The sequence below is a fragment of the Glandiceps talaboti genome, chromosome 1 (assembly GCF_964340395.1).
Source record: "Glandiceps talaboti chromosome 1, keGlaTala1.1, whole genome shotgun sequence".
In the NCBI taxonomy this organism is placed as follows: Eukaryota; Metazoa; Hemichordata; class Enteropneusta; family Spengelidae; genus Glandiceps; species Glandiceps talaboti.
Genome location: NC_135549.1, coordinates 23,015,624 through 23,159,802, shown reverse-complemented (window position 1 = coordinate 23,159,802; position 144,179 = coordinate 23,015,624). Strand labels below are relative to the sequence as shown.

The following is a 144,179-nucleotide window of genomic DNA, read 5'->3' as shown; positions in this document are numbered from 1 at the left end:
GGAATCGAGGGGGTCACTCAAAAAAATGTTAAGCAAGAAGGATGGGGGGGGGGGGATACTCAAAAACTGGGGAGTGAAAGGGGGGTGCATATTGCATATACATAGCCCCTATGAAAATGCATACACATTCGACATATACATGTAGTTTTTGAAGCCAGTACAGTGGAACATAAACCGATACTAGTACATTGAATTCTGTTACATAAAACCTCTTTTTAGTGGTCTGAGATGAAATAAATCATTAATTGATAAAGTAGTAAGGAATAACCTGGTTAAAGAAATAAACAGCCGAAGCTACACAGGAGGGCAAAGTCTGACCAAATAGGTTCAACTCATCTAGAATATCACAGACCGGTGTAGATTATATGTTAGTCAGCGAAAGTATACCAGATACTGGGATGCTATGCGGGTGACGTAGTAAGCTGAAAATCTCTGACAGGTTTCATTGCACACATGTTTATGACTGGTAAATACTGATTATAAATATTAAATACATGTTGAAAACAACGAAAATGGTAATATATAGCTAACTTTTCATTGCACAGATACTAATACATGGCGTTCTGTTAAATGAAATGAATATATAAGTATTCTGTAATTGTTCATAAATGATAAAATAATTTTAAATGGTATGGCATGCAACTATACTTTGAGAATTGTTCTCAATGTTAGTATTATGAATTAGAATTGCAATTGTTATCATGAGAGGGTATTGTTATCACCTTGACATGTTAAAATAATACCTGATAACACTCTTTTAGTTTTAGTCCTTGAATTTCACAAATCTCCAGGGACGGGAGGGGGAACCCCTCCCATACCCACCCCCACTTCTGCATTCATTGTTACGTCCTCTCCTTTTGAAATATGCTACATCCATCATGTGATGAGGAAATTCAATTTCAAAATAAAAAGTTGGGTTTAGTTTGTGTGTGTGTGTGTGTGTGTGTGTGTGTGTGTGTGTGTGTGTGTGTGTCTCAATGAAACACTCAACTTCAGTTTGTATGTTTGTAGAACGCCATACAATTAACAATTATGACAGTAAATTGGTGAGGGTTACTCAAAAAAAATGTGTCAAGGAGGGGCGGGCGGTTACTCAAAAATATCAAGCCAGGCAGCGGGGGGGGGGGGGGTTTCCTCAAATTTTCTGGATTTTCAAAACAATTCCTCTGACACCCCAGGTCGTAAATAATGACGGCTCCCTTATCATAATATCAATTACAGCCGCACCTCAAAATATATCCCTTATTCCGATTCCCACTCACCCCATCACACAAACACACACACACACACACACACACACACACACACACACACACACACACACACACACACACACACATTTACATTCACACAGAACACAGAATCGATAAAAAATGTCTAATTAACAAGCTTGACTCGGACGTGAGAAAATTTGATAAAATAAAGACATCATATGAGACTCAGTGTAGAATTCAATGATTAAACAAAATGTGTTTTGTATACTCACGAAAAATAAAACTCTGCGTGAAAACACGGTGATACAAATGACTCTTCTGAAGGAACAGCGAGAAAAAGAATGCACAACAAATCAGTTTAATCAAATTCATCTGTATTTTATATTAAGTACTTATTATGGCCTAAGTACATATGACAGACATTCGTCATTTTCACCGTACAACAGCTGGTTCAGGGGGGGGGGGGGTAGGAGAGAGACGGCAGTCAAATATGGAAACAATTACTGTAACATCAATCATCTCCTAAAAAAACAAGTTGGTTTTCTCTGATTCACCATGTGACTTGTGGGGTTTTAGGGGATAACTCCCGGTCTTCATGGTCTTAGTATCTGATTTACATTGTAATTGTTTCAAAATTTGACTCCCGTCTCCATCCCACCTCTGCGGTTAAATTCATATTCAGCTGATTAGTCGCAGTAGAGTGTGATTGCATAAAATTTAATGTAAAAATTACGAGTGTATGTATAATCACTCTCTCCTGCTGTGGAAGTATTCTGCTAACAGCTGTTGGGGGTGTGGCTAACTGCATCGATTTGCAAACCGTAAGTACTAGTACCAACTTGGTACGGAAGGAGGGGTTTAGGATTTCGCAAACCCTATACAGCGAAGTTTTGAGATTGGATGTATTGGTTACTAGTTCATTTTCGTATATAAGGTGACCCCCCCCCCCCCCATATTATTCACTTTGTCAAAATGATGCCCCCTTCTTTCCGTCCCAAATTGAGTTGACCCCCGCCCCCGAGTAAAAACTGATCGTCCCCTAACTTCAACATACTCCATAATAACAAACGGGTCACCATAGTGACGCAAATTGATGAAAACGGCAGTTGTGTCTTTATAATATGGACTCTAATGTTTTGCCTTGGTATATTGGCGAAACTCGGAATACTTGCAACTATCGATCAGCTACAGTAAAATATCATAGTCAACAGACTGTATGGCTGCTTCGTCAACGCCAAACGTTGCATTTCTACGGTTAATGCCGTATTTTACTTGAAACTGTGTCATGTTGATACAGGTGACATGCATTGTATCTCCAACGTGCACTAAAAAGGAATGAGCAAAACTTTACGACCTGGGGAAGGGCCGTTAAGGGGCTGAGCAGTCATTGGGCCATCAAAATTCTGACAGTCTTGAAATGTTTTGCTCTGTATTCGTGATTTTTTGGAACTTCAGAAGAAGTCATTTACTAAGTGCACATCACCAAATATCTTTCAGCTTTGGCACAACAAAATACTATGTACTGCATAGTATAATTGTCTCTCAATTCTGATATTTTAATACCATATTCAAGCATTGTAAGACTTTAAATTATGTCTATGTTTGATATTTTATGCCTCTAAATTGCCTCCTACGTTGTCTTATTTTCAACAAAGGTTTTTATCTTTGGGGTGTCTCCTCCCGACGGTCAGTAGCAATCATGGTGATTATTGTCTTTCTCCCAAAACAAGATGAAGGGTGGCCGGCTAAGCACCCCTCTGTATTTATTTGCGTTACCTTGTTTTTGTTGTATTGTATACATTTACTTTAGGGCCCCTGGGAAGATTAGGCTGGCCCTAACAGGGTCACCCTTTTCTTATGAAATAAAAGTCTCATTTTATTATTATTATATATTATAGGTTTGAGCTCATTATGAGACATCTCCTTATGCATGTCAAATCCACATCCTTGTAAAGTAATCTCGTTTGGAGTGTTATTGTAGTTGGTTGTCACTGTTATTTTAATGCAACATTGTACCATGGAATTTAATATCTCCACTATAGTGTAGGTATCAGAAGGAGTGGCTAATAAAATAATTCTCGAGTTTCATTTGGTGGATCTTAACATTCTTTTGGCAGGAGAGGATGAGAGGAGCTACAAAATTTGCTAAACGGTAAATTGTGTACATACAATTGTACAACTGATGGAAATTGATTGCCATACAGACAAATTAATTGCAAAAGCAAAATTGCTGAATAAGTACTATATAAACTCAATTTGAAATGTTTTGCTATTCATTATACATGGCTTTTTACATCCTTGTCCATCATTGAAAAAAGAATTCGACCTACCTACCCAATGTGATGGACTAGGTTGCCCGTTGAACATCTTTCTTTTTTTTCTAGCCTAACTTTAAGTTTGCCTAAAGTCTACTTCTGATGGCATCTTTACCCATTTTGTTGAAATATTTGGACATTTGGAGGGCCATGTTTTAGGGGGGGGGGGAAGAAATTAAAGGAGGGCAATTTTTTTAGAGAAAAAAATAAATCGGAGATGGTCACATTTTAAACTCCCTCCCCATAGCTATTAAAAGTTCCTCACTTGGGGATTTGAAAACTTTAAGTGTACTGCCCTGACGACTTTGTGTGGCAATCGATGGCATGGATTTGGCTGCCATAATGGTTGCAGACGACATCGATCTACTAACAAATACCCATTCTCGCAAAGCAGAGCTGTTATTTCTTCTGCGACACTGCGAAATAACACCTCTTGGCGGTGCGTTTGGACGGTGTCGTAAAAGAGGCACTGGTTTACGACGATGCAAATACCTGACTGATCAGTATACTATTCCTATTCAGGGCCACTTCGATACGCAATGAGCATGGCGTTTATCATATGTCTTCTTGACCAATCAGATCTTTGCATCTGTAGCACTGATGTGTTGATTGTTTATTTACAGTACAAATGATGCTGGCTTGGTGTTTAAACTCATATGACATAACATATGTTAAACTTACTCAGACAACTGAAATAGTAAAAGAAACAATTGTATAGGTGCCGCGTACGTACAGTGGGGATGTAGAACTTGAAGTTGTCAAGTTAACCGTGTTGATTATCAGTTGAGAAGTAAGCGATAGAAGTTAATAAAATCATCAAGTCCGTGTTATGTTTTCGGTTGAAGCCTCTTTCCACTGTGCTGTGAAAGAATAGCAATGCTTACCACTTGTTAATGTGATTGGGCTCATGTTCCTGATGTGTGTGTGATGTCGCCGTTATTGTTAGTCTGCAGTTGAAATATGTCTATCTTTTTGTCATAAAACATTACGTCCCATGAGTGAAACACCAAGCCAACATCATTTCTACTGTAATGGGGCCATTGGTTGGATGGATAGCTGTTATTTGCTTTGAGTATGTAAATTCTGTGTGCGGTAGCTTCTCTCTGTGCAACGTCTGTTGTGGTGGTGTAAGGTAACAAAACAGACATGCTTATCCACAACAATCCTTTCATACATTCTAACAAGAACGTACAGTTACACCAGAGGTGTATTAAAGTGAACGAAGATATAATTATTTCTCTCAAAATACGACCGTGGAAACCGAGTGTTCAACTAAGACAGAAACAAAAACTACTGTAAAAATTAATGTGATATAAGCTTATAAATGGACATGTTAATATAAGCTTATTACATGTTGACATAAGCTTATTACATGTTGATATAAGCTTATTACATGTTGATATAAGCTTATTACATGTTGACATAAGCTTATTACATGTTGGTATAAGCTTATTACATGTTGATATAAGCTTATAAATGGACGTTGGTTTAATTGTATTCACAGTAGGGTGACATGTCTGATAATTTCCATGACCTTGCAGTGTACAATTTTTTTTGGCGACTTCCAGTTTTCACGCTATCTTGATTAAAGGGTGATTATATCTGCATAATTGAGACAACTTGTGTAATCTACCACATCAAACAACAATAGTTTTAGTTTGTTTCTATCTTAGTAAACCGAAAGCTCGATTTCAGAAGTACACAGCATGTGTAAACTCATTGAGGACATTATTCAAGAGTTATGTCTGGCAAATTTGTTGATATCTTGGTGCCCGGAACCTTGTTTTAAATTCAATAATAAAAATCTAAAGCAATTATTCATTGTCATTTTCAAGACTGTTGACCTTCCACTGTGTACCAAAAAAGCACATTCAATGTACTTAGACCTTCCGACTCTTGACTGTAGTCCGGCTGTTAAAAGTTTGACATATGTAATCATGCATGTCATATCGAACGACAGAGGGTGACGAAACAGTGTACAACCATTTTCCGCCATGCCTGCTGATTTTAATTGTTACAGTAATGTCACACACCAAAAGTGTATTCTGCTAATAGGCGTGAGTAGGTAATTATTTCAAACCGATTTCTCGTAATGTTTAACATGTAAACTTGTGGTCAACATATGACATGACAAGGTCTGCTGAAGATGGCCGAAAACTGTCACTGTGATTTTTATGTCGATGTATGTGGAAAATGTAAGAAGCCATAAAGATTTGTTACACTCAGAAGCATACTGATATTATGGAAAGTAGAACAGTTACGAACACGTAATATGATAACAGCACAGCAGACGAATCGTCTTTCACAGTGACTGTGTCAACCCCATCAGTCGAATCCTCTCCGACCAAGTCTTCCCCACCAGTCAAATCATCTTCGACCAAGTCTTCCCGACCAGTCAAATCATCTTAGACCAAGTCTTCCCGACCAGTCAAATCGTTCTCAGCGTTTTCGTCTCCACCGATCCCCACACAGTAGAAATTCATCTTTCTTTGTCTGTTTATGTTGTTGTCCAAAACTTGTTCATTTAAAGTACTACAGAGCGACCTTGCCCTCTCAGCCTGGCAGTCGATTACATCTTTGAATGTTCTGTGAAGTATACAGTAACAGAGAATCATACATTACAGTCGATTATTGAAGTTAAATTCACGAACGAAAGCGTTTACACAGACGTTGATTGATCACTGGTATTGGTTGGCAAGTTTGTCTACACAAACATTATTACACTGAAACTAAGAAAAAATATCAGCAATAAACACCAAGGTGCACGCACTTAGAAGCTACATTGTTTGTATATATATATATATATATATATATATATATATATATATATATATATATATATATATATATATATATATATATATGAAACATTGAATTATATGGCTGCCATACCGTACTGAGTAAAATTTACTTTGAACATGAGAGAAAGAGGGGGGTACCTACTCGCATAGTTCTTCATCGAAGGGATCTGATTTGAACATTTTCACGAAGTCGACTGCACACTCCCGATTTTGTGTCTCAAGTTCATCACTACATCCATTTCTTTCATCTACTTCCATTTGAAGTGACGGGGTTATATCAGGCCAATCTGTCACCTCGCCACCACAAAATATAGGCACGTACTTTGGGACCTCAGAAGCGATACCACCTACTGTGTGTTGTACCATCACAGCAAAGTTTGGGTCCGTGATATTGGCAGTACATTTGGCAGCTTCGTCCGTCATGCAAGTTCCGGCAATGGCAACTTTGTTACTGAATGAGAGGATGGGAAAGACAGACATACAAATGATGGTTATTGCCGGTCTATTGCCGGTCCCAGACTCTACAGAGAGGATCTGGTTGTCATATATGACCATATCTGAATACATGTAGTTGATACTTATAGGTGCAGATGCATGGTAACTAAATGTACCCCCCTCCCCGCCATCAGAAGTTCCAAACTTACAAGCTTCATAGGACATATGTGCTCTGGTTATGTGTACCAAATTATGAAATTTGTAGCTTGTATTTTTTAAGATCGTACCTGGTTTTCAAAAACCACTTATTACAAATAAAAGGACCATCAACATAGTTTACAGACTACACCCGTGCTTGCACACATCATGCACCAAATTCCCTGAAATTTGAAGTGTATTAAGATAGAATAGTGGGTCTAATATATGATAAGTAATCACGGAAAATCTGTTTTATGTAAGTTGCTGATTAATATGTATGGTTGTTATAACCACAAGGACGGACGGACACACGGACAGACATCGCCATTTTATTACCTCCCGTAAGGGTACGGAAGGTATTAAAAGGGGGATGTCTGTCTGTTGTATGTGTCTGTCTATCTGTCCATCTGTGTGTGTTTGTGTCTGTCTGTCTGTCTGTCTGTCTGTCTGTGTCATCATTTTCTTTAAAAGGGCTAGCTCAATTATACTGAAATTTGGCACATATAATGTTTGGGGTAATGGCTAGACCTGATTAGTTTTTGAGCTAGATCTGTTAATGTTAATTAGGGAAATTTGCAAATCAATGAAATCAACTAATTACGCAATATCTTAAGACTACATTCTTCAATTTCAATATCATTTAGTACATACGTTAACCATTAGAAAACACATTCATTCTATAAAGTTTGTTGATGTACCTTACAGTGTTCATGAATAATTAGGCTATATCTTAAGACTGCATACTTTTCGGTTTAAATCTGGTTACCTTATTACCCCTTACGGGAGGTAAAAATCAACATACTAGAACGACACTCATCGTAATAAAAGTTTTACAAGATAACCGTGTCCTGGCAGACACTATTGTATCGTTCATTCATTTGAGTTGTGGCACTTTATCAGCGGTAAAATTGAATGTGTACAATGTACCTGCAGTCATCTCTGCTTTTACGGAGTTCACCCATCATTGTTGCAAAGCAGTCACCAATTGTATCTGACACCCATCGGTTCAGTTTATCCGTTTCGAACATAGTCCGTGGACACCCCTGGCCACAACAGATACCAAACAGCAACGCTGAAAAAGAATGAATGAATGAATGAATGAATTATTCAAACATTTCGTCTAGAAAGATTTATATGAAGAGGATGATGGGAACATTTTATATTACAGACATTCGGTGGGTGTGGAGTAATGTTTCCATAGCAACGACACTCTATTGGTCCATTTGTGTGATAGTATACTAAACACAGGCCAAGTGAATGAGTTGGAATAAGAAATAAGGGAATTACACCCTGATCGTTCAACGTCACAACTCATTGGTTCCTTGGTACTCCAATGTAGTGAGTCAAATCTATCCAAATCGGCATTATGTCTCACAATTTTACATAAATTATGTTTTGGGAGGTATAATTATTCTCTAAACAATTTCTTCAATCAGCGGAAAAATATTCATGATGTATTTAGATTTTCGTTATTACTCGTTTAGTATCGACTCATAGTGACAAGGTACCTTAGCTTACCCATATTTTCCTCGACTGAACGAAGAAGAATATCGAGGAATTAATATCTAATTATACATACCTGCCAAACATATGTTGATAAGCAGGACTTTGGTTACCATGGTTAATTATCCCTCTATCAACGAAGGTATCAAGAATAGACGATGTCGGGATGTAAATATTGGACGTTCTACTTAATCTATAAAGAAATATTACACAGTACACTATTTAACTTATGTATTCAGTAAGTGTAAAGTGTTGTAATATAAAGATAAAGACATGATAAATCGTATCAAAATTCACAATTGCCACCATGCGTCATTGCATGTTGTTGTTGTTGTTGTTGTTTTTGTTGTTGTTGTTGTTGTTGTTGTTGTTGTTTGCATTTTACAAAAAAGGTAATGTCTATATTATCAAATTTGCAATGAAAATACTGTCTAGTGCATTTTAACACCTCCAATGTAAAAAATGTAAATGTACTTCTGTTTTTTGAAAACATTCAACTACCAAGTGGTCCTAATGACTTAAACATCCACATACCACCTCCTCATCACAGTGTAACTGATCCTTATATCCATCTGTACATATGTGTATAAAGTATTCATACCGTAGTAAGCATTCAAATAGCAAACACTGTCTACTGTGTCTATCTGTATCAACCCACTCACACAAATAAATTTCACATCCATCTAAAAGACATTACAACATCTGGAGTGATTGACTCTATCAAAATGTAGTGCAGTAAACACAAGCACCTTTGATACTATATATGGCACAACTCCGCAGGTAACTGAACAGATGCCTTTAATTAAACCTTCTCTTAAAGCTTTGCCGTTATCCATAATCAATAATACAAGTGTACTGAAGGCAGAAATGAATCTGACTGGACTTTCTCTTTAGGTAAGACATGCCAAGTGGTGACTAAGGAATGAAAATGTTGAAGTATTCTAAACACATATAATCATGGAAGAGGTTTTATACACCTTCATAAATTTGCTCAGTTGAGTTGGTTGGTTGGTTGGTTGGTTGGTTGGTTGGTTGGTTGGTTGGTTGGAAAATAAATGAATAGAATCAAAAGTCCCAAAGACCTGACAATGAATTCATATTCAAAATTTAAAACGCGCTAGCGTATGCATAATTTTAGTAGATTATTGATTTGATTAAAGCTACTGGGCAACTTATATATGACATTGATGTGATGAAGACATTGCTGAAAAATGTACTGTCAATATACGAACGTCATAGTTGTATTTGTAATATGAATCATTGACCCGTTTTTCAATTTAATCTTATCAAACCAAAACCCATAAAAGAATCGTTCTGCATGAATGTGTCAAGAAAAATTCTCTACATCAATTCGTTTCGTCGGTGATTAAAATACCTTCCGGGATTAGAGTGATCCATTGAGAGGTAAATGTAGATCGATATATGCAAATACAGCAAATTTAGAACAGCGACAGTACGGTTGACATAAATGGACCGTGATCGTGACGGCAAGGTGTGTCCTGTAAACTGAATGATCGATTTTTAGACAGTATGATGCTGTCCCTTCTGAACATTTTGATTACTGGTTGGGCCAAGTCGTTTAAGTCAACATTTTCAAAGAAGAACACGATCACATAGAATACCCTATGTTAACTAAATCCCTTCCATGAGATTATCGTTGTCTATGTAGTACTTTAGCGGTTACATTTTATGTATTTTATGAATGCCCTACATAGTTAAAATAGCGCACGTATTTTGTACTAGGACCCTCAACAGATTGACGGGTGGATGACAAGCAGAGAAGAATCCGTCTTACTACATTGCTCATAGTTCCAATGAACGTAAGTTTAATACATTGCGTGGTGTATTTTGTTGCCTTCATCATTACGGTCCTGAGTGATTGAACTCTTTGACATTGGCCTTGAACGTTGCACAAGGATATCATCATGATGAACAGCAGATGGCAGGTAGTTTCCTTCTTGAATAATATAACACATTCAAAATATTTTACAACAGACAACTGAACTGAAAAGTTTTAGATTGTTGCAATATTGGCTCTCTGTATCTTTCACGTCTGTACATTTTCAATAAATATTGAAGCAATTGAAAACAGAAAAGATTTTGTTAAAACTAATATAGAATAGTTTAGCCATTAGATTTTCTGACAACTAACATTTGAAGCATACATTTTTTTTCGTTTTAATATCCTTACCTCACTTTGGTTTATTTTGTTGTTTGTTCCTGTATATGTTTTTTTTACTCGTCTTTTTAGTAGTGTATGTATTTTAATTTTTTCTTAGTGCTGCTCCTAACATTCTTAGTGAGCCCCTGATATAAAAGGGATGCAATAAATAAATAAATAAATAAATAAATAAATAAATAAATAAATAAATAAATAAATAAATAAAATAAATAAATAGAGATGATTTGATGATAAAGCCATAAATACGTCCTGGATTATTACTGAAACTTCAAATTGGTCGATACTAGATAAATAACGCCATTGTTGCAAATGTATCACATTGTTACATTAGGTAATCAGAATTAGAAGAGGTTATTTTATATATGTTTTAATCCAAAGTAAATAATAATACTTTCTCACTTTCATTTTTGTAAAATCATATAATCGAATTTTTTATTTCGTTTTTTGTTTTTGTCAGTCTATGGTATCTTAAATATTTGTGTTAATTAAAGTTGATTAAAGCCACGCTAACTTAACCGAAGTATTATTTTTTTGATCAGACAACCAACAATCTATTCACTGAAAATTGTTAAGATACCAATAATTAGACATTGTACATGTTAATTAGTTATCAATAACTAGCACAGTAACAGGTGATCACGTTGGAGGCGCTGATTTTAGAGTGCGGACCTAAAAACGGATTTGGTCGAATTTATTGTACCATATCATGTTTACAGCTACACAAATACGCCACAAGTGATTCAATACTTTGCAGGGTAACTAAATTCATGCCATGAATCAAAGTTGAATTAGGACAAATTTAAGAATAAAATGGTGTGTTTCCGATAATCTGACCGACCCTGGTTTAAGTCTCCGACACTAAACAGTTTTTAAACAGTTTTTAAAATACAAAAATTTCTTTGTGTTCTTGACCTCCATGTACATCTTTTTTTCTTTCCCCAGCTATGTCTGTACATATTTCATCAACCTATCACAGAAGAGGTATTCTGACCAATTCAACACTTCGTTTGGTTTTGAGTCGAAGCAATATTTTTCAAAAACAAAAACAAAAAGTTGAAATAAAATAAAATAAAACCCCGATCTACCTACACTATTTTCTGATGCCAAGTTATCGGAAACATACAATTATTTTTTTTTCGCCCTTAGGAGAATGTTTGGATGGGATGTTTCATAAATCCATGTTTAGTCACGGTACGTATAAAATTGTAACTTCACAATTGCTGACGGGCATAAACATTTCACTATACATGCTGATGACTTTAATGTCAATTTCTAAATGACCCAGCACCAGATTCCTTTGCATAACCTCTGCAGAAACTGGCCTTCGTGCTTTATTGACCCTGGGCTGTCACAACATTTCAACTGGTGCATAAACAACTCACTCTGGTATGCTCACGCTTTTTAACGCAACTGCACAGCAGAAGAAACCAATAAATGTCGGTATTGGCTTGCTTTCAAGTTTCGTGACTACTACGCTTGTAAAAAAAAGCCATCATTGCTGTTATTGTTGTTCACAAAATTGAAAACGTCTTATTCTTTTTCCTCTTAGTGTAAGTCAGATATTTGGCGTTTGTGCCAAATCTTCTCTCCGTAGTTTTACAGCATAACAGCGTGTACCCATATCTTGTCATCAAACCAGACATTCGGCGATCTTTTAATATTCGAAGATCTCTAGTCGTCACGTTTTAATAAACTATGTGAACAGCTTACATTCGTGTCATTCACCGTAACTTCGTATTCTCGATACATGATGTGTTTGTATATTCTACACACGTGATGTATATATATTACCTCGTAAAAGTTTTCTTGAATTTATCAAACCGTTTTGTTTTACCCTAAGGATGAGATACGCACTTTGTTTTGTCGTTAACCTCTCCACGGTTGTGTTTCAGTGAAATAGCCGTCTGTGTAAATATACTGAGAGAAAAATCCTGTAAACGGCTCATACGCATGTCATCACCACTTTACATACTCTGTGCATGATATTCTAATATGTAGTATGCTGTTAAAATAAGTAAAATATTCTTGAATTTATCAAACCGTTCTTTTACAGAAAGGACAAGACGTGTAATTGCCCTTTCCGTTAATAACCTTCTATCGTCTTTGAATGAATCAGAAGCGAAAGAAGCGTACGTACCTTCTCCTTTCAAGATGCAGTGAGTGGACGACCCTGGCTGATTCTGCGCTGATACGGCAGTGACGAACTTTCTGTTTCTAGATCATACATCTGATTGACATTGACTTCGTGACCTCTACATCACGATGATGATTCATGGCAGACATTACAGCGAGAGGGGCAGTGTGCTGACATGACTACATATATCATCTCACTGTGGTGCTGTGACCATTGATGTCGACTTCTCCATTCATTATGCAATTTAACTTTTCTCGTAAATTCATCACTTTGAATCATAAAAACAGTTATCACATTGACGTGTACACTTATTGCAGTACTGTCATTCGTTGAAGCCTATAAAAAACGAGTAAAGATCAGTAAATTTTGAACAAGGAGGCAGCGGTAGGTTTAAGCTAAATGAAATGAAGACGTAACCCTGAAGGAAAGGTAATAATAGTCATTCATTCATTCATTCATTCATTCATTCATAAATTTATCAATGTTTATTCGTGTTACATATTCGTTTATTTGAATATTTATTTATCCAAACATCGAAATCTACCTTCACCCATTTATTGACATGTGGCAACCCATAGCCAACAATTAATTCATTCGCACATTCACCGAATTACAGATTTGCTGAATGTCATTGATTGATTGATTGATTGATTGATTGATTGATTGATTGATTGATTGATTGATTGATTGATTGATTGATTGATTCATCTATTCATTCATTCATTCATTCATTGTTTCATTTGTCCATTCATTCATTCGCTCATTAGGCCTATCAGTTAAAATCACGAAAAAATTTGACACACTTCCTTCAAGTTAAAATCGGACATCAGTTCATTTTCAGACCACCAATCTTCATCTCAATGTACAGTCATATATAGTTCATACATATCATAGTGTCGGTACATGTTCCATTCATGTTAGCCGGTGGTTTCCAACTTGTCCATAATAAAACTTGCATGAAGCCGAAATAATATTTTTTTACATGTGTTGGTAATTTGTCGCCGTTGCCTGCCTCTCGTAAAGAATTATGACAAAGTTTGATATTAGAAACAGATGCGTAGAGATGTGTGAATACATACCACGGCATCAATTTTAGCAAAAGACCTGAAGCGATACAAAAATCCCTGGTTAAAAATGATGCTCCGAAAAAGTTGGAACCCTTCTCAATACTTGTTAATAAAAACATACGACTGTGTGATTTTAGGAAAGTACGTGTAAAATTTTTCTCTTTTTGCATATTGCAGTCATTCGGGAGCTGTAATGTAGACTACACTGCGAGCTTTTGAGTGTCCACGAAATATTCATTACCGCGTCATACTCATGTTTTAAAGGTTTATAGCGGGCTGCCCAAAGAAAAGGACAGTTTTCGACAACGATGCTGTGTCTTTTTAAGAATCACATACCGAAGCTTCATATTAAATCCCAATATTTTTCTATAAAAGTGTAAAAAAATCTCAGAAATTATTTATATTTAGTCAAGTGAATCAAGTTTCTGAGTCTCATCTGAAACCTGATGTCATCTCTGTACCATGGCCAGCCCAAGTAAATAAGTGAAATTTGATATTACATACAACAGTAGCAATATAGCTTCTTATATTAGTCAGAGACGGTGAGACGATTGACATTGGAATTGTCTTGAACGTCAAGGTCAAATCTGATCCGGTCGTAAGAAGTATGTGTCCTACTTAATAAGAAAGATACGTTTGATCAGAAATAAATTTGTTAATTCAAGTTAGGCCTAATAAAAAAATAGTGTGGTTCCGATTACGCTCAATTTTAGAATAGGTGTGATAGGTAGATTTAAAAAAAAATTATTATATATTTTTTTTCATGTGTGAGTGTCTAGTTCAGGTTTCCCATTGCTTTCCAAATGGTCTCTGTGATATTTATTTCTTCCTATCAGATGTACAACCATTACAGATTGGAAGAACAGTTTTATTTTTTTTTTTAAATTGATGTCAGTTTCCACATCCACTATTTCTATGAGACCTCAGAATTTTTGCAATGTTATTATTTTCTTTTCGAATACGTAAAAAAGTTTAGGGTCGGCAGTGAAAAACTAGGTGGGGTCGGGTAACCGGAACCAAACAATTATTTTTTAGACCTTATTACTGTGTGTGTGGTAATATGCCCAGTTAATTTGCATACTTTCTTTGTATATTTTTTACTGTATGTGGTAATATGCCCAGTTAATCTGCATACTTTCTTTGTATATTTTTTACTGTATGTGGTAATATGCCAAGTTAATTTGCATACTTTCTTTGTATATTTTTTACTAATCTATTTTTCGTGTATTGTTCCTTTTTTTAGATATTGAAACAAAAAGTGTTCCCTCTTACGACAATAATGGTCGCCTTTAGGCCAAATTTGCTCAAGCTTTGGGGGGGGGGGGGAACCGTGTCTATGTTCACAACAGCATCTAATCTTTGTACCAAGTTTGGGGAAAAAATCGGCCGGTAATTAGCTTACATGGCTCGGAAATTAGTACGGCCAGAAAAGATATAAGGATTAACAAACGGTCGGAACGAGCCCATTTAACTGGATTACAAGCGTGAAATGTCGTAAAGGAAAGATTGCTGGTCACATCAGGGATAATAAAACACCGTCTGAGAATTCAAATTGTTGTCCTGAAATGGCGATGAAATGCTATCCTTCTATTACAGAGGTACATAAACATACTGTGCCGTACTTACAAGGCTGTTAACTTTTATAACCCTACTGTTTGACTACTGTCTGATGTCTGCAGATCATAACGTTGCCCTAAAATGTCTCAAAGTATTCGGCATTGTACAATTTGAAATCCTGGGTAATCGAAAGTTTAGTTACAAGTGTGGTATTTCAAAGCGTCTCATAACATGTATTAAATATCATGTAACTGTTACAGTTTATGAAATGACCAATGATTCCTGATTCAGAATATCGAATTTTAAACTATACAGTACTGAGCAGTTTCTACTCTAGCACAACACAAGGGAAAGAAAATAATTAATAAGCAATCATCACTACACGGACTGTGCGTTTCATAGTTGTTGAATCGATCTCCTGAAACGAGGTGTGATTATATCTAAGTAAGTACTACTATCGAACTATGTGAAAATGGGGGTAATATGCTTACAATAAGCACTTCATACAGCAGACTTCCTACTACAAAAATATCCTTTGTTGATCTGCTAAGTTAAGTGAGTAAGTGAGTGAGTGAGTGAGTGAGTGAGTGAGTGAGTGTGAGTGAGTGTGTGTGTGTGTGTGTGTATGTATGTATGTATGTATGTATGTATGTATGTATGCCTCGTATTGCACACAAAATGTAAGTACTGAAATTTGGCCGGGGGATTATTTGTGTCTATATGCATACACAAATGTACTAGTGAATCAAGTCGATGTCCCTTCCTCACGTTTTTCCTCTTTAGTGTTGGCATTGACTCCAAAAGAAATTGATTTCATACATCAGCTGAGAAGGTGACTAGACCACTAGTTGTTTTAGCTAACATAGAAGGTGTCTCACTAGATCAAGATTTAAACCACCACCTTTTCTATAGTTACAGTATGTGTTAAGTAGTTATAGTAGAATATAAATTGATACTTGACTCTATCGTATATAGTAGTAGTAGTAGTAGTAGTATAGTAGTAGTAGTAGTAGTAGTAGTAGTAGTAGTAGTAGTACATGTAGTAGTAGTAGTAGTAGTAGTAGTAGTAGTAGTAGTAGTAGTAGTAGTCGTAGTAGTAGTAGTAGTAAAAGTAATTGGAATCTAGTTTTCGAAGCGACTACTGTGACCAAATGGCATAATATCATTACACTAATGACGTCTGAATGATTCTGACGAAAGTTACGTAGTCGCTTCAAAAAGTACATTCCAATAAGGGAACTCTACTACTCCTTCTCTCGCATAGTTCAGATTTCATGAAATCTAGATATGGGATGCTGTTTTACATGTATGTGTGCTACTACATGGTATGTGTAGATATAAAAAATACCAATGTAAAATAAATACTAGTACTGGTATCAACAAACCAAAGTGATCAATCGAATGTAACATTAGAAGGTTTGCTCAGTACAAGTGTTGTGGGAATAAACAACAAAGAGATACAGATGAGCAGGGATGCATATATAGGGACCACAGGGGCACATGTTATTGCTTAGATTGCCATTATCTTAAGAAAAATATACGAATTCCGGTGCTACAAATGTATCAATCTATTACTAGTAGATGTAACATATTTCCTCACAGGTAGGAAATTATAGTCAAAACGTCGTTACCTTTATAGCCTGTAGACAAGGAAAACAGCAATCTAAGAAATACTACACATCCCTATGATAGGGACATGGAGACAGGTGGAATTTATGGTCACCTCTCTGGACAGTGCTGACTATGAAGCAAAGAAAGCTAAAAGTGTCCAAGAAAAAAATCACACAGTACACAAGTCCTCCCTTCACATTTTTTATTTTCAGCATTTCCAGAAGGTTCAAATAATAATGAAAAAACATTTCATTATGAATCGACAATATCATATTATCATCTATGAAGACAAAGTTTACAACGGCATAAGACAGACAAAAAGAAATTTTTTGACTTGTATACATTCCCAATCACAACAAATTGTGGTTTATGTCTATTTACAGCAATGTCCTTTAACAAAATGAAGACTGTAAGTCTTCCTGTCCACTACGATGTACTAAAAATCATTCCTCTATTTATTGTCAAAACTACATTTCAACTGGAATTCTGTACCAACAAAAAAATTGAACAACTTTAAAAACAATATGTACACAATGGAGGGTATTTGCATCAGTTTATTTTTTTTTTGATAATATTTAAAGGGTACTTCACTGTCTTTTTTAGCTGGAGCACCATTTTTTTAGTATCTAATCTATTGGTTACACCATGCATGAGGCACAGAGTTGCTTTTGATGCACACAATTTAATGACCAATCACTACACAGGGATTATCTCACATGACTTCTTTAACAGCCAATCATTTCTTGGGCTGTATGTCACATGACTGTAAATGTCAACAAATTACCATATCAATCACTAATTCCATATTTGGTCATTGCTGCCTGCTAGTGAAAATATCTATTTACGGTTCAAGAAAGGAGACACAAGACACCGCCATCACTTTCAGCTGAAAAAAAATTTCTTAATGAATTTTGCACAACATTTAAAGTTTTGAAATACAATGATTGTAAAGAAATCTACAGTTGTATTTCATTGTCTTTTCTACAGAATTTGAAATTATTTAAAACACATGATTACTGACTAGGATGCCTGAAATGTTGGACCACTTTGGTTTTCAACAGAAAATGCCACAACTCAACTAGGAAATTAAAATGTTATGGATTGCTTTCCTGAAACTCTTTCCGCGTGATGGAATACCAATGCAAATGAACCATGTACAAAATAAAACTTGCTTAAAATATTTTCTGATTCTCTTTTTTAAAAACTAAACTTAAAACTAAATGCTGTATAGACTGATTGTTCCATCATTTGGTATTGGCACTTTGAACTAAATTCTTAGAAATTAGAAATTAGGGATAACTTTCTGAATTGAGCCTTCTCTCCAATTTAAATTTAAGAATGTGCAACACCAGTGTACCTTCACTTTGCAGCAGACGGTAATATCACCAGTGTCTTAATTTCAACATGCAATTGTGACTGGATGAAAAAAAAAAAAGAACGCAAAAATAATATCAAAGATAACTTAACAAATTCCTTTTAAAGTTAAACTTGATGAATACCAAGTTCATTTGCTTTATGTGCCTTGATCAGTCATTGGTTGTGAATTTCTGACTGCATAATGGGCGACTACATGTGAATAACTAAAATGTGTACAAACTCAAGACTGCATTCAAACGTACAGTAAAGATACAAAGTGGAGATTAAACCTTCAACCGCCCTAGTACACCAAGTATAATTCTCAGGTGGCATGCAGGATATTAGTTTCTTCGTCGTCACACTGAAGTACAAGGAGTGCAGCCACATGAGGAAAGGAGATTCCATATAATATTAAACTATGGCCCCCAGCTGGATAGACCACAGCAAATTATGTACTAACACATGCAATGCAAGCCGAAATGTACATGATGAATATCACATTTTCACAGCTGTACAAGTGGCCTGGTTCTTTCATGACTCATTACAACATGAGTGAAATCAATCTAACATTAATCTGCTGGCAATGTGGCAGCTCTTTCTCATCTAAGCCATCAAATGGAGCTCATTACACTAAACACAGTACAGGAAATCGCTTGGGTAGAATAGTTTTTATGCACTTGTTGTGAGTTGGCTCCATGCAGAGTAACAGTTGTTCCCCATATTAAATATGTAATGAGTCTGTTTGACACCAAAGTTTGACAAGACAGACCTAAACCACGACTTTAGTTAAATTAAAGTTTTTCAATTACTAAGTCAAGTATAATGTTTACAGGCCAAGGTCTACATCCTTCTATTCATTACACTTCAATGATTTTTTAAGATTTTTATTTTAATACTTTGTGTTTGTGATAACAAAGCAATGTATAGTGGAGTTATAGTTTCTTTATACTTAGTCTAGTTACTAAACATGCATCTGTTTTCCTTTTCTATGATCTTGCGCTCTCTCTCTCTCTCTCTCTCCACATATATAGCTAAATGGACGCGTTCTACCAAACATCTAGCTCGATCTCCTGCTGCGGAAAAAATGGACAGCGCAGGTCAGTAGTAATCCATCACACACTGATGGGCAGTGGTAATTGGTTACTTTGTTCAGGTTACTACAAACTCAACCTCAAGTTTTGAAAGTAAATCATGTGAGCATGTGATAACACCATCACGTTTATATCAATGCTCCAAATGTATAAAAGTAACACTATTGGTGGCAAGAACAGAATGTTGTACTATAGAAAGCCATTTGACTATACGGTGGAGATGATCATAGCAAGTATAGGAACTAGACTACTATATACTGGGTTAAAACTTAAATACATATAATGGTTCAAGTGATACAGCCTGTTACTGAGATCCCATACTTAACTAAAATCAGTATACAACATGCAAATACACAATAATTGCATTTACTAACCTTGATGTCAATCTGAGATGACACACAAGTTCTAAAGGTGCACTAGATGATTAATATGCAGAAAGAGCTTAGTGAACCTAAAGTTTGGTATTTTTCAAATTTATTGGTAACCTAAAAAATTACGCCATAATGTCACTATATGAGATATAAATATCTGGAGAGAAGTACCAGTTACTAGATAAGATTCAACATATGCTAGCTGTAGGGATAACATACACATTGTTCAACATGAAACAAAAGAAAACCTCAAAGACAACAAAGTTACAGTCTGTGCCCCTTTAAGGACACATTTTGATCATAAAGTCTGAACAAGTTTAAATATGTACTGGGTGAAAAGTGAGTTGTATGTATGTCACAGACCTAGTGCAAACTGAATACAAGCCATATATATATATTATACATAAAGCAATAACTTATGCTGAGTACCAATCAAAGTATTGTATGCCATTCTGTTCATACATCACAAAATAACTGCACTGTCCACTTTAAGTGGAGTATATTTTTTACTGAAAGTACTTAACAATGCAAGCTGGGTATGAATTGACGATTAGATACGGTGACAGCGGTTGTTGAGATGAAATCAATTCAGCTTTATTGGCACTCAGTGTCAGGATGGACACTTACATGCAATATGAAAGCATTATGGCAAACACGGATTTTTTTTTTGTGTGTGTGTGTGTGATCAAAAAAACACCAGTATGACTGTTTTTTTTTATCTCAAACTACAGGAGATTTCATCTTAGCTTGCAAATGCCATTAATCATTGTATCAAGACTGATCACAAGGTTTCATGTTGAGATAGACACAACAAATATATAAAAAACATCACTTAGACCATGTCTGCTCTATTTTGTTACATTTGTTTTTGTTATTGTGAACAAAAATACAGAGCAGACATTTTGTAAGGGATGTCTGTATATTATCTTTGATGCATCTACAGAGCAGACACTGTGTAAGGGATGTTTGTGTGTTATCTTTATTGTGTCTACAGAGCAGACACTGTGTAAGGGATGTTTGTGTGTTATCTTTATTGTGTCTACAGAGCAGACACTGTGTAAGGGATGTTTGTGTGTTATCTTTGTTGTGTCTACAGAGCAGACACTGTGTAAGGGATGCTTGTGTGTTATCAGTATTGTGTCTACAGAGCAGACACTGTGTAAGGGATGTTTGTTTGTTATCTTTGATGTGTCTACAGAGCAGACACTGTGTAAGGGATATTTGTTTGTTATCTTTGATGTGTCTACAGAGCAGACACTGTAAGGGATGTTTGTTTGTTATCTTTGATGTGTCTATCTCAACATGAAACCTTGTGATCAGTCTTACTGACCTTCATACATGTTTTAATATAGCATTGACAGGCTAAGATGAAATCTGCCAGTTGCAGTACTTGGTCATTATTGCCTGCAAATCATGGGGAAGGAAAGAGCTTGAACATATACATTCTTTGTGCAACTGAGTGAGCTGGTTACAGGAGAGTAACACTCATATTGACAGTATCAAAATTATTGGAGTCTGTACTAAGCCTGTTTAGGCCAAGGTTTGCTAAAGTCCAAAGGTACTTCTACAAATATGACAAGTTCTAGGGAACCACGACACAAAGAAGATACTCAACAAAACATTGTACCATTTTTACTGTGAACCTGTCTGGTGGGGAGGGGTGTGTGTGTGTGTGTGGGGGGGGGGAGGGGGAGGGGGGTGTGTTGTTCCAAAACGTAGTTACTTTAAAACCTCTTAGTTATGATAGATCTAGAATATCATGTATGCTATTAGGACCAAGTCATCATACTTCCACTAATTCCATTGACATTTTAAAACAAATTGTGTATTTTCGTAACAATGAAATTCCTGATAACAAGACCAATGTTTTTAAATATACTGGGTGATAACTAAATTTATATTATATAGCATGACCACAACTCAATCTAACAACATAGATTTATTGAATGACAATAAACACAAGAGGGGTGTCGTAATAATTTAATCTACACCAACAGCTGTTATAGCCCAAACGGGAACAAACTATCCGTTAAAAATACCGCCAATGGCGTTGTAGCACAACTGTAAAGTTTTTTAAAACGTTTATCCATATGCTAGTCCATGCTAACAATAGGTGTTCATTTGCTGAATAACTATCCAGTTGCCTATCCAACCATGTTGCTATCTTTACGATAAATGCTATCATTTGGCTGTTGCTATGGGCGTGGTCATGTTGTTAGATATATTTGCATACATTTATATATGTTTTTGTTCACTTGTGTATGAATTCCTGATATTGTCTTTGCAATACACGTGATCATGTGGCTGTTGCTATGGGCGTGGACTTGTTGCTTGGCAAATTTACATACATTTTTTGAATGTTTATTCAATTGTCTATTAAACCCCATTGTTATCTTTGTGAAATACACCACCGTTTGGCTGTTGCTATGGGCATGGTCATGGTTACTAGGGTATTTGCATACATTTTTTGAATGTTTATTCATTTGTCTTTCTATTCCTGTTGTTATCTTTGCAATATACGTGATTATTTGGCTGTTGCCATGGGCGTGGTCTTGTTGCTATGCAAATTTACATACAATTTTTGAATGTTTATTCAATTGTCTATTAAACCCTGTTGCTATCTTTGTGAAATATACCACCGGTTGGCTGTTGCTATGGGCGTGGTCATGGTTGCTAGGGTATTTGCATACATTTTTTGAATGTTTACTCACTTGCCTACCAGATGATGTTGTTATTTGACCAAAATATACTGCCATTTGGTTGTTGCTAAAGGGCGTGGTCATGGTCGCTAGGGCCAATTTTGTCAAAATATTTTGAAGAAAATTTGCAGAATAACAGTTTCAGAAACATCTCGCCAAGTTTCAGACTCATTGACCAAGTACTTTTTTGAGATATAAGTTTTTGACCAAAAATGAACATTCTTACACCTAATTTGCATATCACTCATGGAATCATTGTATGCTTAATATATCTTCGTCCATACATCCCTAGATGCATCCCCATTAAATTTCAGCCCAATCTGCTCAATAGTTTTGGAATTATAGATTTTCAACCAAAAAGACACATTTTTAGCCCTAATTTGCATATCACTGACGGAATCATCATGTCATGAACAAATCTTACTTTACACCCCCTTAAGAATGTTCCCACCAAATTTCGCACCAATCTGCCCAGTAGTTTCTGAGTTTAAGTTTTTTGACCAAAAATCACATTTTTTGACCCAAATCACACACCTGTGATGCTATCATTTTGATTTGAACAATTTCCCAACTAGACACCCAAGGTAATGGACCCATCAAATATCATGGCAATTGGTTCAGCGGTTTTTGACTTTAAGTTGTTTACACACACACACACACACACACAGACAGACAGACAGACGCCGGGCGATCCCTATAGCACTACTGAACAAGTTCAGTTGTGCTAAAAATGGTATGGAAGTCTGGAAATGGATCAGACAAATAGCTGCATAGAATATCATTTTTCTGTCACTTTTAAATAAATATGACATGCCTAATTTGCCAAATTAAATAAATAGAGTAATAATTCTCGTATAGCTACACAGGGCAATACAAACATGTCACATACTTTACATCAATTGTTTGGGGTACTAATATCAGCACGTGATCCAGTATACCTCAGGGCATGGTACTTTAATAGGTGGATTTGGAATCAATACCTTTCATTACGTAGGCATTAAATGTGTTTGGATGGATATTTATGACATAAGCCTCATAATAATACACTTTGCGGGGGGATCGTTGTCTATATTCAAAGTAATTCACACAACTACTAGACTACTAATCACCTTCATTTCCATGACAACACATGGAGGACATCAAACCAGAATCACGCCATCATTTTCTCTGTTTAAATTAAAGTACGTTTATCCACAATAATTGAAACTCTTAAAAGCTCAATATAAATGATATTTTTTGTAAAACATTTCATCACACATCACAAATCATGTTACTTTGATCAAATATAGGGTGCTGTATTGTAGCAGTGGTTTATGACAAACTTTATCTGGACTTGAAACTACCTGGTGAGTTTTTGTGAAATCACTGTCACGTTATTTAGCAGATAAGGAAATTAAACAAAGATGTACCACATATATATCTATACTGTTCTTAAATACCTGCATTTTAATGTATGAAGTATATTTACTTCAAGTTTCAGGGTGTGTCAAATTATAAATTGAGTCTCACTTAAGTTGGCAAGGAAAACTGTAAAATGCCAGGCTAGCAGTCACATGTTTATGCATACTATAATGAGACGTACTATGGCACTCAAAAGCACAAGAGAATGAACCAAAGTGATATCAACCAGCTAAACAGAGAATCAAATTTATCTGGTGAACCAATAACCAGAGTATATACACACACACACACACAATAGTATAGGTCTTAGCTTGTACAACAGTCTAAGGGTTGTCATTCTGTGACATTACCAATAATAGTGAAAAAGTACATGCTGAAATTCAGGTTACAGTTTTTTATTATATTAATTGTACTTCGTTTAAATTCCACTCTACCAGGAAACAATGTTACAGAGAGCACATATAGGGCTGACTACTACAGATATTGCTTTTATGAATTCTGGAGCACACAAAATTTGTGTATACTGATTATGCTAGCACCATGAATGATTTAGTTATGAAGTTCAGTACCTGACTATAAAAACTACCCTTATTAAAACATCTCAGCAGTGCACACTATTAACTAGTTTACTGTGTACTTAGAAGTTTGAGGCATAGCTTGTTACCCTTTACCAAGAATCATATCTCTGAAAATTTACATAACTCAACTGTACATCATATATTACTATACTACTTCAGTATTCAAACGTCCATATCTGCACATTGAGGTTCAAACATCAGAGCGCCCTCAATAAGCTTGCAAAGAGAGGTGACCTTTAACCCCCCCCCCCCCATTTATCAATAACTAGTCAATTCATGTATTTTGTGACTAAATATCGACCAGACTGTTTAATAACTATAATGAAATTTTTTTTAAAAATGATAATTTTTCTTTCAAATATGTGAATTCTAATGAAAAACATTTGCAAATGAAAATAAGTGAGAAATCAACTACACTGTGCAAAGTATAAATAACACTACAATATCGTCAATATCCTATAATCTTGAAATGAGGTCCAGCTCATTCATTTTTTTTTCTTTTAACATACTTTACACAGATTTTCACTTACTTTAATAGCAACATATATCTCATTTTAAAACCTGACTGTAACCATAAATAACTCAAGTCAGCTAAAGGGAGAAGTTATTTTTTGAAATTTCTGGCTAAGCTATATTCTGAAGTATTCATGTAAAAACAAGTAACTATAACGGCACTTGATTATAGAGAGGCTGCCTTCATTGAAATGGACTTCAAAGAAGGTTTGCTATCAAGTCAAATATAAAGAAGTATTGGTTAAAAACATAAGCCATGTATAGGCCAGACACCTGAGGCACACCCAGTTAGCTTAAAAAAAAATACCCACTTTTGCTTACTTTTGGCTTTTCCAGGTTGCCATGAATACACTGTTCCATGAAATTAGCACACTAGCAATAGTACTAGGTCAGCAAACATGACCTTTGACCCACTTTCAGATTTTTTTGATTTGGGGTTTTACACTATTTGTTTTTGCTGGGGCTACTTGTATGAAGTGTAGACACACGTACCGGTAAGCAGTGGAATACTTGATATAAATCATTATATACAAGAAGCTATTGGTTTGAATCAGTCAAAGACATAAAAAAAAACTAACTATATACATGAAAATATCACTTGTCTGGACCAGTTATGTCAAAGCAGTCATTTGTTTCTTACAACTCATGTCCAATATCTACTTGAACCTAAGCAAAACAGAAACTGCTGTGAAGTCTGATGTCAAAGGTCACAAAATAGAAACCACTGTGGAATTTGATGTCAAAGGTCACAAAATAGAAACCGCTGTGGAATTTAATGTCAAAGGTCACAAAACAGAAACTGCTGTGGAATTTGATGCCAAAGGTCACAAACAGAAACTGGTGTAAATTTGACGTCAAAGGTCACAAACAAACTTGTGAAATTTGATGTCAAAGGTCACAAAACAGCAACTGTTGTGAAATTTGATGTCAATGGTCACAAAACAACAACTGTTGTGAAATTTGATGTCAAAAAGTCACAAAACAGAAATGTGAAATTTGATGTCAGAGGTCACAAACAGAAATCATTTGTAAAGGTTGAGGGCAAAGATTAAAGACACTTGTTTTGACTGTGGGACGTGCCCTTGGTAGTGGCAGTGTATGCACCTATTTCAATGTACTAAGCAAACAAAAACACCTGTATACATTGGAGAGCTACAAGCGTACATTCTTCTGGGGTCTTCAAAGTTCACACGTACACGTCTTGTTCAGCTGTATGTAGGTACACAAGCAGGATTGGCCCGGCAATTGATGTCATTTTTCAATGCAGTGAGGCAGTTGATATATTAGAGATGTTTGTGCTGCTTTTTGTGGTCTTCCTCTTGTTACCAAAGAAAGCTGTCAGTGCTGATCGTTTTCTGCTGGGTATAGAATCATGGATACTCATTGGCTGTAATGGAGAAACAAACAGGAGTTTAAGTGAGCGCTAATATGGTAATTTAGTGTCACAGATTTGACTGTCTATGTCATGAAATCTACTTTTGTCTTGACGCCAAGGACAAAGAGAGACGGTAGGAGAAATGAAGGAAAGGGGGTCATAAAGATTGTTGTAGTCCTCTGATTTAGGTCAAAGCCAATCAGCACTTCCATCCAAAAACACAGACTCAAAAATTTGTGGTCTCTTGAACGTTGAGAATCTTGCTAAACCAGGTTTGTAATTTTGTCTTTCAATAGACTTGCCATTATTCCTATCTGGTCTTATTTCTAAAGGCAAGGAAAGCACCATACTGGTTGGTACTCCAGTGGGAGAATGGAAAAGGTTGGATGTAGGAAATGGTTTCTATTTGATTACTTTACACAGCAATGGAGTGAAGTCCATCTTAGAAGTACTTCTTTAGTCAAAAATTGCAGTCTAAATTAAGTATGGCTTTTACTGTTATCAAGATTTGTCTACACAGAAAACAAAACACAAAACGTAAATCAACGGTCCATAAAAAATTGCACCTGACAAAAAACAAAACGAAACAAAATAGATTGAACGAAATTTATCAACAGTTCAAAATACAGACATCACAGAGGAGGATAAAGGAGGGGGTTATCAGGAGACCTGGGGGAGGGCTAATCCACTGGAATAGTTGCAACATTGGGAAATTAGTACACTTCCAAAAAGACATCATTTGCATGGAAGAACTGGACATCATTGAGATAAACTTTATAAGATGCTGAGATCATAGTTTTTGAGATGAAATAATGAAAAGTCAAATATACAGTTTTCAATCTGAAGGGTTTATTTTGACATCTGTAATCCATCAGTCTATATATAATACATGTACTATAGTAAGTGTACTAGTATATGCTTTGACTGCATTGCCTTACATTTCTATATATCAATCTCCAGTTCATGTTCAATTTTCTTCACTTTTTTTTATAAATTCAGAGAGAGAAAGAGAGAGAGAGAGAGAGAGAGAGAGAGAGAGAGAGAGAGAGAGAGAGAGAGAGAGAACCAAAAAATAACAGCAAAACAGCATTTTTGTGTTCATTTTTCTCCCACTTGTAAAATTATAACAATGCTTCGATAAGAAGGATGGAAATAAATATTTTTGTGACCAGTAATTTGATAAATTTATGGTATAAAGAGAGATAGTACTGTTGGGGTAGGATGGCTGGGACAAGAGAGGGAAAGAGATGACTGCCAAAACTGGGGAGAGAACAAAGGCTGCCAAAACTGGGGAAGAAGAGATGGCTGCTAGAAGTGGGTAGGGAGAGATGGCTGCCAAAAATTGAGTACGTGAAGATGGCTGCCAGGACTGGGGAGGGAGGGAGTGAGGGAATGAGAGAGAGAAAGAGATGGCTGCTGTAACTGGGCAGGAGAGAATGTTGGCTGCTGGAACTAGGGAGGGGGGAGAGAGAGAGAGAGATGAGTCAAGAGGCTTAGAAAGGTAGAATACAGAGATCACTAACCATTCCACTGTCCAAAGAACCTGCACTGTCACGCCGATCTTTCTTGCCTAGAATAATAGACAAGCAATGGTGCTGTAAGCATTTTGCATTTCTCAGTTATTTACTGCCATGAGTTAGTAGAGGGTTAGTATAAAACATTGTCATTCAGACACACATATATAAACATTGTATAAACTCACATTAAAAAAAATCATTTCTTACTATTTGTTTACTTATGAATAAAAGAATAAATAAACACATAAATAAATAAATAAATAAATAATTTAATTAATCAATCATTCAATAATCACACGATTGGTGTATTAGTTCTCTAGTTTTAATAATCAATTTTAGTTCTTATATTTATATCTATCATTTTATGATTAAAATTAAATTACAACAACATCTACAAGTTATATTATATTTCTCAGACTTATTAGTACACTATCATTATACTATATTTAAAATAACTCAGATGATATTATCAATAGTTAGGTTACTCATTTCACTGTCAATATTTACCCTTGGTTTGTGTTGTTTTGTTGTGTATAATAAACATGATGTACAGTTTTGAAGTACATGTACATACAAACTGTAGAACAGACTGTGAAATGTATAGTGTGTAGAAAGTAGTCTGTTAAGGTATGCCAACACAGGGCGCCCTCACACATCGGTTTTTACCCGAGGAGAGAGGAGACCGACGAGAGCGGAATAGTACAACATATCTTACAGTCGAAGCCTTCAGTAGCTAGAACTGGAATAATTTCTCACAATTTGTATTTTTATTTTCATTTAATTTAATTCAATTTAATTTACTTGTTGAAGTATATATATGATTGTTAAATACTCTCCCCAACCAATATACAAATGTATGTACAATTTGTTGACCAACAATAAAATGGTCTGGTTTGTTTATTTGTACTGTTTACATATGGACATCAAGTCAACAACGACGAGAATGGGGTCATTCAGCTAATTTCCGGTCAGGTTTTGTGTACTTTTCAAACTAAACTCAATGTTAACAAAATGGTGAAAATGAAGTGTGAGAGGAATATAAAATCAACACTATGTGATACTTCCACACTTTATCGTTGCCATTTTGAGTAATAATGATGTTGTAACCATGGCAATGCAATTAGTTAAAACATTCATCATTTTATCGTCTTGTCTGAGTGTGTGAGGTAGAATATTGACAGTGAAAGGGGTAATGACATTTTTTTGATTGTTTCAATGTCTCATAACAATTCTATTCCTATGTTCAGTCCAACTTTTATCATACTCAGCAAGCTAAAAGCTGTGATATGAACAGGATTTTAAAACACTATACTTTTCTATAATTTTGTTATCCTCTAATTTTATCAATTATTTGTTATATTCCATAAAACATACACATTACATTTTATTTGTGTTATCATCTTCACTTTCTGGGATTTCATTTGTCATCCGAATACGACTACACTTTATTTTGTCATTTTCTAATGGCAATTACTCTAGTATAGCCCAGATATTTGGCTGTCTGGTTTGAAAATGTCATATCTATACTGTTGAGTCAGTACGACAAGTCAGATAGTCAAAGCTCTAGGCTATCAAAAATAGTGCAGGTCACAAATCACATGATTTTGTGTGAAGAAGATTGCCTGTTGTTGACTGAACCAGTGTCAATGCTATACAGTGCATTTGTTTTCTAAGATTTGGAACCCTTGCTATGAGAGGGAGTAATTTGGTAAAACTTAGACAGATTGCTATCCCTTACACCGCAATGTTTTTTGGGAAACCCTAGAGAATCTAGCAACATGGATGGGTTATACCTACTTACTGCCTATAAAAGAACAAATATATGAAAATTCTGAAGAGTGAAATCCCAGAAATTGAAGATGATGAATGGATCTTTCAGTTAGAATAATTTTAGTACCGTATATATATGTTTTAACAATTTATATTGTATTGTGAACAGTATTTGTGTGAGTGAGTGAGTGAGTGAGTGAACAGGATATAATGTATAATTAGATACATCACAACATGCAGAATGAACACAGCACAGCATGTGGGCAAAACAGCACAGTGTAATGAAAATAGAACAAAACAACTCAATGTAATGAAAACGATAGCGAAACGGCCGATTGAAACAAAAAGAAAGTAAAAATGGCAAAATGTAATGAAAATACAGCAAAATGGCAGTGTGTAACGAAAAGACAGCGAAACAGCTAAATGTGACAAACTGGCAGCATGCAAATGAGGCATTCAAATACGCCGCAGTGCACGGGACAAGATAGCGGTGCAAAGTGAGAGAACTCACCACGAGGCCTACGTGAATAAACAGATAACCAATTTGGTGATGTAACTGTGAGTGATGTAGATTCTGTTTCTAAAGATGAAGATGATGGGCCACTGTGAGGAAGAGTACTGGTTTTTGTTTCAACTGTGTTGTAACCATAGCAGCCAAACATAAAGTGTCAAAAAAGTACGACAGTTTATAGAAAAGAAACGACAGTAGCAGAAACAGTTACGAAAAAATATGTTACATCACTAAACTATACACCAAAAGATACAGTAAGATACAGATGACAATTGTACAGGTCAAGTGAATGACTTCAGTTGACAGATTAGAAGAATTTGACATAGCCACAGAAATGACAAGACACTCAGTGACTGGTAACCAACTGGTAACCAACAGTTTCATAACACCCCCTACAACACAGTTTCATGACACTCCCTGCCCCATCTCTAAACTTGATATTTAGCAGTTACTTTTTTGTACCCCTTACTATATAGTGAATAGGAAATGGCATGACACACACACACACACACACACATGTACACACACGCGCGCGCGCACACACACACACACACATGCGCGCACGCACGCACGCACACACACACACGCACACGCACACACACACACACACACACACACACACAGATCACATGTAGCTGATAGGGAAATATTAGAATAACTGGTCAAAGGGAATGTCCATATGAAGACTATGGGGATCAAAGAAGAAGATACGAGATTCCTTGGAAGAAGACATTAAGATAATAGAATACAAATTAATATGTTGAAATGGAAAATGGAGATTTCTGAATTAATGTAATCATGAGTGTGTGCATGGTGGGGGGGATATCGAGATGACTAACATTATAAGGCCTAAATTGTGTGGTTCCAATTACGCTCAGTTTTAGAATAGGTAGGGTAGGTAGATTTTTTATTTTATTATATTTATTTTTCATGTGTGAGTGTCTAGTTCAGGTTTTCCATTGTTTTCCATATGTTTTTTGTGTTATTTATTTCTTCCTATCAGATGTACAGCCATTACAGATTGGAAGAACACTTTTATATTGTCTTTTGAAGTTGATGTCAGTTTCCACATCCACTATTTCTCCTGAAACTTCACAATTTTTGCGATTTTATATTTTTTTCCCCGACTACGTAAAAAAAAAAAGTTTAGGGTCAGCAGTGAAAAACTAGGTGGGGTCAGGTAACCGGAACCAAACAATTATTTTTTTTGGGGCCTAATGAGGATGATAATGCTAATGTAATAATGTTGGAGACACCTGGGTATTATAAACATAATGTAACGTTATAGAACATGGATGAATGCAGTGACAAAGTTGGTGACATCTCGGTGATATAGTGTAATGAATATGATAATGTAATAATGCTGGTGACATCCATGTGATATAATGTAACGTTACAGAATATGACTGCAATAATGTAATAATGTTGGTCATAGGTGACAACCAGGTGAAATAACATAATGATTGCAATAATGTAATAATGTTGGTGACAACCAGGTGAAATAACATAATGACTGCAATAATGTAACAATGTTGGTGATAACCAGGTGAAATAACAAAATGACTGCAATAATGTAATAATGTTGGTGACAACCAGGTGAAATAACATAATGACTGCAATAATGTAATAATGTAGGTGACATTGAAACGATAGATATATACTGTTGTTCTCTAGTATGACCAAATAATGTAATAATGTTGGTGACAACCAGGTGATAAAACATAATGACTGCAATAATGTAATAATGCGGTCGACATTGAAATGATAGACATATAGTGTTGTTCTCTAGTATGACCAAATAATGTAACTTTATGATGTTGATGAAAATGACATAAAATCTAAAACATGATATCGTGAAAAGTTGCTGTCATCATTAGTAAAATAAACATTTTTGGGGGATAAACCTGACATGAGGTGTCCATGTGGATTTGTAAATAAAGCACAGATGTGTTGATGACCTAGCTGAAGAAAATAGCACTATACGGAAACACATGAAAACTGAAAACCCCAATAGCTGTAACATTTCACTAGTTTTTATATAGTTTTCATAATAAACCAAATCTTGAACGCGAACAGTTCAGTTCTAATAGTTGAAACCTTTGTCTAGTCAAGTAAAGGAATATTTTGTCTACTCCTTGGCTAGATAATAATAATACTTTAATTGACATCATCTCATTAATGTATAAACAGTTACTAATAAATGGTATATCAACTGTTTGTTAAGGTAGAATACGTCTTGAGAGACAAATTTTACTGAAATCAAAGTTCTTAAACTCTGTCAAAATTTTGCTATTTTTGATAAAATTTCGACTATTTCAAAATTTGTCCAGTGATGGATAATTATTTTTTTTCTTGATTATAACTAAGATTGGGTTGGACTTTTCTTGAACAAAGTAGTAATGTTTAAAAACAGTTTATTTTTGAAGCACATTTCGCGTTAACAAATTGCAAATTTGTGAGATGCTGGTAGGATTTTAGACGTAGGTGATCATAATATGCTTTTATAGTAAGTACAACAACATAAACAAATCAAACATAAGAACATAAATCCTGAAAAACCATAGTTACTAATAGTTTTTGTTACAGCTACTGGGTTTCTATGAATACTATTACAGAGTTTCAGTAGTGCGATTGTGCTCAGCTGTGGAAAAAAAGACTTATCGGTTATTGTCACTTATGGGTAAAGCAGTGTATTCTTCTTAATATTCAAAACCATTTACAATGGAGTTATCACAAAATTCATGTGCTATCCGAAATGGAGGATAAATCCATTCCTACTCATTTCCGCCAACCTTCTTAGCTACCTAGTACTTCAAAATATTTATATCTAATACTGTCCTACACTATGGCAAATACAATTCTTAACAATAGTCAGAATTCAGACTATCAAAATGAAGTTATTTGGCAAGAATTTCAGGAGTGTCTTTCTATCCATTGTCATAAATGAGTTCACTTCTTATAAACTATGGAAATTTTCAAAACTTAAAAAAACCCTGATAATTTCATTTGACATATTGCATAAAATATATTCTTCAAAGACTTTCATGGGATGGCTTGAAATCTTAAAACTTGTGACAACTTTGTGTGTATGAACTCTAATAATCTAAAGTAATTTGGTGTTTTCAAAATAAAACTACTTCCTGAAGTGAACTTCTTAAAATTGTAATTTTCGTTTGACTTGAAAATTAATTTTAACTAAATGAACCCTGGGTAAAATCCATTTTTTTTTGGTACCAATATTGAAACTAAATTTGCTGAAATAGACGTCTCCTTCAATTTCAAAATAGTAGAATTGTAAGTGACATTTTTTCCAGCATTGAAAGATGGAGTAAGTGAGACAAGGATAGTTTGATGGTTTTTCTTACCTCCAGTTTCTTTGAGATCCATGAGTGAGTTTGACAGTGCTGATCTCTTGAGTGAATTGTCTTTACCCGATACCGTCAGTGAATCCATACTGTCTCTCAAATCGCCATTAGCAATACCTTCCACATCTAAACCAACACCTGAGTCTGTAGCACTGGCCATCGATCTCTTCAACGTTAGAGTTTGTTTTTGGAGTTCAGCTGAAATGGAGCACAGACAAGGTAAACCTTTTTATCTAGGAGTCACGCTACTTTTAATAGAAGGTACAATTTTTTTACAAAATGTCAGAATCCGGAGCCTTGCAGAGTGTGTGTGTGTGTAAGCCAAGACCTACAATGAAATAGACCCCTACTATTAACAATAGAAAGGGAAAAGCAACGTTATCATAATTTATATCATGCAAGTTGTCAAATTATTTCTTGTAGAACTATTTTTTACAGACAGCACATTCAAAGCTGTAGAACTTTTCATATTTTATTTTTAATTTTTAGAGCACATTCCAAGTTGTTTATCACAGACTAACATGCAGGATTTCAGACTTGACAGAAACCTAGGAGAAGTGTTTGAAGACAACTGCAGACCACACTTCTTAGTAAAGTAACGGTTACCAACTAAACTCGTACAATATCTTAAACCCCAATGTTTGAATCCCATGGTCGTAGAATTGTACTTATCAGTGGAACCATAAGGTAAAGTCTTTGTACTGGACTAACTTTTTTCTATAGCTTCTACCAGGAACCTCTTTTTCACACTCATTTTAATCCCAAACTGACACTAAGTGCTAAAGACCCATGTTTCAATCCCAAGTTCTCACATCACTATTATCTTTTCATTACAGCCAGACAGATTTGATGGATCACTCTTTTGTTCTGGGCCAATATATTCTACAGTTCAACCAGATAATTTTTGCACCCAAATTTTGATCCTAATCTGACATGAGCTTTTTAAACTTAAATTCAGATGAGCCCATAAAATACTGGACTATTTGACAATATAATCTTGACTTGACAAATGCTTCAAAACATATTTAAAATCAGATAAAGATACTAGTTGACATCAGATAGGTTGAAGAGCTGAAACTTTTTTTGTTCTTTTTTATAAGATTCCTAACCCAAACAATAATCACATAAAAGATGGAACTTTCGTTTATAACAACAATTGATATTTGACAGAAAATACTCATCAGGCTGGTAAATTACTGGAAAGTTACAACACACAAATGGTGTAAATCAGTAGAACAGTCTGACACTTTACACCCATCTGTCCTGGTTTAAGATCAGTTATGGAAGAATGCTAATCAGAGACTGATTTGTGTACAAACTTCGCCATATGACACCGTGTTTCTGTTCCTTTTGAAATTACAGAAATTTGGTTGTTCACCACCTTCATAACATTTGCTCACAATCAGCTAAACAAGTGAACAGTCATGATGCTCATCTATCAAGAGACCATAAGATACAGCATGTAATTTAACCCCTCACCGACCTGCTCTGTGAAAGGGGTTGACCGATGTGCAAGGGCGCCCTCATCGGGGCATACCTTAGAAATTATTATCTATCAACTATGACAGTTGAAAAGCTCAGCAGTATATTACTAAGTTTCAAGCTGCTTGTGTGTAATTGCGGAATTGCTGAATTACATATTTGTGTATACATTCCTTACAACAGTATTTATACAATGTAGAAAACAACAAGACAGGCACACTGTTGCTTGGTGACCATATGTTTACAGCAGTAGTTGTCTGGTTTAAATTTTAAGTGCATGTAAGCCAATCAACGAAAAAAATCCATAACAGAACAAAAGGTTCACATTATATACACACACACTTTTACAGTGAGCAATTTGGTTATTGTTCATTACGTACACAATTTGTATATCTTTGGAAGTCACATTTTTGTGATCTGCAGTACTAGGTTTAGGTTATATACACATACAGAAGAACACAATGAATTTTAATAGGGGAGTTAGAAGTACACCAATGAACACCAGCTATTACACCGGAATCCCACTTATCACTTAGTTATATCAGAGAATTGTGAATTTGTCTATTAGATTTAGGAAAAGGAATGACCTGTCACCACAAAAATACACATCATAATTTCTGTATCTCAGCAAGATTCATGAAGCGAGTGAGTAGGTTTGTTAATTCAGACTGATGTCTAGTTGCTCTCCCACAATGCAACATGCCACAGGTGTTGACATCCAACATGGTTGCATTAAGTGTTGCATTGTGGGAAAGCAGTAACACGTTAGGAATGGGGAATTCCAACGAGTGTTGTCAGGAACTGAAATTTCAAAACAATTCCATCATAGTCCACATGTAACAAACTTTCAAGACAAGATAAAATTTTGATTTGAGAATTTAGCAGTGTGAATGCGTTGTCCATGGTCAACTGGTCTCACTGATACATAAATCAAATAATCAAAATACAGTAGCTACTGCCACCTTGATAAGCTATGATATACACAACACGTCAGATCGTCATGGGCATGGTAGAGCACCACCAATGGCTGTCATTCAATCTGATCAAAGTGATGATGTATGGATTCATGATATGGTTTAATTCATGAAGTCTAAATCACACTACACAGACATGTATTCTGAGGTATGTGAGCACAGAAATTATAATATGTATTTGATTTGTGTGTCGTGAATAGTGGTGTTATTTGTCTAGGTTGCCTACCTTTGCCCTACAGTTTATAATACACTGTAAGTTTCCTCTGGGACGGCTATATGTAAATGTGTAAGTCTATTATTGCACAGAAAGGTTCTACTTCAACAAACACATGTGGCAGTAGTATTATCAGAAACATAGACAACGTTTTAATGCTACAAGTCACACTTTGTATTAATTTCATTAACATTTACAATGTGCCTTACAACCTTGATAGTACAGTGTGTTAGTTTTGGAGAGTTAAAAGTCCCCCAAGGGTAATATTGCTAGCAAGTTATACAAGCAAGAAGTTATAGACACACACACAGACAGATCCCAGCTACCAGCACTGCATACCCAAGTCTAGTCAACTTTTAGTGAATTTGGTTTTATAAACGAAACTTTTTTTTTAAAAGACTGCAGGCACAGAGAATAGCATCTTCATTTCACGCAAAGACTAGAAAATGAACACAGAAATGTACAAAATGATGGTGTGAGAGATAGAGGAGAGAGAGAGCAGACTTGTGAAAGGTGTACATCTGTGTATTTTTTTTGTGTGTGTGAGAGAGAGGTACACCACATGCTAGGCAAAGTGTATGTGTGTGTGTTAGCAGAGTGCTGATGCAAAAGTGAGGCTGTGACGTATGGTGTTGCCGCCATCAAGGTGACCTGCCGGAAAGAAAAATGAAAAGTATAATATGATAACATTAGTAGAAACTATATGATATGGGTGATGAACAACAATATGGTATAGCACAGCACAGCACAGCACAGCACAGCACAGCAAAGCACAGCAGACACTCAGTACAGTTCAGCACAGCACAGCACAGGACAGCACAGCAGAGCAAAGTACACTGCAGTACAGCAAAACACATAAGGACATAACATAACAATAACAGCATAACAACAGCATAACATAACATAACATAGCAAAGCACATTAGAGTCAGCACAGCACAGCACAGCACAGCACAGTACAACAGAACATGCAAGGTAAATCAAGACACAACAAAGAACACCACAGAACAGAACAACATCCAATAATGCCCTAAATTTCACGACGACCAGAGATATAAAAATTTTGTAAAATTTAAATGCAGTGGCCAAAACATACTTATCTGTCACAAATTATGATTAAACAAACTTGCTGGTAAAGTTATATTTGAAATAAATTCTTTATGACAAGATGGAAGGACAAAATAATTTGCAAATAAACTTTGATCCATTAAATATAGTTTCATTTCTTGCTTAGTAACAGAAAAGCCCCATTTGTCCTCAGTTTATGACACGCCCCTAGTGATGCATACATCCAAAACATTGCATCCCCAGTGTCAAATATTATGTCAAATATGCACAAATAACGCACTAGCATGACCTCTGTAACCAGATGTTTTTACATAACAGTAGTTTAGCAAACAATACAGGAAATCCTGCTCACAAGTAACATGCCATGACAACCACCCATGATTCTCTGTTCCTTATCATACATAAGGAACAAAACATACAGTGTGAAATGTAAAGCATGCAGAGTGGCGGAATGCTAGACATACAAAATGCTGACTTCATCTAAAACCTTAAAAACCATGATGTGCACATAACAAGACAGTCTTTGATTTGTAAATTGTAATGACATGACATTATGATGGATGGTAGGCAAACGTAACATCAAAGTCTGATAATCTATCTCGTAAAACCCTTCACTATTTGCAATCAATTGTATCAATTATCAAATACAATAAAGTGACACAGACTATAGCCAAGTCTCCATTTTGACTGTTAAAGTCATTGTACAAAATACAATGACACAATCCACACTTCAACTTATCCAGAAAGCCAATCTGAGTTGGCAGTGTCATATATATGTATATATATCATTACTTTCATCATTCCTAACTAAACACAACTATAATGTCACATTTGATAAGACTTTCTTTTTTTGAAAAAAAAAAGATTTACAACACTTTGAAAGCAAATCTAAGATACCAAATGTACAAGGAAACCTGTCATAAGTTGGTAATAACGAATATGCTATCTATCTAGTTCAACTTGTTTACAAGGAAATGTTATGGTAAGTTAGTGCACCCTCTATCAATCACACCATGAGAGGACTTGTGGTGGCGCTGTCACTATCACTACGGTAATCATACAAAATTCAAAGAAGCTCTCACAAACAATGACTATTTTCACCACATCAATAATAAATGACACATGTATGCAACAATTGAGATTTCAATTTCAGGTTTAATTTATGGTTGGAAATTAATTTTTTCACCATCCCTTCTCTCAATCACAAGGTTTAACAAACAAACAAACAAAACAAACAAACAAACAAACAAAGTTAGTTATAGTTACCTCCCAGAACAAATAATATGTGTGTGTATGTGTGTATGGTACATGCGAGTGTGTGTGTATGTATGTGCATGCATAGATTCTTACCTCCTATTCTGATGTCTTCCATTTCATTGACTTCCATAATTGATTCTCTTAAATCATCAACAAAGCGATTTCTATCTTCCTGACTTTGAGCTGTAAATGTTATTAGAATTTTGTTGTCTACGACTGTGGTCAGTCTGACACCATACTGGTAGTCTGAAACAGATATTACAACAATTATTGTGTTACCATCACATATCATCAAGATTAGTATTAAATAGTACGCTCTACTTGGCAGTAGCATATGATAAATGCACCATTTCTAAACACATACATACATACATACATACATACATACATACATACATACATACATACATACATACATACATACACACACACACACACACACACACACACACACACACACACACACACACACATACATACATACATACATACGTAAGTATGTACATACATACATTACATATACACGCACGCACGCACGCATGCACATTACACACACTTGGAGGGGACAAGATGTATGCACACACAATACACAATCGGAAACAAACCGACAATGAGGAACAAAACCAGCATAGTATAGAGAACAAGCCAGCAACTCTACCAACTAAGAAGTTAAGTATTGACAGATAATGTAAACCTGGCAATTTTCACTAAAGACTTATGTTCGCTTATTCGCTAGAAAACAAAAAGCATAAAAATATGTAGTTACTAAAATGCCTTCTTGTACATGAACACAATGTACTAATACTAGTCTGGTAAATAGTCAAACTTGGTCTTTGGGAACTTGCTGAAGACTATAAAATTGCAAAAATATCTAGGTTTACAGTAATATCAGCATTCTACTTACATGGTGTCTCAAATAGTAGTACTGTCATACCATGTAGAGGGAAAGACTTCTTGTAATTGTATGTGATTGATGTTTTCCGCCTGGTCAAAATCTTAGTCACCTACAAAGATAATACAAAATACTGATATTTATCAACTCGTTTCAACACAGTTTAATCATGCATTGTTTAACTTTTTTCTACATAAAACTACAAAAGACGAAACTCGACAAATACCACAGACATACATTATCTAGAGATGGTCATATATTCAGCAACCACTACCAGAATATGCAAAATAGACTCAAAATTTCATAGCGTAAGTTTGTATGGTTTACTAAAACCACACCAATTGAAATCTTAATACCCAATACAGAACACAGCGTGAACAGGTTTCACCAGTATTACAATATCAATACTGTGTCACCAGAGGGCGCTGTTTGCAAATCTGAGCAGCTTGCCAACCATGAGGCATGTGATTCAAGTAACATAGACTGCATATTTGTTACTTGTTCACATGATGATAATGGATTATATAAAACTTACCACCATCATATCATTAAATAGGAAGACTTCTCTTTGGTGAAGTTTCTCTTTCTTTGTTGGGTCATGAACTTCAAACAGTCTCACATAACAAACTAGTCTCCGGTGAGATTCTGTTAAAATCTGAAACAACAAAATTATACCTTCACATTACTAAACATTTTTCAGAGAGGGGTTATTCTGAATCAAAATGGGTCACCTTCTGTTTCATGAATTAATAATTTGCCAAGAAAGTTGCTATTAGAAATTGTCCACACTGTTCAATACCAACTTGGTTTCAGGTACACGTTTTTTCATGTTTTCCCCATATCTAATCTGTACCTCTATCTTTTTAAAGCAAATAGATTCCTTTATTTCACCCGACATTTCATCACTACTCGAACACATAATCTAGAAATTACATGAAATGAAACAAATCTAACAACGTTACGTATACTTACTGGTTTATGTCCTACAATACTTTGGTCAAGTTTCCGGACCTGCGTAACGTGATCAACACCAGGTTGAAATTCACACTTTTTAATTCTTTCATAGATTCCAGCTAAGAAGTCTCTGTCGACGTCCTCATTATTATCAATGCCTAAACAAAAACAAAACAACAAAACATTTTGTAAAATTTATATCTGTGGTAACATATTGGATAGTCTGTAAGGTTCGCCATGACACATGGCTAATTAATCTTCTATTAGTACGGCCGTGTTTGACTAAATCATGTGGAGACGCGATAACGTCATCATGTTTATATCAATGCTCCAATACCATTAAACTATCGTTGTCAGGGGTAAAATTGGCATGTTGTGCTAAAGTAACCCATTTGACTATGCTGTGGAGATAATCATAGTGATCATAATGCAAATACGAAACTAGACTAGTGAGAATTAATCCTGTTTTTATAGTAAATACAGTATTATACCACATATGGAACAAAAATATCACAGAAAGCTAGTATATGTCCCACTTGGACTTGACCTACCTCTGAGGTTTTTCACAAAATCTTCTAATTTCATCTTCCTCTCTGCTTTGACATTAGGGTTGTGTTGGTCAGTGTTCAACATAATGATAGCAAAGGCCAGGATGAAAACAGTGTCAGGGTTCTTAAACCTATTGACCACTTTAGGATTGCACATACAGTAACGCTGGGCAAATGCCTACAGATAATAAAATAAAATAGAAAATATATTAACAGAAACATCACATTGTGCAGTTGGAAATTCTTGCATTAATTTTCAATGTGTTCAATTGGAAAAAAAAGCTTTTTTTATAGATAACTTCTGCATTTGCATTTTACATTACTACAAGAAAAAGCCAGGCCACTCAAGACTTGGGAAGGTCAAGGCAGTTTTACATCTTGTGTAAAAGCAGTAGAACACCTAGTCTACTGCATAATGAGAAACCTATAGTGATCTCTTGAATATATTATATGTAAAAAACACAACATCTGATAAAGGTACTTGCTGATCAAGTAAACATACTACAATTACGCTTGTAAAGTGTACACAAACCTATATGCAAGAATAAATGTTCATGCATGGACTCTGGGTTCATAGTTACATATAAAAAATTCTACTCAAAGAAATCCATATTTTCTCTATGGTAGCACTCCCCAGTACATCAATTATACCACCCTCATTATAAACAGGGTATATACAACACTAACACATCTGCCGGTACTTATCAATTTAGCTCAAATACCATTATAAAATTTCGTTATCACTACCAAGTTGAAACTACTTAAAAAACATTGGCAGCAGCCACCTCATATTCCTGATCTAGTTATCAATTAATATGCTATGCCAGTGTTCTCCACAGAGACCGTCGTCACAGATATGCACTTAAATTTCACAGAAATTAATTAACCTCATATAACAAGTTCAAATACATTCATGTAAATTAGGTAGTGTCCTTGGAATCATTTCTAGTGAATATTATTCAGGTGAAAATATGATATCTGTGAATTGCTGTATGAGTGATACCTCATATATAGTTCATAGTTGATAACCATCAAAGATAACTTGTTATGACACTGTCACCTTCTATTTTCCCCAGTTGAACAATCTGTTTGTCATATCTACACTGTTATAATTTGTGCATTCAATGTATCACTACATCTCAGTGAAATGTACGTCACACAGTCTATTTTCAGAATAGATTAGTAAACTGTGCTGTGTACTTAATATAGTTTGTCTAATAAATTCTGATGATCAGTACTGTTCTCCAATAGTTGATTTTGACATTACAATTTGTTCTGTGTTGGGTAAAGGTTGTGTACCCCTTCAACTCAAGTTGTTATGTTGTAGGGTTCCGTCAGACCTGGATATGAATGCAACATCACAGAGTGGTTTGTTTCACACTATGTACAAACTTTATAGTAATTATTATGGGATATTCAATGGAATGGTTGCTATGGTGATGGGGCCCCAATAACAGAAGGGGGGAAATCAAGTAAAATCTACTCAGTTTTCCATACCATATATGACAGTGTTTTTGTTAAAGGTGGTAAGCAGGTATAATCTACCTGTGTTCCCCTGTCATTTTACCATGGTTCCCCACCCAAATTATGGTACACTGTATTGGAAACTATGCCAGTTGTACCATATATTCACCCTCTCTGTTAGCGGGGTTCCCCAACCTTTGGAAAACCACAATCATGTGTGTACCATAAGTCTGATAGGGAACCCAATAAAACAACAGGAAAACTTGAGTAGATGCTACACACCTACTTACCACACTTATCTCGTGAAAACACTGGTTAGGAACCCTAGTAGTAAAAAAAGACAGGGGAACTCATGTACATTTTACCTACTTGTCGTCATTTAATTACCTAGCCCAAACAGTGTCAAACTAAATTAGCTCTCATCTCCTTACCTCCATTAGTCTTTCAATCTTCTGTGCTTCTCCTGGCATCCTGTAGTAAGTTTGGAATCTCCTCAGAGCATCATCTAGAGTCATACCAGTCAGGTCTATATCATCTACAAAGTATCTGTAATATATCACAGTGTATATGTATGAGGACTATGGCTATATGTTACATTCAGTATCTCTAACATCACAGTGTATATGTATGAGGACTATGGCTATATGTTACATTCAGTATCTCTAACATCACAGTGTATATGTATGAGGACTATGGCTAAATGTTACATTCAGTATCTCTAACATCACAGTGTATATGTATGAGGACTATGGCTATATGTTACATTCAGTATCTCTAACATCACAGTGTATATGTATGAGGACTCTGGCTAAATGTTACATTCAGTATCTCTAACATCACAGTGTATATGTATGAGGACTATGGCTATATGTTACATTCAGTATCTCTAATATCACAGTGTATATGTATGAGGACTCTGGAAACAATGGTAGGATAACACGTATATACATCAAGGCATGTAATGAAAGGCCTACGAACACTGGCAATGAATATAAAAGACATTATGTGGACTTACTCAAGTACTTCCATGTTGAATCTGTTCTGTAAATTACCTAGGTATTCACCAATCATTTGTTTACTAACTCCCTTTGCAGATAGAAGGAACTTGGCCACTGACTTGGATGAATAATCCAGGAATTTATTTTCAACTAGGAGTTTAAGACCTTTGTCTGGTTTTCTGCAATATAACAAGAATTATAGTATTAATAGTGTGCAATGGTCCACTCTGCTCTGCCTCAACAATGGAGGGCATAATTTCCTGGCAAGGTCTATTCACTTGTCTTTTCATCCATTTACATCACTGTTCTGCTCCACCATTAGAGGGCATCATTTACTGAAAAGGTCTACTGACTTGTCTTTTTATCCCTTTACATCATTGCTCTACCTGACCACTAGAGGGCAGGGCTCGAAATTCGCGGTAGTCCCGCGTCCACAGACTACCAATGTTTGTCTCTGGGCTACCAAATTATGTGAGTGGTAGCCCAATTGGGCTACTAAGTTTTGAATGAAACTGTGACACCCTGACTCCGACACCTTCCCGGGCCGGGGGCCTCTGAGGTCGCAGTCCTGTGGGCCGTGTTCTCGCCAAAATTAGCGTCAAAATCAGTGCGTCTATTCCAAATTTGCATCCACACTACATGTATATCAAATGTACACGAAATACATGTACACTGTACACGTCATTCTTCCATTCATCGTATACACAGGTTGTACTTCCAAAATGTCACAACAAAACATTTATATGCAACAATATTCTGTATAGCGATTTAATGTTATCTTTCTGTACTTTCAATTTCCCATGGTAATCACTCTCTGGAAATCTGATCTCCGGCCCGGGCTCTTTCGGTTCTTCTCGGAGTCGGAGTACAGTACACTCTCGGTACAGCACTGCTGCAGTAACTAAATTCCATAACATTAATGACAGCTTTAACTTTCAACTTAACAGAGACACAGTTGTAATGGTGTTTGATAAAATTCTATGCTGATGAGAACTGTTAACTTGGTATACACCTACAGATTCGTTTATTCTTGAACGATGCCTAAAACATTCCATGTGTAAACCACGCTCACGCAACCCCTGAGAGCATGCAGTGGTGAATGGTAATTTCACGTAATGCATTCGATCTAGTAGTAGTAGCAAAGCTCAAAAGAAAGTTGAAGTTTTAGTGAGAATGAAATGGTGACATAATGATTTGAATTTATCTGAGTGAAGTTTTCAGCATGGACCCTCTGCTGATGTGGTCTTAGGCTCTGTTTGATTATCTCTTCGCCCATGAATGGAAGGGGCTTTGCCGTAATGGCCGTCATGTATTAATACAAATCCTGTCTAACCCGTCTGTTAATAAGTTACCAATCACGTGGATAGATAATGATAACAGCACATAGTTTCTAAACTACCCAAGACGTAGTCTCCACATCAGGAAATGGCCACGGGGCTTATGAAACTGTTTATACGTTTTCCATACGTTGAATCATATTCAAATTTTACAGGTCTAACTGCACCAAGAGATTTAGATAACAGTTACAAGTACAAACTGCGACAATTATGTTTTCTCTCCATTGCAATAATAACCGTACGTTGTTTGCTAATAATACGGCAACTCTTTATGACACGTCCCCAGAGACACATACACGTACATGCAAAAAATTGCGTCCCCAATGTCAAATATGGCGTGAAATACACACAAATAACGTGTTACTGTTAAGGTGACCTCTCAAGTTATTCAATCAATCATCGAATTCAATACATCATATAGTTACATATATACACAAACACCATTAATTTAGGAATGTATGCATATGGGCTACCAATCACTGCTCTCTGGCTACCAAATTTAAATGATGGTAGCCCACCTGGGCTACCAAGAAAAAAAACGAATTTCGAGCCCTGGAGGGCATAGTTCACTGGAAAGGTTTATTCACCTTTTTGTTATCCATCTAAATCATTGCTCTACCTCACCACAAGAGGGCATAATTTACTGGAAAGGTATACTATACTGACTTGTATGTTTTTATAACACTATTTTATTTCATCACTAGAAAATTCTCCTCACCACCTACAAGATATTGCATGGACTTTCACCTTCCTACCTATCAGACATTATCTGTCAGAAACCTAATGTCTGCACACTTCGGTCGTCGGAAAAATGCCTATTACTGGAACCCAAGTACAGACTTGCATCATTTGGGGGTCGAGCTTTCTCATGTGCTGCACCACGTCTTTGGAACAAATTACAACTGGAGCTTCGACAGACACCCACAGTCAATGCCTTCAGGAAACATCTCAAAACACACTTGTTTGCAAAAGTGTTCGATAACTAACTGTAAAGCGCCACTGAACTCTACTTCGTATTGGATATTGGCGCTCTATAAATGTATTGATTGATTGATTGATTGGAGATTTACTAAGTTCTACTGGCCATCTTGGGAAAATTGAACACAGCTGGATGCATGCTGGGAAAATTGCACAAATTAAGGGCATGGAAACCTAGAGCTACTAAAATTGTAGAACTCTTTGCGTGAATTATAAATAGCACAACTTCACTTCAAAATTGTCATTTCTATCATGGATGACGATTTTTCGATCCCTATTTGAAAGCTCCCTGGGGGTACAAAGTGTTAAAAGCATTAAAAAATGCCCATCTAGTTACTGATGACTGCACTGAGTAAACCAATAAATGCATGAATATTGATTTGATATTAAAAATCTGACATCGACCTTTGACCTCCAGGATTGACTAAGTTGTTTCCAGGAAATTAATATTGACAACTGACTTTACATATTGAACATGAAACACTGACAACTTCTACATTTGGCTCACGCATTTATGGATAATTCATACAAAGTCTTAATCATTTATTGCAAGCTAAAAAAGAATGAAATTTTTTCCATCACATTCAGCAATGCCATTCAGTAATTTTTGTCATTTGGTAACATTTTAATAATTTTCTACACAAAATCTTACTTTTCTTTTTAAAACTGTTCATTTTTTTTTAAAATTATAGGCTAGACATGTTCAGCAGTATCTCAACTCCAAAATAATTCGTAAATTTGCCTCCTCCCCCCCCCCCCAATTAAAAAAATTTTTTTTGTGTAATTTACAAATTTTCTATGCCAATTAATTATCCCCTGTATGTGTCAATTTCATTTTTGTCCATAAATGTAACCATGGGAACTTGTAGGTGTATATATATGTGTGACCTAATTACATTGAAATAGCTACAATACTAGGGAAACAGTTCCCATGAGTATTAAAAGATAACCGTAATTAGGATGACACTATCAGACTATAAAGAAGGCAAATCTCATTACTAAAGTTGGTTGAATTAGAACAAGACTCCATAAATGGACTTGTACATGTAAGTCTCTTTATCACACAAGGGTTTTAAAAATAGTTCAGCTTCACTGATTAAACAATAAAATAAAAATAGTAGACACTGCAGTTCAACTAAACTGTGACATGACCTCTCTAACCAGGAAATAGTGTCAGTGTGGTTGACTTCACCAAAACTATATCATTTTAATCTGTATGACTTAAGAATAGTAGATGGGGCCCCCATCATGATCTCTTGCTGTCTGCTGTGTGCAAAATTTGGAATCTTTCATGAATCACAATACATGTATATAGAGCATACCACACACTGACTCATTACACTATATACATGTGTGTATCATAGTTACTTCTAGTCTAGAAACTATACGTGTGGTCTATTCTATGATATCTCTCGCTTTCCATTGTAGAGTCAAATGACTTTCTTTTAGCACGACATTTCACTGACAGCGGTGATTCAATGTTATTTGGAGCATTGATATACATTTATACATTTTTAAAATGTGATGACGTAATCACATTCTAATCTGGCTTCAAACTCTACGACTGGAGGTTGAGTTTGTAGTAAACTGAACAAAATAACCACTTACAACTGCCTGTCAGTATATGATGAATTACTACTGATAATGACATGCAGTGTTCACCCTTTCCCCAGCAGGAGATTTAGCTAGATTTTTGGTAGAATTTGTCTTTTTTGACTATACCGTGGAGAGCAAGAGATCATAGATGAGCCTAGTTCTACACTAAGTTCCTCCATAACAATTAACAATAGACTTATACAACAAATATGGCCATGGCATCATTCAATCAAAAGTGATATGCGCAACAAAATAATTCATGTGAGTCTCTCTTTACTACCTAGGGAATGATTTAAATGAAATAACCTTCACTTCAAATACCATAATTTGCAAAAAAATGGCTTTATTTTGACCTTCAAGGTCAAACATACTGATAACAATCTTTTAGTGAATATGTCCCTTATTGTACATAAATGTCTGTTTCATCATTATTCAGAGACTATAATTTGCCATTAAGGTTTCCTTTTGACATTTGACCTTAAACTTTGAAGGTCAAGGTCAAATGTAATGATATCCATCTTTTAGCGAAAATATGAATATGTCCCTTATTCCATGTCTGTTTCGCCATCATTCAGAGACCATAATTTTGCAAATAAGGTTTCACTTTGACATTTGACCTTAATCTTTGAAGGTCAAGGTCAAATGTACTGAAATGCATTTTTAAGTTTCTTCTGAGTATAATGTTGATTGTAAAAGGCAATACATCACATATAATCATCAAATATTCAACCAGTACACAAATTTGCTACATGATGTACTGTGTTATGTATACTATGGCAATTATCTAGCAATTTGCTGTAATAAAATTATAATGGCACATTAAACAGTAAAAGCAACACAGCCATCAATTTTAACAACCTATTTGTCACATGCTATTTGAATAGTGACATGCATACTGGATGACATATGCCACATGATCATCACAACTTCATGGTGACTACATGTATTTGTAGCCTAGAATCCATATAGTTCTTAGCAGGCAGGATGGATGGCCAACCTGGCAAGCATTATCTCCAAACAGCCTGCAAATGCTGTCTTGTTGTACAGTTTAGTACATGTATGACTACATTGTATTTGTAGCCTCAAATCCATACTGTCCTGTTTAACATGGCTATCATAGCCTGGAATCCATACTATCCTGTTATCCAGTATTTCATGGTTATTTGTAGCCTGGAATCCATACTGTCCTGTTGTACAGTATTTCATGGCTATTTATAGCCTGGAATCCATACTGTCCTGTTAATGTTGTACAGTATGTCAGTATAGCATGGCTATTTGTAGCCTGGAATCCATACTGTCCTGTTCTACAGTATTTCATGGCTATTTATATTCTGGAATCCATGCTGTCCTGTTGTACAGTATAACATGGCTATTTGTAGCCTGGAATCCATACTGTCCTGTTGTACAGTATAGCATGGCTATTTGTAGCCTGGAATCCATACTGTCCTGTTCTACAGTATAGCATGGCTATTTGTAGCCTGGAATCCATACTGTCCTGTTGTACAGTATAGCATGGCTATTTGTAGCCTGGAATCCATACTGTCCTGTTGTACAGTATAGCATGGCTATTTGTAGCCTGGAATCCATACTGTCCTGTTGTACAGTATAGCATGGCTATTTGTAGCCTGGAATCCATACTGTCCTGTTCTACAGTATAGCATGGCTATTTGTAGCCTGGAATCCATACTGTCCTGTTCTACAGTATTGGACTGCTTGAACTCCAGGTTACATTTTACATTTATATGCCAAATTTGCAATCAAAGAATAAAACATTACTTACTTGTTAAATAAGTTTAATCCTATTCTATACTTTCGTTTCCGTTCATCAGTCAATGGTGCCATGTTTAGATTACTGACTGATGGTGCCGGCGATTCTTTTTTACCATGCACAGCTTCCACTTCGCTAGCGCTGATGTTTTCGACGATGCTATCGTTACTTCCCTGGAAACTATCACTGGTTACATTCATAGAAATGCAGCTGCCATCTGTACTAAGACTTTCACAACTCTCATATTTGTCCAAGTCTACAGATTTGACGATTCCATTGGCGACTTTAGGTCTGTCGCCACTGCTGCCGCCACTACTAGAGCTAAAGTCACTGCGTGTGCTCACTGTTGTGCTGGTGCTACTGATACTGCATATACTACTCCTATTGCTAGCTGAACCACTACTATCCCCCATGCTTGTAGAGACAGACGTATTAATGGTTGTTGTTGGGGCACTGGTTGTCATAGCAACCACACTGTCAAGCATTTTACGTCTCCACACTGGCGAGCCAACCGGTTCGTGCGATCCCAGCACTCGAACTACAGCTTTCTGTGGTTTCATAAATTCCTCGTGATCTCGGCTTTTCCTTTGTTGTTCAATTTTCCTCAGCATGGCATCTGACTCTCTGCCAGGTACTGAACCGGTGCTAGTCCTTGGATCAGACTTTTTGTTGCTTTCGTTGTCAAGAATGCTTTTTGTCCCGCCGTCAGGCGTAGCAACTATGACAGCGGGTACTTGGCTACCTGCTGTGCTATGCATTTCACGCTTACTTTCATTCAAATTGTCATCTTTCCTGAGAGTACCCTTATCACCGGCAGCCATGTCTCCATCTTCTGGCACAGCTACCTCCGTCCTTTTCTCACCTGCCTCATCCTTTAAATGAACTGTTACAACAACAGTCGATCCTCTTTTCTCATCTAAACTTTCATTACTTCCCATGATGTTATCATTCTTGTCTGCAGCCTGTTCACCTATTCCTATTTCATCTCTTGCTGCTTTTGTTTCCATAGCAACTGTTTCCATCGGATTACCTTCCTCCTTTTGGTATGTCACTTGCATAGCGTCCTGGGTAGTAGATTCGATGGGGTTTACTCCAGGTTCTTCACCTTTGACCTGTATAGGGTGTTCCGGAGTGCTGGGTAAAGACTTTGCTAATTTAGTTCCAGAAGCTGCCGTTTCATCTCCTTCTATACTGCTGTCACTAGCAGTTGTAGGAGAAGCAACAGGCTGGGCTTCCTGTGAATGTTCAGTTAAGTCAACGTGACAGACAATGTCAGACTTCACAGATTCTGCCAGTTGGTTTATATGCCGGGCTACGAATGCAGCCTCACCTATATCAATAGATTGATTACCAGGGTCATCGTTACTTTCTCCAGGTTCAAAATCCAATGTAACCACACATTTACTAAACATCTTTTCCCATTCCGGCCTAGATTTCATGCTTGTGAATCTCCTACTTATGCGATTCTCAGACTTGGCGTTTCGGATCTTTTCAAAGTTCTTTGTCATTGAATATTGGCGAAACGCTTCTTGTATAATGCCAGCAGCACGCCGTGATTTCTCTCTGCCGCCATATTTCCTTTCTAGCATTTCCACTTGCTTATTTTGCAGATCTGACGACAACTCGTAAGCATTTGTGTGAGCTCGCGATCTTTTAATAAGAACATCATCTTCTCGTCTTTGTTTGATAGACTTTTCTCGTTTCAGAGAACGTACACGTTTCACTTCAACTGCAGTCGGCGTACTGGGATACTTCTCCGAATTCGCTCTTACAGGTGTGGCGGGTTCACTACTTGCATGTAAAGGGTTGATTGGTATCTCCGGAATCTTCTCACTGCAAAGTACAAGAAAAGAAAAAGAAGGTCATTAGAACCGAATCACATACACAATCATTAATAACCATCATACGAGTGATGTTAGTTTTTATATACCATTTCCCACACTGTGCTAAAAGTACTTTACAATTATTACCTCTGGCATAGACTTCCAGAGACACAACACTCCTAAATCTTCCTAAATTTAGTCAGTGGAGAGTACACTATCCATTGCAGTATCTGTAAGCACATATAAATCATTCACGTTGCAACCTCTATCCTACCCAGTCCCCAATTATACAGCTGGTTTGACTGGCACACAAGCATGGTTCAGATCTTACCCATGAACTTTAGCAATTCAGAAACAAATGGCAGTGGTGATGCTCAAACCTACTACTTGCAGACTAACAGCTAGCCCTACCACTCTAACCATTTGACCATTATGACTCTACCCCAGAGAGGTCAATAACCCACAGAGCACTGATAATACTTTACAACACTATGGTGATGAATCACAGGAAAATGAAAGTAACACTTGACAAAAGCCTGGAACCCTATGTACTGTAATCACAGGAAACATCATTTCATTCCTACATCTAAAACTAAACAACATCGATTCCTAGAAAAAACTTTAAAGTGATCCATGATTTAAAGAGGCATGTTTAGAAGAAAGGGAGATAATAGTCTCAGACATGTCCATCAAATAGGTATTTAGATCTACAAGGCAAGTATTTATCACACCTAAAAATAACCACAGTCTGATTATAGTACTGGCTTATAAATGGAGCCATAAGGATTAGAATGGGACAATTTTTTGGCTCAGAACAAACTTATTTATAGCTCTGCGAGACAATGTTTTTCACACCAAACTTTCCATCCTCATCCAACACTGCACTTTTCTATAAAAGTAAAAGCTACACACACCGTCTCTCTACTGAATGATCACGGCAATACCATTCTTGCAAGCCAGAGTTATTATTTCTTTGAAATAAAAGTACGGACCGGCTCGTTAAGAACGGTACTGTAAAATGGTCGTGGTTTGCAACAATGGGCAATAGATTATTTTGATCGAGCTGAACCTTTTAAATAGTCTTTCTTAAATTATTAACACATTGCCTTTGTAAAAAAAAATGTATAAAGACAACATGATGCCAGTCACAACAACAACATGGTGCCAGTTATAAATAAATATTGAACTGGTTGATCTACATGATTCAGACATACATCTCAACAGATTCTTCATCACTTCACAACAAGTTTATAAGACTGAAATGTTATCATATAGAGATCACATAGATATGAATCATCTCAATCATTTCAAGGATACATAGCAATCTGGTATGATCATTAATTTATATCTTACTTAATACTGAAACAAACAAGATGTCACTTTCATATTTCAAATTCAACAAACTATCAAATAGATTTTCTGTATTGGGGTGAATGTTGTACGTATGTTATTAAATATTACTAATATGGAAAGCACGCAATCAAAGACAACGCAGGTATGTCTTTTATCTCATTCTCAGTCTAATTTCATCGTCAAACTTTTTAAGCACTAACTTACTATATTCATATTATTACATATGTACCAGGGATGACTTGCGCCGATGTGTGCGCATACTAGTGGTATTTGCACTGCAGCGCAATGCTCAAAACATTATTGCATATCTGCAGGCAAATGATATGCAAATGAGGACCCGATCATCCATTGTAGACAACAGCATGTGATCTCATAGTGTAATCTTTACGGAAATTTGTTGTTTTGGATAATAATAACCCTATCCTGCGTAAGTTCAAGTATGGGTACTCAGGAGTATTTGTACTCGTGCTTGCAGTATTTCCTGCTGCACTTTCACGAGCGTACTGCCACATTGAACACTGTAACTCGTGCAAATACCCCGAAAGCGCCACACTTGCATTTGCGCGTCATGGGGTTCTGGCTTATTACTATTACATACATCTCAGCATACTGTGAACATATGGTATATTATTTGCTAATTACATATTGTAACATTTATCATAACTAATAATAGAGAATACTACCAGCTGTAATTCACATTGCAGTTGCAGAACGGGTGAAAAACAAAACACAAAGAAATATTACATCAAACTACAACCTTTAGAGGAAACACCTGTATGACATAAAATGTAACAGCTATTACTGTATTCAAATGATTCTCTACCAGTAAATTGCTTTCAATAATTCTCATGGCCAAATTTCCTGTGTGAGGGATAAAAATACACCTGAGTGTAATCCAACATGCGCAGCTGTATTTTTCCAGGCATACACTAGTAGACTACTAAATGATGGTGAAATCATAGTATGGTCAACTCTTGGTACAAGTGTGTCTAATGGAATACATGTACATCTAAAATGCATCTGAATACTATGGGGGAGCTGTACATGTAAAAACTAAAATATACTTGGCCAGCATGAAAACTAACGATAAATAACTTACAAAATGAAATCCAGCCATCATGTATACTTACACATGAGATTTGATATTTTAGCCAGCCTTTACGTATAATATACAAATAAATGTGATGTTTTGTCTTGATAAACGTTTAACTTTCCTAGACATGTACATGTACAGTATGCTAATCGCTACAGAGTTTCATCATGATAATCAATTCACCTTTCCTACCTGTGTTTTGTCAATATTAAGCTAACTTCATCATACGACCTGCTACAAAACAACCAGTGTTTTCCTCACTATAAACATTTGAATGAAAACTGACAGGTCTGCTTCAAGGATAGACACTAGTACACAAAGTGGTCTAAATTACAATACAATGGGAATTGAGCAATGAATGCTTATTACCTTGGACAGACTGAATATAAAAGGACTTCTCAGTCACGACATCATTCAATAAATTTACCACTTCATGGATGAATATAAAAACCAGACAGGTATAAACACTAGCTTTTAACAGCAAGAAATCCACACTGTCCTGTTCTACTGCAATGTATACTTCAGGAAATTACTTAACCCAATAGACTTAATCAAGACAAAACCTTCCAACAAATTAACAACGCTATGCCATATTACAAGTAAATGAATACCTACGCATACATATTGCACAGAATCAGTCCCTTCGGCTTCAACCTTCTCATTTCCGATATACTAAATAACTACATCTACTGGGAACCATGGATAAGAATTGATCAGGAAGTATGTACTTACCATGCTATATACTATGTTATCACTTACAATGTAACACTTGGTTCTAAATATTGCACAACTTCAAAAAAAAAGGACAAGAAAATAATCTTGACGACCATGAATAGTTACATCCTTTGCTTCGTCACTCTGGACTCAAAATGTGATGACATTATCCCACAAATTCAGAAAATACAAAAGAGTAACTAGACAATCGAAAGCAATTACCGGCAGATCTGTAAGGGATATGATGCCACATATCAATATGGATGACGTGTGTACTTTAGTAGTACACACAATCCCTATATGCCACTGTATTGATAGTCAATCTAGTCTTATACATGTAATACCTTTACAATGACACCATACTAATTTTGACTGCTGTCTGATGTTTATTAATATCAGCAAATAGAAAGTGCTGGCTGTCAAGGCGTTTGGTAATCATAACCCAATTCACTGTGACCTTTACAATGTACGCAATAGAAGTTTTATAGAGCTGAACGTATGAATGTACAAATGAAATATAGTCACTATAGTATATCAGTAATGTGTGAAGGTTAGCTAGCTGATCTATTCATATCAAATCATTTGACATATTCAATCACTGACATGATGGCTCTTTACAAAGTGACATTTAAAACATTGTGTAATTTCCATAGCAGATGTTTTACGCTGTATGTATTTTTATCCTGAATCTTAATTCATCTTCCTATGTTTTAATTAGATGGGATCATTTGTTTGTTGTGGACTAATGTTTTCTATAGCTCCATTTTTCATACAGATTTTAATTGTAATCCCAAGTAGGCCTTTAGTAGTTTTGGGTATTAAAAGAAGGGGAGAAGAGAGGAGAATAGTGACTATTACTTTTGCATGAATGTACAATTTAGTATAACACAGACTAAATATAATTATGTGTCTTCAATATCTATTCATTCCTTCACCTGAAAGACATTTCACAGGATTATAACTGTCAGTCACTATATTCCACATGTTTTGGCTGTTTTAATGAATATGCCCCCCCCCCCTCCTCCTCATATCCCAACATTCTTATACACCCTCCTCATCCTATCCTACATGTGCACATACCATAGTTATGCCCAGACAAATTAAAATGTGCACTGAGTTTATACGAACATAACTTTTAAGTGGTTTGCTGAATATATTAAATTAAAGGAAACATGATATGGTACAATTCAACCAGTAGAACTGATACAGAGATTGCTATTAAAAATCAATTGAGATGTTCTGAATTGTTTTCATCTCCCCTTCTAGTTCATCTCCCCTTCTATTTAAGAAATGAGGATAGCTAGTGGCAATTTAGGCCATGCCGGGTATATAACATCATTACAGCATCTGAATTGAGCATATTTACCTAAGGGCCAAATTACAATGACTTTAGACTCTTATTTCACCCTCACCACATATCTAACCTTTCACCTAATCATCTTGGAATCCATCAGGAATGGCTATTTTGTCTACAACACTGAAGGCTATGTTTTGCTGACATTTTCAACGACCACACAATCACTCTACCCGAGTCTCCTCAGTTCAAGATTTGTCTTGTAATCCTATCTTTAATCCAAACTACAGTAACTGCCAATCAAATTCAATACTCATTTACCAAGATGAAATGGTTTACTTACCACCTCAAGCAGTTAGCAGAGTTCAACACGAAAATTTAGGAATTTTTAACCCTAGTAGTTGTTCTGATGCCTATCTAGATTCTGTCCACATCACCATTTATACATCACTGTTTGCAGAAATTTACACTGGGCAAAATATAGTCTACACATCACCAAACCCACACACAACCAGGTGATCTTTAAACCCAAACATTAAGAGCTGACCTGAACCCCAACATTGGAACTGACAGGATGACCTCTGTACCCAAACACTAGAGTTGACAGAATGACCTCTGAACCCAAACACTAGAGTTGACAGAATGACCTCTGAACCCAAACACTAGAGTTGACAGAATGACCTCTGAACCCAAACACTAGAGTTGACAGAATGACCTCTGAACCCAAACACTGGAGTTGACAGAATGACCTCTGAACCCAAACACTGGAGTTGACAGAATGACCTCTGAACCCAAACACTACAGTTGACATAATAATCTCTGAACCCAAACACTAGAGTTGACAGAATGACCACTGATGACCGCTACACCATTAAACTAGTTCTAGCAGGCTGACACAAAGAATACTATGACCTAACGTGATAAGCTTTAATCTCACAAAATGACAAAATATTGTATTTATCACGAAACAGACATATTCCTTTGTGACTACGCTAATGTTCACGTACCATCTGTTCAAGACTGGTACAATGTGAGTATTTTTTAATGGATTCTACCTAGTCTTTATACTGCCTTTATTCAACACAGGAGATTACACAGTTCCTAAGAGATCTCCTAAAATTGTATAATCAAATAGTAAAATATTGCATCAAGTAATCACCAGCACGATGAATGGAGTACGCCAGGGTTTTCAGAGTGTCTCTATGTTTCCACAGGGAACTAACTATATATTCAATTTTCAAAGTAAACAATATGATTGAAATAGCCATCATATTATGACAGTTTCTATCATTCTACGAGTATCTTTTGAAAAAAAAAGCAAAAAAAAGAGCACATTTTAAGCAATCTGATGATATATTTTATCTTTAGAATATTTTATCAATTCTTGACAATTTATATTAATTAAAAACATGATAATAAGACTTGGATTTTTTAAAGCACAACAGGCATCCAATTCAAATACATAGTTATGCCTTGAGGTCCCATTGCTATGGAAACCTAGCCAGTAACTACATGAAGGGATACCAAAACAAAACTTTGTTTCAGAGGAAAAATTTACAAATTATGAAAAAATATGCTTTCTTGCAAGTCACATCAAATTTTGGTAAGCCACAAGAAAGTGCAGTCTATCAGTGGCATGTCAGATTGGCTTAGATGGTTTACAAAGTGAAGTGACCAACACCTAGATCGATTTTGTCAATCCATACTTCCATGGGCGATCACACTGAACAGTCAGTTTGTGTTCATATTCTGAGTTGCTAACCAATGGACTACAGTTACAGAGTGGCCTAGTTTCTATACGACGTGTTACGATTACTACGATCATCTCCACTCACGTATAGTGAAAGTCGTTATTCTAGCCCAAAAATCTGTGCTACCCCCAACTGCGTTCATGTAAACATGATGATCATGTTATCGTGTCCCCACGTGATTTAGTTTCAGACTGGAGAGGCGGAGTTCGCTGGTAATGAGCAATTGTCTAAAAGGAACTACCTAATTGCAACTGCCTGTTAATTTGTGATGGATTACTACTGACATGCATCATCTACCCCCTTCACCCAGCGGTGGTAGCACAGATTTCTGTGCTAGAATAACGACTTTCCCTATTCGTGAGTGGAAATGATCACAGCAATCGTAACACATCATATAGGAACTAGACTAGTTACATTTAGAAAACCACTAAAACATTAATTCAGATCTTCCCTCCACTTGAAAGCAATTTGTGAAAGATTGGACATTACTTGAAGGCAGACAGAGACACCATACATACTGAAAACTTGTACATAATCAGTTACTACACAATGAAAGCAACACAAAGCTACCCCCTGTACAACATGTAGTTGGCTTAAACACATCCTGTTGATGTGACCAACTGAAAAGCACAGAGCCATATAGTATTTCTGTATACAACTAATACAGGGTACACTTTACTGGGTTTAATTAACCCCTGAGTTTACAAGTAGTGTACTAAAGACTAAAGTCTCTCTTTATCATTTGCCTGACAATGTTTTCACTAAAGTTTGGGAACCCTTGTAACAGAGTTCTATTAAGGGAAGGAAATTAGGTGAAAGGTGCCTCGATTTTCACATTTGGTGAGGTATTCAGAAGTACAGACAGAGACAGAGACAGAGACAAAGACAGAGACAGACAGACAGACAGACAGACAGACAGACAGACAGACAGACAGACAGACAGCAACTCTGAATATTAAATGTCCATTCAAGTAAATAAATTATGTATATTTTTATATCAGTCTGACACACTTCTTCCAAGGAACTACAAACATCTCCTCAGAGGAATCAAGGATATGACAATTTGTCATTCTGACCATTCTAGTACATGTATACACATGGCAGGAAAGTTGGATGACTACATCAATATATAGATATACACACAAACAGAAGGCAACCAATATTATATGAAGTTATGAACACATACATATTTGTCTGTACAGAGAATATACTGTATAACACATGGCTACATGTATACTGTATGTTGTGGACAGCTGTGCCACTAATGATATAACATGAAAATACTAACTAAAGGTACATATGTATGTGTACATCAATGCAGCCAGGAGGCAACTAAACACAGTCATACAGTAGTATACATACATACATACATACATGCATACATACATACATACATACATACATACATACATACATACATACATACATACATACATACATACATACATACACATGCACACATACATACATACGTACGTACGTACGTATGTACGTACGTACGTACGTACGTACGTACATACATACATACATACATACATACATACATACATACATACATACATACATACATACACATGCACACACACGCACACATACATGAATATCATATTTAACTAGACTATATAACAACAAACACCTAGTTTCATACCTCACAAATAAGAATAATGGAAATGCCAATACTGACCATATTAAGGTACATACAAGTACATAAGATTGCCGACTAGGTGCCTCCATGGTCACATCACACATGTGTTACACTGTCACTGACAATCTACTGTGTGTATACAATCAGTCAAATCACATGACTTGGGTTGGGAGTTTACCTGGCTTATTGTATAACACCATTATGTAGTCAGGAAGTGAATGAATACACACTGAAGAGTCACCAGAGGGCAATTTCCATGAATCTTATAGTTTTCCACAGAAACAAGGATATCACTATTAACCAATCATTTTATGTCAATACACACTCCTTCAGACTCAAAGTCAAGGCTATGGATACAACATTTGTCAAGTACACATGCATATACATGTACAAGGGGAAACCCCACCTCAATACAAACAGATATACCAACACTTTGAAAATAAATCATTGCCAAATCACTATGTTTTATATTGCACAGTAAACATACACAAACACATATTGCCCTACCTGCCTACACATACTGTATGTAGTTTTGGTTTTTACATTCTGTTTTGTGTTTTTATCTGTGTGAAGTATCATTTTAATTTTTCCTTAGTAGTGGAATGAATAAAGTATTCCTGATTCTGATGAATTGGAATGAAAACAAATAAATAAAAACATGTTAGGATGATTTGAAATAACATAAACATAATTTTGTGTCGTGGTTTGATTAAATTCATCATTAAATTTATCCTGTGTACAGACAGAGTAAGTCAGGATTTCAGTCTGACATGTGACAATGTCAGAATCTAGACCCAAATAAGTCAGGACTTCAGTCTGACCTGGGACAATGTCAGAATCTAGTCCCAAATGTATTACTCTGTCTGCAAGCAAGACAATACATATTCAGATACACCCCTGTAATAAAGGTAGGTGTACACATTTTTTGACATCGATACAATGACCATATTTGACACACATGTATTTATACTGACACATCCCACCATCGTTTTAGGAGGTAAACTCCAATTCAAAGCCTACAAAACTTGGGTAGCTTTCACTCCATTCAAACCAATGACAGTGACAGTGTTATGAATGCCACAATGATACTTTGCATGACCTTGTGACGTCTTCATCAAATAATCCATTGGTTATATCAAATGAAATGTCTCTTAAAAGATACAAATTACCTTTCATGGTTTGTCTCCTTTTAACTATACCGACACTGTTACATCAAGGTTATCTATAGTATCAGTGTTTATACTTTCTCCTAGGTGTGCAAGTCACACACATATATATTGTGTTGCTTAAATTCCAATGTGTGGCGGCCATCAAGCTGTGACCATCAGGTTATAGTCTAGTAAATTTACATTGTTCTAATAATAAATGATGCAGAAACTGGGCGGAAAAAAAATAGCTCTTGATCAAACTCCAAAGTGTGTTGTTCTTCATATAGGTCAGGTAGCTAGCTAGCTAGTACATTGTTCCAATAACATGATAACATCATTCCAACCACATGATTGATAATCTATGGATTAATAAATCTCTATTTTAGTATTATGATGTAATACATGTAATGTAAGGTATGGAAAGAACAGGTTTTACATTGACCTGACGTACCTTTGATACCATGTGGGAGTGGAAACGATTACATGTAACCGATATCCCTCCAGAACATGTTGGTACTAATACCTGTACAGAGATCTCTGGGTATATGATAATATTAGTCTGGATGTCAATGTGGTCTCTAACTACGTAAACAACGATGAATGGAGGTGTAAATCACAACGATACCGTATAGGGACTAGACTAGATAATATCAGTGTATGGGAAAGAACATAGGATTTACAGTGACCTGGCGTACCTTTGATTGGAAGCGTGTACATGTCACTAGCCTGGAATTCATACATATTGGGGTTCTGAATTTGCAATTTCCCCAACGATGATGGGGAAATTAAAATTCAAAAATCCCCAATCACCTGGATTCTACGCTAACATGTCACTGATATCCCTTTAGAACATGATGGTACTCATACCGGTACAGAGATCAGCTGCTCTTCACTCTGTCAGTATTTACATGATGTACATTTATAACAGGGAGGGGAAGTCAGGTGACTGACATACATATACATATACACTGTATACTTCCCTATAATTAAGCTCAAATATAACACCTAGACAAAACTCAGGTAGATTCCACCTATTACCAACCTGTAACATGTACATTTACCACCAGTTTTCAGTTCCTTATTTCAATACTTCTGCTAGTGCTAGATGTAACCAAGTTTATCATAACAGTACAGTCAAAATCACTGACAAGTCTGATATACACAGAGTAACAGCTAAGCTATGCTGTGACAAGGCCACTCACAGCATACAGCATGTAAAGTCAGCATAATCTCTAACATGTGACAGCAATCCCTGAGTACACACTATTCAGCCATTTACATTTGCACAGACTAGTCAAATATGATTTCATATTCATATTCAGTAATCGGCATACAGGAAATGGTTGCATTGATTTCCATCCCAAAACCATCCCTTGTGAAATTTTAAATAAGCATTTTTTTTAAGGGAGAGAATCTGCATTAAAGAGATATACAACCAAGGAATGCATCTGCACAGTTTAATGGGGGGGGGCTCCTAATTTTTCATCTTTACAATATACTTATACAGTACTAAACCTTGCCAATTCTAATAATAATGTACCCGCATTATGAAAATGAATATTTGAATATTCAGATGAACATGTTAAGGTCAAGAGAAATTTCATTGTAATATTGACCGTACCTATTAAATTATGGATTGGTTTCGATAACATTTTAGAACAAGTACTAGTCTGTAAGGATACAGACATTCATGCCACTCTCAGCCAGCACTCATAGGGCTGAACAACATGACGTATCCAGCACTCATAGGGCTGAACAACATGACATATCTTACAGTCTAAATACATGTAAGTATAAAAGCATAATATCATCACATAAAAACATTTTCACTGAGTCTAATTCAAGTAAAAAGGAGAGATCAGCAAAAAAAGGGCAGAAAAAATGCCAAAGATTACAATACACCACGTGTTCCAGTCCTCAAAGTTGGCATGCTGAAAAGCAGGAAATAATAGCTAAACCACAAAGCAATTGCCTCAATCAAATAGCCTTTCCTACATTAAGCACTAAATCAGGCTTTCTACCTAGATTACCTTACCCAACAGTGCAGTCACAAATCATAATTTTTATCTTGACTTCACGCTCCAATACTCAACAATGTAACTTTCACAGGATACCATTACCTCACTGCTCACGTACACTCCAAGACATCACACAGTACTGTACATAGAACTATATGTGTCAGTTGATATTCAACTTTGGAATTTGGCGAAAAGACAATGGTTAATGGCATTCCAGTATACAATAATTACATGTATGTAATGAATAAAACATTCTGGGAATAAAACAATAGTTGTAATTTGTCAAACATTCAATGAATTAAACATGCAATGAATAAAGTATAGACCTTGATTCAGTCGGCCACTGTCAAAGTACAGGGTAGGTTCTCTTTATGGTCACTACACTTATGTACATGTGATTTGATTACTGGCGCTAAAAGAAATTTCTAATGATGTGTCACTTGGTATAATTCTTGTAGCAGTGTATGAGGTTATTGCAGTCTAGTTACCTCTTTGAGAGATGTAAATATAGTCTATCTAGTCAGTTGCAATCTCCCAAAACCTTACCAAGGGATGGAAAAGATAAGTGTATCGTGCTATCCATGGCATCACATCTCAACATACATGGCAAAAGAGACAATCTGAGTCACGATACAACAAGTAGATCAAGATTACGGAAAAGACTGTCTCAGTTACAATGAGCTTTGCCTAGAAAACCCTAGTCTGGGTGCCAATATGGTATTATCAATTCAATGGAGGATAGCACTCCTATACTATCCTTACCTCTATATACAATATAGATTACTACCTGGCTACCTCTCTTCCTGTTATACGTAAAACAATTCTACAATGCTCTACCAGATATCCTTTCCTGCGTATCTCCTGGGATTTCATTCAACCTTACGTTGTGTGGGTCAAAGACAACTGTCAAAATCTCGTGGCAAAGTTGATGAATGAAAACAAACATCTTTCTTCTGGCGACAGTGCACAGGAACTGAACAAGAGATATGCTGAGTGTTATATGCTTTATATGCCAAGGCACAGTTTCCATTTCCTCATTTTCAAAGTAATCTTATATATCATATGTATGTATCATTAGTATGAAGTATTCTCTTAATCTTATCTCCACTGAAAGGCAGACAGCTCTCATGCACTTTAGCCCTGCACAAAGTTCAAGTATTCTTATACCAGTAGTCAGATACTGAAAATGTGAGATAGATAGCTAACCTTCAGTGAAAAAATAAAACACTTACCGATTGTAATATTTGTCATGCAGCAAAAAATAGCAATGCATAGAGTCATATGGTAAAATAAATGATTCATCGTTTTCTTCTCAATATTTACAATTGAGTTGATCCATAAGAATAAGAATTCCGATACTGTAACTCATTGATTGTTCCTATACAAATTATGCATTGGGCGATTTACACAGTAGTACAAGTTGACTGTATCTCATCACATGGCCTCCCACTTAGAGGAATTAATCTGTCGACAACACATTGTATATTTGTTGAAAACAAACTCTGCCAAGTATTGATATAAATCCATCATATATACAACTACAAGTATATATATAGTGCAGTCATACCACGCTGCTGACTATGAGGACCTACAAGATAACCTTGAGTTCATTGAGGTCATAGTGAGGTCACATGGTGGTACACTGGATCAAGGACATAATCTAGCACTATGTATATTAGCTGTGATCAGATCAATTCATGTTAGGTACTTTTACACATCACACTTGATGTATGTCATAAACAAATTCCTACAAGCTCCTGGAGACTTTTATAATGAGTATCAGGTGAAACATATTTTACGATTTTTATTTCAAAACAGTAGTTTTCTCAGGCCAACTTTTATAGTGTTATTGTTTTATTTCTGGAATGATGTCAAATATATATATAATACAAGGCCATGGTATATCATGCAAACAATTTGAGTGCCCAGATACATGGCAAAATAAAATGCCTCTTGCCAAACAAAAACTTGATAATTCATTAGAAAAATTCATGACTGGATGGTTGGTGAGATGAATGTTTAGCTGAATAGATAGATGAAAGAATGCTAGCCAGACATACGGACGGATGGATGGATTGACGGACAATTGGAAGGGAGAGCTGGATGGATGGACAGATGGGTGGGTGGGTGGATGGATGGATGGATGGATGGACAGTTGGAAGGTAAAGATGGATGGATGGAGGGATGGATAAATGGAGGGATGGATGAACGGATGGATGGATGAGTGGGTGGATGGATGGATGGATGGAAGGATGAATGGATGGACAGCTGGAAGGTAGAGATGGCTGGCTGGCTGACTGGCTGGCTGGCTGGATGGATGGATGGATGGACGACCGGATGGATGGATGAGTGAGTGGATGGATGGATGGATGGAAAGGGTGGTGGATAGATGGACATACAAATGAAGGGAGGGACAGTGGATAGCTTAATGGATGGCTGGTTCAATGCATGGACAATACATATATAGAGCGATAGATTACTATGAATGACAATTTGAATGGCTTAATAAATGAGTACATGATGAATGAACAAAAGCTTCCATTGTACACATACATCAGCTGTACCCTCGGAAGACAAGTATAAGAGTACTGAGAGCAATCCTACTACTGACACTATAAATCCTCAAGTACATACATAAATCTAACATTGCCGGCAATCAAAAAAGTCTGCTAGTCGTTGCTAAGAGTTCACAAAGCAACCAAACTATGTCATGGCTAACACATTTGTTCAAGGCTGTCAAGTTGATAGATGCTGTGATTAAAAATACCCCACTCCTGAAAGTCAAATATTTGATGGTTAATTTTTATCTTAAGGGTTGAAAAAAACAAAACGGAAATGACATTAGAATATTATAATTATGCAGTATATAGAGTCACCATGTTTTACTTTCCATTTACAGTTTATCAACTAAATATACTATATAGCCACCCACCCACACCTGACCTTCTCATTCCAGCAACCTCCGGTAGTAACCAGGGTTATAATTTGAACTTTGCAGGATCCATTTTCATACTGCTATTATCATATTTACTAATTATCACTTTTTTTTTACATTTCCGTCATAGCGATAAATGATGAATCATAAATTCATACTCCAAACTGACACTATTAAGTAATATGATACTTATATTATATATAAATTATATCATAGCTGTAGGTTGACTAATATCCATATTTCCTAGAGTTCTTTCAATTCTTTACGATGATTGATGGTATTGAGTTTCTATTCCTAACAGTGTGTTTATTATGAAAGACAACCACATGTACTTGAAAAGACTTTATATCATACTAATGTTTCACGTTTTCATCATTTTGCTTGGTTATATATCCTTCAGAAAATTACAAAAAAAAACATGAAGTCAGCAGAGCGTTTATCATGTCTTCCAAAATTAATTAATTAATTTTTTTTTTCACTTATATTACTAAAGTTTGGCAGCCATTTTGAATCAATATGCAATTAACTGACACAATTTTCGTCACAATTATGCAGTGAACTCTGAATTTTAGAACTGAAGTTCAAGTTTCCTTATGCGAAGTATCGACATATAAACCAATTTCTTAGCAGACACACTATGTAATTGCTAAGCAGTCTGTTGTCTGTTGTTCTTGGCATCTCCCGAGTACTCATTCTATCATGTGTTGATAGATTTCATCTCACAGACACACTCCTTTCAATATATACATGTACTTTCATATATGTTACCAATACTAAAACTTTCACTGAGAGCATAGTTACAAATCTCATCAACGTTACCATGGTTTTTTTGTAACTGTTGGCTGAGATGTCCAGACCTTGAGTGCACCTAGTTCTCTAACGTCACATGTTCCTGTCTAGCCAGGTGATGGATGTCACTTCAAATAGAAAATGGCACAGGATCTTACCCAACTTGCTATCTGATGGATTTTTATTGATTCTCGTAAGGTTAAGTACGCAGTGACATTTTACTGTGAAACACTCCAAGCACTTAACTACACAGCATTTCAGAAGACTTGCAAGACTTACATCATTATTGTAACTTAGCATAAAGAAACTGAGACGGGGATGTGTCGGATGAGAATGGGTCAGAATGGAACTGGGTTAGAAAGTCAAATATTTGAAATTTATATATATTTTGTTTTGTTTTTTTCATTTTGACACAAACAAAGTAAGAATATCAAATTTAGAAGATACAAATTGAAGACTGCTTTACTTTATTATCAAACTCAAGGAAATGTGAATCTTTGAAAACAATTCACTATTATAGTAAATAAATTATAATACATTTATTTCTAACAAAAATTTCAGTGTCTTAATTTCCTTGTTAATATACAATGTAAGTGCCTTTTCTATATTTGTAAACCAAGTTTTGCCATTGGTGGAACCATCCAGTTTCACAAAAAAATACATTCATGGACTAGATATGAAGACTAAATGAAGAAAATTACGATAATTTCATCCTATTGTTTGCCAAAGTTCACTAATTCCGGACACATCAAAGTTAACATACATGTAATCCCCATGGTATATATTGTGGTTTTGATGGAGAGATTCAATACCTCACACCAAAGTTGACATATACTGTGGTATAGATGGAGAGATTCAATACCTCACACCAAAGTTGACATATACTGTGGTATAGATGGAGAGATTCAATACCTCACACCAAAGTTGACATATATTGTGGTATTGATGGAGAGATTCAATACCTCACACCAAAGTTGACATATACTGTGGTATAGATGGAGAGATTCAATACCTCACACCAAAGCTGACATATACTGTGGTATAGATGGAGAGATTCAATACCTCACATCAAACTTGACATATACTGTGGTATAGATGGAGAGATTCAATACCTCACACCAAAGTTGACATATACTGTGGTATAGATGGAGAGATTCAATACCATACTAATCATAGCCCTTCCCTTGAGAGGTCATTCACTTACCAATGCATGGTTAGATTCAATGTCATATACAAATATACTGTGTGGGTGGCTCTTTTTATATGATATTAATTCTCACTTTTGAGTGTTGAATGTGGTACAATTTTCACTCTTTAGTGTTGCTACCAAAATGTGGTACAATTTTCTATAACTATCCAACATAACATATAGTACTGATTCAAGAAAGGAATATTAAATTACCAGTCCAGTGTGCCTACAAAGAAAATTTGAGTGCTGCAAAAATTTCTTGACAGACCAAAATTTGATGTGTTCCTGTACACTATATGTACTGACTAGCAAGAAATTCCAGTTTTTAATAATTTTCTCTTTTGAATGGACACATAGGTCAAAATGTCAGAAAACACCTCAGTAAAGTGTTCTGAAGTTAAAAGTGGTGCTAGTAGATCCAAGCTGTACAATCATTCATACATCTGATCAGTTATGTAGAACCAATCAATTCCTTATATTTTGTACCACAACCAACATGCCCTTTCTCATAAAGAACACACACAAGTCCCACAGGATAGTTGGGCTGTATAAATATAGAAAGTTCATGTATGTGTATATCTTTTTATAATTAAATTATACTTTTGACATATTGCTAGATTATTCTACCCTCCAACAGATATTCAAAATTATAACTAACCTTTACTTTCACTGCTGATACCATAATCCTAGTACAGATATACTTTCACATAGCCTGCAATCCATGCAGTCCTAAGGGACTCTGACTATACCAAGGACTGCAATAACATATTGTGCCCTGGAGGACAGCATGGAATTCCAGGCTAGGTTTTAAAACACACCACATCCCTCAGAATGTCAGTCTATATACACAGATGTTACCCTCAAATCAATGTCTTGTTATCTCTATAAGATTGTTATTTCACTAGTATTATACTTACACAGCATTTTTGTTTGAATTTATTGATGTTTCCAAGTTTAGACCGTCAGGGAAATTTACACTTTTGACTCTGAGGCAAACTGTATGTATATGTAAATTAGTCAGTCAGTGTTTTTTTTTTGCTAAGGGCAGCAAGTAGGTAAAATCTATTGGGGTTCCCATGTCATTTTACCTGGGTTCCATACCAGTGTTTTGGGGGTTTTTTTGCTAAGGGCGGCAAGTAGGTAAAATCTATTGGGGTTCCGATGTCATTTTACCTGGGCTCCCTACCAGTGTTTTTTGCTAAGGGCGGCAAGGAGATAAAATCTATTGGGGTTCCCATGCCATTTTACATGGGTTCCCTACCAGTGTTTTTTGTTAAGGGCAGCAAGTAGGTAAAATCTATTGGGTTCCCATGTCATTTTACATGGGTTGCCAAACAAAATTACCATCGACTCTACAATGCCATTTTTATCCCTTTCTCCATTTGTTTAATACCGGAGTTCCCAACCTTAGCAAAAACACTGAGTCTAGAGGCGATCTGTGGCTGTAAAGGATTCTAGACTGACTATACATAAACATGTACAATATGAAATGTCTCGTTCGTTCCATACATATTCATTTTAATATCAGTGAAATGAGTAAACTACTTCTGCCACTATCCCTATCACTTTGTTTTGAAAATTGGCAAAAACCAATTACCTACCAGTACTAAAATACCTGCACAGTACATTGTACATGGTAGTTCTTGGATCACAAATATCACTTGGTATATGAACAAAACTTTGGCCAACATTACTGGTACGCTAAATGACAATAATATCATTACTTAAATTATAGACAGCAATATAAACTGGCTTGATATTAATGATAAAGATATCAATAACACCTTTATATGTGGTCTACCGCTAATGATAATTTAAGGCCACTTAGGGACAATACCCAAGAGGAAAGCAGCTGAATGGGAACAGATTAGGGATGGATGGCAGTGAGGTCTCTGGATACTTTGTTTAAAATGTGGCATGGCCAAGAACACTGCTTTAATTATGACAACAGGATTTCTACGCATGCATTTAGGTAGATGTAGATTTTCAAGTACTGTAGACACTATTTGGCCTTATTACTGTGGTTTTAGTTCTATGGAAAGAGTTCACACACACACACACACACACACACACACACACACACACACACACACACACACACACACACACACACACACACATACACACACACACGCCACCACAGCACTGATAGGCTATCTCTAGTTTGCTTTTAACACATTCTTTAGGTATCTGGGAGAACAACAAATTGAACTCTGAAAAGGGAAACCACTTCCTACAAGTTCCATAAAAATGCTATAAAAACCTACAATGATTGTAAGCTAGTCTTACATCATTCCGTTCTGACACTAAAAGCCTGGTAAAATACTTTCTTGTTGGGAGTCAATGCCCTCTATCAAGTGACACAGAAATACCGCACTATAAAAACTCTTATACCATGCACAAGCCAAGTTGAACCACAAATATGGAATATATACTCTGGTCATTCTACATCACGACAACGCGCATCTATGTCACGACAACGCGTGTCTACGTCACTCGTTCTGCTGTGTTCAAAACATTCAAAATTGCCATTACTGTCCCAGATTTTTCATTGATATTACTGGTGCTGATATAATTATGTTATTCTCCAATATTTTTATTCATTCAGCTGGAAAATACTCGTGACCTAAGGGTTACTCGTGACCTAAGGCCCCTTAGGTCACTCTATTTTCCTTGGCTGAACGAAGAAACTATTGGCGAATAACATCTAATTACAGTTCAGCTGTGACATATCAACACACCATGGCAGACTTATGCTAACCTGATAACATACAACATGTCAAGTAGAACTGGATATACATGTATTTCATTTTGGAGTAGTGTACTGTTCCTTTTCAAAGAAATGGACATGACATTGGAATGCCCTTAAATAGTCCATCAGATGGGTTCAAACATGGCACACAAGTAAAAACAGAAGTGCTGCGCCAAACACAACTATTCTGACAATTTCTGACAATAAAATTGCCATAGTTTTTACACTTGGTTCAAGTTTACTGTGTTTCTATTTGTATTTCAGTTCCAATTCTAGATAATATGTTTCTATCTATTTCGGTTCCAATTCTTTACATACCGTACTATGTGTTTTTATTTCAGTTTTAGAGACAGCTAGCTATCCACTATAAAATCAGGAAATGTGGCATTATCATTACAAATTATGGGATATCAAATCTATTTTTGAATTAGCTTATCCGCAGATATGCTTTACCTGATCTCCATCAGCAGTACGTATTTTCCGGTTTACTAAATATAAATATTGTTACATGTATGTAGGAAATTACGTAAATCTTAACTGACTTTTCCTATCTCAGCTTAATACATGGTCTTCAGACGAGCAAACACCACCAGATTTACAAAAATATGATCTGGCAAATATTCTGTGTATGTATACATACATTCATACTTTACTGAACTTTATCATTTTTTGAAGCAAATTATCATGGCAAGGAGATTTAAATAAATACATGGCCATGGAAAGACATTTTTGCAAAAAACTGCCCTGATGAGAGAACTATTTGAAGGCTATATAAATAACCAGGAAGGTTGTTCTTTGTTATAAAGACAATGACCATGGGCAAACCTGTAAGTACAATATTAAAACAGTCACCATAATGTACGCTAACACTGTTTCCCCAATAATACAAACGTAAACACATCTTCATTCATATACTTTAAACTGTATCTGTAACTATCTACAAATCCAGTATGTTTACTACAGTTTTATTTGAAAGCTCAACTAATGGACAGTGTGGTTAACATGTAACATACTGTACCATAATTCTGGTGGTAAATTAAGTGGGGGTGGGGATAGCAAGCATGCTTTCCTGTAGGATATTTCATGAAAGAATGGAGTACATGGGGCTTGCCCAGGAAAACACTGATAAAGTGAGGGGGGAGGGGGGGGGGGGGGCACACTACAGGTGGATTTTTATCCATTATTATTATTAAATAAAGTTTCATATTTTCACATATATTTTGAATAAATGGCATCTCCATATTACCCACTGATCACTGGAATTTATCAGATTTTTGTATGTATAGTTAGAGTACCATTTAAAACTTCAATATAAAGAATATTTCACAGTGCTAGGATACAATACATGCATAATAACAAGAGTGGCATCAAAACACTGTACATGTAAAAGCTTTAGGGTTTACAGTTATGTGCTAGTACCACCTACCGGTATTTCACACAATTACTAAATTTAAAATAATTTTTATGTAATAGACACATTCCGGAAAAGACAAGATCCTGGCTGTTATACAGGAATTGGTCATCTTACCGGAAAACCACCCATCCTGTCTAAATTTCAACATTTGGTGTGATATGTAATATGAGGAGCAAATCAGTCTGTAAAAATGTACAGTGCGGTGATCTCTGTCGTCATCACGTACAGTCAGTTTTTTTTGGAAATATCTACACGTATACAATAATATAGAAACATATCTTTAAACGAGCGGCACAATGGGGCATTTTGGGAAAGGCCAAATATTTTAAGTGCCCTCAAAGTTAATTAGACTGACATACAGAAATTTGTGATAACACCAAAAATCTGTTATTCCCCTATCCCCTTTACTATGTGAGTATGAGGTGACTCACAAAGAAAACCCAGTTTCATCAAATTTGACCAGTGACAAAAAGTTTGTCTTTCGTTTTAAGAACAGTGTATCAAAACTGTTTTGTTCTGTTCCTATAGTACTATACTACAACATGATGGCCTTCACAGATTTGAAACTACAGAAAACACTATATCATAATTTTCATATACAGTAATCGATTTATGAATCTCCAGAATCAGGGAAATCTTCATAGACTTGAAATGACTTTAACGACTTATGTAACTTGCACAAAACTTTAACAATACAAAATTCCACACATTTCATCTTAGTAGAAGACATCGTCCATACAATGTTACATCCATACATACTAGTACTTGGCATGAATTGGTGGAGTGATGACAAGAATTTCAAGGCTAGCATCACAATATGTAATTTCAGAGATAAAAGATAAAACAGTCTTACCCGACATAAACCTGGATAGAATCAACATTCCATCCTAAACCTCACGGATGAATGAAGGAGTGGACTAAGAATGATATGAAACAGGAAACACAACCGTTAATCCAAAAATCTTTTTAACAGTAGATAAATAGAACCACAACCTTCAGACTTGTGAAAGCAATGATGGTCATGTACACACACTGTGTTTCCGACACATGTCTATGTAACTATACCGTCTCCTTAGACTAATCCAGGAATATCCAACAGTATATCAATATAGCTGCAACCTTCAGTTGAATGAATGAAGGGAGGTTACCGATAACAGTACACACTTGTGCCTGCCACATGTATATACTCTGTCTTGGCATGTGATCCTGGCTGTGATGTAAACAATAGAGGAACTCCCCCCCTATTACTGGTATCAGTTACAGCCAGGAAAGGGCATGTCTTCAACTGATTAAAGTCTCCACTCATAACATCACATCTTTGGGTGTACGTACACGGATACAGGCCGACTCGTACTTGAAGTATTCCTGGAATTACGCCACTAAACCAAATAGTAATAGCCTATTTTATCCAACGATATAACGAAGTAATTCATACACACATGTTGTTTTGCTTTTGGCTAAACATACGGGACCGATGCCAAAGAGTGTCAAATGAACTGACATCATTTTAAGTTTACAACAACAACCAGATCAGATCCCACTACACCAGTAAATATCATGTTTACATCACGACTTCACAGTCCAGTCCAACCCACTGGTCACCTCACTTTCGCTTTGCCCTTACTAAATTACAAAGAACATTGTCAAATTCTAACTTGGCTTTACAAATTTCTTACCTGAAATATATTATGTTACGCAGATTATTTTATTACAACTGCTGACAACAGACTGTGAACAAACAGAAGTTGTTACAAACAGGGAAAGTAAACAACGGAATTGGATTAATAATATTCAGCACAGCATGGTGGAAGTACAGAGACTTGTATTACATTTCATTGTTTGATAAGAACTGTGTTATGGCCTCTTTATGTGTACATGAAATGCCAGAGGAACTGGAAATTTGTTTGTGAATGTACATGTAAACTATTATATAAAGTGGCCATAAAACTGTTCTTATCAAAGGATAAAATTAATATAAGTCTCTGTACTTCCAACATGCTGTGCCGAGTGTTATTTTCAGTTGTTTACTTCCCTGTTTGTAACATGTTCCTTTCGTCCATGGTCTGATGTCAGCAGTTGTATTTACTAGCAAAAGAGGAAAATAGTGAATTGCAAACTTACCAAAATGTACATGTACGTGTAAACACAATGCCGTTTGAGCTCACAACACAGGACTGATTTTCACCAAATTAAAAATGTTCTTATAATTAATGCACATAACCTAAACCAATGACAATAATTGAAACTCCAAACATGATACCAATTATCATAAAATCTAATGTAGGGTATACATAAAATTTCCATAATACCAAAAGCATAATTTTCACAACGACTACCAAAGTGTTTCTCTATGTCAGAAATAACACGTATACGTCACATCATAATATTAATAAATTGGTTTTAATTGATTCTGAGTGGTGTTTGATATCTATTCATCACGTCCAGTAAATATGAAAAAAGGTTTTATATTAGACAGCTAGACAGGTTTGAACAGTGTAAACATCTAAAATTAAAGTCTCTTAATGGAAGCTGTCTATAACTGATCACAAGGTTTGATTGATTGATTGATCATTCTCTGACTTCCACTCTGTGTGTACATAGTTATTGACAATGCAAGTATTAATATACACATTAGAGATCATCCCTCGCTTTAAGGACGATCGCACGATGTCACACAAGCTCAATAAGCAAACATCATTCGTTTAGGACAACCCCACTCCCCCTTCCTCCCCCTACACGAACATTCACAAGTGCAACATCACACATATATGTATATGTATTAAAACCATGATGAAATGGCAGCAGTCACATCAGTACCACTACAATCGATGCAACGTAAAAAACATGGTAAACATGAAGTTCCAAACTTATGAACCTGTTTACTGAGATGATGTAAACATATCGAAATACATGTACTACCAGAAACCCAGCACCATATTTCACTTCAGAAGTAAATTTTTATCACCTTATCAATATCTCAGTAGAGATACAGAAGCTTTTATCATTGAAGGCGTGACATTTTTCAAAACTTGGTTAGAAGTATGAAAATGAAGTTCAGAAATCACATTGACACCAGACCATCTCCCCCTAAACGAACTAAGTTTGCTTGTTGAGCTTGTGTGTAAAGTCCATCCATTGAGGGCAGACTTACATACAGGATGATATGTAATGCTGGACCTAACCTGTGAGATTCATAGTCAATAGCTAACATGTTTAAAGGCCTATTATTCAATACCAGGTTCTCTCAATAAAGCCATAAAATGATAATGACGCGATCTTTTTTTTGTATTCTCAACAAACTAGTCACTCAATCTACTATTTATGGCAGTTACTGTTCTTTTTATTTAGTTCTTTAGAGCAAGTGTGTATGTGGGGCAGATGTCATTTGCTTGTCCATGATTGGCTCTGTAGTTGTCTTCACTATTTTTGTGTTTCCCCATGGATCTGCAGACTGCATGGGCAGACAAACAAACGCACATACAAAAAAAGACAGGCATGGGGGTATTTAACTGATGCACACACTGACCAGAAACAACTTTTTTTTTGACCATATATGGGATCATTCATTTGTTAAAGACTTTTCCCCTATAACTCTGCCACACAACTGTTTTCACACATACACTTTGACCCTGAGCCAACATGGGTCTTTAAGACCTGTAAGGTGAGATCCACCATGGATTCCATCAACCACTCGATCACCGCCGCACCACATATCGGCTTGAAAAAATGCCATTGTCAAGTTATATAGCCAAGTATCTGGGCTATGTATGTACATCTTTGCTACACCCAACATCTCAACCCTTTTATCAACAAAATAAATGCAGATGAACAAGTACATGTAATTTAAACCACTCCATCCACATCTTTGAAATTAATGTGGTGATAAATTATTCACATCAATGACAAATTCATCTCAAATTTCAAATGTTCCTTTGGGAGCTTTTGTTCCCATGTACAATTTCAAATATGATTTATTATGTGTGACTCTGTCAACCTACAAAATGGAACACTGTGTGTAAAATATCTGTAACTAAGACTATATCACTTACAATTACATTTTCACTTCCTAATTTGTTATTAGTCCGACATATTTTCTGTTTTGAACTTTTCATTTGTAATTCTCGGTACCTGAAATAGAATATTACTGCCTATAGGCACATCATAAAAATAACCAACATTAAATTTCTTGGCCGACACCATAACTTTCGCTCCACACGCTTCACATTCATTACTATAGGCGTGCGTGAAAATAAGTCGACCTTCTTGTTCTATTTTGAACCTTTATCATGAAGTAAAAAGCAATTGCTGGTACCAAAAATTGTCTGACACAGAAGATGTCATTTCTAGTACTTTTAGAAATACCAATATTACATTTCATAACTACCAGGTTCAAATGTGGGATGACAAAGTTACTAAATTATTCATGTCATATTAATATTCCTAATTGTATTTACAATTCCTAAAATTTGAAGGTTAACATCTAAGAAATGAGAATAATTAGAACACAATAACATTATCACAGTGTTTTCTGTTGTATTTTATGTTTGTTTTGTTTTCTCTGTTGGTTGTAAAGCACATTGTGATTATTTTTACTGTATTACACTTTATAAAAAATAAAAGATTATGATTCATAAACTTTTTAGAAACAAGAAAAAAATAAAACAAAACAGCCAATTTCGTTTAAATGCCCACTAGCTTGAAAGATTAGCTAGCATTTGTACCAGCAGCCATTGTTACATGCACTAGTGTCATTGTAGCATAGTTTAATGATTATGTCTAAATATGGACATTAAATGATATTCATATTTTTATATTGAATACTTGCATCTCTTTGTATAATAATAGTTACCAAATGAACATATATAATACACTTTACATAATATCAATATATGTTTGTACCATCATCAATACTTTTTATGTTTTATTTTTCAGGAATTGACATCAAATTGACAGAACGACTACATTATGTTAAGACTATATATATACAAATATAGACTATACATATGTTGGCTTTGACAAAACACTGGCTGATGCAATGACGTACATGCACCATGCAACACTGCTTTTGTACATTGCGCTATGTGTACATAGTGGTTTATTCTACAGGAATTCTTATAACGTTTGTAGACAGTAGTCCCCACCTGTTCAATAAAACATACATTACCACACTTCATTATGGTTCATGGCTTTTATCAAATTATTACATTTTGTTGCCTGTTTTTTGGTAATTTAAGTTTGACAATTGTTAGAAGTATATTTACAGCAAGGTGAGTTGAAAAGGATGGATGTCATTACCATAAGGTATTAAAAAAAACAATAATTAAAAGTGATGGTGGTCTAGTCTTCACATTGATATTGCCTTCCTGCATACCAACATGACAAGATCTCCTCATGTGTAAAACGCAGCAAAATGAGCAATATCAAACATATGGTATGGAATTTCAAAAAATAGATATCATGGCTGGAATGAATAAAACCTGTTTGGTCTTTCCATTAGCTATATATTTCTGTATACATACAGGCTTTGCCTACTGTAATAATGTACGTTGAATTTTTAATATTTTCAATGACACTCACTTAAAATGTATGGTTTTGTGTGGGGGGGTATTTTCCCACTAGTACGGCAATATTTGTCAAAATACATGTATATGAAAGGTACAGAAACATGATAGTCACTTGAGGTTTTACTTAAACATAAATTGCTCCAGGAAAAACGTATACAGTTACTACAAAATGGTTAAATGAAAAATAGAATATTACACTGTCGAGAGTTGTTCACAATAGTTGTATTTCATCATTCACATTATATATGAAATCAAGCCATATGTTATAAAACCAACAAATTCCCCCCAAATCAAATTTATCCCCCCCCCCCCCCCAAATAAAAATGAAGAAGAGTATTTGTATGATACTTACAATTGTTGTTATGAATCTGCTCGGCATTCATACACGATATATAAATTGTGTACTCACATGAGTTTTAGAAGTCAATGGAAGTATCTAGTAACATGCGGTATTATGAAATGGACACGTTATACCCACACCGTAGAACTGATGCGATATTGTGAAAATGGACACGTTATACCCACACGGTAGAACTGCCAAGTTAATGATGTATCAAATTTATGAAATATCAAAAAATAATGAAATTAGTCCTACCTCATTGGCCATTACTAATCAACCGTCCACCTGATGACAATCCAAGTAATTGGGACATATACATTGATATTTCCTTTGCACAAAATATGAAATCGTACCCACTTCTGTTTTTTTTTCTTTGGATACCCCGTCCGCTCACTCACTCAATCAATCAACCATTCAGCAGAACCAACCATTACAAAACAGCACGTCTATATTTAGTCACCAATGACATGCCAGCAGTCCGAGACCTTACACACGCGACGTGGTTTTAGGGTAAATAACCCGACTACAGTGGTTAAAATTTATCACTGATGAGACAGCTCTATTATGCATGATGATGATGATGATGATCAGTATCGGGAATTGGAGCACCATCCATGCGCTATTGTCCAATTATGCAAAATATAGTGGCGATTGTACTTCCAATTGTCAACAGCCGGTAATTCATGGTGGAAATTGTTCAAATGAACACTTAATAGACTCCCCTGTCAAACAATGACACACTTGCAGGGGGAATGAGTTAGATGCAGTCAAGCATGACGAGACAGATAGATAGAATAATGTAATTTTCATATATGTCATTTTCACTGATGAATATTTTAACTACTAGAAAACAATGGCCTATTGTCTGAAGTCCTAATTAAATGCCATTGTCACAATAAATGAAGATAAGAAAATGCAGTCACCTGCCAACGGAGATAATGTGATGAGCCAATCATCGATTGGCAGAAATTTTGCAAATTTTACGACGTTTTCAGTTATGAATACTCTCAAATGGAGATGATTACCAGACAGATTAAAAGGAAAAACTGAACACAGTTCCGACGCCAGCCGACTCAATGGCATGCAAGTTTTCTAAAGAAATAACCGACTTTTACCACATGTATAAAGTTTCCAAACACCTAACCAGCAATGTAGATAAGGATGGATAGCTAGTTTTGACACAAACACCTACCATTACTCATTATTTTAACACTTCTACCAACTACTTGTATATTATTTATGACATCATATTTTACTTCACTTCCTAATTTTTCAACACCTTTTACACTCCAATAGAGAAAGCAACTACTATATCACTTGTCATGAGCACGTTGTATCAATATTTGGCATTCCTTTTAAAATGTCTGATATAAAACTGAAAAAAAAAATGATACAGTTGTTTCATATTTTTTCATATCCTACAATTATAAATATATTGAAAACAAAATTATTGCAACCCCCCCCCCATATATTATTTATAATAGTTCAATAATTAATTAAAACCAACATTAGTCATAAAATATATTTACAAACAAATTAAATCATCAAAAGAAATAAAACCCAAATGGATCAAATTAATCTAGAAGCAATCCGTGGCTTCAAAGATCTCCTTTTTTTTCTTCTAGACTAGCATCAAATTGATACTGCACATAATTTAAACTATGTAGAATATTTGAAACTACATGTAGGGGGTGGGGTTGTTTTATAGCTAAAATAATGTTGGTTTGGTGTTTCACTCATGGGACACAACGTTTTTGACACATTAGACATATTTCAACTTTTGACTAACAATAGCAGACACAATAAAACACAGCAGGATCCTTTGCTGAGTCACATTGAACACCTGATAAGCATTGGTAGTAACAACAGGCTTCTAGTGAAAACATTACACACTGGACTTGATGATTTTAATGGCTGCAATTCTTTATTTTCTAACTGATAATCAACATTTCAACTTGATTACTTCTACATCCCCACTGTGCACAGCTAGCACCTATGTAATTCTTTCTGTTTCATTAGAAGTTGTCTGAGGGCGTGTATCAAATGTCATGTCACATGAGTGAGACACCAAGCCTACATCATTTTAGCTGTAACAACTCTATATAGAAACAAGCCTTTGATACTACATAGACGCTACAAGCTATTGTAATCTTCGTGTGGTACATAATTTTGGTATGGAATTGGAGGACAGATGCCAGATAGCAAGACATGAATTGATAGGATCTACAAATGTAGACAACACTGATAATAGTGATATCAGCTAGCAATTATTATTTTATTTGCCTGTATGTCTGATGAAACAGATAAATCACAAATTGGAAATGATTGCTATGATTAATAACCTGCTGCAGCGCTGTACTTTGACTCCAATAAAACGGAAGTATAAACACATATGGCATTAGTACATTTTATAAAGTACACTGGTACCCTAGCATATATTCAAATCCTATTCAGTGTTCTCTCCAGAATGGTCTCACAAGAGGGCTCACTAATATCAATATTACATTCTGTATAGTTGCTATTTAAGACCAGGTGGGTCGTGGGAGCATCTGGGAGGTTTAGAAAGCGTTTGTTTTGATATCAATCATTTTTTGAATAAAATGAAGTGGTTTTGAATATAATTTTCATTTTAGCACAAAGATTCTTACAATTTTGGCACCCTTGTTACATTATACTGGGAGAACACCGCCATTTGTACACCAGTGATCATTGCTGATTGGCAATGCAAGGCTAACAAGTAATAAAATTTAAATTGTCAATTATTTTAATGAGTAATGTTTATATTTGATGATAACGGAGTCCAGAGACTATGGCATTATTTAGCCTTGCATTCCATATTGTTGTATAACAGGTTCACAGACAGAAGTACATGTATACACATTTTTTGTTCTTACATGACAGTGCATACCTTCAACATTATGTAAGAAATTCACTAATTCATCAAAATAATCTCTGTGCAGTGTAAACTATTTGGTGTCTTTAACACATTACATGTAACATGCTTTTTAAAAAATCAGACAATTATTCTTACTTTCTGAGTCAATTTTAGGCCTACAAAAAAACATTTATTTCCGGTTACCCACCCACCTAGTTTTTCATGCCAACCCTAAACTTTTTACGTATTCAAGAAAAAAATAATAATAGTAAAATCACCTACCCCACCTACTCTAAAATTGAGCATCATCTGAACTACACACATTTTTTTGTTAGGCCTTACCTGAAAACTGACCTGGAAATGTTGATAAGGGAGTTCTCAACGTGTGCAAGGAATGTTTTCAGTCGCTAAATCTACACTCTTGCAATTTGACTGCATTCAAACATTGTTGAAATAATTCAGAATAAACAAATTGGCATTTTTTTAACACATTAATATTTTTTTGATTAATAAATTCAGACAATCTGAGTGACTACCTACCAAACAGCCCAGAACACACCAACTTTAGTAGCATGAAAGACCCAGGCATTCCTTCTCCTTATATAATGCACTCTCTAACTGGGGTAGCCAGTGATTACATAAATGGACCAGGGGCTGAACCTTTCAGACTATCTGATCTGTAGTTCTCAACAAGTAATGATTTCCATAGTCGGTTTACATTGCACACTGTAATTTGTACATACCCAGATACACTATAGCCAACAAGTAATGATTTCCATAGTCAGTTTACATTGCACACTGTAATTTGTACATACCCAGATACACTATAGCCAACAAGTAATGATTTCCATAGTCAGTTTACATACTGTAATTTGTACATACCCAGATACACTATAGCCAACAAGTAATGATTTCCATAGTCAGTTTACATTGTCCACTGTAATTTGTACATACCCAGATACACTATAGCCAACAAGTAATGATTTCCATAGTCAGTTTACATTGTACACTGTAATTTGTACATACCCAGATACACTATAGCCAACAAGTATTGATTTCCATAGTCAGTTTACATTGTACTCTGTAATTTGTACATACCCAAATACACTATAGCCAACAAGGAAGAACTCCTGAGGCAGTATGAGATATAATCAGACAATAAATAAATCACTGTTAAGTATTTTAAGTACCTCTCTGTATAACAAAACACAGGCAGTATTTGATTCTACACATGCATGTACATGTAGTGTAAGCTTTACAACACTTTAAAACCACTATATCTGAGTTGGACACAAAATCTACTACCACATTTTGTAAAATATTGATGAATTTCATTTTGAATATACATGCATAATTAATGTATTTAGTCTCGTTTCTGTCTAATTTAGTATTACATTACTTGACAATGCAATTTATGCACACAAATGTTAATTACAGAGTACAGTACACATTAATGCAAATTACAAATATGAAGTTCCACCTATATTAAATATTGTAAATCTTCAAACGGAAATTCATCTATGTCAGTAAACCATAATATTTTCAAAGCTGTGTTTGGAACAAAAAAGTTAAATTCAATACAATAATATTGTAAGTTACAACATCTACATGTACCTTACATATTTAACCATGGATTCTTTCATGTAGGGTCTATGATTTAACAGATGTACAGAACGTTGACATTCATGGGGGGGGGTGAACAGAAGGAAGGAAGGTTTTAACATTGCCAAAACATAACCTGTGTAGACGTACACAAATACTTTATAGATGGACAAAATACACTAATGATGAAAGATAATGTAAAAAGGAGCATCTCTTAGTAACCACTTCTTAAAGGTCTAGGTTTCAATCCTTGGTTCTCACATTAGTGTAATGTCTTTATCAATGGAGACATTTAAATGGCTAACAACAGGTTTTTTTTCTGGACCATGTGTTGTGCATATCTCTATGGAATTCAGTAAGCCCTACTTTGTAGATCTGTTTATTCATTCAGTAAGAACTCTTGACTGATTCAAAGAGCTTTCTTTGTAAGCTTGTATTTCCTTGCTCAAGCCGTTTTCTTCTTCCAAGAGTCACGTCTGTTTGTTAGGGATATTCCACAAGGAGGACAATAACTACACATACAATTACAATACAGCACTCCCATGACAAACATTTCATACTTGGGGGGAAAAAGACACTTTCACCTATTTCTCTTATACCTGTGACTCTGTTAGTAACACACTTGCACTGATGTAGTAAAGTAATACAGCTGTTTTCCATAGACCGAGTCAAAACTATTAAATGAACTATCAAGATCAGTAAGCCTGACAATAAAGTTTGAGGTTGAGATAGACACCAAAATGATGTGGTAAAATAATATTAGGTGTATAAACTGTTTACAATCACATACTTCTTTGTTAGTTGAATGTCATCCGACAATAATTGAATTGACCACTTTATTCTCTAGACTGTAATATGATATACCAAAAAAGGGAAAATAAAAAACGAACTGTAAATCATTACCACAACAGATTCTATTTTAGGATATAAACATGTATAGTTCCATTTCAATGATATTACACTACCTTTAACACAGGTGGGATTTGTTTTAATGCATCAACTTTTTTACGTTAGTTACGTTTACTACTAGCATACCACTGTAGTCTGAAAAATTCATCATTTGTAGGCACACATGTTTGTCAGAACAAATGACAGGAGTGTACACAACAATGAACTGTACAGTCTAAATGTCACTGTGGCTAAAATCACTTCCTGCATGCTTTGATAATAATACTAAAGAAAAGTTATGAATGCAACTGATGTGATATGTATATCACATGTACCACAATTCTTTAATCGCTATGTGACACAGGATCTGTGTTTGTACATAATTCCAGCCATTGTAAGTTATTACATTTAATACAACGACAAGGAAGTAACAACATACAGCAAAGATGTGTGCAGGTCATGTGACACCCACTCTCCAAAGATCTGCAGATCATGTGACACCAATCATCCAATCACACGGTGCACTCGGTTATTGAACAGAGTACACAAATCCATATGAAATGAACTATTATTTTTATAACAATATTCAATTCTTTCCTTTGACGAGGCAAATTTTTTTACATACAGTACAGATTACTACACAAATATACTTTACTTGAGTGCTTTTGTTAATTCTTTTAATAAATGTGCATAGTGTTAGATTTTCATTGATTTCAGATAAAACACAGCATACATCCCAAAATTATCAACGGTGTGTCACTTTTGGCATATCAAGTAAGAATTTAGTATACTGCCTATACTTTGCATAAATCACTTTCACTCACTGTCTTTTCACAATTCTAAAGCAAAGAGGTAATTCCAGCATTACTGTAGAATGTTGAAATAATCATTATCATACTGCTTTCTCGAGAAACACATACATGTACATCCTGTTTTTCGCAGCAATAAATTCAAATTATCAAACACTTGATAAAACATTCTGATCGTGCCATAAAGGATGTTGTTTGCCAACTTGTCTTAAGAATGATTTTACACTTTAGTGTGTGAACGGTGTTTAATAATTGCCATTTTCAAATCACATCCACATGTGTTACTGTACTTTGGTTTTCAGCTATAAACGACAATCTGCCAAGATAAACTGTAGCCTTGAACTTGATAATATACAGTTCTTATTAGAGAAATAGGGAGGAAATTACTAGCATGCAGGCAGCTTCCTGACAAGACAGAGGCTGAGATTTAAAAGTACATGTACACTTATGTATCTGCGGGCAATATACATACAACGATAGAGCAGTTATCTACATGATAATGAAATGGAAAACAGTAGATACAGTTCTAAGTTCTATGCACTTTTAACTACCATCATGAAGTCATTTCCTTCTGGATTCGTGCTTCCAACATTTTATTTCTATTGTTACCGATACTGATATTTTGTAGCTATCACGACACTGCATGCACACAGGGAATAGTTTCACACAATTTATATAAATTGACAAAAATAGTATTTCATCATCATCATCATCATCACTAAGCCATTTCCTTCACACCTCTATTTCCTTTGTAATTTTGATATATTACTAATATGATACATGTACTTTCATTGCCAACAGATCCCTGACAATTACCACCACTTAAATTCTATCAAAGTTTGTGATCCAATATCGCTATTTCAACAGATTTTTTAAAGCAAATTGCCTTTATGGTTTTTAACTCACCTGGTGACAAGTGACTATGCTAGAAATAGAAATGCTAGACAAACAGATGGATGCACTGACTGATGAATGAACTGACATATATTTTGTATACAGAGAAACAGAGACAGAGACAGAGACAGACAGACAGAGACAGACAGACAGACAGACATGCACGCACGTACGCATGCATGCATACACACACATACACACACACACACACACACACAAACACACACACACACACAAACACACACACATACACACACACACACACACACACACACACACACACACATCTTAATAGCATCCTCAGAACTAGAAATCACTAAATAGATATTGTATGCCAATAACTTATTCAACCTTTAATACCTTCAACACTGTCTCTACAGTCTAAATCACCAAATTTCATTTAACTACAGTATGGCAGGTTTTGGACATAAATAGAGGACATCTTTGTTAGTTTGTACATTACTATGGCTTACAAGGTCATGCCAAAGAAACACCTGCTGACCTTGAAATGGTACATTACATGTATAATTGAAGGTTAATAGACCAGATCAGAGCTAAAAAAAAAAAAAAATACTACTCACCATAAATTATCTAAATGTAAAAAAATTTGCATAAAATATTTTGGAAACCGAGTTCAAAGGAAACAAAAATTAGAGTAATTAATTTAAAAGGTCAATGAAATGTTTTACGTATAAATATTCTTGGTTTTGATCATTTTCAAATTCATATTTTATGCATGATACTTTTAATATATTTTAATAACTACCAACTTCTAATTATCTCTTGATAGATACAATGTATATCATGTTGGCCACCTACTGGGTTAATTTCAGTCACCCAGAGATGTAAAGTAAAGATGTGACTGCTATATTTTTCAAGGACATGTTGAACTATACCTAGCTTTTATGACCTGCCAAAGGCAGTAATTAGATTGCAATGTAGGGATCTGTAATGTATTATCTTCTGCCATCCATTGTAACACAACTAGCGATGAGTAACAATTTGTTTATAGTAGGTATTATGAGTAATGCACAGGCAAAATATTAATAACTAGTGTTTTTATATTCATCATGAACTGCTTTCATTTCTGATTAGATTTCAGTAAGCCTTCAGACTGCAAATACTATAAAGAAATAATTTTTCATGGCACCATTGACCAATAGTTCAGGATAAAAACCATTAGCGATCTGTTAGCTAGACTGTCCACAGCTTTGGATGTACATGACTGTACTAGTTCTTGTCTACTGTGAGAGTTAGTGTAGTCACAAATTAGTGTTATGGACATACTAGTTAATGGATTGCAAACAGTTTTTCTTTTGAACACAACCATAGTGTTGTACATGTAGTATAGAATGTTGTACAGATGTAATTGCTACTATTCTACTAAATACAGGTTATGCTTTCAGTGTCTTGACTCTTAATGTATTCTCACTATTCGAGATTCCTGTATTTTACCCTACTTTTGAAGTGAACCCCCAATATCAAATCTCTCTCGGTAAAACTCAGATCGATCTCATCTACTTTTATACAATCCACAATACACATTCAAAACTTAAACAAGAAAGTGATGACAGCATGAAGACAAAATGAATCATTGAATAAGAGCTAAATAACACATCATAGTCATTGATATACGATACAAACTAAAACATGGTTTGAGGCAATCCAAATGATACTTATTTTTTATCTTGTGATATCAACTCTCAATAGTGTAATAAAAACATCAATCACAATGCCTGATAATTTCATTTCTTGATGATAATTTGATATTCCGAGTCAGTCATTGTTTGATGGCCATGTTCTCTATTTCTATCTAATTATTACAATATTACAATGAAAATAATTCCACCAGCTCTATACAGTAGTTTACCCTAGAGTACTTTTAATACCTTTCACCAATTATCATACCGGCTCTTTTAATGAACTGGCGACAGAATATGTTTTCACATTTTCATCCAATATTCTCCAGCCAGAAACCTAAGTACCAAGAGTATGATATTTCAGTTCCCAGTGTTATTTTCTCTACTCAGTCATAATTTCTGGTTTCGGTTATTTAGTTACAAACTACTTTTCTTTGTACATGTACATGTAAAAACTACATATACACAATATGCACATTACAGAATATTAAGTGAAGTGAAGTGAGGACCAATAGAGGGAGTGAAACAATTTGCAAGTATGTAAATACTGGAACTCTCGAACAGAGAGAAAATTATTCTTTTAAGAATATACATGTATGTCTACTCTTAATTCAAAGCTAAATTTGAATCGTTTCTCTTACACAGACATCTTTGACAACTACTGCTCACTACTAGTATAAGTACTAGTTAATATACAATATTCAAGTATGAGGTGATCAAATCCTGTATGTTGGTTTATCCTTATTTTCAAACACACCAAATTCATAATATTTGTGGGTTTTTTTTGCCATTTTCCTGAATCTGAATCTAGATAAATATAATAATCTTTTAAATCTGTTTGGATGTTCAAAGTTTCTGGGAATAGACTAAATGTTAATACTCATTTTCAAATAACTATTTCTGATAATGATACAAGCGTATCACCTCTGTCCAGGTTGAATTCACTGAAAAATGCCGTGAATATGCCACAAAAAATACACACAATATATAAAACATGAAAATAACAAACAAATTAACACTGCACTGATCAAAAACAATACATATTACTACATTATGATAATGTCATCCGACAGGACTCAAAATTAGCAGTAGTCCCGTGTCCACAGACTACCAATTCTTGTCATGGGACTACCATAATTTGTAGTTGGTACAGTGGTACTGGTAGCCCACTTAGGCTAACGCTGATTAACATGCAATGATTTAAAGAGTGACAGATTTATGGACACGAAAGTATTTTAGTAACAACCATATTTCCAATAGAGGAACTCTGTTTTCACTAATTCATGAATATGGGACTATTGGTCACCATCCTTGGGCTACCTACTTTCTGAAATTGGTAACCCACTCGGACTACCATAGATAAAAGTTAATTTCAAGCCATGCACCCATATACTACATTTGTACATGTCATGACAGGAGTTCACTTTATAATACATATTCACATGACTACACTTTAACATTTTTAGCAACTGATGAAGAGAAAACAATTCAGACTACAGATTGAAATGACGTCATTGTATGGATGTGTTACTTAGCAACAACATTGGTTCATTGTGATCTGACTGACAACAACGTCTGATCTAAGATCTTGAGCTCTGCATCTAATAAAACGCAGCTGAGTTTTTTACAAATCAAATAAACTTTACCCTACAATTAGATTACAAAAAGCTGTTATCGTTTCAAACACAGCAATCAAATTTCTGCCTTCAGGTGAATTTAGTACACTCATTTCAACGTACGTGTAAAACCTTGACCTAAGCCAAGTAATGCAAGATTTAATAATAAAATTTGTCACTGGTCATAATTTAGACATATGTACTAACTGTAAATAAAATAACAATTTTTTTTTAATTGAAAGTATAGGTATATTTTTTCAAAAGTAAAAGAACTGTTTATTATTCTGTATCACATGACCTTTTAAATTACTGCTAATTTGAATATTCATGACTTGATACAGGAATTCACCAAGATCTGTAGGACATTATTTTAAAATTAAATTAACTAGTTACACAGAATTTGGACATTTTAAGATACATACATACATACACACATACATACATACATACATACATACATACATACATACATACATACGTACGTACGTACGTACGTATGTACGTACGTACATACACACGTACATACACACGTACGTACACACGTACGTACGTACGTACGTACGTACGTACACACATACATACATACATACACACACACACAGACAGACAGACAGACAGACAGACAGACAGACAGACTGACAGACTGACAGACAGAGACACTATTGCACAACTGTGAACATCAGTTGTATTATTACAGGTAAAAAGAAAAAGAATCTGAAAACCCAATCTGCCATGTATCATGATACTGGTGAGTAAATTTAGAAAGTTGATTGGTAAAACACAAGTAATCTAAAGGGCAAACTGTGATGCTGGCAGCACATATACTCCATAATTGCATTGACAATGTTTGACCAATATATATGCACAACTACTAAATTGAACAGATGTATTCACTTACTTTGCCATTTTCTTTACAATTGGGCGATTGAAAATCACGTCAAAGGCAGCCATTGATAATTAACATGAAGATCAACCAATCTTTCTACACGAAAAGTGCAATTTAAATTGCACTTGCCGAAAAACAAGATTACTAACTGTAATCATACCCAAACATCTAATACAGCATAGATACATTAAATTTACTCCGAATCGATTACATCAGTGGTTACTATTATCTATCGTCTTGGTAACAGGTGGGTGGTGGCCTCCTACGTGTTTTTTTTTAATAGAACAATTTTCACATGTTTCCAAAGTTGACATGCTAAATGCATTGTTACCTGAAATGATGAAGTTCACTAATTATTCACACTGAAAGCCCTTGGCAATTTCAACTTCTTGGAAATTTGATTTTTAATGAGATCATTGGGTCTTATTTTGGTTTATTAAATGAATCAAACCTTCACAAAAAAAAAATTGAAATGTTTCAACATCCGACACAAATAGGATTTTTTATTATTCTGTCTAGGTTTATGCTATGCACACAGATTACCATCTAGGGTTTAATATTTACTTTTTTAGTACTGGTAATCTGTGTCCACCACTCGTTTCAGATTTTGGTGGTCCACAGCAATACCTAAAGTATTTCAGTAACTAGAGTCTATCAATGCTAAATTTATTTCATCTGTGATATTTACCATCAATATTTCTCTGTATGTGTATTTTTATTGACAGAAACCGACAAAATTTCCGAAGTCAAATTTCCTGCAGCTAACTTTCTATGTAGGTAATACAAAATTTCAGTAAATAATAAGTCTTCAAACTTTTTCAAATTATGGTGTAATTTGATTCTGTCATACTTTTAAAACAGTAAGTTAGTCCAAAACAAGTTAGCAGTAATTGGTCATGGGACTCAAGACTACTATTAAAATCTAACTGTCATCAATATATTACTATGACAGAACTCCACGATGCACAAATGCAAGTGTGGCGTACCCGGGGTATTTGCATGTAAGACCTTGTAGTGTTCTCTGCAGCCATACTTTCACAAGCGTAGCAGAAGAAAATACTATAAACACGAGCGCAAATACCGCGGTGTACCGAGAATGGTACTCACACGGAATGGGGTTCTGTTATTATTACATATGTTTATCTGAAACAACAAATTTCCATAAAAACGATACTCTGCAATCATGTGCGCCCATGTACAATGAATGATCACATCTTCATTTGCATATCATTTGCATGCACGTATGCGATAATGTTTTCGGTATTGCACTGCAGTGGAAATACCATTAGTATGTACATGTATGCGAGAGTGCGAGTATTCTCTGGTACATACATGTATGCTACATCTACAATGATGTACACTTGGTGTTTCATAACATGACATTTATATACATACCTCAGACAACTTCTAATGCAAAAGAAACAAATACATAGGTGTCAGGCACAGTGGGGATGTAGAAGTAGTCAAGTTGATATGGTGATTATCAGGATCCTGCTGTGTTTATTGGAATTGAAATGTGTCAAAACTGTTATGTCCCATGAGTGAAACAACAAGCCTACACCATTTTAGCTATAATGTCCCATGAGTGAAACACCAAGCCCACATCATTTTAGCTGTAATGTCCCATAAGTGAAACACCAAGCCAACATCATTTTAGCTGTAATGTCCCATGAGTGAAACACCAAGCATACATCATTTTAGCTGTAATGTCCCATGAGTGAAACACCAAGCCCACATCATTTTAGCTGTAATGTCCCATAAGTGAAACACCAAGCCAACATCATTTTAGCTGTAATGTCCCATGCGTGAAACACCAAGCCTACATCATTTTAGCTGTAATGTCCCATGAGTGAAACACCAAGCCTACATCATTTTAGCTGTAATGTCCCATGAGTGAAACACCAAGCCTACATCATTTTAACTGTAATGTCCCATGAGTGAAACACCAAGCCTACATCATTTTAACTGTAATGTCCCATGAGTGATACACCAAGCCTACATCATTTTAACTGTAATGTCCCATGAGTGAAACACCAAGCCTACATCATTTTAGCTGTAATGTCCCATGAATGAAACACCAAGCCAACATCATTTTAACTGTAATATGGTATGTTATGTCATTTATTGTATTTGGAATAACATCAAAACAAATTTATAAAACCATGATTACTTGTGTAATTTCCTTAGAGCTTACAACTGACAAATCTGCCGTACAACAAAAATTTACTCTCTTTGCGTTTCCTTAAATTATTTATTCATTTCCACTTACTCTAGAAACCAGTTTTTCTTATCGAGGTTAATATGGTAACATTTACATCATTTCCATCAATATTGAGGACCTGGGTGAACATGGCAGAGGTTCTTGAGAGACCTTTCTTGCTCTGCGATGTTAACAAAATGACAATTTCTAAACTGTTCATACATTTAATACATTCAGTAAAATGAAAATAATTCTTGTACTGACGTAATTCCACTAATAACATTAAATTGAGTTCCTTGTACTAAATAAATAAATCTAAGGTACAATTATTAGTTAATATGGCAATGCCACTCATCGTCTTTTTTTTTACCCAACTATAATATTATAATTCAAATATACAAAAATACAGGAAAATGGCAAAAAAAATTGACATGGTGGTATTAATGCATGATTACACCAAAGTTGAAACTATTAATATTACCTAAACTGAGGATTATTTTTATAGCTTGTATACCTTTATCATCAGTAAATGTCATCACTCACTCACTCACTCACTCCCTCACTTGTCATGTCAGTAAATGTCATCACTCCCTCACTTCTCATGCTAGTAAATGTCATCATCCTCTCAGTCAGTAAATGTCACCACCCCTCACTTATGTCAGTAAATGTCATAACCCCTCACTTGTCATGTCGTCAGTAAATGCCATAACCCCTCACTTGTCCTGTTGTCAGTAAATGCCATCACTCCCTCAGTTGTCATGTTGTCAGTAAATGTCATCACTCCCTCACTTGTCATGTTGTCAGTAAATGTCATCACTCCCTCACTTATGTCAGTAAATGTCATCACTCCCTCACTTGTCATGTTGTTAGTAAATGCCATCACTCCCTCAGTTGTCCTGTTGTCAGTAAATGTCATAACCCCTCACTTGTCATGTCGTCAGTAAATGTCATCACTCTCTCACTTGTCATGTCGTCAGTAAATGTCACCACCCCTCACTTATGTCAGTAAATGTCATCACTCCCTCACTTGTCATGTTGTCAGTAAATGTCATCACCCCCTCACTTGTCATGTCGTCAGTAAATGTCATCACTCCCTCACTTCTCATGCTAGTAAATGTCATCATCCTCTCAGTCAGTAAATGTCACCACCCCTCACTTATGTCAGTAAATGTCATAACCCCTCACTTGTCATGTCGTCAGTAAATGCCATAACCCCTCACTTGTCCTGTTGTCAGTAAATGCCATCACTCCCTCAGTTGTCATGTTGTCAGTAAATGTCATCACTCCCTCACTTGTCATGTTGTCAGTAAATGTCATCACTCCCTCACTTATGTCAGTAAATGTCATCACTCCCTCACTTGTCATGTTGTTAGTAAATGCCATCACTCCCTCAGTTGTCCTGTTGTCAGTAAATGTCATAACCCCTCACTTGTCATGTCGTCAGTAAATGTCATCACTCTCTCACTTGTCATGTCGTCAGTAAATGTCACCACCCCTCACTTATGTCAGTAAATGTCATCACTCCCTCACTTGTCATGTTGTCAGTAAATGTCATCACCCCCTCACTTGTCATGTCGTCAGTAAATGTCATCACTCCCTCACTTGTCATGTTGTCAGTAAATGTCATCACCCCCTCACTTGTCATGTTGTCAGTAAATGTCATCACCCCCTCACTTGTCATGTCGTCAGTAAATGCCATCACTCCCTCACTTGTCATGTCGTCAGTAAATGTCATCACTCCCTCACTTGTCATGTCGTCAGTAAATGTCATAACCCCTCACTTGTCATGTCGTCAGTAAATGTCATAACCCCTCAGTTGTCATGTCGTCAGTAAATGTCATCACTCCCTCACTTGTCATGTTGTCAGTAAATGCCATAACCCCTCACTTGTCATGTCAGTAAATGTCATCACTCCCTCACTTGTCCTGTTGTCAGTAAATGTCATCACCTCCTCACTTGTCCTGTTGTCAGTAAATGTCATCACTCCCTCACTTGTCCTGTTGTCAGTAAATGTCATCACTCCCTCACTTGTCAAGTTGTCAGTAAATGTCATCACTCCCTCACTTGTCCTGTTGTCAGTAAATGCCATCACTCCCTCACTTGTCCTGTTGTCAGTAAATGTCATCACTCCCTCACTTGTCCTGTTGTCAGTAAATGCCATCACTCCCTCACTTGTCATGTTGTCAGTAAATGCCATAACCCCTCACTTGTCCTGTTGTCAGTAAATGCCATAACCCCTCACTTGTCATGTTGTCAGTAAATGTCATCACTCCCTCACTTGTCCTGTTGTCAGTAAATGTCATCACTCCCTCACTTGTCCTGTTGTCAGTAAATGTCATCACTCCCTCACTTGTCCTGTTGTCAGTAAATGTCATAACCCCTCACTTGTCATGTCGTCAGTAAATGTCATCACCCCTCACTTGTCATGTTGTCAGTAAATGTCATCACTCCCTCACTTGTCCTGTTGTCAGTAAATGTCATCACTCCCTCACTTGTCCTGTTGTCAGTAAATGCCATCACTCCCTCACTTGTCATGTTGTCAGTAAATGCCATAACCCCTCACTTGTCATGTCGTCAGTAAATGTCATCACCCCTCACTTGTCATGTTGTCAGTAAATGTCATCACTCCCTCACTTGTCCTGTTGTCAGTAAATGCCATAACCCCTCACTTGTCCTGTTGTCAGTAAATGTCATCACCTCCTCACTTGTCATGTTGTCAGTAAATGCCATAACCCCTCACTTGTCATGTTGTCAGTAAATGTCATCACTCCCTCACTTGTCCTGTTGTCAGTAAATGTCATCACCTCCTCACTTGTCCTGTTGTCAGTAAATGTCATCACTCCCTCACTTGTCCTGTTGTCAGTAAATGTCATCACTCCCTCACTTGTCCTGTTGTCAGTAAATGCCATCACTCCCTCACTTGTCCTGTTGTCAGTAAATGTCATCACTCCCTCACTTGTCCTGTTGTCAGTAAATGCCATCACCCCTCACTTGTCATGTTGTCAGTAAATGTCATCACTCCCTCACTTGTCATGTTGTCAGTAAATGCCATAACCCCTCACTTGTCATGTCGTCAGTAAATGTCATCACTCCCTCACTTGTCCTGTTGTCAGTAAATGTCATCACTCCCTCACTTGTCCTGTTGTCAGTAAATGTCATCACTCCCTCACTTGTCCTGTTGTCAGTAAATGTCATCACTCCCTCACTTGTCATGTTGTCAGTAAGTCAGTAAATGCCATCACTCCCTCTCTTGTCATGTCGTCAGTAAATGTCATCACTCCCTCACTTGTCCTGTTGTCAGTAAATGTCATCACTCCCTCACTTGTCCTGTTGTCAGTAAATGTCATCACTCCCTCACTTGTCCTGTTGTCAGTAAATGTCATCACTCCCTCACTTGTCCTGTTGTCAGTAAATGTCATCACCTCCTCACTTGTCCTGTTGTCAGTAAATGTCATCACTCCCTCACTTGTCCTGTTGTCAGTAAATGTCATCACTCCCTCACTTGTCCTGTTGTCAGTAAATGTCATCACCTCCTCACTTGTCCTGTTGTCAGTAAATGTCATCACTCCCTCACTTGTCCTGTTGTCAGTAAATGTCATCACCTCCTCACTTGTCATGTTGTTAGTAAATGCCATAACCCCTCACTTGTCATGTCGTCAGTAAATGTCATCACTCCCTCACTTGTCATGTCGTCAGTAAATGTCATCACTCCCTCACTTGTCATGTCGTCAGTAAATGTCATCACTCCCTCACTTGTCATGTCGTCAGTAAATGTCATCACTCCCTCACTTGTCATGTCGTCAGTAAATGTCATCACTCCCTCACTTGTCATGTCGTCAGTAAATGTCATCACTCCCTCACTTGTCATGTCGTCAGTAAATGTCATCACTCCCTCACTTGTCATGTTGTCAGTAAATGTCATCATCTCCTCATTTGTCCTGGTAGGCTACTTTCGTATTGTGGAGACTACAGACAGAAGACAGCCTCTGTCATGTATGTTAAGGTAACACATGGCAAACACACACGATAATTATCTATGGCACTATGCAATATGCTTTCAACTATACATATACATGGTAGTGAAATGACTTTTTGATTTTGTTATAAATATAAATAAAAAGTCTGCATTATTTGTATGTTTATACATCTAATGTAGCCTGCGTTATTTGTATAGGGCCACACATAGTAAATACTAGTACATGTTTTATTCGCATTTATCAATACAAATGTATACATGCAACTATAACTTGCTGTGAAATCATTTTTTACTAATAACTGTACATTATAAAATATATAATTCATACATACTGACACAGCCTGAGCAAGTTGTGCATGGGACCACACATTACAGATACACATTGTATTCTAATTAGCAATGCACTTTCAACTATAAATTGCTGTGAAATCATTTTTTAAAACTAGACTGGGTGTTATAACTATGTTTGGCTTATGAAATGCATCATTTTATTAGGCCCACACATGGTAAATACATGTTGCATTCTGATTATCAATAGTTTCAACGATAAATTGCTGTGAAATCATTTTTTAAAACTATAAGTTGTATAACCTATGTGATGAATATGTACGGATCACGCACATCACAGACAGCCTGTGTCATCTGTGTATCAGGTCACACATGGCAAATAAATATCGCATTCTGATTATGCAGCAACACACTTTAACTATTGCAATCAAATCACTCTTTGATGATGTTAATATAAATATATACGTGTATGAATCCAAACACTCGGCCTGTTTCATCTGGCCACACATGACACATACATATTTTATTCTAACTACCTCTGCAATATACTTTCAACTATAAATTGCTATGAAATCATTTTTTGCATAACAGTCAACCTGCATCATTTGTACCGGTATATAGGACCGCACTTAACAAATACACATTGTATTCTGATAATGTACGATATACTGTCAACTATAATTTGCTGTGAAATTGATTTTTGAGTATGTGTTATGTATGGATCATACATATACATGTACTAGTATTACCAGACAGCCTGAATCATTTGTGTAAGGCCACACACACAGTACTTTAAAGTTTAACAAATACAGTACATACGATATTCTGTACCATTTCAATTTGATTGAGGTAAACACCATGTGTTGACTGCAAAGCAACTTACTTGAAGCCTGTACTAGAGACAGCCTGTTCGGCCAGCTATGCACATGTATGACAAATATGCATCCACATATTCTTTAGTATGGGTCAAAAATCTGAACAATAACTTTGATTCATTTTATTACGTAATGGTTCAATCAACCCCCATCACCACCGCACCCCCACTCACCCTAAATATACAATGTAGGCACATGTCTGTATTCCAAAGTTGCAAACTCGCCCAAAATAAATATACAATGCAAGTGTTCACAAGTATAAATATCCTATGTCCATACATAACATGTGTACCTCACAACAGTCGAGTGCTTTCTTTCCATACAGTTTTTTTATTGTAAATTGTTTTTACAAGCATAATGTAAGCTTTATCAACCATACCAGTGAATGAAGGATAAATACAAGAACATGATTACACAAGTACAGCAGTATGTCTATATAGTTCAATGGGAGTGAGACTCAGTGAAATGGCGACTGTCATAACACAGCCATGTCCATGTATGATAACACTCACTGTCAGATTGAGTAGGAGCTAGCACTTTGAAATACAAGGGATGTCAATCAAAGTTTGCTAACTTTCAATGGCAGTCTGAGTGTTTATGGCACACTCATTACCTAGATAAAGTATTGATACTTCCTGATCATTATCACTACTTCCTGGTTTATATCATATGTCTAATGTATCAAACTAGATACTCTTTACAAAAATACAGCATCTGTGATGACAGAATTGTACATGTACATGTACAAAATACCTGCTATAATACTTACATGTAACTACCACTGTAACATCCAATTGTGTAAACTCATACCACACACCAGATTTAAAATGTTCAAACGAAAACAATACCACTTAAAAAACAATACCACAGCTGAAATAGTCACAGTACAGTAAACAGCCAAGTTTGAGGAAGAAACTGTCTAGGACTAATTGCTATACGATTGCTTCCTGGTTTGCATTATAGCTGTGAAACATACGAAAGTTAGAAACAACTCACCATATTACTGTATATCTGTAATTTGTACACAGATCAAACTCTGTTCACAAGATAACAAAAAACAATAGTTGTTGTGGCTTGAGTCACAGCCCTGAACACCTGTTGGCATTTAACTGCTATTATTCTACTGTACTGATGTTATCTCATGAGTTATGCATGAAGTGTAGTCATCATAAAGCACCATATTATACAAGTGTAATTTGACGGCCGAATTAAACTCAACAATCGAGTCTCCTTTGAATGACAAAACTGTAATATTATCAGGCTCCGTATAACACTGCTGCATTACATTGCATTGGTAGGTAAATCACACAGGATTTGTGGTATAATCTTCAATGCTGAACTGCGGGATAGAATTTCAGTCACGCAGACAAATCCGGGCAATCCCGTCCTGCCACTAATATCTGGGTAGACTAGATCACCAAGTATCAGATGGTCCAAAGCATAGATCAAATACTTATCAGTCTAGTCGCTTTCAAAGATCAAGTCAACTCTGGTCTTCTTTACAGAGACCCTGTCAACAGGACTCACTTGTGTGTAATCGCTATTAAAAGTCAATTTGTCAGCACACCCCGGCATTAAAACAATGACATAGCCTGGCACAGGCATGTACCATTTAGAAATACATTTTGAATAGAGCCCTCAGTGAAACAGCTATTTATAACTTATCATATGAATAGATATTATGACTTAAAAGTATGTATGTGCAGGGTATGTTCTACCCATTGAAATGTTAGCAAATGAAATGTATTACTCAACACAGTTACACCTACGAAATGAAAACAACATTCTGTTAACAGAAATATACCGGTACACCCCGGAAATGATGCAACATATATTTTGTTTTCGAACCATTTTGCATACATCACGTCATTTTTTATATTGTGTATACCGGTACTTTTCACCGGACTGGTGAACCAGTCCACGAAACTGCATCAGTTTCACTTTCGTAAAATTTCAATGGGTGTGTACTGTTTCCATAGTATAAATTTCACTGCTAACGTATATTATATGTTTTGATATTATTTGCATACAAAACACACCCTCATGATTAAGTGGGTATGGTCAGTAACTATAAATATGGCCATTTAAAATATGACAGTGTTTTAAAATATTTTTTGCTGACATAAACAAACATGATCTCTTACACTTTTGCTTATTTTGTGTCATAAATTTTTGAAATTCTCTTTAATTTATATACGGTTTGAAAATATTTCTACATTAAATTCAGTTTAAGACAATTTTTTTCAAATTAACACTCAGCAGGTTATACCATCAAGTGACAATTTCTGGAATAATTCATATCAAGCAATACATATTATAAAATCAACACATAAGTTACAAACTGTTTATTTCAATATTTGTCACCTGTTTTCCTTATAATATTTGCAATTTTTTTCTTTATAAATACTAGCTTTGAATCTAAAATATATTGCAATTAAAATGCAATGTAAACTGATACCAGTTGTTACACCATTACAGGTCTGTGAAAGTTCATGAACTGTCTGGTTGTCATGGTAACTAAAAAGATGGCTTTAATTAGGAACAAACTGCATGCAAATTGATCCCATATGAAAGTCACATGACTTAAAATCATGTGATCAGGTGGTACATGTGATGTAAATGGTTGAGTTTGAAGTTTGAAGAGGGGAGCTAATGAACTCTAGAGGGCAGTGTTCATAATTGATATTAATTTGCATTGATCGTTTGACTTTTCTAGTAATGTGATTACATGTCTTGCTGGGTCATGGCATCATGAATATCTTAAGTTGAATTACCATATGTGGTACTGTCATAGCTTCATCATTATGTCAAGATTCAGTCTAGCAAAAAAACTGAAATATAAGAAAATGAATTCTTGCAAAATTTATTTGAGAAGAATACATTAAATGCTTGAATTTTACGATCATACGTCAAAATCTGAACAAATTTAGAATATTAAAAAACCAGTTGACATGGTTGGAAAGTTGGAAACTTTGCAACCACTCTAAACACTTTGTCGACTATGGTGCAGGCAGCTGGCCTCACACATGTAACTATCTCTTACATATATGCCTGTATGTCATTAGACCCGCTGTAACATCATCTAAACAAACATCAAGTGTAATAGAAGATGATATCTGATAACAAAAATGCTTTTAGCCACTGAGGTTAATTGAGCCGATAACTGTCATCGTGTCTCCACAGACTGAGGAGTCATACAAGTGGCTAATATCTTATCTATGTAAGATTCTACAGATCATCTCTAAAGTCACTTGTTATGATTGCTGGGATCATCTCTACTCTATCATCAACTGGAATGCAGGGTAGAATCATTAGTAAATAACACTGTCCTTAGGGTCCGTTGCCAGGTAGTTTCAATTTATGAAAGCTAACTTTCTCCCAGATGCTTTTAATTTTAAAGGGAACTCATCCTTTTGTTGAAATATTTTCAGCAATTTAGAGCTGTTTTGTACTCAATTATTTTGAAATTGAAGTTGCTTTTTTGTTCTCATGAATTCAGAAATTTTCATTCTTGATTATCAAAATATATTCATTAAATTCTCATTTTAATACAATTTTATGAAAAGAGGAAAGTAATTTGACATTTTTTGTACTTGGAAACTGCATTATAAGTACACTGCGAGTAAAGTATTGATTATTCAAATTGTATTCTCCATTCCAGCTATTTTTAGACTGACAGCCCCCTCTATTTCTGACAACACATTAGAGGCATACTTCAAGATATAGAGGTCAAAGGTCAAGGACAACAACTGATGACAATCTTTCAAAGTACAAATGTACTCTATGCTATATTTATACACTGACACTGTGATGACCTTTCTTTAATTCCTTACTTCAGAAATTCAAGTTGTCTTTGTGAAATCATTTGTATTAATACAAGGCTCCGCAGATGTCTATCCGCCATTGAATCTCAACGGGTAAAGATATGATTTGAAACCATGGGTAGATTGAGACTACATTTGTATATCATTCGTGAACAAATCTCAAAAGTTAACTGAATATGGTAGAAAAATGGGACAATAATATAGAGACCATCATACCATGCTAAAGCCAAGTTATATACACATTCAAACAGAAAATGCAGGATTATAAATATCTTAACAAATTATGATTTATACCCTAAGTCATGACAACACCCATTGGTTCTGCTGTAGTCCTTGAAATATTAGTTATATTATACCATGCACAAGCCAAGTTATAGTCTTTGAACAGAAAATAAGGATGATATACCTTGGTTGTTCCATGTCGCAACAAACATGTGTCTACGTCACTGGTTCTGCAGTCAAAAATTTCAAATCACCATTATTTTTCCCATTTTCATAAATTATGCACGAGGAGGTATAATAAAATTATTCCCCAATTTTCTTCTTCATTCAGCCAGAGAATACTAAGCGTTTCTCACTACTCGCCTTGTGACTCGTAATAACAAGGCCCCTTAGGTAACCTGAATTTTCTTTAGCTGAACAAAGAAACAGATTGGGGAATAACATCTAAATACATTTAGAATTATCATTACTTTCCCCACCTTTAATACTTAAAATTAACCTTGCCACGGTATAACCACATTATTCGCCAATAATTTTCTTCATTCAGTTAGAAATTACTTTGTAAGATAAGGGGTTTGTCATTACTTGTCACCTACATGTACTTATAATAAGGTCCCTTATGTTACTCATATTTTCCTTGGATAAATGAAGAAATGTAATGGGGAACAATATATAACTAATTTGATGGAGATTGTGTGCTTAGATTCTTCATAACTCTAGTTTGACGGGTCAAGGCCTTGTATTTGTGATAATCTGAACTGGAATTACTGAAATGTGAACACTTTGAGAGAAATGCAAATATTGAGGCTAATGACAATGTAACAGGATGATATTATACACACTATAGACTATATGTCATAGCTGGCGTTACTTCCTTTCCTGCAGCTTGAACAGACAGAAATGAAGCATAGCAAATGACGTACACTTTTTAGTCTACATGTACATCACAGAGAGCATAGCTTTCATATTCCTGTTTCAAATATCACTTTACAGAATCTGACCTAACATGTGACCATCTTCCGTTTCCCCCTTATATGGGACAACTGAGATCAGTCTCATCAGCAGGTTACTTGCCCATCCCTGCTTAGCCTGGGGTGAATGACCGCTTCAAATCATGTTGTCAGTATGGATAGGACTTCAAGTACTGTTTTTAGGAACCCAAATAACAGAAAGGGAAAAAAGCTGACGAAATTTTATAAAATAACCAGATGAGAAGTCAGCATAAGTTTCTGATTAAATTTACCAGATATTCATTCTTTTACAAATGTGTTGGAACATAAATGTAAAATATATGAACACAAACATTATATAGAACTATATATATATACGTTGTGTATATGTGTGTGATTTTATAGGCAATGGAATACTACAAATGTATATACACAGACAGACGAACAGATAGACAGACAGACAGACAGACAGACAGACAGACAGACAGACAGATGCATGCATGCATACACGCACACTTGACTGTAGTGTATAGTATTCCATTGCCTATAAAACCATGATACAATATATGTGTCTCTATTAAGACCATTAGGGTAACCTCATTTCCTTGATATCAACTCTTCCATCATGGAATTACTGCTAAATCTACAAGAACTGACAGTTACATGTAGACAGATTAACATCACAGCAACACCTTATGTTAGGTTACATAATTGATATTGTTAAGAGTCTGTGCATTTAAAATGTCATCATTTACATAATTAAAGTTTTAACATAACAATTTGCAATCATAATAATAATTATTAATAATAATTTGCAATTATATATCCATCTTCATGTCAAGTTCATGTCAAAGATAATGGCTGAGGCAGGATTAAGAAATTAGGAAATTAAATGATGGGGGGGGGGGGGGGGGGCTGGAAGATACAAATCCATAACCCCTTGGCTACAAGGGGGGACATACATGTATATGTGGCAATGATCATAACATCTGTCATCTGGAAGCAAGCCTACAGATATACCCCTTTGTGCGTCAGGAACATAGCAATGACCGTGACATGTGTCCTCCGGAAACGAGAGTCTACAAACACATCCCCTTCTAGACAGTGGAAGTGGATGTTTTTAAACTAAGATCAAGGTCCTTTACTTTTCACAGGATGGAGATAAATTCTTATATAAGCGCAATCCAGAAATTTATCAACAATTTGAAAGATCATCATTGATGGACAGTATCAAGTGAAGAAAAAATACCAATTAATATTACATTTCCGAAACCATACAGATTATATTTATAAAATTGTATAAATGTACATGGCATACAAATATGAAAACAGTTTGGATATTAATCAATCAACCAATTAAATAACGTTTTACATGTGTATGAGCAATAGTACGACGAACATGCCTAGAATCAAGGCAAAGGGGGATAAACCAGGTGAATAGGGATTTTGTGTTTTTAAGTGACAAATTCAAAACCTCTATTCACATGGATTCTAGGCTGATGATGAACATGGGAATCAAACACATACAAATCTGCAAATTCATACATGTACATGTTGTATAACCAAACATAGACACAGGAGTGACCTTTTCCATATGTTGTCAGTGCGTTAATTGGAACGGTGTTATAATCCTATATCCATAATTACATGATACAGACACTGTACTCTTCATCAGTACTTACAATTACATGTCACAATTTAATAATAAGTCAAAATCTCATTTACAATTTATCGGCTTTCAAGCATTCTCTGACATTTAGAAATACCAGATTGTTCTATATTCCTTATAATCAATGATACATATCTACAGTGTTTCGGTTTGCGTCAAATCTTGGTGTATTTTTACGCATTTTCAAATAAATGCACGCATAAAAATTAGTATCTACATACACATCTGTATAGATCTACAAAGCAGATATATTCTCTTTGTGGGGAAAGGGTAAGAATTTTTGGAAATACATGACACAGAAAATGTAAAACTGCTGTGTATTAAATGCATATTACTTGACCTCTGTATCTACATTGTACATTGTATGCTGTACTGAAATTAAGTGATGTCCATTCAATTTACACAATGACCTGTACAATATGAATCATCTGTACCGGCATATAGTCAATCAACGTACATCAATCAATCGACTATTTAGTCTGAGTTGAAAGGTTTAACTAGACAATATGAACCGTATGCACTATTTCTAGACACACAATCACACGACTCATATTTCAACCAGACAATTAAAACTGAACTGCTATGTGCTGACTATTTCCAGCCATGTACATTATATGATCAAAATTCACTTGTACAAGTCAATGGGTACATCTAATTATTAAAGCTATGGGAAAAGTAGACCTGAATGCAGGCTGTGACAACAGCTAGCATGCCATCACATTTACAATGCCCCCTTCTACAAACAAAAACTTTTTTTTTTTGATCCTACAACATTCTTTGCCTTGACCTAAAAAGCAAATGGCAGTATTACACATGTTGTATACAAGTAATTTATTTGATGGAAGTGGCAGAAACAAGCGACCTATCGGTCAGAATAGCTCCGCTGTTTTTTTTTTAATTTAATTTTTTATTTTGGTGACATGTAGAAGTGGTTCAGGTCTTCAGCTCTTCGAGTCACTATGCAGTTTTGTTTTAGCGATGCAATAAAGTGGTTAGTGGTTTCATATGATGTCTCACTATAAAACACATTTTACACAGAAGTTGGTAATGTATTGTACTTTTATACCATAGTCACCATTTTATAACAAAAATCTACTGTTATGAAAAATTGCACAAAATCTCAGAAAAAAATGACTGGGAAATGCACACAAGAAAAAGAAAAAAAGAGGATTTTGAGGTTGGCTATTAGACTGTCGACAGTCGCTCGCGCCTTTTTTGGCCAAAGTTTTATCTAAACTCCGATCCCGCGCAACACTAGTCTAATCGCAAATTGAGGGCCGAAGGCCCGAGGTCGAGGGCCGAAGGCCCGAGCTTGGGCCTTCGCAATACGGCCCTCGAAATCAGTTTGCGATTATACTATTACTAGTGTTGCGCCGGACCGGAGTTTAGATAAAACGTATGGAAAAAAGGCGCGAGCGACTGTCGACAGTCTAGTTGGCTATAAGTAATTCCAGTGTCTTACAGCTGTAACCCTGGAAAATTTTAATGAAGAATGAAATAAACTAGGGATCTAAAATAATTTTGAGGCAATTTGAATTTCAATTTTCTAACAAATTTACAAAGTCAACAACATTCAACTTGTTCTAGTTGTGGTAGATATATATAGGGAAGAAATGTATTAATCGCCATCTTAGTTTCCGTACGGCGACAATCTCAAGTACCCGGAAGAGAGTCATTCTCAGCCATACGTTACAGTGGTAACACTCGTTCATGTTCGGTTACCTTTCACAAAGAAAACACAACGAAATGGTTGAAATGATCTTTTTTTAATTTCTTTTCATCACAACAACAAAATCTGCGTGATCAAAAGTGTTGTAAACTAAACCAGAAAGAATTATCGGACTGGCTAAACTTCCCGATGAACTGGAAGGTCCTACTACTTCCAAGTAAGCCTCGATAGTACTATAGTACGTGAGAAAATCGTCTCAAACTAGCGATACAACTTTCAAAATATAACTTGACATGTCTTCATTTGTTAGAGTTATACAATTCAAGACGGGTTTTCACTTGAAAACAACAATTCTGTGAATAATGACAGTGACACTCTGAACGCAGCGATTTCTCGGACGATGTTACCACTGTAAAGTATGGCTGACAACGACTTGCTTCCGGGTTAGTCCCTCGTGCATACGGGTGGATTGTCGGCGATTAATACATACATGTACATCGTCTGATATTTTAATTCACAGTGTTTTTTGTGACCGGCGCCTGTCAGCAGACTCTGCCATTTTTTTCATCATTCCATTGTATTTAAACCTTGTACTTGACATTTCGCAATATTTATAATTCTCAACAAAATACCTCAACATGCCTCACTTCGCTCGTACTCAAAGCAGCCCCGCACGTAGTCCTGCTTGCATACGGAGGAATTCGGGACTCGATTCTGACAATTGTCCCTCCCCCTCCGGTGTTTAGAGTCAAGTCAGTAATACAGACTCGTGCACCCGAGGACTACCCCGCGCGGTATGATCACTGACACTGATGACATGAGAGAGAACCTTTTCGGATTTACATGTAAAACGGGGAAAGATACGCAAAACATAATGCAAAGTCTGAAGCCAAATTAAAGTTGTAATTATTTTAATTATTTTTACTTGCCAAATATTTGCATTTTGGAAAGGCAAGACACGTTCATGTCGTTTAACTTTACATGTGAACTGTCGGCCATATTTAAACTTCAACCGCATGCCTGGCATGCCCTTCCTTACGCAAGTTGTCTGAATTCTGGTTCACTGTCATTCCAAATTGCACGACAATATAGAATTAACCACAAGTTACATGTTATCTGAAAACATCACACTTTTATAGTGGGTCTGAAGTGTGATTTTAGTGAGTACTAAGAACGTCCTGTGTTGATACTCAAGATACTTGCTGTGGAAAATCGCTCGGTCGAATGAGGTCACCTTCAGCTTCTGGTCGAATCAGGATAGAGTATGCAAATGAGGATGTTGCGGATTGGCTGATAATGTAGAAGGGTGCAGAATTGGATTTGAAGTTTACAACCCTGTTTCGAACAAACGCTTGTCATTTGGGCGCCCAATGCGTAGAATTATGACTATAGCACATATTACATTGCTTGTTTGACGTCAATAGTGTCTTTTGAAAAGTGGCAGTTTACTTAAAGTCTCGTCGACTGATTTCCAATATGGCGTCGGTCATTATGCTCATTAACATATTCATTTTTTTTTCAAATTACAAAAAAAAAATCATAAAAAATAAAAATGAGGATGTGCTGACTTGAAATTAACAAATCTGAGTAAGCTACCCCCTGCGCATCAACACGCCAGATATCAAAGCAATCTAATAAGAGGTTTTCAAGGAGTTGATGAAAATGACATTTTATGAAAAAAAATCATAAAAAATTGAAAATGGCACAGATCAACTTGGCATGAACAAATCTGAATAGCCTCCCCCCAGGGAACATGCACACCAAATATCGAAGAATTCCGACTGTCACTTATGGAGTAGATAGTAAAAATATAAAAGTTTGACGGACACCTATGATTCACTCTACTCTCTATACCTCAATATCCACCTATACCTAAAGCTACGCTTTCAGCTTTCGCTGACAGCGGAGCTAAAAATTAGCTTATCAGAATTCTATTGGACAACTAATATGACTTTTATAACCTGTACAACCTGAAGCTGGCCAAGACTTGCCCTGTCTGTGCCCCTCTGAACTCTGACTCCTGACCTTTAACCTTCAACACCATGATATCATTATCTAGAAGAGTTATCCTGCCAGTTTTACACTCAAAACAGACAAAATTATATAAATAAACTGTTTATATAACTATATTTTCTATTTGCATTAACAATATTGTGTGGAAATACCAGATTCTATTGCTGTAAGTCTTACTGGTATATACATGTTATAATTTATTGTGTACATGTATGTTTGACATTTCTGTTTAATTGAGAGACCTTGCCTATAGTCCCAGACATAGGGGCATGTACAATATACATGTAGTGTTTCTTAGATTGTTGTTTTCTACATGTATGTCTACAGGCTAAATATAACAACGTTTTGAGTATAGTTTCCTACCTAGTATATGATGTGTTACATCTACTAGTAATTCTAGTATAAAGATTGAATACATTTGTTGCAGCAGGATTCGCATGATAGATAGCCGTATATGATAAATGGCAATCTGAGCAAATAATACGTGCCCCTGTGGTCAAAAGACTACCATTTCCATAGAAATGCAGGTTTCCGTATGATGTCATACTCATATGATATCACATTTATGAGGAAATATTGATTTCTTTTATTCTGATTTACTTTTTTTCATCACTTCCTCCTTTACATTTCAGAATAAAACCACTGAACAACAACAACAATAGCTGCAGTACTGTATTTACAGCTGTTTTTAGAACAGTTGAGTTGTATGGTTTTCTTTCTATTAAACTGATAGTGATACATGGGATGTCCTACACAATACATAATGTTTAGAACCATAATTTATATACTACAGTCTAGTGCTATTTGTGGTATTGAATCTCAAGAGCTCAAGGGGTAAAGAGTTGATTGACACCACCTTTAAAAGCATCTGGACTACAATTTCTCTAAAAACCTCATTCTGTATGCTACTGACTAGTTAGTAATAGTGTTGGTGATAGTTAATTGGTAGTGAATTTGACCTATGGGATTCTTTGTTTATACAGACATTGGCACTGGTTTCTATTTCTGGTACATTAAACAATAGGCATTAGTCTCCATTTTATGAACTAGCTGGTACATTAATTAAACCAACACTATTCAGTTCTATTTGAAATCACCATACACATGTATACTGTGAAACACAATCATAGTTTGCATGACAGCTAGGTCACACTGTTCTAGTCTATTGGTGGAATTTTGAAAGCATTTTTTTTTTAAACCTGCACTAGCAGTAACTAGGGTGTTAATTTTTTCGATCACACAACCAACAATATACTTTAATATTAGAAGTTGTTAAAAATACCAATAATCAGACATTGTACATGTTAATGAGGGGTTTATTTTATTCACAAGTAGTATAGTACATATGATTAAAATATTGTACTGTGATTCATTGAGGCACTGATTTTTTGGGTGTGGGATATATTGCACAATACTGTCATGTAAAATGCTACACAAATGTATGTTTACCTACAGGTGATTCAATATACTGTTCAGGGTGTACGATATTACGATAAACTCATAATTCATCATATGTAACAGAACAGTGTCAGAACATGTTCCAGTTGCAGTCAGTGTAGCTGTAAAACAGTGGGTAAATTTTTCACAGAAGTAAGGCAGAAAAATTGAAGTGTTCAATACACACTCAAAAATAATGCATATAGCATAAAGGTCTTGATATATAGCCTTTTGCAACTGTTTGTGTGTACATTGCTTTCTCCACAGTATGTTGTGATCTATTTGCATGTAAAGGTATTTCAATCAATATCAATCCATATGAAGCACCTGCCGATACTTGAAAATCCCTTAGGAATCTTATCATTTTGTTCAGTTTTGCACAACACAGCTACATTTGTATAACCATCGTCTACCATAGCCTGTCTACTGGCTGGCTGGCTGGCTGGCCAAATGACTGACTGACTGGAGTGTAGTTACAGATCCAGACAACAGACAGGCTCCTACAACCATTTGACTACATCTACCTGTTGTATTGAATCAACTCTTTACAGATAATACAGAGAGACTTACAGAGATATCTTGCGATTTAATGCCATGGATAGCAATAGACAGTCACACCTTAGATAGTCTAGTTCCTATATGGTATCATTACAATTTACACCTGTGATGTAGTTAGACACCACGTTGTTAGACTATAACTTAGATACATTATGTGAGAATGACTCTTGGTTCAAACTTAAGTAATGAAAATTCCTACTTACAGAGTCAATCAATTTCTAGGAACTAAATCCCAAAATTTGGCTGCATCGTCAGGGGTGTACGATGCTGTCGAGACATTAGCAAAAATTTGGAATTCTCTTCCAAGAAAATTTTTGAATCTGTGAGTAGAAATTTTCATTACTACGACACATTAGGTTGTTCAGCCCTAACCAGACTTCTCTTTAGTTACAGTACACATATACAGCTCACTACATCATGTCCAGTCCACAGATTTTGCTACCTGACACAACATTATTTTTTCTGGCTAATGCCATTGTCAAGCCAAATAGCTAAGTCTCTGAGGGGCTACAGTGTACATTTACCTTCCAAACTACAAACCTATGAAAGGTTGGAAATCACTGATCAGATATCAGTTTACATAATATTGAAGGCAAACACCCAGCAATATTAACTGTACATGTTATAATCATACCAATATTTGCATTCACCCATGGCTTCCTGTCATATTAGCATACACCAAGGTGAGTGCTACTACTGCTAGAGAGATGATGTCATTGTACTCAGATAGTTTTTCTAAAGTTTACACACACCTTTATTTCTCCTACAGTTGTGTGGGTGTTTGCTTTCCTACTGATACTGAAGAATTGTGGGAGTGAATAATTGCACTTGGACAATATACATAGAGGTCCCACTGAGTATATATGACCCACACATCACATCACAGAAGCACACATTATTGCTTAGACTGCTGTTTTAAAATATCATACGAATCCTGCTATTACAAATATATCAATCTCATTACTAGTAGATATAACACACATAATTTATTAATGCCTCACAGGTAGGACATTATATAGTGAAAACATTGTTATCTTTAGCCCATAGACCCAGAATACAACAATCTAAGAAATACTACATGCACCTACATGTAATGCATGACACTGTCTGTTCAGTATGTTTAAGTAAGTATGCTTAACAGACACACTGATTACCACTTCTGTCTAGTGCAAATTAGGTAAAAAAGTCAAATTTCAAACGACATGACTTTAATCTTATTAACATGTCTGTTCAACCAATGGATTGAGCTAATACCATTAGCAATGTGTCTTTGTAATATTTCAAATCATTTTGCAATCTGAGTGAGTGGAGGTGTAAATCGTAAAGATACCGTATAAGAACTAGACTAAAGTTGAGCAGGGGCTTTATATCTTGAAATACATACATATCTTCCTCCATCTAATCAAAGTAGTAATCAGAATAGAACACGGTGCCCAACCTTCCTCTCTCTCCCTAGTATAGTTCCCATGCCATTACGTTATGTCATTACGATTTATACCTCCACTCACTAAAGATTACGTTGGCATCCAGACTACTCTCTGCCAAGGTATCATATATGAGCTGTCAACTCCATCCATACATTTAAAGACTACAAGGTTGAATATACAATGTATGAATGTGTGGCTATACATCTGGCAACTAAATGCCAAAAGGTGGCATCATATCACTTTCTATAGAGAAGCTCAGAATCTATATAACCCTCCAGGGTGCTATCTCATCCCACTACTCACAAAATTGATAGCGCCCAGAAGACAGAAATCTATTTCCTAAGTAATAGTAGCCAAGATTCCATGTTGCCCCTAGGTCTTGGTGAATGTCAGTTCTAAGCTAAAGACACTGTATCACAATCTAAAAATAAATTCAAGCCTCTCCTTGGCTGAATATGATAATCACATCAGTACCTGTATCTATACATCAGATATCCATGTACCCAAACTGATTGAAAATTTGATGACTTTTTGTATATACACTGTATATATGTATGTTGTCACATGTTTGTGTACCGTATATGTGTGTGTGTGTGTGTGTGTGTGTGTGTGTGTGTGTGTGTGTGTGTGTGTGTGTGTGTGTGTGTGTGCCACTGACTTGAAATTCAATAACCTGTCAATTAATAACTTATTGGAAATCCGACCATTTTCTTTGACAGAGCTTCTTCTAGTCACATGGCTAACTACATCACAAAGTCTGACTTAAAATAGATGAATATGTCTCCAATTGATTTTCAAGAGATCAGATTGAATCAACTGAGACAAAGTTAATTACATGCATGAACCACAGACAGTGGCCCCTCCACTGTGTATGCATGAACCAAGACAAGGAATGTACGTACCATGCATGGGCACCGACTTCAAACATTTATACATTTACTGTTACATTTACAGAGTTAGGAGATGAATTAAAGTACCCTGCCCTTCACACCAGTCTGAAGGTAGTAGCCCAGAGACTTGGTTAGCTGACTCAACATACTGGCTTGCTAACACCATTTTTGCTAATAAGGTTGGGGAACCCAGGTAAACAGAAAGGGAGAAAGGGGTAAAGATGGCAGTTTTTCCCCACAGAGTCTACATGTATGGTAATTTTGTTTGGGAACCCAGGTAAAATGACATGGGGAACCTTGGTAAATTTTACCTACTTATCACCCTTATTTAGCAAGAACACTTGGTGAGCTGACTCAAAATACTGGCTCCACAGAAGAATGCTATGGAGATTGCCAAGTCTTTGGGCTATCAGTGTATAACTATTAGTAGACTCACTCACAATCCACTGACTTCCCCGAATTGTTATTATTTCAGGCTTAGCCAACTCTGTCAAAGTAACCGTATACTTAGTTTTATGTAGCACTACTCACTAAGAAGTGGATTACATCCATGGACATTTTATGAACTCCTAGCTATACAGCTACTTGGTCCAAGTTAGCGTAAAATAATGACAATTCAGCAAAGCCAGTAGACTGAGAGTGCATCTATGTGGCTTGTGACTTCTTACATCAAAGTCATTTTTTATCACCTAGATAACTGCTATAAAAGGTTCATATTTAGCTTTTCAGGGTTTCCAAACTACGAAGCTATCACATCATATCATACTCCACAGGAAACGGTCTGAATACATGTAACAGTCGTGATGTAGATATATGTATGTATGTATGATATGATGTCGCCTTCCCTGACCTTTTAACATGGGTTGTGAATATACAATCTTTATATTTAAACTTAGATAATCTTGTCATGTACCATGATGCCGGTCTGTGTCAGATGTGTGTATCAATGAATCAGCTGGTCACATACATTACACGTCAATTGCTTGAAGCTGACCACATTTCAATATTATAAATCCGACATCATTCAGTATGTGGAAAAACTGAATTTCACATTGATATCCATATCTATGTGAGTCTGTGTGTGAGTACATGGAATGTACATGTATTGTTTTACAAATCATAGGTAGTGTATATTACATCCCCATGCACTGTCTTGTTCAAAGGTGATAATGAGATATAACATCTACCTGTGTTCACTAGTCATTTTACAGGGATTCTCAAAAAACAGAATGAGAGAAGGACAATGTATAGTCTAGCTGCTAGACCTCGGATGTTCTTCTGATACAATATGACACATGACCGAACAACACTATCGAGGATGGAACTTCGTTCGCTTATCGTACCAGAAAAAAGCCGGAACGTCTAGCAGCAAAGACTAGACAATGTACTGTATTGGAAACTGTGTCAGTTTTACCTTATTTCACTGTTTTCTGTTACCACAGCTACCTAACAAAAATACTGATTTGTGTAAACTTTCAATAAAAACATGTTAAAATAATGCCTTGACAAGAAGTAAAATGAAAATTCCTTTTTGTCATTTCAAATAATTCCTTGTAAATCAATTTCCTCATTGACAACAGAAACAGACTTATTCCAAGAATGAAAACAAAACGAGACTCAAGTCAAGATGAATTACAGTATCAATATCAATGTATAATTTTCTACAGGGATGAATCAGTACATAATGAAATAATATACAAGATTTCAATGAATGGAAACGTTCCATAGCTAGACTACATACAAGGAAGGTCAAAGTCATCAACATACATGTACATGTGTAATGTATGCATGATGGGGTGGGTCAACTGACTTATTCCTTTGAAATTCAAAGCGGAATCTAGTGAGATGACACACCAATTCTATGAACTATTGAACTGCACTAACTCTTTTCACAGGAAAAGGGTGTCACCTACAGAAACATGGGAAATATCACACATACATGTATCTACCTACACTTGTACATGAATCTCAGATACACTGTTTTAATAGTAGACATAATGTCACACTTATACCATTAGAAATATTATTGGTACATTGTAGGTGACATGTCATAAGCTGTACACCATCTACACACAGAACTATTAAACCAGCAACTGTTACCATATTCTCTGTTATTACAACAAAAGTGCTAATAAGGCCAAAAAAAAAAAATGTTTCTGGTCAGGACAATTTGTCTAAAATGGTGTGACGATGCACATTTTTTTTTTAATTTGTCATTCTCACCAAACTTGTCACTTAGTCTACTATTTATGGCAGTTACTGTTCTTTTTATTTAGTACTTTAGAACAAGTGTGTATGTGGAGGCAGATGTCATGTACTTGTTCGTGTTTGGCTCTACAGTTGTCTTCACTGAAGTAGGGAGGGTTATTTTTGTGTTTCCCCATGCATGGGTCTGCAGAATGCATGAGCTGGACAAACACATACAAAAAAGAATGATACGAGGGTATTTAAGTGATGCGTGTGCTGACCAGAATCAGTTCTTTTCTTTTTTTTACGCCTAATGAAATACCACTGTATATCAAATACAATACTGATATTATATGTATCACACTAAAATTTATATCAGTACACGTACTACCAAACTGTACAATCACTTACATTTTTGCACCCCCATTATGACAACAATCCTTGACTTTCAATAGAAGAAAAAAGATAATGTAAGTACAAGGTTCTGAATTGTGTTCACTACATTACTATAAGTATTTAAAATTGCAACTAAATTATATTCTGGAAGACTCAAATTACATGAAACCTAAATATTCATAACTAAATAAAGTTGGATTCTGATGATGCTTCAGAATAGTTTCCTTTAGTTACCCAGTAGAACAGCAGATAACATCCTTTTCATATTGCATAAACTATAACCTCAGTTTGTTGAATTTACAGAGTCCAATCTCAGTTCACAGTTATGTAAGACAAATAAACTGCTCAGTGTCAGTACTTCAGAATGAAAATAAATTCATGACATCTTGGTGAAGCTGACGTCATCAGTATAGGTATTTCAATGGCTCTCTAATCAGTTATGTTGGCATTTACAATATATGTACAGTTCTCACAAGTATTGACATAAAATGAAAGAAATCAAGGCCACAGAATATAAAATATACATATTTAGCAATGTGCCACTCCCATTTGCTAGAAGGCTATGTAGTTACAATTTCCTTTTTTGCTTATTTGAGGTTAGCTATCTATGATAAATCCTCTCTTAATTAGTACTAGTAGCTAGATTATTTATTTTGTAAGATGTTTGTGTAAAAAAAAAAAGTAATTAGGGGGCCCTATAGTATTTTCATTCTTCACCCAGACTTGTGTATGATATGTTTAGTATAGTATAGTATGGTTTCACCGTGTCTTATCTGTTCAAGGTATTCCCATTATTCTAAACAATGCCATGGATGACAACAACCTTGGCCCGTTATTCTTGAACTTATTCAATCTAGACATTACCATTTCAAAGGCAAACAGAGATAATACACATTACACAGTTTGTTACATCTTCACACTTGGCCTACTTTACAACGAACAGAGAGATTCTAAAGAAATGATGGATAGTGTTTGTTATAATTGTTTGATTCATTTTTTAAAATATAAAACGTTACAGGGCTTCACTTTTATTTTTTATTCATGAGGCTACACCATCACAGTGAGGGGAACATTATTAACTCATCTAACAATTTATCGCCACTTAAAAAAGAAAATTAAAACAACGTAATGGCCATTGCAGTATTATTAATTCACCAGCAGTCATGAGAAATGGGGTACTTTAATACACAGACATTGGTGCAGACAGGGAAGACCTATAAAAATGTGCCGTTTCATAAACACCCTTGCCTGATCCTCCCTCTATCCTGTCATTGCTATGACAGCATTTCCATTTTGTTTATTACTTCGATAACTTCAAGTGTCACGGTGAGAAGATATTACCTACACAGGCAAATAGCAATGATTTGATACATGGGTGGATTTTCTTACAAATGCAGTTTTAGATTTCTGTGTGTGTGGTAATTTACTGCAGAATGAAATTAGTTGTAGTTTTCTTTGAATTTATAAATTAACTATATAAACATTACGTATGATATTCCTTTTTTTGATACCATAGATATTAGACATATAGAGTTTGTCAGACTGAATTATATATGAGGCAAGGAAGCATATGTGAAGTATGTGATGGCTAGGGCACATTCCTACACTATCAGTGTACATACATGTCCTCTGATAAACAACTGTAGGTCAGGAGCTTTCCGAAAGGGGTGGAGTCCTTTCACAAATGGTTTGGAACAATCTAGCCTGACTATTGGGAATGAATTTAATCAGCGGAGAAGTACCAAAATATCTGATCTCCTGTCAAAATCACACTGCTCAACACCATACTAGACTATCATGTAAAGTGACAACTGATGCCTTTAAAAGTTCACCCAGATTGAACCATGTGCAGCATTGACGTTGTGATCTAGTTCCTTGTACTAGGAACCACCACAGTACTTCCACTTGGGTAAATATTTGACTTCCAATGGTGCAGATATATTGAAGCAGACACGTGATACAGTTCAGATTACGTAGTACCTACCAGAGGGATGACATGGTTAAATTGCTATTCACTCTTCTTTCTTCATGGCCAAGAAAAATCAATTAGACAGCTTAATTTGATTAAATAATCCGAACTGCTGGGCAGTGTCCATATGAAAGCCACAGTCACTCACTGTGTATGTACGTAGAACTGCACACTTGTAAGACTATGCACTCATGGACTGGATTGCATCACGAAAGTGGAAATGGATCACCGTGGTAACTACGTCACAGTTTCCAGCTTCCCATATACTAGATTACAGACTGTGGGGCAGGAGTATCAGCTCATGGGTGTACACAGTCATCCTGTCTTGCACAAAAGCTTTCTATACACTCCAGCTGTTCACACTTTCCACCGCTAGAGTGTTGGCCTTACAAATTCACACAAGATGGAGACACAATACAGACGACACGACGCATGCTTTGAATTACAGGGAGCAAGCAATTTGTATCATCTTAGACCATAAAACCGGCACACAGACTGTAAGATCCCTTAGGCTGAGAAGAAAATGCTCAACACCTGAAGCACAACGCATACATTGAACAGCTTCCAAATCTTGCATTATTTATAAGTGATACCATAATATCAAGATTTTAGTGGGTTTTTTTCTTTCACAAGGCAAAATGTTAGTAAGACATTAAATTATACAGTAGATGGGGTTTTTTTAGAGTGCCACTATCATTAATGTTTGCTTTTCATGATCAATATTGCAATTTTAATTTCACTTAGTGTGAGAAAATAAATCACAAAGGCTTTTTTCTTTATGATGTCACTGTTAACATGACAAAAATCACAATACTTTTATGACAAAAACTATAATATATGTACATTAACAACTTAAACACTGGGGATCAAGAGTTATTTCAACCTGTGTGTTTTTCATATTTACAATGGAGTCCTTGAACTCTCCCCTCTGTACTCATTTTTTAATCTACTTAATTTTAAAAAGATGCGTCTGTTCATAATGAACACAGTGCAACTGAGAATGGGTAAACAAAATCCTATGATTACCCTATCTATCACTGTTATCTAAATTTACAGCATATGGCTTACACCAGGAAGATGTACCATTTATCTTTCATTGTGGCTCAGTTTCCCGTCCGTCTCATAAATAATTGCAACAAACTGCACTCAGGGTAAAATCAATTATTTGTCCACTACATTAGATTACTAATAATTTGCTAAAGTAATTACATAAGTCCACTTTATCCATGCAGGGATATAGTTTGCACAAAGTACTATATATTTGTCAATAAACTGCACTCTGAAAAAATTTAAATAATGCAAATTTTCACTCTCTTCCTCTTTGCTAATTATTTGTAATTTCGCAAAGCAAGTGGTCTTTCATCTTAAAGTTTTATGAGTTATTAAGAAGCCTATAATAGCGTTTATATGATTATAGTTATAACTTATATATATATAATATATATATATAATACTGCGGATCACAAAATAATATGCTTACGATTTATATCAATTTTAAGCGTTATTTTGCAATTAAATCAAATCGTGCAAATTTTTGAACATATATTATTGTTAAATTAACCCCCATATCCCCATCCCCTACAATTAGACATGAATCAATTAAGGTCCGTCTCTCAGTAAAAAATCAATCTTTGATGTCACTAATTATCTTTACATTTTACCAGATCAGGATGTTAGACATTAATTAAAACTCCACATGATTACATAATATAATTTTCAATATTTTAAACATGTAACAATAAACAGAATTATGTAGTCTTCCCGTTGAATAAATTACTACTAAAGTTTCTTTTCATGTTACTTCTATTTTTATATTTTACACGGCCTTTATCAGTAGTATGTAGCGACTAACTGTCACTTGATACGGTACCAGTAGGATTTACTGCAGCAATTTTTTCTCTGACAAGGAAGTTATAAATACATAAATCTAATGAGTACAAGATGGTGATAGGGGTATCACTTTTATTTATGACACCCCGATCTTACAAGGATGTAGTGTGTATTTATTTTATTTTTTTGCAATTTCATTATTTAATTTATATAATTACTCATACTATACACCTACATTATTTCTGTAGCAATCAGCTCAGAATTTAATTTTTTTGTTGGAACAGTCGAAAATTATATTGACCCCCCATATGGCATGTTGCCCGGGGTGTAAAACAAACGGATTCAACAGTACATGTATATCTAGATGGTAGCTATTCATCATAATACAATATCGATATGTTTTCCATTCAATACATATTTTCTTATCAATATTGCACATATTTACTTAAACTATATTACAAAACTAACTAAACAATGAGACTGAAAGCAATATTGAGAGACAAAAATTTTTTTTTCCATAAAACTGAAAGATACGATGTTTGTAAGGTCATTCTATAGGCAAACAAAAGAGGTTTTGTATGTCATTCTATTCTTAGCTAAGTGAGTAGACAATATTTTATAACCGACCAAGCTGACACATCTGTGAACAAACCACAAAATCCTTTCAATGCTTTCCAGTTTTTATCTAATGATGCGTTCAAAACTCACCATATTCCAAATACACTACATTTTTTTTTCATTTTGTAGGTATATTTTATTTATTTTATTTTTTTTGGTTTTGAACATCTGATCAAGATTCAGAAACCTTGGTTAAAAAAATGTTTCTCTAACTTTCCAATTTTTTCTTCTTCTAAAATTTATCCTTTCGTTCTCCATATTATATATTTTTTAACTAAATTTTTCAACACCTATGCCTGTCTCAGTGATGTTTAGTAAACAAATAGAAAATATTTGACATACCATGCTAAATTATGTCAAATAGGCTATTTGTATGGAGTGAAAAAAAATGTAAACAATAGTTTGGCTATGCTACTACTCTTACTACTAGTGGTAACAAAGTGCTCCCTAAAAATAATCGGACAATGATAGTAAATAAATCTCAAATAAATCACATTTTAAGCTTTTTTTAAACCATGGCTTATTCAGCTGATACGCAATTAAGCAAGGGATGATGGAAAGGTTATTCGTGTGTGAAATCGGGTTCCAGTTACCCTACCACCATCAAAGACGGGACGGCATAGTATAAACATTTACCTCTGTAACGGAATATCGGTCTGCTGCGTTTCTCCATCAGTCTCCGTCACGTTTCGTTCCAACAATTTTGTGGTCAACTCTTCTAAGTTTTCTTTAAGTAAATCCCGTTCGCGTTTATATTTCAGAACTTGTTCCTCTAGAAGTTCGATTTGGAAAGCTTGGGACTTTATTTGCCTGTCCTGCAAATTACCGATTAACAAAAATAAAATAAAATTATTATCAAAAGATATAATGCTAGGAGAAGAGTTACAGTAAAAATAAGGATAAACGAATGTGTCAAACTGATATTTCGCGGATTGAAAAGTAATGCATTTTATTTCATCACGAAGCTTCCCTGTTTAAAGTAATGGTATGCGATGTCCAATGCAGTGCAGGACCCTAGTTTCCGGGCCTTTCTGATCGTGTCAATCACGTAAGTTTGAAAACATTGTCATACGATAGCGAACCATCTACACAGGTCAAATAAATCACTTCCCGTCAATTCAAAACTTTCTTACCTGATCTTTAATAATGTCCCTGAGGTCACACAGCAAAGTAAAGCCCTTGGCCGACTTGTCAAGGGGAATTTCCGCCATCTTTTGGCCGAAAACGAGTGAATAGTTTTGGAACCACTACATTACACCAATGTCCACTCAAACCGCCATTTTGCACCTAAGTTTGTTCACGATTCCCTAGGGGTACCTGGCGCACAGGATGAAAATCAGATCATAATTCCATTGCTCTGAAATAACAGCATATTATTTCCCCGAGTTATTTCACCACTTAATCGAGGTCAATATACACCAAGACCGACCACTACTGTCGAATTACATTGATGCAGGTGAAACGCGAGAAGTTTTGAACGCCATATTGCAAATTATGCGACACTTGGCGGATTCAAAACAACGCCCTCAGCCACCTTTCTTTTTATCTTGTTTGGAAACTTTGATAATTTATTCTACGGCACTTTTGTATATTCCTGACTACAAGTCGGAAATACAAAGTGCCGTAGAATAAATTATCAAGGTAGCTAGTGACTCAAGAAAAACAGATATGCAAACAATATTTCCGTTCTCTTCTGGATAAATGGGGTCAAAACAAATATACACTTCAGCTTGCTGGTACATGTAAACGGTGTATTTCTGCGGTGTATGGTGGCATAAGCTTTAATGTTTATTTTGCGCGGAAAATTAGATTAAAATATTCGCAACATCTATTCTGGTAGTCCTGCTTGCATACGATTAACGGGTCTAGATTACTGACATGACCCTCAAGGGACGACTTACTCCGTATGCAAGCAGGACTTCTATTCTGGTTGGACACTTATGATGTAGGCGACTATTAGTATTAGCACAAAACTGCAGAAGTAATAAAACTATTTTCGTCGAATATAACATGAAACGATGACGAGTTATATAATATTTATTTATAAACTCATTTTAGACAGACAGACAGACGCACGCACACACACACACACACACACACATACATACATACATACATACATACATACATACATACATACATACATACATACATACATACATACATACATACATACATACATACATACATACATACATACATACATACATACATACATACATACAGTGGACAAACGTGACAACAAAGAATAATCGTTTGGTCGTCATAGTGGGTTGAGCTTACTAGAATTTCTTTAAATCTCTACTCACTTTACAATTAAAGAAGTTAATACCTTTCATTGATTTAGTGAATGAGCATACTTCATTGATTCTTCCGTATCGCACTAAACAATAGTTTGGTTCATCTGCATTGTTTTGCTGTTAGTGTTATGTAAACCGCCTTACCTCTTTTCAAAACATATCCATTTAAAGTTTTGAATGTTGTGTTAATGAGTGCTGAAATCGGTAAACAAAACTATAAACTCTTTTCTGCTTTTCAAAAGTTATCCACATCACTGATCATGGTCAGGATTCTGATTCCTTATTTTGTAGAGTTTATTACAGACTGTTCTCCTTATCACACTCCTCAATATCCAAACAATTCCTCCCCTACCTCCTCCCCAGCGCCCGCCTCACCATCTCTCTCCCCTCACTCTGTCTCTTTGTTTATGTATGTATGTATGTATGTATGTATGTATGTATGTATGTATGTATGTATGTATGTCTGTCTGTCTGTCTCTGTCTGTCTGTCTATCTGTCTGTCTGTCTGTCGCCTCTCTCTCTCTCTCTCTCTCTCTCTCTCTCTCTCTCTCTCTCTCTCTCTCTCTCTCTCTCTCTCTCTCTCTCTCTCTCTCTCTCTCTCTCTCTCTCTCTCTCTCTCTCTCTCTCTCTCTCTTTCTCAAATTGACCCATACTAATTATGTGTCCCAACACCGATAAATGTTTTATTATACAGACAGTAATCGATATTTATTTTACGAGCCGTCAAAAGTTCCCAAACATCGACATTAAAAAAATAATTGGTATTCAAGAGTAGGCCTACATTTACATTTTCGAATTACTCGTTACCTGTAATTGTAATTTGACAACGTCTTTATACATGTAACGTTTTACTTTATTGTACTTTCAGTTTATGCAAACACTCGTGTTTTGTATATGTACAAAAGGTTCAACAGTACACTCGACATTGTAACGCGACTGACGAAGTTTGACATTTATAACTTTTGTTTTTCTCATGGAACTCTGGGTAGATGCACATTTAGCGTGTTTTTTTTATCACATCATTACACTTTTACATTACTTCTAGTGTTGAAACATTACATGAATGAATGGTTTAGATATGAGTGAATGAATGAATGAATGAATGAATGAATGAATGAATGAATGAATGAATGAATGAATGAATGAATGAATGAATGAACGAACGAACGAACGAACGAACGAACGAACGAACGACTGAATGAATGAATGAATGGATGGATGGATGGATGGATGGATGGATGGATGGATGGATGGATGGATGGATGGACGGAAGGACGGACGGACGAACGAACGAACGTATGAATGAATGAATGAATGAATGAATGAATGAATGAATGAATGAATGAACGAACGAACGAACGAACGAACGAACGAATGAATGAATGAATTAATTAATTAACGAACGAACGAACGGATGGATGGGTGGATGGAGATAGATGGATGGGTGGATGGGTGAGTGGATGGATGGATGGATGAATGAATGAATTGAATGAATGAATGATTGAATGAACGAACGAACGAACCAACGGATTGATGGATGGATGGATGGATGGATGGATGGATGGATGGATGGATGGATGGATGGCTGGATGGATGGATGGATGGCTGGATGGATGGATGGATGGGTGGGTGGGTGGGTGGATGAATGAGTGAGTGAGTGAGTGAGTGAGTGAGTGAGTGAGTGAGTGAGTGAATGAATGATTGAATGAACGAACGAACGAACGAACGAACGAACGAACGAACGAACGAACGAACGAATGAATGAATGAATGAATGAATGAATGAATAAATGAATGAATGAATGAATGAATGAATGAATGAATGAATGAATGAATGAATGAATGAATGAATGAATGAATGAATGAATGAATGAATGAATGAATGAATATATAACATACAATACAATAAAACACCGGGAGTGACCACATCTACCCGATATTACCCGTATAGTATGTCTACCGTGTAGTATCTGACTTTTTCTCTTTTTTTTCTAAATGACAGTATTAACAATTAAAGAAACTTACTAAACAGAGTAAATTATAAATAGTATATATATATATATATATAATAATTGGGGGAGACGTGGTTTTATTTGTGAAATATTTGTTTACGTATCAGTGTATAAAATGTTTATAAAACACATATAAAAGACGTACCATGGTTCATGGTTCATGGTAAATAATGTTGCTACGGATAGATCAATAAAAAATATTGAATTGACTGTAAAGAGTCATGTGACGAAAGCTTTTTGTAACACGTCTATATCACACGTACTATTATATTATGAATATGTTTTTTCTATCATTGTTTCTTCAAATTTCGAGGTAAAACAGTTGATTCCACCGAAGGTACTTTCTGTTGTGCTTTTCACCCCCCCCCCCCCGTCTCATCGATCCATTCTGTTTGTCTTGAAAAAAAAATAAACAAGTGCAATGTATATCGCTATTTTATATCGCTTAATTTTTATGAAACAACAAGTAAGAAAACGTTTACATGTAACTGGAAATATTGAACTAATAGGCAGGCACTACTTGGGTCGAATCACAAGTCGTCATACCATGGCACATTAACAAAATATGACATCAGATAATTAACATTTATGGCGTTGTTACGTGTTATTTTTATTGGCTTTCATCTCCATGTCCACTATGATCGCTGAGAATCTACCCTCCCTCTTTATATCTTTTCATTATGGAATTCATACCAAGTTGCCGCGACATGTCACCGCGATCGGTGGTTGCAGTGGACCAGACCGCACAATGAACAGCGCCATCAACTCATCAACTCATAAACACTTGAAAGTCACCTGACTCGACCACGTCTGTTCGTCGGATTCAGGGAAAGTCGAAACGACAACAGTGTCGAAGCCACTGTAGTGTCACTCAAAATAAACACAGGTGAGTGCGAAGATGTTACCTTTGTGTCGTGGGTTTAGACATTTTAAGTAATGAAGTGAAGGAAGACACCGTCTAGCAACAAGTAATGACATCCTTGCCGGCCACTGATTTTATGTTTGTCTTGCCGTGTCACTGCAACCGAGGGTATATGGTATTACGGAAGTGGGTGTTTAACACCCAGTGTACGGTACAACGTTATAATTATATGTAAATACAAAAGATACGCCCCCAATTACAAAGTCAAGTTCTGGCACTATGATGTGTATATGAAAGTGAACGTCATGATACTAGAAGTAAGCACTGCACTATATAGAGAATACCATCAAGTTTTCAGTTGCAGAATACTAAATAGTAGTGCTACCATTATTATCATTAGTAATTACAATTTACATGATAATTGTTATCACTCAGACACATTTGTAAACATGTACGTGTATCATGGATGTAATAGTGTGAAATTAATGCATCCGTAATGTTATATTTATACATTTTACAGGACGATTTTGAGTCACCCTACCATGCACACTGTCATGTGACAAATAGTCAATTGACACCTTTACAGTGTCAGGGTGGCAGGATCATAGGGGCCTGTAGTATTTCTTAGATTGTTGTTTTCTTTGTCTGCACAGACTAATAAATACATGTATAACAATGTTTTGACTTGAAGATATCCCCCCCCCCCCTACCATTTGGAAAGAACAGTATATCTTCTTGTATAGAACGTACATTGATACCTTTGTAGTAGCAGGATTCATGTGATGTTTTCCTTGGGAAAACAACAATCTAAAGCAATAATATGTGTCCCTGTGGGCAGGATGGGGTGATAGGTAGGACAGTAAATCTTTTCTAAAGAATTAACTTGTCATTTGTGCTACAATGTTCTACTAGAATATTTTATGATGTCAAAATCCTAACTGACTTGATGTCATGAAGATACAAAAATGTACTCTTAGAGAAGTAAGAAATTATATGTATAGATAGATAGATACACACACACGCACATACGCACGCACGCACGCATTCACGCATGCACACATGCGAGTGCACACACACACACACACACACATATATATTATATATATACACATACATATATACATACATATTCATATAAGTATAAGTGTCTCACAGGAGAGAACAGTGTTCCATGCAATATGGTGGTATATATGTTAGTTTTGTTGATACAATTTATTATTATTTGTTTTGTTATTGATTCCTCCACAGATGTGACAAGAGGAGTCTATACATATACTTTGCAAGTGGAGGTCATTGACATCTAGAAAGCTAGCTAGTACTTCTTCAAGGTGACGTGATACAAAAAACAACCACCATGCCGCAAGAGACATACCACGTTCCACTAATACAACCGGATCTAAGAAGGGAAGAAACCATCCACCAAGTCGCTGATGCCCTGGAATACCTTGAGAAAATTTCCAGCGATATATTCAACAGGATCAGTAGTAGGGTGTCAGAAAACCGGACAAAGTTAGAGTCTCTGAATGACAGGGTAAATGTAGCACATGCCAAGGTGGAAAAAATTAAAGGCAGTCGTAAAGCAACCAAAGTGTTTTCCAGTGCAAAGTACCCGTCTGCCGATTCCGTGGATATGTACGAATCCGTTTTCAAAGACTTGAAAAACTTGAAAGAATTGAAACATTACAATAGACACATGCAATCTAAACATCAGCCAGCAGATGACAGAACATTGAGAGAGAAAATGCAGTTCTACAACGTACACTTGAACTTGAGGAAGAAGAGCCAAGATGATGCTGGGGAAGGGTTAGGTAGCTTACCAAAGAATGTCACATCTATCAGCTCACTTCTCCTCTTTAATACTACTGAAAATCCGTAAGTTTGAAATTGATACTACCCCTGGTACTACTACTATGGAAACCAAGGTATAGGCAAACTAAGATAGATACAAACTAAAACTATTGTTGAAACATGTTGACAATAAGCTAACAACAGACATTAGGGTAATTACTCTTCAGAAGGGTGGCATCTTTGGTAGCAAGATGAAAGTGTTTCTCAAGTGACCACACATTTAACCCGGCCATGTACTCAAGAATAGTGACAATAACTCAATGAGATTGTCACCTCGTTCAGTGTGTACACTTTCTTGATTACAGGGCGATTATCTACATTTAAAGCTAGACACCACTATCGCCCACTTGTAAATTGACTACGTGAAAGAACAGAAGTTTTAGTGTGTTATCATAGTTTGCTGATAGCCTATTTTCTGCAGAAATATGAAATATTTAACTTCTTTATTTGCAGCAGTCACCATATAAGGGCAAGAACAATGATGAGTGGAGTCACTTCATTGACTATATATAAATATGTAATTAAGCAAGAGGGTTGGTGTTAGGGTCAGCTGGCTTGAAAATAGGGCTATCATTGTAATCCAAGATTGGTATCATTGGACATTGCCTTTATTTACTATATATATTGCAGGACATTTATCTTATAATGTTTGTTATAATTATTGCAGTCATAGTTACATCATTTCAAGGTCCATAATATATACCTATTCCCATTATTATTCCCTAGATACAAGAAGTATGTGATGTTGGATCCATTAGGTGCCGTCACAAAGACCAGGAACACGTTAGATGAAGAGGCCAACCAAGAGATGGGTGTGGCACCCCAGTCAATCACTCAGAGAGAACAATTAGAGAGAGCTATAGCAGAGAATTTCTTTTACGTACCCAATCTAGGCAATGTACCTGAAATCGATGTGCCTATCTCGTTGCCAGATTTACCAGGTAATAAATATGCTGCTCTTTGAAGGAATATGCCTTTTAAAAAAACACTGCCCTCTGGTGGTAGAATGTTGTAAGAGAAATATACAGTATTTTGAATATTCATGAATACTGTGAAATTTTCAATACACATCATTGTAATTTATGATGGCATGGTGTTTTTGAAACATGATCAAAAAATGTAAGTTTAATGAGAATACGACAAGACTTTCTGTAACATCACATCATTTGACAATACTGTCACAAAACACTTCAAATTACTTTACAAACGTAGCACAACATATAAACTTTAATAGAAAAATTACGCAGAGCTTACGAGAATGAGACAACGTCATCAATTTGTGCTGCGCATCATCAAAACTTGCAGATATGAGATGTTTGATTCTCATCAGTGAGCCTCTTTTCACAACAAACTAAGTTTCTCATAAGTGAATGTGGGAGCATATTTTGATGTTATAAAACACAAAATTTCAACATTCTATCAATTCTTTTGCAATATCTGAGAGGACACACAACATGCATTGCATTCAAGAAGCAGGTGCAAATTTTGGTGACCAGGCTAGTCTGTGGGACTGCCAATTGTTCGTGCCTTTTCATGTTTATTTCTCAGTTTGATTTACTTTGTTTTACTTTGGAAGAGGGGATTCATGATGTAGAATTGGGTCCATACTAAATTTGCCAAATAAGTCAGTTGAAAATAGTTATTTAAATCGTGTGTCTCGAAAGTGTTGCTTAATCATTTTTACCATAATGAGAATGAGACGCAGATGAGATGCCAGTTGTCATTGTCATTTCATACACGTAAGCTCAGTGTAATCTCTCTCATAATGTATTCACTCACAGGTTACATCACAAAACCATGGCAGTACTTCCAATTCACAACACAATTTGAATATGGGAAACTTGACCTCATTTTTCAGAGGTCAACTATTTTTTATACAGTAGAGACATGAAGGATCACCACGTTCCTGTATGTGTTGATGTATATGTAGGTTTCATCATAAGCGATATCAAAATAAATCAAATGAGCCATTTGTATGTTTTTGTATTTATATTTACATCATTTCTTCCATTCACAGATGTTGCTGATGATTTGGCATACAGTGCAGACTTGGGGCCGTCTATAGCACCATCACTACCTGGAAGTAATATGCCAGACCTTCCAAACGTTGTCTCTGATACGGCCAACTCAACTTCTCTTCCTGCTACTGGGGATTCTGGACCCCCTCCACCTCCAGGAGGAGCACCTCCACCCCCTCCCCCACCACCACCACCACCACCACCTCCTCCACCAGGTGATGGGCCCCCGGCACCACCACCTCCTCCTCCCCCACCTCCTCCACCACCCCCTGATACAGACACAGATCCAGGTCCTCCAAAGAAGGCTGCCGTACAGGGAGCCCCTCAAGAAGTGTCTAAGCCCGAGTCAGGCCGTGCCGATCTGTTGGCCGCCATCAGGAATGCTGGCGGAGCTAAAAAAGCCCAGCTGAAGCGTGTTGAAGATAGAAAGTTGGAAAAGAAGAAAAAGAAAGAAAAAGCTTCCAGTGGTGGCGGTGGTGACTTAATGAGTGCACTAGCAATGAAACTGGAAATGAGAAGAAGGGGTATTGCTGGAGCAAAGGGGGCTGGAGGGGGAGGGGGAGGAAGTGAAGATAAGAGTGCACCATCAAGTGGAGGGTCAGCTATGGATAAGATGGCTGCCAAGATACCAGTACTAATGAAATCTAGTGATCACGAAAGTGCTACTGAGGATGATTGGGCTGATTAAAGTAATACTAGGTTTCACAATGTTCTAATTAGACTGTAAGGTACGTCATGTCGCTCCACCCTCACCGGCCTGCTCTGAAAACCGATGTGTGAGGGCGCCCTGCCACAGCATACCTTACAGACTACACAATGGTTTGAAATGAAGGAAAACTCAAAGAGTTACTCCAGTGAGATTTACTATACGACATAGATATACAAGAGTTGTACACAAAACATACTATTGAAGATAGGAATGAGTGTCTTTGTGAATGAACCATGTTAGAAGTAGGAGGAAAAAAATCATAAAATTCTGTAGTTTGACCATATACAGTATCTTAATTTTGGTTGGATATCACAAAATGAGTAAGGAACTGATAGAGATAGTGTGTAAAAAAATGTACATTTTTTATCACCAATGTTACCATTGATATATGAATAATAAAATACATTGTAATCTTTTTAAAGGCCAATGTCAGATTACAATTAATATTAGATTAGGATTAAAAATTGTCGTCTGACAAAGCTAATAGAAAAAAAAGTTGATCCTGAATAGAAGAATAATCCTGTAATCCTTACGGCTTCACTAATAAGATTACACTAATCCAAGACCATGGTATTCAGACATTGGGGTTTAAACCACAACAGATTGACTTCCACCCTTACTTGTCATCAAATGTCACATGAAATGGTATTTGTATTCAAGTCATTACATGTACATCCTATATGGACTCATTGGTATCAGATTTTTTTCTCTTTTTTTTGTGAAAAAAATATTACTGTACAGTAATCAAAAAGGTATATCTACATTACTTTACAAAGTTTTAATGTCTACTTTATTTAATTTCTCTACTTTGGTAATTGTCTAGGAATTCTCGGTACCGGAAATAGAATTTTACCACCTAGATGCATCATAAAAATAAATGCAATGTAACAAACATTCCATTTCTTTGTGATATATGAAATTTTCTACTCACAGAGTCAAAAATTTCTTGGAAGCAAATCACAAATTTTCGCTGATGTCTTGCTAGCATTGTCAGGAGTACTACCTCACTTCCAAGAAATATTTTGACTCTGTGAGTAGAAATTTTCATTACTAAGTATGAACCAAGAGTCTATGAACATTCATTCTCACATTCAATTTCTTGGTCTACGAAGTGAATTCTGCTCCACACATTACACATAGTATTACTAAAGATGAGTGTAACTAAGTCAACCTTGTTCTATTTCAACCCTCTAGGATGAGGTAAAATGCTACTGTAGGTACCAAGAATTGAAAATCTATTGTCGGAGTTGGAAACCCTAAACACGGGTCAAGGGTCAACAAATTTCTATTGTAAACATTGATTCATACATACCCCTTCTTACCAAAATTACTAGTTTTGTTTGTTTACATGGCATTCTTTCATTGTATGTGTTTATATAAAGTAGAAATTTTACCCTCAATTTAGATAGATTACATCAGATGAACCGAATAATCCAATGAAATATTTTGAAGATTTTAAAATTTCATTGTTTGAGAAAAATACAGGAAAAAAACGAGATTTTATTCAGTCAGAAATGAAATGGCTGAGGACGTATAATATTTCAAATAATGTGTTTGTGACAAGAACAATGTAAAAGTGAAATGTCTAGATTTGATTACCATAGTTACGAAAACTGATATAAATTTTCATAAATGTGGCATGTGGATTCAAGAATTTTTTTGGTTGATTTTATCATGTGATTATCACTGCAATGTACACAAGCAGCTGTACTATTCATTGACTCAAAGATCAGCTGATAAAATATACATACGGTTACCCAATACTGATGGCAAGGCATGTCATGTTAAATTTTCACCAAAGTTTTCATATTGGGATGTTGCAATTAGTGTGTGTTGAATACATTAAAGGCCATAAACATGAATGAATTTATAGACTGTAGTGTGATTTCATTGTCTTGGTGTACACTAAGCAGACCGTTATACTATCTACTCTGGATAGATGTATTACTCTTTTAAAGTTTTGTCTAGTGTTACATGTAATCAGTGTGTGTTTCTGTGTAAGTGTGTGTGTGTGTATGCATGTATGTATGTATGTATGTATGTATGTATGTATGTATGTATGTATGTATGTATATATATGTATGTATGTATGTGTGTGTGTGATTGTATGTATGTATGTATGTATGTATATATATATGTATGTATGTATGTATGTATGTATGTATGTGTGTGATTGTATGTATGTATGTATGTATGTATGTATATATGTATGTATGTATGTATGTCTCCGTCTCTCTCTTTTTACACACACACACCATTCAGAATTTCAAGTCAGATATTGATATAAATAATTTCATGTTGTATTCATATTTTAAGCATTTCCATTATGTATTAATTACAATTTCATTTAATAGGTACATTCATTTTATTTTCAAGTTTTATTATTAATTTTGAAATCAAAGTTAATTTATATCACAAAAAATCTGACAATTCAGATGACAACATGCAAATCAACAAGGTAAACACAACCATTGCAGAAGTTTAATTATGGTTTGCTTTCTATTAGGACAACATTTTTCTAGTATTGAGACCTTTAAATATTCTGTGTTTGGGGCCTGACAGTAGCTAAATAATCAGTCTACAAAGAAATTAGTTCTGATAAATAAATACATTGTGTTATACTTTCTGTGTTTATCAATGTGTTCAAAGTGTAAATTAGATGTTATTCCCAAATAATTTTCTTCGTTCAGCCAAGGAAAATAGGAGTGACCTAAGGGGCCTTTGTCGCTACAAGTCGCTAGACGATAGTATGTACCAGCTGAATGAATGAAAATATAGGAGAATAACGCAATTATACCAGTGCCAGTAATATCAAAGAAAAATCAGGGAAAGTAATGGCAATTTTGAATTTTTGACTCATATTTCAAACACAACAGAACAAGTGACGTAGACATGGGTTGTAGTGACATGGCGCATTCTTGTGACGTAGAACGACCAGAATATGTTAACTTGCCATATTTTTTGTTGAACCTCGCTTGCGCATGGTGTAATTAGATATTATTCCCAAATATTTTTCTTTTGTTCAGCTAAGAAAAATAAAGTGACCTAAGGGGCCTTGTGACTACAAGATGCTAGATGAGTAGTGAGAAACCCCTTAGATCGTGAGTATTTTCCAGCTGAATGAAGAAAAATATTGGGTAATGATTATACCTCCTCAAGCATAATTTATGAAAAATCTGGGAAAAGTAAATGGTGATTTTGAACATTTTGATTTGTATTTCTAGCACTGTAGAACCAGTGAGTCCAACATTGAACAACCAGGGGATATAATCTATATTTTCTGTTCAAAGGCTTGTGCATGCTATAACACAATGTATTCATTTATCAGAACTTATATTTTCATTGACTGATTTAGTTGCCTCTTGATGGTGCTGTCAAGGAATATTTCAAATTACTGATAGAACTTTTCATGTAGAAGCACATGGAAATGAAGAGCTGCAATGCAATAGTTATATCTGGGGGGAAAAGACACATGTTAGTATATACATTAAAGGTATACATCATTAGAAATCAACATTCATCCTGTTAATGGGACTATGCCTGTTGGATGGTGTGTGAATTTCATAGAAAAAAAACAACATACCATAACTACTGTATGTACATCTACAAGGCTTCTATACTTATTACTAGTATGTCAAATTAACCCTTTAATGACTTGGTTTCTAGTAACTACACCTTAAATATAGGGTGCCAGATTTTAAAGTGCTAATGAAATATTTGATAAGTTCTATCAAAATAGACGTAGATCAAGGTTTTGAAGAAAACAGAAGAAAAAAAGAATAGACGGTAATACAATGTACCATATGCTAGTGTGTTATGGCAGTGACTTTATAATTGAAAAGTTATTAAAGAAAATTTCAATTCAAAAGAGTCGAAATTAATCACTCTATTGAAGTCCACCCTAATGAACAACGTTAGTGAGATGGAAGCCAAAATTTGGGATTCATTTTCCAAAATGTTTTTGGACTGACAGTAGAAATTTTCTTTTATGAGAAGTAGGTTGTAGTTATATAATTACTGTTGTGTTATATGCTGTATGAGTAACACTCAAGTTTCTAATTTTGGTCTGTCAACATTCAGACAAGATAGAAATAGCACATAATGCATACCTAAGGAAAAAGTAGCATTTTTGTTCTACTACTTGTGTGTCTAAAATTGGTCTTTATTATTAAGAAACAGGTTGTCAAACAATCAGATATTTGATATTATAACAATAGCCTTTCGTGATTGGATTAGACTGTGTCACATGGTATGGACTACAGTGACCTCAATTTGCATACAGATGACAATATTTTTTTTCTATTTTCCCTAGGTCACTATTACATTAGCACAAGACTAGTCCTACCAGTGATTTTTTTTCACTCTTTGAAAGAATACGAGCAAGGGAATTTGATGTGTTATAAAACACTTATTGCCTTGCCTTATTTGGGCACTAGTAGATGTCATATTATCCCTTGTGCCACTATGTAGCAACTATTTCCCTCTGGCTTTCAGCCTTGAGAAATAGTTGTTTCATAACAGCATTACTACTAGTGCCTTCATATTCAGGCCATGTACATATACTGACCGCCAAAATTCTACTTCAGACATTGGTTATTTACAGGCAAGCTGTGGGTCAATACATTACCACTACAGAAATACAAAACAAACACATAACAGTTTACAAGAAGTGGACAGCTTTCACGACATAACAATCCTACGTCATCAAAATCAGTATATAACATTGGAAATACTTCACTACATGAAATCTGTAACTTTGAATAAAAGCTTTGCTTGTACACACATATCAACAACAATGTCTTAAGAGTACAGATCTTCATTTTACATACAGATATATATTTATTTGTATTTAGATGTTGTATATCATTGTCTGGTCTCTTGTAGTGAGCAAAGGTGGACCAAAGTAAAAAACAAAACAAACATTACTGGGAGTAGATAAAATATCGAATACTATATTTCCAAATTTCTATAATACTGAACTCCTGATGTTGACACAATGAAATATTGGACAAATAATACCAGCCGTAATATTTATCACTTGAAGGTTTACAATTACTAATGATGCACACCCACCATTCTACTTGCTAACTGTATTTATATACAAAAGTTTACAACATGTCAATGAAAATAAAAGGAAAATAAGTAACAAAGATAACACTATTGCGATCTCAGCAATCCCCCTTGAAAAAAATGATAGATGCTTGATGTATTTGCATAACAAATGTTTATATTGTTATGTAAATTGCTAGGGGGGGGGGGATTCTTTCATCTACAGGTGTCTCAGATCATTCTCAATGCCATAAATCTTAGATTTCAAGTTCTGTAATTCTCCTTGCATCTTTTTGGATCGTCTTGCAGTGCGTTTGATGTCCTGTAACATTGCAATGTCATCGCCTTCACCAATACCAACAGTCACCTGATAATATATACAATATTTATATAGACATAATTACAAAAAGATGAAAGACATTAATTGATGGTCGTCGTGGGAAATGAACCATTCACAGGTAATGGATACTGTGTATGTTTCATACATCGATTCTATTGAAATCTACAGAATCATTAATTATGCATGAATTAATTTACAATTTTGAAAAATGAGCCAGATCATACAAGGATCCTTTAGAAGATTCCTGCAGAACAATGTACAAATTATGTTTTCAATAATTATACCATTTTTTATTTTAATTAGAGTTATTCCCTTTTTAACAAGAAATACTACTTTCTCTTCACTGAATAAAAACTATATCTGAATACTGCATACTTATACAAGAATGCTGCAAAGAGAGGGAGAAGAGATAGACAGACAGACAGACAGACAGACAGACAAACAGCAGAGCTACAAAGTGAGGGAGACAGACATAGACACAGACAGATGGTAGAGCTACAAAGAGAGGGAGACAGACAGACACAGAGTTACAAAGAGAGGGAGACACAGACACAGACACAGACACAGACACAGATACAGATACAGACACAGACACAGACACAGACACAGACATAAATAGATGACAGAGCTACAATAGACATAGACACAGACACAGAAAAGAAACACAGGAACAGAAAGAAACAGACAGGCACATGTAAAGGGAATGAGAAAGACAAACACTAAGACATTTAATCTTTCCTGCAATTGTCTTACACCTTTGAATGACTGTGGATTTTGGGTTAAGATAACAACTACTTCAAAGTAACTAAAGCGATGCATCTGTGTTACATTTTGAAATGACTGAAGGTACTTGTATATTCATGATTCTCTGTTTAATAAATATTTTGTTAAACGAGACAAAATGTGTTGTTGCTTTCACTTTCATTATCAGTATGGAATTGGTATCAATTTGAACATTGGTGGAAGAGAATCGGATGCATCCTTTATTTTCAAATCAATGCCACCTTCATACTAATAATAACTATAAGTGATAAGACCAAATAAAAAAAGTTGTTTGGTTCCGGTTACCAGAGACCCCACCTAGTTTTTCACGCTGACCCTAAACTTTTTTTTTTACATATTCAAGAAAAATGATAATTAAATCACAAAAATTGCGAAGTCTCGCAAGAAATAGTGGGTGCGGAAACTGACATCAACTTAAAAAGACAACATAAAACTATTCTTCCAATCTGTAATGGCTGTACATCTGATAGGAAGAAATAAACAACACAGAGACCATTTGGAAAACAATGGAAAACCTGAACTAGACACTCACACATGAAAAAAAAAAAAAAAAAAAAACCAAAAAAACACCTATTTTTAAATTGAATTTTATCGGAACCCCACAATTTTTTTACACCTAAAAATAATCTTGTTGAACATTTGAGTGTTTGTCACACAGTGGGAATTTGCAGAGTTCGTTTTCTCTTTACAACCATTCATTATAAATATGTTTAGCTAATGAATAGTTGATAGGTGTGCTGACAATGATAAATCTAATTCATAACGACCTGTATATCCCATTACTATGGTAACTTACCCTGTATATCCCATTACTATGGTGACTTACCCTGTATATCCCATTATTATGGTGACTTACCCTGTATATCCCATTACTATGGTAACTTACCCTGTATATCCCATTACTATGGTGACTTACCCTGTATATCCCATTACTATGATGACTTACCCTGTATATCCCATTACTATGATGACTTACCCTGTATATCCCATTACTATGATGACTTACCCTGTATATCCCATTATTATGGTGACTTACCCTGTATATCCCATTACTATGATGACTTACCCTGTATATCCCATTATTATGGTGACTTACCCTGTATATCCCATTATTATGGTGACTTACCCTGTATATCCCATTACTATGGTGACTTACCCTGTATATCCCATTACTATGGTGACTTACCCTGTATATCCCATTACTATGGTGACTTACCCTGTATATCCCATTATTATGGTGACTTACCCTGTATATCCCATTATTATGGTGACTTACCCTGTATATCCCATTACTATGGTGACTTACCCTGTATATCCCATTACTATGGTGACTTACCCTGTATATCCCATTACTATGATGACTTACCCTATATAACTGTCTTTCAACTTCCTTTAGTCTACTGCGTAGATGTTTAATGTCAGTTTTGAAGCCTTCCACTTCCAGATTCCGTCTTGTTTCCAGAGCTTCATATCTTTGGTTCATCAGTGCAAGTCGTCTTCCCATCTTTGTGGTACGATCCTATATCAACAAAATATCATAAACATTTCATGTCCATGGGCATACATGTACATTTTATGCACAGTCCAAAGCAATTAAACTATGATGTGTTTTAACTTTCTCTGTTAAAGCTGCACTAGCTGCAACTGGAATGCTTTTTTTTTTAAAAATGTTTTGTTAGGTACAAAATCTTACTCATAATATCGTACACCATGAACAGTATCACATCACTTGTGGGTAAACATATTTTTGTGGTGGTATACATGACAAATAAAATGAAATGACTTTTTGGGTCTGCACCTAAAAATCAGCGCCCTCAACGGTGATCATGACCTCAACCTGTTTCTGTAATAGTTATGGATAATATCAACCACTGATTAGAATGTACAATATCTAACTATTTATATTTTAACAATTTTCAGTGAATATATTGTCGTGCTCTGATCGAAAAATGATACTCCAGTTACAACTAGTACAGTTTTAACATATGAACAGATTCAAAACCAAACTTTTACCCGATATTTAAACTTTGTTACTACACTACCTACACATAATATCGACCTCTAATTAACAGATACAATGTCCTTTTATTAGAAATTGACCAATTTTTAGTGAATATATCTTTGGTTATATGATGAAAAGAAATGTACAAATTGCAGCTAGTGCAGGTTTACATTTTGGATTACAGAGAACTGACAATATAAACACAACTTTGGTGTAAGGTAGAGTTTATAGTGATTAATGGTCTAAAGAGATGACCATATTGCAATGGGTTCAACATCAGATTATAAAAGTGCTCAAGTGCCATGTTTTTTTAAAAACTAACTGACCAACTAGGACCCATCATTCATACTCATAACATTTTCACTGAAGGCAATAAGCACCTAAGAGCATGAATATTCATTGTTCACTTATTGCATATGCATTGATGCTGACTCCCATGAGGCATTGTGGCCCATATCAAAAATCCTAAAATGAGGCAAAAGTTCAAAGTAGCATTTCTCTGAAATCATTCATAATGTACATGATGTAAAATCATGAAATGACTCTCCAGAATCTAAAGTTAATGAAAACGCCTCTATTTCCTGGAGTGGCATTCCCCTTTATGGCAAAAAATAAATAAATTTTAATTCTCAATAAACCTGTCACTCAATCTATGACTTATGGCAGGTACTGTTCTTTTTTATTTAGTACTTTACAGCAAGTGTATATGTGAGGCAGATGTCATTTGCTTGTTCATGATTGATTTTGCAGTTGTCTTCACTGAAGTGGGGGGGGGGGGGGGGGTATTTTTGTGTTTCCCCAGATCTGCAGACTGCATGGGCTGGACAAACACAAGGGTATTTAAGTGATGTGTGCACTGACCAGAAACAATTGTTTGGTTTTTTTTGGCCTAAGGTGTTGTAACAAAACATAAAATTAAAAGGGTCACCCTAATACCAAGACTATGAATGTAAATTATATTTCTTACCTTGAATATTTCCTTACTGACGTCATCCTGTTCCTTAATCCTGGACAGTTCATCTTCCAACTTAATGACCTGTTCTCTGTACATATCTGTCATCTTTTGACACTGCTGTAGTTGATTCTCAAGAACCTAGACAAAAGGTTTTTATCACTGTTAAACATTGACATTGCTGTAGTTGATTCTCAAGAACCTAGACAAAAGGTTTTTATCACTGTTAAAGATTGACACCGCTGTAGTTGATTCTCAAGAACCTAAACAAAAGGTTTTTATCACTGTTAAACATTGACACCGCTGTAGTTGATTCTCAAGAACCTAGACAAAAGGTTTTTATCACTGTTAAAGATTGACACCGCTGTAGTTGATTCTCAAGAACCTAAACAAAAGGTTTTTACCACTGTTAAACATTGACACCGCTGTAGTTGATTCTCAAGAACCTAGACAAAAGGATAAGGTTTTAACAAATTTCCTGCATTTGCATAGATTACCCAAAATGCCCTTTATATAGCCCTGGTGCGTGTTTAAGAACACACTGTCGATCAAACTATACCCTTGTAAACTTAAAACTGGTAAAATATCAAAGCAAACTTTGACTATCCTGTCAGCTACATCAAGATAACAGAATAAAACAACTCTTTTCTAGAATGATGTTGAAGGAAATGAAATGCCTTACTTCAATTTCTCTCTGTTGTTCCTGTCTCTGTTCAAACACATTCTCTGAGATATTAATGACATCATCTTTGGAGATGTTCAGCTGTTCTTTAGCTTTATCCAGTTCTTGAAGTAATCTGTCTTTCTCCATCATCCATCTGCGTTCATTCGCCCTGTGTTCATATTTCAGCTCTAGGTAATCTTTAGTACTGTCATACAGTAAGTCTTGAGTTTTGTGTAACCTGTGACAATTACAAACAACAATAATGATATTAACACAATTTCCGCTTATGTACTCTGAGTTACTGACACCATATGCAATCAATGTGCTTTCCAGGACAATAAAATATGCAGACTACAGTGTACATGCATGTATTTTAAACCTGGTTATGTCCAAGGTCCAAAGAAAGATTAAAAAAAAAAAAATAAACCAGCCATCTCTTTCTTGTCAAAACTAACTGAAGTCATTGATGTGAACCTTTCTCCTGAAGAGCTCCCTCTAGAGATAGTAATCCAGTGACACTGAGTGTACATGCAATATCAAGGTGAATGTATTGCTCATAGCTGTAAACAAACATTCATAGGGAGCAATGTATAACTTTTCAATAGATACTATAGAGTCACCAAGCTATGTTCCTCAACTAGTAGTGTTATTTGCACGTTTACAGTATTCATAGTATACAACTGCTGCCATAATTTGGATTGGAATTCTGCAAACGTGACAGGAAGACTCAGGTAGATTTTACCTGTTTACTGCCTTTAAACAAAAACACTGGCATTTGTGCAAAAGGTGTGATGTTGTAAAAAAAATATAGTTGATTTACTTGTCTGTCAGTGTCTGTATCTTGTGTTGATCTCTATCCATAACTGTCTGCATCTCATCAACTCTAACTCGTCTATCTTCTAGCAAGGCATCAACCTGTTCTTTCGCTACTTTGGTTTGTTCTTCAAGCTGAGCCTGCAGTGCTTCTACCTGTAATACCAGTGTTTCATTGTCCCTCATGGCCTGTGTTGATTCACCTGGAGATGATTTACCTATAGATTAGATTTAGTGATAAAGTAACTTTTGTGATTACTGTGTGTGAGTGTGTGTGTTTGTGTGTGTGTTTGTTTGTGTGTGTGTGTGTGTGCATGCAAGTACGTGTCTGTCTGTCTGTCTGTATGTCTGTATGTATGTATGTATGTATGTATGTATGTATGTATGTATGTATGTATGTATGTATGTATGTATGTATGTATGTCTGTCTGTATGTATGTATGTATGTATGCATGTATGTACAATGTATGTATGTATATATGTATGTATGAGGAACACACTTCAGAAATTCTAATTTCTTGTTGTTGGTTTTTAACCCCATGTATCATAGTATGTCCAGGAAATCTGGGCACATTGAAATAAAAACTGAAATTTAACCGTTTCTACTCACCTTTCGCTTTCCTTGCTGCTTTTTCTATATTGCTGTCTTTTTTTGAACCATGTGATTTCAGATTATACATATTGACATCATCAGCTGTGAAGAAAATCATAACTTTTTGTGATGATTTAGCAAAATATTTCATCTTAGCCAGTTTTACAATCTCCCATAGTTGTGGCATGGTTAGTTTGATAAGGTAAAGATAGATGAAAACTAAACATGTAGCTCTTAACAGTCGCATGATATTGACATTGAATCTATCAATAATCAATGGACGTTAATTAATAATAACACTCACAGTATGACATTGTCTCGGACACCTCATCACATATATATGTAGACCTGCAAAATTTCTGGGTTTAACAGCTGTGAATCAGTGTATAGGAAGAATCTATGCAGATTTATTTTTGTGTGTAGATCTACAGTTTTTATACCAGCCGGATCACAGTGTGATTATATTAGCATTAGCAAAGCACTGCTTTCACCTCTATAAACTACTTCAAGCACAGTCACAACATCAGTTTAAATTGTGTACAGTTGTACCTTTTAATTTTATGCCTTTTGCCAAGATCTTACACACAAATCCCTTCCTCTACAATGGTGTGATTAACTTGATTGAATTTGACTATACGTCATGTAATGACATGAGTTAATTTTCATAACTACATGTACAAAATATATCATTAAGTAAAATTAATTCATATTACAACCGCAGACATCAGACCGTTGATGAACGAAACCTGTTACAAACAGGGAAAGTAAACAAATGAATTGGATTAATAACATTTTGCACAGCATAGTGGAACGGGAGAGACTTGTATTACTTTTCATGGTTTAATAAGAGCAGTTTTATGGCCACTTTGTATGTGCATGAATTGCCAGGGTAATTTCAAATGAGTTTATGAACTGTGAACAGTGAAAGAGGCCATAAAAAATGATGCAACTGTTCTTATCAAATGATGGAATGTAATACAAGTCTCTGTTATTAATCCAAATCATTTGTTTACTTTCCCTGTTCGTAAAACAGATTCCATTCTTCAATGATGTGTGATGTCGGCAGTTGTATATTTCAGAAAACATACAGCCAAACACACTAGATAGAACTTTTTACTTGTAGCAAAAGACTATTTACCTGGTGTATATGGATGTTTCTTGACTGGGTGTTTTTGAGCAATGACAGCCTTAGACGGTGGTTCTTTGTGGAAATAAGTGACTTCATCACTACCACTTCCTGCAAGAGCTAGAAGATGCTGAATCTTTTTCCGGTCTTCAAGTTCACGTATCTTTAACCTGTCGTTTTCTGAATACAGCCTAAGTACATGTTCCCTTTCTTGGAATAGATAAACTTGCATGTCACTGAGGGCTTTTTGTAACTCTGCTATTTCTTCTTCTCTTTGTCTTAGTTCCCATTGTAATTGATGCTGTCGGTAGAAAATGTAGTAATTGTTACAATATTTCTCATTCTTTTGATGAAGAACTGATACTGAAAGACCGCTGACAAATTGAAATATTTAAGAACTGCCTACTACCCTGTGTGACCTCTAATTATAATGTAATATAGTAAAACTGTTGTTGTGGATCAAAACAATAAAAGTGAGTTTTCTTATGACCACTTACTAAAGGAGAAGGGAACACCAAATGTTCAAGTTGTGTCACATGAAACCGTTATATGTCAGTAGCACATCAAATTGACTTTAGCAGCCACACTGCTAATATTCCTAAAAACCAAAGAAAAAATTCTATTCTTGCTGTATACTGTAATTGAACTTTCAATATTTTCAGTTTCAAAAAAAATCAAATTTTACTGTTAATTTATTAATCTTTTATCAACGTATGTTCCTTCACTACACATACCTGTTGTTCATATGTTAATTTATAATTGTCTAATTTATTGATCATTTCTTCATGTTCACCATCAAACTCAGCTATCTTTTTACGGTAGTATTCCAGAAGTTCTCTGGAAGGTCGAAGGTATCCAAGTCTTTGATTGACAGATGGAATATGAATGTCTTCTTCACCATCACTACTTAAGAAATCACGCCGTGCTGGTGTTCTCCTAGCAACAGGTTCTCCAATGACTGGTGATTTGTCGGCTGGATATCTGGCACTGGATGACCTGTTAATTGAGACCCTACACAAATATAGGCACAATATCATTTAATAACACTCCAGTGCACACACACACATACATACATACATACACAAACACACACTCTCTCTCTCTCTCTCTCTCTCTCTCTCTCTCTCTCTCTCTCTCTCTCTCTCTCTCTCTCTCTCTCTCTCTCTCTCTCTCTCTCTCTCTCTCTCTCTCTCTCTCTCTCTCTCTCTCTCTCTCTCTCTCTCTCTCTCTCTCTCTCTCTCTCTCTCTCTCTCTCTTCCCCCCTCTAAGGTGTGATTTGTGAGTATTCTGTGACTTCATATTCATGTCATGACTAGCATATGTAATTTTAGCTCCCCAAATCATGCTAGTGTCAGATGAAAGTTTTGCATATTTTTTACCAAGTACTATACTATGAAAACATACCCAGTTTTCTAAAGAATACATCCATGATAAAATTTTACCTTTGATTAACCAGTGTACAACATATCTAATTGTCTTGTCTTTCTGCTATCATTCGAAAGTAAATAATTTCACATTAGAATGGCTACAACATCTCAGAATTTTGAATTTCTGATATGCCTTTATCCGTGACAAAATAAGCTATGACTAGTATGAGTACACTACACTATGGCTACATGTAAATATGCGATTGTAAATATTATAGGTTATATTCAACATGCAGCCAATGTAGTCCATGTTTAGTGATGATTACTCTAATATTTACATGCACAACAAACTAAATACTCTAACCAAATCTTAGACCTTACTGACATATACTGAGTAGTATCATAGACCCTATACGAATACGGTCTATGGTAGAATCAATAAGGGGGGGGGGGACGGTAAACAAATCTGCTGGTAGTGGTAACGATAATGCAATTTATTATTAGACAAGTAGTTTGCTGAAATGATTGCAATGGTCATGTGGATTAAGCCATGTTTGTTTGTAGACGAAGTAAGTCGGAACTCGATTCTGACATTGTCCCTCTCCTTTTCAATGTGTAGGGACAAAGTCAGAATCGAGTACATGAAATTTTGGTACTATGTCGTAGTACTGCCACACTGGTACACAATAATTTGAATAATCACAACAAACATGAAACATAATTTTTTTCAAGAACGAGTGATTATATAAAGTCTACAATCAAATCAAATTAAAACTTCGTTAGACATCATTCTTCTCAAAATATATATTTGTTGTACTACAAGAAACGCTGTAGATAGACGGTAGGTTAACAGAGATGAAACAAGTCCTAGCACATCCCGTAGCTCGTCAACACGGAACTTGCGCCAGCATGACAGTAAACAACCGAATCGCTTCGATAAGCCAAATTCAAAACCACCTGCACGATCCCCGTGACGACATATCGTTCCCAGATCATAACTTGATACAACTGTGCATTGTTGAAACTTATTCGTATAGTTCAAAGCGTTAAAATTGCGTATTTCGTGCTAACTTACCTCAGAGGAGAATTACTACGTGACGCCATTTTGAATTTGCCGCTTTAGTTCAAAGGTCACGAACAAATCTCTGTTTCCTGATTGGGTGGCTAAAATGAATATCTAAAATATTCCACGAATCAGAATCAACCAGATAGAATTCATTTGACAAGCACGGTCATGCACACGTACGTATGCAGGGCTGTCAAAGCCTGTATTTTTTCGGGAGACAAATGACCGAAAGTAAGAAATATAAATAAATCCAATAGAAACCAATGACAGAGGCAGCATGCTGATATTATAGTATTTATACTGCTTGATTTTGCATACGCATACGCATACGCAAAATACTATGTAAACACTCATTAATACATCCATGTCGAGGAGAAACGATACACTTTCACATTTAGAAATTAATTTTGCATTGTATATAAAGACACACACTCGCGCGCATACATACACACACACACAAATTAAATCATTGGGAAAATATTTACACGTGTAGGAGTCGAACCCACGTCCCCAGAATTCTAGTCAAAGTGCTCTGTTGCGTAGATTCCATGTGCAGTCCTAGCGTGTACCTTTCTATCCTTGAATTTTACGGCAGTTTATACTAGCTTTTACATCATGCCAATCATGATCCTAATTTATTCATAAGTTTCACCGGCCTAAATCGTACATTTACAGATACGAGCAAAACTATAAACACTCATAGCATTGAAAGAGATAAAGAAAATATATACATTAAAAATAATTGTAAAAATAATCAAATGCATTCTTTTCCTAACTTGATTGACAAGTACACAAACAATTGTTAATTAGACTATTACAGAGTTTTTATCGCATGACCCGAGAGAAGAAAAAGCCAGCATCGAGATCCCAGCTATTTCGCTGTCATCATTTCACTTGTCTTCTGAGACACAGCATGACAGTAGCCCATTAAGGTCTATATGGTGCACTCCTGATGAAGTGACAGAAGTAGGTTAAAGTTTGTGATTTAATTTGAGTTACATTTATATTTATCAAGGACTTTAGACGGTTGTAACGCCTGGATTTTGTACACCATGATAGTGTATCGCTTTAGTTCCGCTTCGTCACCTTTTAACTAAGGGGAATTTCTACCAGAGGTATAGTCTTTTACCATGGGGGTATACCTCCATGCTTGTAGTAAGACCTTGGCTCTGCGCTTTGGGGGTTGAGCTGAATAAGTTCACAGGTAATGAATACCTCTTTGTGGGCGCAAGATCTTACAAATCGTACAAAGATCGTACAAAGCATAGACAATAGACAGTGGGGTTTTCCTCTCCACTGTCTATCACAGACAAGTAACGAAACTCGTTACTTTCGTTACTTGTCTAGTCTGTGTGCCTATATACAAAACACAGACAAGTTACTTGTCTATGGTACAAAGTGACACCACGGAGAGACGTGCCCCAAGTTTATCTGCTTTACTAATATTATGCCAGTGGCATATATACATAGAGTAAGATACTCAAAGATATATCTTTTCAACAAGTGAAATTTACAGTTTACTGAATACGCTATCGCGACTTAAAGGCCAAGGTCCAAACAGGCTATGTGCCCACGCTACGGAAGTAGGTTTGCGCATGTGCAACGGAATACGTTTGTTTATCTGGGAGGAGCATTTGGTAAATCCGACCCAGGTAGTTTATCAACATATTAGTGGCTGTTCACACATATTGGTTACATGTAGTTCTTGCCTAATCCGAAGAGTCCCTTGTTTTTTTCAAGTCTAGTGGCAGTGTTTCTGATACGTTTGTTTCCGCTGCGTACGTACGGCCAGACACCCAGTCTGGGTGAAACACGTATTTCTATAAACTTATACATACAAATTATAACCCGAAAAATATATATTGAGGGACCTGTTCTAATACGATCCAAACACTATTACACAGTGGAAATTTGTATCATTGAAATTGTAAACTGAAATTCTTGGGTACGAACAAACTTACTTACTTGTATCATTTGTACAAGGTACTAGATTACAGTTGCACACGTACACACTAGCGTCGGCATTTGGTCGATCGTTATCACACCAAAATCGTTAGATAGATGAGAATTTTTTTAGATTACATGTAGGTCGTGTTTTGAAAACATAATCGTGAAAACTTCAAAATTAACTTCGCAAGTATCGCACAGGTCAGAGCGGACTAAGCTTTGCACTTCCATACTTACTGTACACTTGGTAGCTAGCTACGTGCGATCTCGAGTTTGGTAGAAATGTCATTGATGTTCCCGTTATTTTCCTTCCGTGTTCTAATTCTTTGAAAGTATCTGTTATGGCTGTTTTATGATTGATTAAACTTGTATTTCCAATCCCAATGTCCCATCTCAGAAAACAGTCAATAAAATCACAAACATGTGCTTCTCCGAGTTATCCCGATGTGTACGAGTACCACACCAGCTATTTCAAAACAAACGCATAAATGCATACGTCGTGATGGGGTGAGTACGGACTCTTGTTTGGTCTCCGCCCTGTCTCCGTGCGTATGTTTGACTACGATGTCAGTCGATGTCATTTACATGACGAGGATTATTGCTGGAT

The 144,179-nt window shown here is 35.7% G+C and overlaps 4 protein-coding genes across 4 annotated transcripts; 1 reads left to right on the top strand and 3 right to left on the bottom strand.

The window, feature by feature from the left end:
- Positions 1–4,800: 4,800 nt before the first annotated feature.
- On the bottom strand, positions 4,801–12,858 carry LOC144452167 (uncharacterized). Its single transcript, XM_078143247.1, has 5 exons — positions 12,786–12,858; positions 8,543–8,659; positions 7,891–8,035; positions 6,473–6,781; positions 4,801–6,115 (listed from the first exon to the last, which is right to left on the bottom strand). Exons 2-5 carry the CDS (start codon positions 8,580–8,582, stop codon positions 5,935–5,937), a joined length of 675 nt encoding a protein of 224 aa, XP_077999373.1. The 5' UTR covers positions 8,583–8,659; positions 12,786–12,858; the 3' UTR covers positions 4,801–5,934.
- Positions 12,859–22,798: 9,940 nt separating this feature from the next.
- On the bottom strand, positions 22,799–118,390 carry LOC144451999 (IQ motif and SEC7 domain-containing protein 1-like). The gene is made up of 13 exons (XM_078143009.1): positions 118,257–118,390; positions 117,760–117,938; positions 49,106–50,926; positions 43,432–43,593; positions 42,848–42,962; positions 40,956–41,130; positions 40,423–40,562; positions 39,986–40,105; positions 39,463–39,562; positions 38,652–38,804; positions 33,565–33,762; positions 27,925–27,971; positions 22,799–26,413 (listed from the first exon to the last, which is right to left on the bottom strand). The coding sequence occupies exons 1-13, from the start codon at positions 118,332–118,334 to the stop codon at positions 26,285–26,287; spliced, it is 3,417 nt and encodes a 1,138-aa protein (XP_077999135.1). The 5' UTR covers positions 118,335–118,390; the 3' UTR covers positions 22,799–26,284.
- A 3,832-nt stretch (positions 118,391–122,222) lies between these two features.
- LOC144451760 (WASH complex subunit 1-like) lies at positions 122,223–128,719 on the top strand. The gene is made up of 4 exons (XM_078142699.1): positions 122,223–122,320; positions 123,545–124,168; positions 124,871–125,085; positions 126,162–128,719. The coding sequence occupies exons 2-4, from the start codon at positions 123,651–123,653 to the stop codon at positions 126,848–126,850; spliced, it is 1,422 nt and encodes a 473-aa protein (XP_077998825.1). The 5' UTR covers positions 122,223–122,320; positions 123,545–123,650; the 3' UTR covers positions 126,851–128,719.
- A 3,421-nt stretch (positions 128,720–132,140) lies between these two features.
- LOC144434522 (coiled-coil domain-containing protein 77-like) lies at positions 132,141–141,663 on the bottom strand. The gene is made up of 9 exons (XM_078122986.1): positions 141,635–141,663; positions 139,927–140,203; positions 139,205–139,493; positions 138,085–138,168; positions 137,482–137,692; positions 136,680–136,899; positions 136,013–136,138; positions 134,410–134,562; positions 132,141–132,287 (listed from the first exon to the last, which is right to left on the bottom strand). The coding sequence occupies exons 1-9, from the start codon at positions 141,661–141,663 to the stop codon at positions 132,141–132,143; spliced, it is 1,536 nt and encodes a 511-aa protein (XP_077979112.1).
- Positions 141,664–144,179: the final 2,516 nt, after the last annotated feature.

What these genes read in the sequence shown, in the direction of transcription:
- LOC144451760 (XM_078142699.1), top strand. Translation starts at nt 123,651, where the DNA reads ATGCCGCAAGAGACATACCACGTTCCACTAATACAACCGGATCTAAGA. An exon ending in TTTAATACTACTGAAAATCC is followed by an intron (nt 124,169 to 124,870) that starts GTAAGTTTGAAA and finishes ATTATTCCCTAG; the next exon opens with ATACAAGAAGTATGTGATGT. An exon ending in CTCGTTGCCAGATTTACCAG is followed by an intron (nt 125,086 to 126,161) that starts GTAATAAATATG and finishes TTCCATTCACAG; the next exon opens with ATGTTGCTGATGATTTGGCA.
- LOC144451999 (XM_078143009.1), bottom strand. Translation starts at nt 118,334, where the DNA reads ATGGCGGAAATTCCCCTTGACAAGTCGGCCAAGGGCTTTACTTTGCTG. An exon ending in ACCGATATTCCGTTACAGAG is followed by an intron (nt 50,927 to 117,759) that starts GTAAATGTTTAT and finishes TGTACTTTGCAG; the next exon opens with TGAGAAGATTCCGGAGATAC. An exon ending in TTCAACATGGAAGTACTTGA is followed by an intron (nt 42,963 to 43,431) that starts GTAAGTCCACAT and finishes GATATATTACAG; the next exon opens with ATACTTTGTAGATGATATAG.
- LOC144452167 (XM_078143247.1), bottom strand. Translation starts at nt 8,582, where the DNA reads ATGGTAACCAAAGTCCTGCTTATCAACATATGTTTGGCAG. An exon ending in TATCAACATATGTTTGGCAG is followed by an intron (nt 8,036 to 8,542) that starts GTATGTATAATT and finishes ATTCTTTTTCAG; the next exon opens with CGTTGCTGTTTGGTATCTGT. An exon ending in AAAAGCAGAGATGACTGCAG is followed by an intron (nt 6,782 to 7,890) that starts GTACATTGTACA and finishes CCTCTCATTCAG; the next exon opens with TAACAAAGTTGCCATTGCCG.
- LOC144434522 (XM_078122986.1), bottom strand. Translation starts at nt 141,663, where the DNA reads ATGGCGTCACGTAGTAATTCTCCTCTGAG. An exon ending in GAAACATCCATATACACCAG is followed by an intron (nt 138,169 to 139,204) that starts GTAAATAGTCTT and finishes TTTTCTTCACAG; the next exon opens with CTGATGATGTCAATATGTAT. An exon ending in TCAGTAAGGAAATATTCAAG is followed by an intron (nt 134,563 to 136,012) that starts GTAAGAAATATA and finishes TTGTTGATATAG; the next exon opens with GATCGTACCACAAAGATGGG.